Genomic DNA, 144179 nt, shown 5'->3' with positions numbered 1-144179 from the left:
GTTGCGTACAGTTCTGGTTACCACATACCTGGGTGTCCTTGTGTACCAGTCACTGAAAGCAAACATGCAGGTGCAGCAAGCAGTTAGGAAGGCAAATGGTATGTTGGCCTTCATTGCAAGAGGATTTGAGTACAGGAGCAACGATGTCTTACTGCAGTTATACAGGGCCGTGGTGAGACCACACCTGGAGTATTGTGAGCCGTTTTGGTCTCCTTACCTAAGAAAGGATATACTTGCCATAGAGGGAGTGCAGCGAAGGTTCACCAGACTGATTCCTGGGATGGCAGGACTGTCGTATGAGGAGAGATTGGGTCGACTCGAGTTTAGAAGAATGAGAGGGGATCTCATTGAAACATATAAAATTCTGACAGGGCTAGACAGACAGGATGCAGGGAGGATGTTTCCCCTGGCTGGGGGGGGGTCCAGAATGAGGGGTCACAGTCTCAGCATATGGGGTCGGACATTTACGACTGAGATGAGGAGAAATTTCTTCAGTCAGAGGGTGGTGAACCTGTGGAATTCTCTACCACAGAAGGCTGTGGAGGCCAAGTCACTGAATATATTAAAGAAGGAGCTAGATAGATTTCTAGACACAAAAGGCATCAAGGGGTATGGGGAGAGATTGGGAATATGGGAAAGAGATAGAGGATCAGCCATGATCATATTGAATGGCGGAGCAGGCTCGAAGGGCCGAATGGCCTACTCCTATTTTCTATGTTTCTATGTTTATTACAGGAATGATGTGATTACACTAGAGAGGGTACAGTGGAGATTTACGAGGATGTTGCCAGGGCTGGAGAATTTTAGCTATGAGGAAAGATTGGACTGGCTGGGGTTGTTTTCCTTGGAACAGAGGAGGCTGAGGGGTGATTTAATTGAGGTGTTCAAAATTATGAGGGGCCTAGATAGAGTGGATAGGTAGGATCTATTTCCCTTAGCAGAGAGGTCAATAACCAGGGGGCATAGATTTAAAGTAATTGGTAGGATTAGAGGGGAGCTGAGGAAAACTTTTTTCACCCAGAGGTTGGTGGGAGTTTGGAACTCACTGCCTGATAGGATGGTAGAGGCAGAAACCCTCAACTCATTTAAAAGATACCTGGATGTGCACCTGCAGTGCCGTAACCTACAGGGCTACGGACTAAGTGCTAGAAAGTGGGATTAGGCTGGGTGGCTCAATTTCGACTGGCGTGGGCACGATGGGCCGAATGGCCTCCTTCGTGCCGTAAATTTTCTATGATTCTATGATTCCCTGGATCAAGAACCTTGTCCGTGCCCATCTATCCCTTCCCCTCAATGTCACACCCTGTGTTACTTGCTTTCTACCTCCCATGCACCAGCTCAGATACTTTCACCCAGGGGAAGTTCTATAGTCTGTGAGGATATGGCATTGGGTGATTCACAGAACATTAGAGAGACACAGGAGTGTATGAGGATGTGCCCCTTTCCCATGGCTTCAGAGTCATGGTACCCAGACCACATGGGTGCTTGCCTGAAAAGAACGAAGTTCGAGAAACATCACATTCACAGGCAGGCTCTGAGGACAGACTCTGAGGATACGCAGCAATTGACGTGTGACTCTTGAGTCCACAGCCCTCCATGATCCGGTACATCATGGGAGTTTTTTTCCTTATTGCAGCCATCAATAGAGCATATAACAGCTTCATTGGCATTGGAATCTGCAACCTCAGAAGCAGATCTCTTTCTTTACAGAAGCACAGCCTGCAGCTTTGGCACCAGTAGGGAACAGATTAGACAGAACCCTGTGATCTGGCTTTCAGACAGTTAGGGAAGAGACGTATGCAGCTTTTTCTTAGAGCTTTGAGGATGATAGCTGCCAGCAGTCCAGCCATCATGCCGATCATTGGAGGCATAGATCCAGGGCCCTGTGGGATGGTGACAAACTGTAGTCGCCCTGCATGAGGCTGCAATTTCTCAGAACATGTCAGTCATCTGGCCTGTCCCCTCAGAGTACCACACAAGTGGCAGGTAGGAAGCAACGCCAGGTTGCCGAGGCACAAGCTCCAGAGATGCAGATAGAGGTGTTCCCTTCCAGCAGCAAGCTGCCAAGAGAGAAGGACCAAGAGAGAAAGATCAACCAGCTACCTCTCTGATACAGATCCTCAGGTTACACCATGGAGAAGCACTGGAATAGGAGAAATAAAGGCATGTTTAGACATGCAGAGGAAACAGGGTGTGAGGAAAGAGTAGAATGGACCATGGCCATTGCTTCTAATAAAAAAGGTGCCCTTATTTTGTGCTCTCGTATTCAGTGAGCTTACAAAAACCTGCAGGGTCAGGTAGGGGCAAAGAGGTCTAATGTGATGATTTAGGATGGGTACTGGATTGAAGGATTTGTCATTTATGTGAAGACAGAGATTAGGGAGTTATGGCAGTGGTGGCGAAGAGATTAAACACATGAGGACACTTTATTGATAAGTTGAGTTCTGATGCTCGTTGCCACTGTAACTGAGAAGTCCTTGACTGACAATCCTCCTGATGTTCGACTCCAATTACTTCAGTTACATGGAGAGACTAGGGAAAATGGGGCTGTTCTCCTGAGAACAGAGAAGGTTAAGGGGAGATTCAATACAGGCGTTCAAAATCATGGAGGATTTTGATAGAGTAAATAACGAGAAACTGTCAGTAACCGGAGGACACAGATTTAAGGTGATCGGCAAAAGAGCCAGAGGCAACATGAGGAAACATTTTTTTAAGCAGCAAGTTGTTATGATTTGGAATGCGCTGCCTGAAAGAGTGGGTGATAAGGGAACCAATATGTAATATTTCCAAGTTTGCCGACGACACAAAACTAGATGGGATTGTGAGTTGTGAGGAGGATGCAAAGCGGCAATTTAAACAAGTTGAGTGAGTGGGCAAATACATGGCAGATGCAGTATAACGTGGATAAATGTGAAGTTATCCACTTCAGAAGGAAAAACAGAAAGGCAGAGATTATTTAAATGGTAATAGATTGGGAAAGGTCGATGTACAAAGGGACCTGGGTGTCCTTGTACACCAGTCACTGAAAGCAAACATGCAGGTGCAGCAAGCAGTTAGGAAGGCAAACAGTATGTTGGCCTTCATTGCAAGAGGATTTGAGTACAGGAGCAACGATGTCTTACTGCAGTTATACAGGGCCTTGGTGAGGCCACACCTGGAGTATTGTGGCACCCTGGGTGATATAAAATAGATTCCCCGTGGTTGCGTGAAATCAACCTGTGGCATAAAAGCTGAGCTACAGACAGAGCAGTCTGGGCAGATGATCCTGGCTGCAGCTCTCCATGCAGTAACTGGCACAGCTCTTCCACAGCCTCTTTGGTGAAGCAAATTCTCTTTGTGCAGAGCTGCTCTTCATATGGTCTGCACAGCCTGTAAATTCTTTAGGGAAAGTAATATCACGTGGGGTGCGTCCTCTTAAAAAGTTGCCTCACTCCTTTCCTCGTCATGTACTGCTCCTCCTGCTCCATTAAAGTAGAGAACACGGGACTGCCCATTGGGAATCCCGTATCTGCCACTTTTATAGAACCATGGAACCATAGAAAAGATACAGCACAGAAGGGGCCCATTCGGCCCATCGTATCCACGCCGGCTCAAAGAACAACCAGGTGCCCATTCTAATCCCACCTCCCAGCACCCGGTCCGAAGCCCTGCAGCTTACAGCACTTTAGATGCAGGTCAAGGTACTTTTTAAAAGAGTTGAGGGTCCCTGCCTCTACCACCAATTCGGGCAGCGAATTCCATACACCCACCACCCTCTGGGTAAAAAAGTTTTTCCTCATGTCCCCTCTAATCCTTCCGCCAATCTGCTTAAATCTATGTCCTCTAGTTCTTGAATTCTCCGCTAGTGGAAACAGGTACTTCCTGTCTACTCTATCTGGGCCCCTCATAATTTTGTACACTTCAATCAAGTCACCCCTCAGCTTCCTCTGCTCCAAGGAAAACAACCCCAGTCTATCCAATCTCTCCTCGTAGCTGCAATTTTCAAGCCCTGGCAACATTCTTGTAAATCTTCTCTGCACCCTCTCCAGAGCAATTACGTCCTCCCTGTAATGTGGTGACCAGAACTGTGCACAATACTCCAGCTGTGGCCTTACCATTACAGTTCCATTATTATATCCCTGCTTTTGTATTCTATACCTCGGCTAATAACGGAGAGCATTCCGTATGCCTTCTTCACAACCATATCTACCTGTACTGCCACCTTCAGGGACCTGTGCACATGCACTCCAAGGTCTCTCACTTCCTCTACCCCTCTCAACATATTCCCGTTTACTGCGCATTCCCTTTAACTGTTTGCCCTCCCTAAGTGCATTACCTCACACTTCTCTGGGTTGAACTCCATTTGCCACTTTTCCGCCCACTGCACCAACCCATTGATATCTTCTTGGAGCCTACAGCTATCCTCTTCACTATCAACTACACGGCCAATTTTTGTGTCATCTGCAAATTTGCCAATCATGCCCCCTTCATTCAAGTCCAAATCATTCATATATACTACAAACAGCAAGGGACCCAACACTGAGCCCTGTGGCACACCACTGGAAACAGATTTCCATTCACAAAGACAGCCATCGACTTTTACCCTTTGTTTCCTGTTACTGAGCCAATTTTGGATCCAATTCACCACATTTCCCTGTATCCCATGGGCTTTTACCTCTCTGACCAGTCTGCCATGTGGGACCTTGTCAAATGCCTTACTAAAATCCATGTAGACAACATCCACTGCACTACCCTCATCAATCTTCCTTGTCACTTCCTCAAAGAATTCAATCGGATTTGTAAGGCGTGACCTTCCCTGAACAAATCCATGCTAACTATCCCTGATTAAACCATGCCTTTCCAAGTGACAGTTTATCCTATCTTTCAGTATTGATTCTAATAGTTTGCCCACCACCGAGGTAAGACTGACCGGCCTATAATTGTTCGGCCTTTCCCTCGTACCCTTTTTAAACAATGGTACTACGTTTGCAGTCTTCCAGTCCTCCGGTACCTCCCCTGTATCTAGTGAGGATTGGAAAATGATCCTCAGAGCATCCGCTATTTCCTCCTTGGCTTCCTTCAATAGGCTAGGAAACAATCCATCCGGTCCTGGTGACTTATCAACTTTCAAGGATTCCAGTCCCTCTAGTACTTCCTCTCTCATTATGTTTACCTTATCCAATATTTCACACCTCTCCTCTTTAACTACTATGTCCGGATCATCCCTTTCCTTTGTGAATATGGAGACAAAATGTTCATTTAAAATCCTACCCACATCCTCTGCTTCTACACACAAGTTATCCTTATCATCCCTGATAGGTCCCACCTTTTTCTTAGCTATCCTCTTGTTCTTAATGTACTGATAAAACATCTTTGGGTTTTCTTTAATCTTACGAGCTGATATTTTTTCATGCCCTCTCTTTGCTTTCCTTATTTCCTTTTTTACGTCATCCCTGTACTTTTTATACTCCTCTAGGCTTTCTGCAGTATGTAGTTTTCTGTGATAGTCATAAGCTTTCTTTTTCTGCTTTATCTTGCCCCGCATACTTCTAGACAACCAGGGGGCTGTAAATTTGGCAGTGCCACCCTTTTTCTTTGAGGAGGCGTGTCTGCATTGTACCTGTAGAATCTCACTTTTTAGTGCCTCCCACTGGCTTGCCACTGATTTCTCCTCAAGTAGTTGTGTCCAGTCCACTTCTGCCAAATCACCTCTTAGTTCCGTAAGATTTGCCTTCCCCCAGTTTAAAATGTTTACTCCTGATTTAACTCTGTCCTTTTCCATAATAATGCTAAAACTAACTGAATTGTGGTCACTATCCCCAATATGGTCACTTCACCCACTTGCCCATCTTCATTTCCCAGGATTAAATCTAGAATTGCACCCTCTCTTGTTGGGCTTGTCATGTACTGGCTAAAAAAGTTCTCCTGGACACCGATCAAGAATTTTGCGCCCTCTGTGCCCCTCACACTGTTTGAATCCCAGTTGATGTTAGGGTAGTTGAAGTCCCCTCCTATTATTGCCCTCTTATTTTTGCACTCAGAAATTTGCCTACATATTTGTTCTTCTATCTCCCTTTCGCTATTAGGGGGTCTATAGTACACTCCTAGTAGTGTGACTGCCCCTTTTTAATTTTTTTTTTATTTCTTAGCTCAACAAAAACATGGAATGTATTACTTGGTGGGTACCTTTACAGAGGTTATCATAAAAACCTATGTGATTCACTAACTTAACAGCTTCATGGTCATTTTTACTGAAGCTTTTCATTAATTCCCAGATTTTTTTAAACCTGAATTTAAATTCTCAAACTGTTATAGTAGGATTTGAACTCACACAGTCTGTATTACTAGTCTAGTAGCATAACCACGATGCTACTTTATCTCCTCACGCCCTTAGATAGCTCCCTCAGACAAACCAATTAACTCCTGCAATAACTTTATCAGATTAAGTTAGAGCATGATTTCCTGTGAATGAAATTGGTTTTTAACTCCTTATGTACCATGTCAGGATTAAAGAAGCCAAAACCATGCTAAGATTTAGACAGAAATACACCAATTTTGTCACGGTAAGTTTAATGTACAGTCCTAACTGCTTATAGCGGGTGTGTTCGTGTGAACACGATTTGCCCGCTGCACACAATGGCTGGTATAATGTGGTAGCGCTATTACAATACTCTGCTATATAACAAGAATGGTGTAGATCACTACTGAATAAACTAAACAAGATTTCATGCAATGCAACTAGCTTTACTGAAACCCCACACCACTTAGAGAGAATCAGAAGGGCTTAAGTACTGAAAAGGTCACAGCACATTAATGAGGGTATTTCACTGATTTCAATGGAATAAAAATCAGGCAGCTTCTATAATGGTTGGGTGATCTGTTCTGCCAGATTACCATCCAGGTAGTAAAGACAAAAATGTATCCTGAGAACAGAAAGAGCTTCTTTCTACTTACAGAGAATGGACATGCTGAATAGACACCCAGATAGAGTGGTAAGTGCAGTGTTATCAGGATAATCCTCATACAGAGATGTTTTAATGCTGTGTGGAACCTGATGATTCCAGAGCAGCTGGAGCCCTGAATACAGCATCTGTGGACGGAACAAGTTAAGAATGAACACTGAAGGACATGGGTTTGATGGATATTTTTACTTGATTTATTATTTGGAGGTAGATGTGAAAACCTTTGCACAGGAGATTGAATGGGGAGTACATTATACATGTTCTGTAGAAGGGGTGGGCTTGATGATGGGACTAATGGCTTTTCTCACTTTGTGCTTTCTTACGTCTGTGTGTCATTAACATATCTGCGTTTAAATCAATAGTAATACTCTTAAAACTGTTGCTCATAAATCCAAAAAAAGGCAGGAGCCATTTTATTTAATATTTCTGGGTAAAAATAATCTACTCAAGTATATTTTTACTGAAATTCAATCAGACAAAAAGTAACATGGTGTTTTATTTTTGCTAAAAACGGCTTCAATGCAAGAACTTAGTAACCTCTATCCTGTTTACTTCAAAGGTAGGGAAGGGCCCTTGATGTGACGCAGCTCTCAGACCTCTTAATTGCCTCCTCCATTGTACGTCCTGTTATGTCACAAATCATACAGCAGCATAGCAAGAGATTTCTATAAGAACTGGAACTCTCAGCAATAAATAACCAAATCCGCCTGGGCTGCAACAGAAACGTCCTGATGAACAAGGTCAGTATGAACTTTGTGTTTTTTATGCTGAGATTGAATGCAAGCACATGAAGTAAAGGCCAACTTATCTGCTCACACCCAGCTAGTGACATTTATGCTTATCTGATGATATATATGAATGTAATGTTGTCTGAATAAATGTATTATTTTGAAGCTCTAAGAAGCTCTTGCCAGTATATCCCAAAATAATACAAAGAAAGCATCTAACAAGCCCAGCAGAATCTGCTTGTCATCGTAGTGAAATACCATGGGAAGCACACCCAGCACCATTGAAATCAACATCTGATCACTAAATGTTTCTGGTTAATGAATAGAAAGTAAAGCTTCCACGTCATTTTCCATTTGTACCCAGTGCACTCTCTTAATTGAATCACTTAGTTTTTTAACCCTTACTCGCCTTTTCCCAAATGTCACTTTACAAACAATACAGCCTGGACAGCATTCACAGGGTATAGCCAGAGACAAGTGTTACAAGTACACGTCCCCAAAAATTGATTCTGGGGCCTATCATCCTGGGATCCAAAGAAAAAGCTGTAAGTGATTCTCAACTTTTCAGGAGACAAGATGCCACTCCAATATTTTGCCACTTTCATTGTGTGGGCACTCCTATAGCATTACTGCTATTGACGCAGGTGCCTACCCCAATATGGTAATGACCCTGGGATGTGGGACAAGGTTATGATGAAAGGTGCACCATTTCTGGCAGCGCAATGCACCGCTGCATCATGGGCTCATAATCTAACCCTCAGAGCACACGCAATCAATTTGAGAGTCTGGAAGACCACCCTTTCACATTTAAGTGAAGAAATAAAGAAAAAAGAATTGCAGATGCTGGAAATCTGACACAAAAACAGAAGATGCTGGAAACACGCAGATGGTCCATCAGCATCTGAAAAGAGAAAAGGCAGGTTTGTGTTTTAGGTGGGGACCCTATGCCAGAACTGACATATTAACCAGCCGTTTCTCTTCTGCGGATGGACCTACCCGTACTTCCAGCGTTTCTGGACTGCGTAGGAATTGAACCGTTTCACAAAGATATCAAAAATGCTGTCAGGAAGTTCTTCACACAGAGGATGACCAACAGTGGGAATAGACTTGCAGGCAGGATAGTGGAGAGAAACTCCTGGGACCAGTTAAGAAACAGCTGGATGTTGTGATGGTAGAACTGTAGGCTGTCAGGATGGATGAGCTCAGGTGATTTTGTGATCTTTTGAATGTTCACTTTGTTTTCAAAAATAAATCCTTTGCTCAGAGTGTCAGCAGTGATGCTTTCAAATCGGCCATTTTACAGGCTGCTGTCAGAGGGAGACTAACGTGGAAATGGGGCAGAATTGGAGCATTATGCCTTAAAAAGGTAGTAGATCAGTTTCCTCTCAGTTTGAAAAGGGGTTCTTTGCCTAATGCATTGAATTAAACCGGGTTAATAATTGGTTTAACCAGATTTTTACATAGAGCTGTAGAACATAGAGGAAAAAGAACACTGAAGTATGAGCAACGAAGCACACACATGCGAATCTAAGCAAAGTGATAGAAGGAGTCATCCTTAGTGTCATCATGTGACACCTACTCACCAACTCTCAGTTTAGGTTCCATCAGAAGCACTGGGCTCCAAATCTCATTATAGCTTTGATCCAGACATGCGCTAAAGAGCTAATGCCAGATGAAACTGATTGCTTTGACCTTACGGCAACATTCAACTAAGTATAGTACAAGGAGCCTTTACAAAATTGAAGTCAGCCGGGGTCAAGTTAGAACCCTCTGGTGGCTGGAATTATACCTGACACACAGGAAGATGGTTGTGATCGTTATTGGTCAGTTCATGACATCACTGTAGGAGTTCCTCAGAGAAATGTTTTGAGCCCAGCCATCTTCAGTGGATTTATCAATTACTTTAATTCTGTCATAAGATCGAGTGGGCCTGTTTGCTAATGATTTCACAGTTTCAGCTCCAATCAATATTCCTCCGATAATGAAGCAGCCCTTACCATCCTATAACATGACTTGGACAACATCCAGGCTTGGGCTGACAAGTGGTCGCTAACATTCACATCACTGAAAAGCCAGACAGTAACCATCTCCAACATGAAAAAGCCCAACCACTTCAACAGTGACGCCATCTCCAATGTTCCAACTGCAACATTTTGGGGGTTGTCATTGACCAGAAGCTTAACTGGACCAGCCATATCAACATCACGGCTACAAGAGCAGAGCAAAGTGACGAGTGGCTCAAACCCTCTCCATAACCTACAAGGCTCACGTTCGGAGTGTAATGGAATACTCACCACTCACCTGGATGGGTGCAGCCACAACAACACTCAAGGGCCGAGCAATTCGTTTTCACTGCGTCTGTTTTACAGGCATAAAACAGGCACCTAAACGTCCAATATGTGGGATTCAAGCGCAATCCAATTTCTAGGCCAAGAACTTTGAAATGGAGCAGTCTGCTTGATTGCCCCCTCCCCCCACCACTGGACTCAATATCCACCCCCTCCACCACTGGACTCAACATCCACCCCCTCCACCACTGGACTCAATATCCACCCCCTCCACCACTGGACTCAATATCCACCCCCTCCACCACTGGATTCAATATCCACCCCCTCCACCACTGGACTCAATATCCACCCCCTCCACCACTGGACTCAATATCCACCCCCTCCACCACTGGACTCAATATCCACCCCCTCCACCACTGGACTCAATATCCACCCCCTCCACCACTGGACTCAATATCCACCCCCTCCACCACTGGACTCAATATCCACCCCCTCCACCACTGGACTCAATATCCACCCCCTCCACCACTGGACTCAATATCTACCCCCACCACCACTGGACTCAATATCCACCCCCTCCACCACTGGACTCAATATCCACCCCCTCCACCACTGGACTCAATATCCACCCCCTCCACCACTGGACTCAATATCCACCCCCTCCACCACTGGACTCAATATCCACCCCCTCCACCACTGGACTCAATATCCACCCCCTCCACCACTGGACTCAATATCCACCCCCTCCACCATTGGTGCACTTACTACAGTCTGCAGCAACTCACCAAGTTTACTTCGACAGCACATCCCTACCCCATGACATCTACTACCGAGACGACAAGAACAGCAACACCATGGGAACGCCATTAGCTCCAAATTCACCTGCAGGCCACATGCTATCCTGACTTGGATGACTCGTGACATAAGGTCTGGTTTTCCTGACGCCCGTGGAAATGAGTGATGAGCATGTGCAACACTCTGGAATGGCACTGCACCTGACATTTACATGTTGTGGGCATTACATTGGTGGGCACCAAGGCCGTCTATCGGAAACAGTATGTAGGCTCAGAAAAATGAAGGCCTATGGTAGCTTAAAGGGGCCTAGGAGAGCCCGTGGAGGGAACAGGGAAGCCTGCACCTTGATAAGCAGTGTGGAAGCCGATAACTTGCAGACAAATAACCTGGAGTGCTTCTGTGAATTGATTGTTACCAGAAAATAATTGTTAAGGTCACAGTGCAAAGCAGTAAAATTTGGTGCTTGCATGAAAAAAAAATGCATTCCATCAGCATGCCAGTAAAGAGGATAGAGTGCACAAGGGCATCCTGTTTTGATGATGAGGCCATTGAACCGTTGTTGCAGGAAGCAGAGCAGAGGAAAGATTCTAGGAACACAGGACAATTGGAAGTAGGAGTACAAATAGGCCATTCAGCCCCTCGAGCCTGTTCTGCCAGTTAGTTAGATCATGGCTGATCTGAACCTCAACTCCATTTACCCACCTTAGCTCCATATTACTTGATACCCCTACCTAACAAAAATCTATCACTCCCAATCTTGAAAGCCCAGCATCTTGATTAACCCAGCATCTACAGCCTTTCGGGGGACAGAATTCCAGATTTCTACTACTCTTTGTGTGAAAAAATGATTCCTGATTTCGCTCCTGAATGAACTTTCTCTAATTTTAAGATTATCTCCTCTCGTTCTTGATTTCCCCATCAGAGGAAATAGTTTCTCTGTATCTACCCTATCAAATCCTTTTAACATTTTAAACACCTCAATTAGATCACCCTTTAATCTTCGACATTCAAGGGAATACAAGCCTAGTCTGTGCAACCTATCCCCATAATTTAACCCTCTAAGCCCCAGTATTATTTTGGTGAATCTGCATTGCACCCCCTCCAAGGCCAATATCCTTCCTGAGGTGCGGTGCCCAGAACTGCTCCAGATGGAGTCTGACCAAGACTGTACAACTGAAACATAACTTCCTCCCCTTTGTATTCCACCCCCCTTGAGATAAAGGCCAACATTTCATTAGTCTTTTAAATTGCTTTTTGTATCTGTCTGCTAGTTTTAAATTTGTGTACTTGGACTCTCAAATCTTTGCTCCTCCACAGTTCCTAGTGTCTCACCATTTAGAAGGTACTCCAATTTATCTTCCTTAGGTCCAAAGTGGATGGGTGCAGCCATCTCTACCATTGTAGAAAAGCCATGGCACACAGGACATGTCAAGACATGGCTGAGGCCATCACCAGCAGCAGCACAGTGCCAAGGACCTGGGGGCGCTGCCAAAAGAAGTTTAATGAGCTCACCAGAGGGGGAAAGTAAGTGTGAAATTTTATATGGTGTTAAAAATGTTGTGGCAATTATCTGGTGTTTCTCATCACTCAGTGTAATAAGCTAATTACAGTGCTACCATGTAATGATCGTTCAGACTCCTGCATAATAACCACTGACTCACTAATTACAAGTCACACTTACTCCACACAAACATCTGCAAAGAGCTAATGCATGAAAATAAAGCAGCACTACTTCCACATGTGACTGCAACTACTGCTGAATGCAAAGGCAAAACTTACTGCTAATGTTGAGGGAGGAAATGATGCTTCAGTAAGACAAGAGATTTAAGGTGGTCATGGAAAAGGACAGGGAGGGGCCGGAAATAAAGGTTCTAAATTGGGGGAAGGCCGATTTTAATAGGATAAGGCAGGATCTGGCCAAAATGGACTGGGATCAGCTGCTTGTAGGAAAATCCGCATCGGAGCAATGGGAGTCTTTCAGAAGGGAGATTGAGACCATACAATGGCAACATGTTCCCGTAAAGGTCAAGGGTGGTTCCAAGAACTCCAGGGAACCTTGGATGTCAGGGGATATACGAGAATGGATTAGGAAAAAAAGGAGGCCTTTTGGCAGATACAAAAGGCTAAAGACGGAGGAAGCTCCAGAGGAGTATAAAAAGTGCAGGGGGATACTTAAAAAGAAATTAGGAGATCAAGGAGGGGCCATGAAATAACACTGGCGAGCAAAATAAAGGAAAATCCTAAGATGTTTTATAAGTATATTAAGGGTAAGAGGATGACGAGGGAAAAAATAGGGCCCATTAGGGACAAAAATGGCAATCTGTGTGTGGAGCCGGCAGATGTAGGAGGGGTTCTAAATGAATTTTTTGCATCTGTTTTCACTATGGAGAAGGACGATGTAGACATAGAAATACGGCAGGGGGACTGTGATATACTCGAACATATTAACATCGAGCGGGAGGAGGTATTGGCGGTTTTAGCAGGCCTAAAAATGGATAAATCCCCAGGCCCAGACGAAATGTATCCCAGGCTACTGTGTGAGGCAAAGGAGGAGATTGCGGGGGCTCTGACACATATATTCAGAACCTCTCTGGCCACAGGGGATGTGCCAGAGGACTGGAGAACCGCTAATGTAGTACCATTATTCAAGAAGGGGAGTAGGGAAAAACCGGGGAACTACAGGCCAGTGAGCCTAACATCAGTGGTAGGAAAATTATTGGAAAAAATTCTGAAGGACAAAATTAGTCTCCACTTGGAGAAGCAAGGATTAATCAGGGATAGTCAACATGGCTTTGTCAAGGGAAGATCATGTCTGACTAATTTGATTGAATTTTTTGAGGGGGTGACTAGGCGTGTGGATGAGGGTAACGCAGTGGATGTGGTATACATGGATTTCAGTAAGGCCTTCGATAAAGTCCCGCACAGGAGACTGGTCAAGAAGGTACGAGCCCATGGAATCCAGGGTGCCTTGGCACTTTGGATACAAAACTGGCTTAGTGGCAGAAGGCAGAGGGTGATGGTCGAAGGTTGTTTTTGTGACTGGAAGCCTGTGGCCAGTGGGGTACCACAGGGATCAGTGCTGGGTCCCTTGCTGTTTGTGGTCTACATTAACGACTTGGATATGAATGTAAAAGGTATGATCAGTAAGTTCGCTGATGATACAAAAATTGGTAGGGTGGTAAATAGCAAGGAGGATAGCCTCAGTCTGCAGGACGATATAGATGGGTTGGTCAGATGGGCGGAACAGTGGCAAATGGAATTTAACCCGGAAAAGTGTGAGGTGATGCACTTTGGAGGGACTAACAAGGCAAGGGAATACACAATGAATGGGAGGACCCTAGGCAAGACAGAGGGTCAGAGGGATCTTGGTGTGCAAGTTCACAGATCCCTGAAGGCGGCGGAACAGGTAGATAAGGTGGTAAAGAAGGCATATGGGATACTTGCCTTTATTAGCCGAGGCATAGAATATAGGAGCAAGGAGGTTGTGATGGAGCTGTATAAAACACTGGTTAGGCCACAGCTGAAGTACTGTGTGCAGTTCTGGTCGCCACACTACAGGAAGGATGTGATCGCTTTGGAGAGGGAGCAGAGGAAATTCACCAGGATGTTACCAGGGCTGGAGCGCTTCAGCTATGAAGAGAGACTGGGAAGATTGGGTTTGTTTTCCTTGGAGCAGAGGAGGCTGAGGGGGGACATGATTGAGGTGTACAAAATTATGAGGGGCACAGATAGGATGGATACTAAGGAGCTTTTTCCCTTCGTTGAGGGTTCTATAACAAGGGGGCATAGATTCAAGGTAAAAGGCGGGAGGTTTAGAGGGGATTTGAGAAAGAACTTTTTCACCCAGAGGGTGGTTGGAGTCTGGAACTCACTGCCTGAAAGGGTTGTGGAGGCAGGAACCCTCAACATTCAAGAAGCATTTGGATGAGCACTTGAAATGCCATAGCATACAAGGCTACGGACCAAATGCTGGAATATGGGATTAGATTAGACAGGACTTGATGGCCAGCGCGGACACGATGGGCCGAAGGGCCTCTATCCGTGCTGTATAACTCTATGACTCTATGAGTCTAATGTGTCCCTGCAAGAGAAGGCGGCATTTAACAGAAGGTGCACCATAGTTACTAAAGGAGGATGTGCTACAGTTCAGGAAGCCACCCCATCTGAGGAAAGGGCCTTGGAGTTCCAGAGACACAACTTGAGAGAGGTGGCACGGAATGGTGAAGCAGGAGGGCACGTCCCCACTGAAGGTGTCAATGTGTCTGAAAATAGCAGCATTTAGGACCTTCCTGTGCAAATGATTGGATGATGAAGCCTATACACGTGCACCTAGCTACTAATTCACCTTTATGTCTCATTGCCCTCTTATGACTTTGCAAGAACAGCAGAACAGCCAGAGGCCAGACTAACTACAGAACCAACAAGAAAGATCTTATCAGGCACCCCATCACAATTCCAAGACTTGGCATGTAGAAACCCAACGACATCCACTCAGGGATCGAGATACAGAGTATGAGGGGATCACTGAGGTGGAATCACTGAGCACCATGATATGAATTGGACTTGCATATTGTGTAACTAAACATCAGAGAGACCCCCTGATGGGACAAAGCATACTGCAGCAATTACACTCCAGGGTCTCCTCGTGTTACCGAATGTTATATCTAGCGAAGAATGTTCCAGGGAGTCTGAAGTAAAGGCAGCCTTTGCATGACCACACCAACTTGAGTGGTTACTCAGACATAACACACTGGAGAGCAGGAACAGGAGGGGTTGAAGAGGTGGTCCCACATTGGAGGAGAAGATCCTCCTCCAGCAGCTGCACAGGCTGTCGAGCCAGATCTCTGTGGCCCTGCGTTGGAGTCCATGGAAATGAAAATCATACTGGGCAGTCAATCTGGTACCACCTGTCTTCTGTTTCCCCCCATCCCGAACTTTAAAGTTACTCCCCATAACCTGGGTGTGGAATTTGGGGCTGGGTGCCACCTCTTTTCTGCCCTTGAAACTTTTTCTGTATTTGGGGATGGTCGCATAATATGTGAGGACATGCAAATGAGATAAATACATTTGTCACAGCAAAGCTTGCTCTCTCTGTATCCCTGGCACCTTGCGTTGCTAAAGGTTTCAGAGGGGATTTAAATTTGAAAGACCAATTGCTCTACTGCAATCAGCTGTAGAGCATTCAAATGCATCATAGAAAACGCCAAATTCAAAATCAGGTCAATTTTTACAAATTAAAAAAAAATCTTTGACCATTTATAGTGTGGCAAGGCACCTCAATGGATTTCCTGCCCCACAACCCGGGCGTGCTTTCCAACTACACCATAAACAGTGCGGGCACTCATCCAAAATATTTAAATGTCCCTGACCTCAGGAAGAATGACGGGTTCAGGGCACGACTAGTGATCGGGTTAAAGTCCCGTCCCAACACGTTCCCTTTTTTGAACTGTCTGCACATTTAACAAGCTTACAGTTGGTTTCTGTATCCAGGCCTGTGGTCCTCCACTCAGCACTTGCCCCCCCAGCCTAACGTAGAAATAAGGGTCGGTGTTACCCTCCACAAGAGCCAATAGTCCCAATCACATTTACCCACCCTGTTCCCATATCCTGTGATCTTTTCCTTCATCCATCTATCCAATCTCATTTAGAATGTTGAAATAGGCCCTAAATTTCCTCAGACTTTCTGCCTCTGCGCTACCATGAATTCATTGGTGGTCCAGCGGATTCCCCATTTACACGTGGCAGAAGATCCGAGCAAATTCAGGGCCATCGTTTCTGCCTCAACCACTAATCCTGCAAATGAATTCCACAGCACCTGTTTCCTGTTTTTTTTTTTATCCAACACCTCGTCCAGCCCTACATTTGACCCTTTACCTGTGGATTTTAGTTTTATTAGGAATCTTTCCCATAGGTCCTTTCCCAAAGACTCTCTGAAAGTCCAAACAGATTGTCATTGGAAGCTCCACCATCTATTTGGAATTAGCTCCAAGACTAAAATAGTCTCCAGTTATGATCTTTCTGAATCAACAGGTTTGTGTGGTCGACTTCTGTCATTATAAGGTGACAGCACGAGTACAAAGAGGAGCAGACACCAGAAAAGCACACCCACCTTGAGCATGTTTTTGCAGAGATTATTCCAAAGCAATTTGCTGTCAATATCGCCCCCGTGTGACAAGGAACACTAACAGCAGGTACCAACTTTTTAAAGTTCCGAGAGCAGAATCTTCTTATTGGCTGTAGCGGCAGTTTGGTGGTAGCCCTGTGGTAAGCCCTCACATTTAATGTCAAACCAATGGAATGGCATTTATCTGATTTTACAACAAACAATTCACCGCCTATGGTAAGTTAAAGTTTCCCGTGGAACATAGAATGCAGTAATATCAGTGCAGCACTGAGGGGGTCTCGCAACTTGGCTCCTCGTACAGAGCTGCTGGTGCCAGCGTTTTTGAGGTGTTTCATGTGCCTTTGCACTCCAGTTTGAGTGTTACAGTCCAGATAAAACACTGGGCAGGATTTCTTCTTCTCACTACATGTATCAACAACAACTTACATTTAAATAGTGCCTTTGGGACAGAAGAAAGGTCCCTAGGTGTTCAGAAGCATGAGGAAAATGGACTCAGAGCCAATGAAAGAGGGATTAGGCATGACCAAATACTTCAGTAAAGAGTGAATTGTAAGCAGAAGCAGGGGGGGTTCAGACAGGGAGTTGCAGAGCTTGGAACCTAGGTGTTGGAAGGCAAGGCCCACCAATGGTGGGGCAAAGTGAGGAAGAGATGCATAACAGGCTGGAGTTAGAGGAATGAAGAGTTTGGGGGAAGGAGGTTACAGAGATAGGGAGGGGCAGGTCCATGGAGGGAATTAAATGTAAGGATGATTATTTTAAATTTGAGATGTTGGGGGAACCAAGAGCCAACGTAGGTCAGCGAGGGCAGGTGTGATGGGCGAATGGGGCATGGGGCACAGAGTTTTGGATGAGTTGGAGGATGGGAGGCTGGCAAGGACAGCAGTTGAGTTATCAAGTCTGGAGATGACTAAAGCATATATGTGGGCGCCAACGGAGGATGAGCTGAGGTAGGGATGGAGGCAGGCAATGTTATGGAGCTGGAAATAGGTGATCTTTATGGAGAGGATATGAGGTCAGAAGCTCAGCTCGGGGTCAAACAGAATGACAAGCTGGTCATTACCCGACACATGTGCAGCACGAATGGAACTGATTACTGGGGAATTGTTAGCAAACAGTACCACCCCTGACCTTAAGATGGAAGGAAGGTCATTGATGTAGCAGCTGAAGATGTTTGGGTTGAGTATGCCTCCCTGAGGAACTCTTGCAGTGATGTCCCATGATGACTGGCCTCTGACAACTACAACCATCTTCCTTTGTTCCAGCTTTGATTCCAGCCACTGGGGGCTTTCCCTTTGAATTCCATTGACCTTATTTTTGTCGTGGCTCCTTGGCGCCACTTGTGGTCGAATGTTGCCTTGATGTCAAGGGCAGTTACTCTCACCTCTCCTCTGACGTTCAGTTCTTGCGTCCATGTCTGGATTAAGGCTGTGATGAAGTCTAGAGCTGAGTGGTTCTGTCAGAACCCGAACTGAGCATCGGTGAGCTGGTTTTTGGTGAGTAGGTGTCACTTGATGGCACTATTAATGACTCCTTCCATCACTTTACTGATGACGGGGGGGAGGCTGAAAGGCCAGCTATTGGCAAGGTTAGATTTGTCCTTTTTTTTGGCTAAGATGTACCTGAGCATTCTTCCACATTGTCGGGTTAATGCCAGTTCAGGATGCGAATATTTATGGAGTGTCCTCATCTTATTAGTTGCCTGGTTGTCCCGCACCATTCTTGACTGGCTGTGGTAAGGCTACAGAGCTTTGCTCTGGCTCTTTGATGGTGGGATTGCTTAGTTCCGTCTATAGCCTGTTGCTTTTGGTTTTTAGCAAGCATGTAGCCTTGTGTAGTTACTTCAATCTGTTTTCCTTCCTATGTATAGCATTTTGCACTTGTCTGCAGTACATTTCATCTGCATTTGTTCTGCCTACTTACATATCTTGTCCAACTCATTCTGTAATTTCTGAGCTTCCTCTGTAAACTCCACTGCTCCTCCCAGTTAGGTATCATCTCCAAATTTGATCACTTTGCATTGATTTTCTGAAACCAAGTTATTAATGTAAATTAGAAATAGTGGTCTCAGCACCGAGCCTTGAGGTACCCTCACTCAACATTTTCCCCCACTCTGACACAAATTCTCCAAAGGGGACTTGTTTCCTACCCTACGGCCAGTTTCCTTTCCATTCCAAGAATTTACCCCCAATCCTCACAGCTCTGAGCTTAATTTTATCAAAAGGCTTTCAGAAGTCAACGTCATCCATGTCATAGGACAAACCACAGTCTGCTTGGGTCGTCACTTATTCCAAAGAGCCAAACAGGTTGGTCAGATAGGATCCTCCCCTTCTCAATCCACGCTGACTGCTGTTAACTAGGTTATTATTGTATAGATAATCTCCTGTACAGTTTAACCCTGATTATTTTACATGGAATTCAAGTAAGTCTATTGGGTCTGTAATTACCTGTGTCTGTTTTGTTACCCTACTTGAATATAGGCACCACAATTGCCTGTTTCCTATCAACTGGTATCTCCCTCATAATGACTGTCAGTGCCTCACAGATCTCCTCTCTAGTCTCTCTCAGCACTCTGGAATATATACCACTTATTCCTGGGATTTATTTGTTTTGAATCTATTTAGGTTTCTAGGACAACCATCTCCTTTATAACTAAGTCAATGGGCTGGAAATTGCTTTTAAAGTAACGGTGAGCCTGGCAGCACTCATTGTTATCAGTGATGAAATCGAGAGCAGGTTCCAGCGACCACACATGCGCAGTCAAACGCGGGAATCCGGAACTCGCTCTTCCTGGTTTGCCGGTGATCTGACAGCTTCACCTTAAAGGGACCTCGCCGACTGCAATCAATAAAATCAATAGACCAGTGCCAACTTGCTCTCCTGCCCAGCTGGAAACTAACTAATCTCGCCAGAAAACAGGTGCGCTCAGTTTTTTTAAGTCCAAACTAAATTTTAACAGCGTGGTAAGTTTTAATGGCTGCCAAAAAACCTCTGTGGCACTAAAAATTAACTTTTAAAAAATGTGGAGTCTCATTACTCCTGATTTTAATATTTTTTGGACATTTAAAAGTTCTAAAAATTTTAAAATTAAAATTTTTTGATCTGTTTTTAGTCTGCGCTGTTTGTGTCTGAACTGCATTTCCTGGTTCTCGTAGCATGGCTTGCTTCAAGTTGATTGGTTGAGGGGCCTGAGAGATCCTTTCCCCACTCGCACAGCCCGGGAAGGAACGCTGCTGTTTTTTGAACCCGTAGTTCAAGGAAGTTGCCGCCAAAAAGAACGCGGTAATTTAGTGAGTGAATTTAAATCTAATGAGGGGCGATCACCGCTGGTTCATCGCTCGGAGCAATTTCCAGGCCACGGATTTTATTTGGGATATCTTTGTTTGGGGGATCGCATGTCTACTGATGATGCAGCATGTAGATGAAGGAGAGGAGGAAGCCAAGGATGAATATTTGGGGCATTTCAAATATGACAGTGTTTGGGTAGGAAGACAAGCTATTGCTATGGTTCGATAGGTAAGAGTAGAACCAAGCAAAGGCTGTCCTGTGGATGAACAACGGAGGAGAAGCATTGGAGGAGGATGGTGTAGTAGACTGTGTCAAAGGCTGCAGTGAGGTCAAAGAGGGATAATGGACCAAAGTCACAAAGAATGCTATTTGTGACTTTGGTTAGGGTAAATTTGGTGCTGTGGAAGGGTCAGAAGCAAGATTGATAGGATTCAAACAGGGATTTGTGGGAAAGATGCGCGTGAAGCTGGGGTGCCACAACATGTGCAAGGATTTTGAAGAGGAAAGGGAGGTTAGAGATGGGTTGGTAGTTAGTGAGGATCGAGGGGTTGAGGGTGGGTTTTTAGAGGGGGGCGATGGAGACTTATATTGGGCGGGTTGTAAAATTGGCTTTTCCACCCGATCCCATGGGTTTCCCGCCCGGTGATTTAGGTTAAAATTACCCCCTATTGTCTCTATCTTGGTGATGAAGAAATCCATAAACTCCTTGCACTTGTTATAGGTGCAGGTGGAAGGGACAGACAAGGTGGTATATAGTAGAGAACAACAGCTGTATGATGATCCCAGCGTAGTGGATGGTATTGGCAAAGGAGAGTGAGGTCATGCAGAACTTGATGTAGTCTACCCAGGTCTGGTGATTGAAGGCTAAACTGGTTCAGCACTAGATGCACTCAAATTTGCATCCTTCAAACTTGAATGTGCAAAGATGGGGCCCATACTGGTGGAGCAACAGGGATAGGAAAGTTTTGTTGGGGATCAAGCCATGAAAAATAGAAACAGTTGAGCAAATCCACAGCTGCAGAGGTTCAGTAGTGAATGGAATGCAGTTGATATGACTTTTATACATATGTTTACAATTTCACTACACATAACACACAGAGGAAATCTTCCTCATTGTAACTTATGTTAATGTACTCTTGTGGAAAAAGTGTGGCCGAGAAATTCAATACAGTGAGTCGCACTGCATTTACAACAGTAGAAAATGAGTTGCACCCTCTGATGGTCTGGAGAGATATTTACACCAGAATTTCCTGAGTCCGCTCATTTTCCTATCCATTGCCGTAGTGATTGGTCCAAAACCTTTGTAAAATGGGAGTAATGTGCTGGAGTGCAGCATTTAAAAAGTTGGTTCTGACTGAAGACTGCAGCAGCAGGCTGGGGGAGCATCAGGTAAGAAAAGGACAGTACTTGGCTCTGTTGACTGGAGGTCACCGGTTACTGTTATTGGCTTGGTACAAAGAGGAGAAGAGTCAATTCTCTCTTAACTCTCAATTCGCTTTATTCATGTCGTTCGATCATATACATATAGCTTATACGTCTGGTTAGATATAGACATGCAGTTTGCACCAGGTTATACAATCTTATACCCAAACTAGGATCTAAGCACATACCCACTAGGTTTCTCTGACACTCCTGAGTGGTCACAGAATATAAAGGCTAATACCCGAAAAGGAGAGCTGACGCTGGCCAGGCGTTCCATTCTCTTTCTCTTTCGACGTCGTCTCTACGTCCCTGACGTAGGTTCTTCCACTTCTGCGATGGTTGGTCTCCGAAGTCTTCACTCTGGCTCCACGCCCCAGATTCTTCATTCTTATTCCGAATCTTATCTCTTCAAGCTGTGCTGTCTTTCTCTCCCGTTGGTTTAGGCTTGCTCGCCTAGTCTGTGTCTTCTCCTCATTGACTCTGTCCCAAGGACTTAGGCAGCATTACCTCATTACTCCTTTTCTAAATAAGGACTTGTGTCTTATCACATCTCCTTTGTCTTTCACAAAACTTAGCTAATTCAAACCGGTTCCAGCCAGCTCAGGCCAGTGACTGAACTTAGGTTACTTCAGTTCAAAAGTTGCTTTTGCCTGTATGTCAGCAGTTCGGAATAAACTCAGTAGTTTCTGCAGCCCCTGGCCAACAGCTCATTCACTTGACTTTCAGCCAGCTTGACTACTTGGTGGTGATGTTCCACATGGTACAGCATGGGGGTGAAATTGGTCTTCGACGGTAGAGTAAAACGGGTGGTAGAGAATCAGCCCATTTTACACCCCGCCCAATTTTCTTCCCCTTTGAAGGCGGGGTGTAAAATGGGCAGCCGATTCACTATCGTCCACCGAAGGCCAATTTCACCCCTATACTGTACCGTGTGCAATGGCGTCAACTTCCTGCCACGATTTAAAACCGTTGAGGTGAATCATAGAATCATAGAGATTTACGGCACAAAAGGACGCCATTCGGCCCATCATGTCTATACCGGCCCACAAAGAGCTATCCAGCCTAATCCCACTTTCCAGCCCTTGGTCCGTAGCCCTGTAGGTTTCGGCACTTCAATATCCAAGTACTTTTTAAATACGATGAGGGTTTCTGCCTCTACCACCCTTTCAGGCAGTGAGTTCCAGACCCCCCACCACCCTCTGGGTGAAAAAGTTTCTCCTCAGCTCCCCTCTAATCCTTCTACCAATCACTTTAAATCTATGCCCCCTGATCACTGACCCCTCTTCTAAGGGAAATAGGTCCTCCCTAGCCACACTATCTAGGCCCCTCATAATTTTATATACCTCAATTAAATTTCCCCTCAGCCTCCTCTGTTCCAAAGAAAACAACCCCAGCCTATCCAATCATTCCTCATACCTAAAATTCTCCAGTCCTGGCAACATCCTCGTAAATCTCCTCTGTACCCTATTTGGTGTAATCGTTTCTTTCCTGTAATGCGGTGACCAGAACTGTACGCAGTATTCAAGCTGTGGCCTAACCAGTGTTTTATACAGTTCTGACATAACCTCCCTGCTCTTATAATCTGTGCCTCGGCTAATAAAGGAAAGTATCCCGTATGCCTTCTTAACCACCTTATCTACCTGTCCTGCTACCTTCAGGGATCTGTGGACATGCGCTCCAAGGTCCCTCTCTTCCTCTGCACCTCTCAGTATCCTCCCATTTATTGTGTACTCCCTTGCCTTGTTTGCTCTCCCCAAATGCATTACCTCACACTTCTCCAGATTGAATTCCATTTGGCACTTTTCTGCCCACCTGACCAGCCCACTGATATCTTCCTGCAGTCTACAGCTTTCCTCCTCACTATCAACCACACGGCGGCCAATTTTTGTATCATCTGCAAATTTCTTAATTATGCCCCCTACATTTAAGTCTAAATCATTAATATATACCACAAAAAGCAAGGGACCGAGTACTGAGCCCTGCGGAACTCCACTGGAAACAGCCTTCCAGTCCCAAAAACACCTGTCGACCATTACCCTTTGCTTCCTGCCACTGAGCCAATTTTGAATCCAACTAGCCACTTTCTCTTGGATCCCATGGGCTTTAACTTTTCTGATCAGTCTGCCATGTGGGACCTTGTCAAAGGTCCTGCTAAAATCCATGTAGACTATATCAAACGGGTACCCTCATCGACCCTCCTTGTTACCTCCTCAAGGTTCAAATATGGCTCAAATAATTCAACAGTCTTCAATTGTGAGCTATAAATTGGCAACATATGAGGGCAATTTGTGTGTTACGCTTTAATTGGGTGGGTAGAGCGGAGGAGTCGGCGTGGGACCCAATCAGTTCTCATGGTGAGCCCTTCTCGTAATGGGGTTGGCAAGCTGCCGGAGGAAAACACGCACCCCAATAGGCAGCTCACCAACCTGAAGGTGGGAAATGGTATGGGGCAGCTGCTTGTAATGGCCTGCAGTGGCACTTTAAAGGGGAGATGTATTTAGTGTTGGGAAAACAAAGAATCAACACTGTGAAGCAGCAGGCCACATGTGCACATAATCTAAAGCAGCAACTACATAACATTTCAAATCCTTTAACGTGAAAAACCCACAAGTGACTGCCATAAAAACGACTCCAAAAATTCCCTGACAGCAGCTGAAAATCCCTTTAATAATCCCTGTAAATGACCGGCTCCCGATTTGATCGATGGGTGGGAGCAGAAACTGGCGGTAGTCAGGTAGGCCGAGGCAAGGATAACATCATTTAACGCTGACCTGCATATATTAATCAGGCTCCCGCCTTTTCCTGATGGGAGCTCTGGCTCCAGGATGCAGAAGTCAACGGAAAGTGAAATTGGATGAAAACAGACATCTGACCCGAACCTGCCCGTTTCCCACCCGGTGGGTTAGGTTAAAACTTCTCCCTTAGTCTTTGTCTGCCCGGCACCCTTGGACCCCTGGTACGCTTGTCTGGTGCTCCCCACGTCCTTGTCCCTACCTCATCCCTGGTACCCCATCTCCCACACCAGGAAGGTGCCTGATGCACAAAGGTTAGCCAGCAGACCTTCACTGCCTGCTAGTGCCTGACAATGCAGCTGTGGCGTTCCAGTGGTTATATTACTGGAGCAGTAACGTAGAGAGTGAGAGTTTCAGAATCCCCCCATGGCAGTTTTGTAAATTTAAATTCAGTTTAAAACAATCTGATAACAGTACTTTTACTGTGAAGCTGCCAAATTGTCATAAAAACCCAACTGGTTCACTGCTGTACTTTAGGGAAGGAAACCTGCTACCCAGTCTGCCCTGTATGTGACTCCAGTCCCACATCAATGTGGTTGACTTTTAACTGCCCTACAAAGTGGCCTAGCGAGTCACTCAGTTGTATCAAACCATGATTCAGGGCAATAAATGTTGGCCTTGCCAGCGATGCCCACATCTCGGGAATAAATAATAATCGCATCACAGAGATGTACTGGGAGTATATTATGCAGGAAGGCTGATTTTGCCTGCACACCACTTGTGCTGGTAGTCCAGTGCTTGGGTGCCATTATCGAGCTCACAATGTCACAGCATCTGACCCATCAATGCACAAGTAATTGATGTTACTTTTCTATACACTAAAGTTTGCCACTTTTATTCTGCTCTGTTACACATGCATGTTTGTACCTTTAAAAGTAAACTGAAGAGAATGGAAACATCAACAATCAGAAAGATTTAGGTAAAGACTTGTTTGATATGATGTAAGAGATCGTTGTGGACTGCATTTTAAATTGTGTGTTTTGGCATCAAATATCTCCAAAGAAAGTTGTAGGTTCGTACACAATGAAGACACAAATGTCACTTTTGATAATAAATTGAGGCACTGTTAGACTAAGTGGGAATTTGGCAACCTGTAATCTGTTTCACTCGTACAAAAACACTTAAAAATGTGACTGTATTCTTTCACCTATCATAATGAAAAATGTTAAATTTTTTACGCTCTTTAAAATTCCTTACTTATTTCGATCTATGCTTTGGTTAGCTTTTTAGTTCTATGTGGCATGTTGTACCCTGGTATGTCCTTTAAAGTATTCAATATTTGCATATTTTCCCCTTTTCTATTTCTAATATATCCTCCCCAGTTCAACCCTCAGAGCTTTAAAATAACATCTCCTGAAATCTTAAGGTTAATTCTGCAATCCTGCGCTCCCAACAAGGAAACACGCTTAATAAGAGCAGGAATTGAAAATAGGGCTACAACTGGGAACAACCCTGTGTTGTACTCATTTTATAATCTCTTCCTACTGTCTGCCCCGCAATATTGAACCTGGTTAGATGCCCACATTAAGGAATGATTTGGCCCAAATGAACAGAATTAATTAATTTTAACAGGCCACGATACTTGTCTTCAAGTCAAATTTCGAATTGGATGGAAACGCAATGATTTTTGGTTTGAGTGCGCATTGGTCAGACCTCGGGCAGATTGATCGCAGCACCTGTCCAATGGCACCAGCGAGGGGACCTAACCATTTTAATTCGATCGGCAAGCTGCCAGCACTCAATGAGTGTTGACAGGCTGCTCACAATGAGGAGGAGTGGAAAATCTGTCAGCTCCTCCGTAGGACTGAGTTGGAAGTAAGCCTTCAAAGAGGGAAGGCAATCCCGGGGGGAGGCCACTGAATGACTGGCAGTGGATGGGACTATTTTTGTGGGGCCAGGAGGAATATGAATTCCTCAGTGGCACAGCTTGTTTTTGGGCTTTTCGGAGTGGCCTGCAGTGGTTCAATTAAGGACCGTTTGTTTAGCCATTCAACACTACTGGGTGGAGCATGCAAACTGCCCAGCATTTTTAAAACATTTGCCTAGCTTACCGTCTCATTTTTCAGCATGAACAGAATGGTCGGCAGATGAAAATCAGCTCCCCACACCCCACCCTCCCTCCTCAGGTGTCTCGGTTGACATATGGACTGGCCAATCAGGTGAGGTACTGGACGCGTGGGACATTACCCCAGACTGAGTCACTGGGGGTAATTTTAACTTTTGGTGATAGTGTACAATGGGCAATATCGTTATACACTTCTCCCGATTTCCCTTTCCATTGAAGTCAATGTATAATGAGCGTCCGATCCGAAACCACCCATTTAACACTATTGCCAAAAGTTAAAATCAGAAGAGGTGAGTTAAGAGCAGAAAACTGAAAAAGCAAGCTTATTATGAAAAGTTCAGGTCAGAAATAGGTGTATCTGTTGACTTTCCTTCAACTGGCACTTTGCATTTCACAGGCTTCATCAGATACACATGAAACAGGATGTGCATGTGGATCCTGAAACGAATCTCACTACTTTTTCCAAAATTTTTATAACTTCATAAATCTCCTCAAATGGATTGTCAACTCTCGGCTGCTTAGATAGCGACCAAAACAAGTAGTAAATTTTCCTTAATCTTTTTACTTATTCTTCCAGAATTACACTGTTTTGATGGCTTGTTTGCATTTACGTTAACTTGTGACACACAACAAAAGGATTCAGGCAAGTTCAGATGAAGAAATTCATGATTTTTTTTTGCTACATACGCAGTGAGTATGCACAGTTATGTAAAACACTCAAAGGTCCTGGTCACATCTTGTACCGTAAAAGTGTATCTCCGGGGTTAATATAGGTTATCAGGGCCCCCTGAGGGTGGTACAGCATATGGCCCTGGTATTCCTCAAATTTCCCAATGTTTAACACCAGATTTTGGGAGCAGCTGAGAGCCATTTTGTCCTGGTTTTTGCGCTGCCTCAGAATTCCCTCTGGCCTCAAAGCTGAAATGACCCTGGACATGGCGTCTCCATGTGAATGCGACGAAAGTTACCTTTTAAATATGTCATCAGCACCTGTCCTTAGGGTTCCTCCATTTAGCCATGTTGCAGGTCGTGTGCGAGTCTCGTGCAGGTGGCTCCTATAAAAGCAGGAGCAAAGGAGTAAGAAGCACATACCCGATGAAGACAGCATGTGATACGTTCCAGTAAACTAGAATACAGTGGCAAGGGTTCTCTATTCAATCACTGGGTGTCACTACATTTACGTAGTGAATGGCGGATAAGGGCATACTTTGTTTCATGTGGGGCAGAAGGTCCATTTACAGGAGTAGTCATTGATGCTGAGCCCAAATTGTATATTTAACAAAGCCTAAAAATTGGAAAGGACGTGGAGAAGAGCAACAAGGTTGATCCCGAGTACTAAGGGATAAACGATGAGGAAAGTTACGAGGTGTTGCCAAACTACGGCCGAGCCAGAAGGTTGGGTTATCTAACCCCCCGGGTCCCCATTCCTCTATTCCTCCAATCAGAAAGTGATGATTTTCCTCGACATAAAAAGCTCTAGGATCTAGTGTCTGAAATGGGGTACCCACAAGAAACTTCATAACATACACAGATGACAGGAGTGAAAAAAAAAAGGGCATTGGTGATGCCAGTGAAAAGTGGCAGGCAGTGACAGCGGCACCAAAAACAACATCAAGCAGAGGTGAAAAGACACAAGAGTGATGGCCACATGGGATTTTACAGCAGAGGAGGCAGAATCCTTCTGCCCTGCTCTCCCCAGCACCATTTATCTTCCTCTGCTTCAAATGTTTTTCCCCATTCCCCTGGAAAGATACAATTGTCTTGTGGCGTTCCTAAAACCTGATGCAAAATATGTAATAACTGAATCGTAACTTCATCCTCTACAATTTCACCCCCCCTTTCCCGAATGGTCTTACTCTCCCTGTAACTATTCTTTTCCTTTTTATACGCCTTTTAAAAGCCTTTTTTTTATTATCTGTTAGCCTTTTTTCGCACAAAGGGTAATGGAAATCTGGAATTCACTCCTCCAAAAGGGCTGTGGATGCTGGGACAATTGAAGCTCTCAAGACTGAGGTGGACAGATTTTTTTTTAGGTAAGCGTATCAAGGGATATGGAGCAAAGATGGGTAAATGGAATTGAGGTACAGATCAGCCATGATCTAACTGAATGGCAGAACAGGCTTGAGGGGCTGAATGGCCTACCCTTGTTCCTATGTTCCGATCTGCTTTCAATCCTTCTAACTTCCCTTTTCACCTCCCTACTACACTTTCTACATTCCATGTCATTTTCTTTAGTATTGCTAGCGCTAGATTCAGTTTAGCTTTAATCTCTCTATTTAATTATGGTGAGAGGCAGCAAAGCAGAGTAGCAGCAGAGCAGGCCACAAGATGAGGAGGAGGCCCGGGTGAGGAACAGACCCAGCAGCAATAAAATAAGCATATTTTTAATCGCAGTCAATATATTTTTAATCAGGGTCAGTGTTATATGATTGAATTTTTACCCTGATATTTTTCTCGAAATGCCCCATCGGCGGGCCCTTTGTAAAGGGCACTGAAGATTCATGTGAAATTAGACACACACTAATGCAATCGCTGTCTGTCAATAACATGGACTGTGCGTTTCATTTCATCCCAGTTAATTTGCTTCTTTTAGCATTGCTGGATTGCTGAACACCTTACTGCATTCAGATTCAGGCCAGAGGAGAGCACACAAACAATACCGTGTCAGACTTAATTATTGGACACGTATAGATATAACCACCTGCATGTTAGTACCAGACGGATCCCTGGCGTCCTCAGATGTACGCATTTACTGGTTTATTAAATCAATCGACCAGGTTGTTCAATATACCCGCAGCTCTCTTACCATGCATAATTTCCAGCATCTGATTCCCATGCGATCGAGTAATATCGCTGGATTCTGCTTTTCCTTTGGGCAGCATGACCCTACTCCGGTACTGGCTCTGTCCAGTAGATGAGGACCTAAACAGAAGGCAGCAGGATAGAAGTGAGAGCTGTGTTTACTCGAATGGTAGAGCTGAATGTTTGATTACAAAATCAAGGTATACTGAAGGATCACCTATTTTAGAAAGAAAGGGCTTCGCTTCCTGACTCACAATCACTTCACTGTAAACCATTCAAAGAGTCGCTGCAATATAGCACGTCATTTAAATGCACTCAGAGAATACATTTATAATCAAGCCACTAATCAAGCCACTGCAAGATTACCAGCGCCATTATTTTTCAATAGCGAGTACACCGGCATTAATTAAGGGAATTTGCAATCGCCATTGATTTTAATGAGGGCGGAGCTATGATAATTAACTTCTCTCTGTTATAGCGAGAGTAATGGCAGAATGGTGTAAAAGTCCCAAGAAATTAAGGCATGGCGTTAGTAATGACGTACGTCACTTACACCATAATTTCCTCTTTTTGCAAAACGGGCACTGTGACATAACTCTCGAGGAAATTCTGAGCCAATATTCAAAACAAGATTAGGGATTTTGCTACATATGTATATTCAGCTCTGAGCTAACAGTTTTTAAAATAATTAAAGATCAGTGACAGCAGCAAAGCGAGTGGAGAGGCCAGGGCCAGCAGTGAGAGCAGAGGTGAGAAGAGGGGAGCATAGACGAGTGGTGAGAGGAGAAGAATACAGGACTACAGAGCAGTGAGAGAAGAGGACAGGATAAGGAGAGGGCCAGCAGCAATAGCGAGAGGAGAGACAGGACCAACAGCAAGAGGAGAAGAGAGGGCCAGCAGCAATAGTGAGAGGAGAGTCAGGACCAACAGCAAGAGAAGAAGAGAGGGCCAGCAGCAATAGTGAGAGGAGAGACAGGACCAACAGCAAGAGGAGAAGAGAGGGCCAGCAGCAATAGTGAGAGGAGAGACAGGACCAACAGCAAGAGGAGAAGAGAGGGCCAGCAGCAATAGTGAGAGGAGAGTCAGGACCAACAGCAAGAGAAGAAGAGAGGGCCAGCAGCAATAGTGAGAGGAGAGACAGGACCAACAGCAAGAGGAGAAGAGAGGGCCAGCAGCAATAGTGAGAGGAGAGACAGGACCAACAGCAAGAGAAGAAGAGAGGGCCAGCAGCAATAGTGAGAGGAGAGACAGGACCAACAGCAAGAGGAGAAGAGAGGGCCAGCAGCAATAGTGAGAGGAGAGACAGGACCAACAGCAAGAGGAGAAGAGAGGGCCAGCAGCAATAGTGAGAGGAGAGACAGGACCAACAGCAAGAGGAGAAGAGAGGGCCAGCAGCAATAGCGAGAGGAGAGTCAGGACCAACAGCAAGAGGAGAAGAGAGGGCGAGCAGCAATAGTGAGAGGAGAGACAGGACCAACAGCAAGAGGAGAAGAGAGGGCCAGCAGCAATAGTGAGAGGAGAGACAGGACCAACAGCAAGAGAAGAGAGGGCCAGCAGCAATAGTGAGAGGAGAGACAGGACCAACAGCAAGAGGAGAAGAGAGGGCCAGCAGCAATAGTGAGAGGAGAGACAGGACCAACAGCAAGAGAAGAGAGGGCCAGCAGCAATAGTGAGAGGAGAGACAGGACCAAAAGCAAGAGGAGAAGAGAGGGCCAGCAGCAATAGTGAGAGGAGAGACAGGACCAACAGCAAGAGGAGAAGAGAGGGCCAGCAGCAATAGTGAGAGGAGAGACAGGACCAACAGCAAGAGAAGAAGAGAGGGCCAGCAGCAATAGTGAGAGGAGAGACAGGACCAACAGCAAGAGGAGAAGAGAGGGCCAGCAGCAATAGTGAGAGGAGAGTCAGGACCAACAGCAAGAGGAGAAGAGAGGGCCAGCAGCAATAGTGAGAGGAGAGACAGGACCAACAGCAAGAGGAGAAGAGAGGGCCAGCAGCAATAGTGAGAGGAGAGTCAGGACCAACAGCAAGAGGAGAAGAGAGGGCCAGCAGCAATAGTGACAGGAGAGACAGGACCAACAGCAAGAGGAGAAGAGAGGGCCAGCAGCAATAGTGAGAGGAGAGACAGGACCAACAGCAAGAGGAGAAGAGAGGGCCAGCAGCAATAGTGAGAGGAGAGACAGGACCAACAGCAAGAGGAGAAGAGAGGGCCAGCAGCAATAGTGAGAGGAGAGTCAGGACCAACAGCGAGAGGAGAAGAGAGGGCCAGCAGCAATAGTGAGAGGAGAGACAGGACCAACAGCAAGAGGAGAAGAGAGGGCCAGCAGCAATAGTGAGAGGAGAGACAGGACCAACAGCAAAAGGAGAAGAGAGGGCCAGCAGCAATAGTGAGAGGAGAGACAGGACCAACAGCAAGAGAAGAGAGGGCCAGCAGCAATAGTGAGAGGAGAGATAGGACCAACAGCAAGAGAAGAAGAGAGGGCCAGCAGCAATAGTGAGAGGAGAGACAGGACCAACAGTAAGAGGAGAAGAGAGGGCCAGCAGCAATAGTGAGAGGAGAGACAGGACCAACAGCAAGAGGAGAAGAGAGGGCCAGCAGCAATAGTGAGAGGAGAGACAGCACCAACAGCAAGAGAAGAGAGGGCCAGGAGCAATAGTGAGAGGAGAGACAGGACCAACAGCAAGAGGAGAAGAGAGGGCCAGCAGCAATAGTGAGAGGAGAGACAGGACCAACAGCAAGAGAAGAAGAGAGGGCCAGCAGCAATAGTGAGAGGAGAGACAGGACCAACAGCAAGAGAAGAGAGGGCCAGCAGCAATAGTGAGAGGAGAGACAGGACCAACAGCAAGAGGAGAAGAGAGGGCCAGCAGCAATAGTGAGAGGAGAGACAGGACCAACAGCAAGAAAAGAGAGGGCCAGCAGCAATAGTGAGAGGAGAGACAGGACCAACAGCAAGAGGAAAGAGAGGGCCAGCAGCAATAGTGAGAGGAGAGACAGGACCAACAGCAAGAGGAGAAGAGAGGGACAGCAGCAATAGTGAGAGGAGAGATAGGACCAACAGCAAGAGGAGAAGAGAGGGCCAGCAGCAATAGTGAGAGGAGAGACAGGACCAACAGCAAGAGAAGAGAGGGCCAGGAGCAATAGTGAGAGGAGAGACAGGACCAACAGCAAGAGGAGAAGAAAGGGCCAGCAGCAATAGTGAGAGGAGAAACAGGACCAACAGCAAGAGAAGAGAGGGCCAGCAGCAATAGTGAGAGGAGAGACAGGACCAACAGCAAGAGGAGAAGAGAGGGCCAGCAGCAATAGTGAGAGGAGAGACAGGACCAACAGCAAGAGAAGAAGAGAGGGCCAGCAGCAATACTGAGAGGAGAGACAGGACCAACAGCAAGAGAAGAGAGGGCCAGCAGCAATAGCGAGAGGAGAGACAGGACCAACAGCAAGAGGAGAAGAGAGGGCCAGCAGCAATAGTGAGAGGAGAGTCAGGACCAACAGCAAGAGAAGAGAGGGCCAGCAGCAATAGTGAGCGGAGAGACAGGACCAACAGCAAGAGGAGAATAGAGGGCCAGCAGCAATAGTGAGAGGAGAGATAGGACCAACAGCAAGAGGAGAAGAGAGGGTCAGCAGCAATAGTGAGAGGAGAGACAGGACCAACAGCAAGAGGAGAAGAGAGGGCCAGCAGCAATAGTGAGAGGAGAGACAGGACCAACAGCAAGAGAAGAAGAGAGGGCCAGCAGCAATAGTGAGAGGAGAGACAGGACCAACAGCAAGAGGAGAAGAGAGGGCCAGCAGCAATAGTGAGAGGAGAGACAGGACCAACAGCAAGAGGAGAAGAGAGGGCCAGCAGCAATAGTGAGAGGAGAGACAGGACCAACAGCAAGAGGAGAAGAGAGGGCCAGCAGCAATAGTGAGAGGAGAGTCAGGACCAACAGCAAGAGGAGAAGAGAGGGCCAGCAGCAATAGTGAGAGGAGAGACAGGACCAACAGCAAGAGGAGAAGAGAGGGCCAGCAGCAATAGTGAGAGGAGAGATAGGACCAACAGCAAGAGGAGAAGAGAGGGCCAGCAGCAATAGTGAGAGGAGAGACAGGACCAACAGCAAGAGAAGAGAGGGCCAGCAGCAATAGTGAGAGGAGAGATAGGACCAACAGCAAGAGAAGAAGAGAGGGCCAGCAGCAATAGTGAGAGGAGAGACAGGACCAACAGCAAGAGGAGAAGAGAGGGCCAGCAGCAATAGTGAGAGGAGAGACAGGACCAACAGCAAGAGGAGAAGAGAGGGCCAGCAGCAATAGTGAGAGGAGAGACAGGACCAACAGCAAGAGAAGAGAGGGCCAGGAGCAATCGTGAGAGGAGAGACAGGACCAACAGCAAGAGGAGAAGAGAGGGCCAGCAGCAATAGTGAGAGGAGAGACAGGACCAACAGCAAGAGAAGAAGAGAGGGCCAGCAGCAATAGTGAGAGGAGAGACAGGACCAACAGCAAGAGAAGAGAGGGCCAGCAGCAATAGTGAGAGGAGAGACAGGACCAACAGCAAGAGGAGAAGAGAGGGCCAGCAGCAATAGTGAGAGGAGAGACAGGACCAACAGCAAGAGAAGAGAGGGCCAGCAGCAATAGTGAGAGGAGAGACAGGACCAACAGCAAGAGGAAAGAGAGGGCCAGCAGCAATAGTGAGAGGAGAGACAGGACCAACAGCAAGAGGAGAAGAGAGGGCCAGCAGCAATAGTGAGAGGAGAGATAGGACCAACAGCAAGAGGAGAAGAGAGGGCCAGCAGCAATAGTGAGAGGAGAGACAGGACCAACAGCAAGAGAAGAGAGGGCCAGGAGCAATAGTGAGAGGAGAGACAGGACCAACAGCAAGAGGAGAAGAGAGGGCCAGCAGCAATAGTGAGAGGAGAAACAGGACCAACAGCAAGAGAAGAGAGGGCCAGCAGCAATAGTGAGAGGAGAGACAGGACCAACAGCAAGAGGAGAAGAGAGGGCCAGCAGCAATAGTGAGAGGAGAGACAGGACCAACAGCAAGAGAAGAAGAGAGGGCCAGCAGCAATAGTGAGAGGAGAGACAGGACCAACAGCAAGAGGAGAAGAGAGGGCCAGCAGCAATAGTGAGAGGAGAGACAGGACCAACAGCAAGAGAAGAAGAGAGGGCCAGCAGCAATACTGAGAGGAGAGACAGGACCAACAGCAAGAGAAGAGAGGGCCAGCAGCAATAGCGAGAGGAGAGACAGGACCAACAGCAAGAGGAGAAGAGAGGGCCAGCAGCAATAGTGAGAGGAGAGTCAGGACCAACAGCAAGAGAAGAGAGGGCCAGCAGCAATAGTGAGAGGAGAGACAGGACCAACAGCAAGAGGAGAAGAGAGGGCCAGCAGCAATAGTGAGAGGAGAGATAGGACCAACAGCAAGAGGAGAAGAGAGGGCCAGCAGCAATAGTGAGAGGAGAGTCAGAACCAACAGCAAGAGAAGAAGAGAGGGCCAGCAGCAATAGTGAGAGGAGAGACAGGACCAACAGCAAGAGGAGGAGAGGGTCAGCAGCAATAGTGAGAGGAGAGACAGGACCAACAGCAAGAGGAGAAGAGAGGGCCAGCAGCAATAGTGAGAGGAGAGACAGGACCTACAGCAAGAGAAGAAGAGAGGGCCAGCAGCAATAGTGAGAGGAGAGACAGGACCAACAGCAAGAGGAGAAGAGAGGGCCAGCAGCAATAGTGAGAGGAGAGACAGGACCAACAGCAAGAGGAGAAGAGAGGGCCAGCAGCAATAGTGAGAGGAGAGACAGGACCAACAGCAAGAGGAGAAGAGAGGGCCATCAGCAATAGTGAGAGGAGAGTCAGGACCAACAGCAAGAGGAGAAGAGAGGGCCAGCAGCAATAGTGAGAGGAGAGACAGGACCAACAGCAAGAGGAGAAGAGAGGGCCAGCAGCAATAGTGAGAGGAGAGACAGGACCAACAGCAAGAGAAGAAGAGAGGGCCAGCAGCAATACTGAGAGGAGAGACAGGACCAACAGCAAGAGAAGAGAGGGCCAGCAGCAATAGCGAGAGGAGAGACAGGACCAACAGCAAGAGGAGAAGAGAGGGCCAGCAGCAATAGTGAGAGGAGAGTCAGGACCAACAGCAAGAGAAGAGAGGGCCAGCAGCAATAGTGAGAGGAGAGACAGGACCAACAGCAAGAGGAGAAGAGAGGGCCAGCAGCAATAGTGAGAGGAGAGATAGGACCAACAGCAAGAGGAGAAGAGAGGGCCAGCAGCAATAGTGAGAGGAGAGTCAGAACCAACAGCAAGAGAAGAAGAGAGGGCCAGCAGCAATAGTGAGAGGAGAGACAGGACCAACAGCAAGAGGAGGAGAGGGTCAGCAGCAATAGTGAGAGGAGAGACAGGACCAACAGCAAGAGGAGAAGAGAGGGCCAGCAGCAATAGTGAGAGGAGAGACAGGACCTACAGCAAGAGAAGAAGAGAGGGCCAGCAGCAATAGTGAGAGGAGAGACAGGACCAACAGCAAGAGGAGAAGAGAGGGCCAGCAGCAATAGTGAGAGGAGAGACAGGACCAACAGCAAGAGGAGAAGAGAGGGCCAGCAGCAATAGTGAGAGGAGAGACAGGACCAACAGCAAGAGGAGAAGAGAGGGCCATCAGCAATAGTGAGAGGAGAGTCAGGACCAACAGCAAGAGGAGAAGAGAGGGCCAGCAGCAATAGTGAGAGGAGAGACAGGACCAACAGCAAGAGGAGAAGAGAGGGCCAGCAGCAATAGTGAGAGGAGAGATAGGACCAACAGCAAGAGGAGAAGAGAGGGCCAGCAGCAATAGTGAGAGGAGAGACAGGACCAACAGCAAGAGGAGAAGAGAGGGCCAGCAGCAATAGTGAGAGGAGAGACAGGACCAACAGCAAGAGGAGAAGAGAGGGCCAGCAGCAATAGTGAGAGGAGAGACAGGACCAACAGCAAGAGGAAAAGAGAGGGCCAGCAGCAATAGTGAGAGGAGAGATAGGACCAACAGCAAGAGAAGAAGAGAGGGCCAGCAGCAATAGTGAGAGGAGAGACAGGACCAACAGCAAGAGAAGAGAGGGCCAGCAGCAATAGTGAGAGGAGAGATAGGACCAACAGCAAGAGAAGAAGAGAGGGCCAGCAGCAATAGTGAGAGGAGAGACAGGACCAACAGCAAGAGAAGAGAGGGCCAGCAGCAATAGTGAGAGGAGAGATAGGACCAACAGCAAGAGAAGAAGAGAGGGCCAGCAGCAATAGTGAGAGGAGAGACAGGACCAACAGCAAGAGGAGAAGAGAGGGCCAGCAGCAATAGTGAGAGGAGAGACAGGACCAACAGCAAGAGGAGAAGAGAGGGCCAGCAGCAATAGTGAGAGGAGAGACAGGACCAACAGCAAGAGAAGAGAGGGCCAGGAGCAATCGTGAGAGGAGAGACAGGACCAACAGCAAGAGGAGAAGAGAGGGCCAGCAGCAATAGTGAGAGGAGAGACAGGACCAACAGCAAGAGAAGAAGAGAGGGCCAGCAGCAATAGTGAGAGGAGAGACAGGACCAACAGCAAGAGAAGAGAGGGCCAGCAGCAATAGTGAGAGGAGAGACAGGACCAACAGCAAGAGGAGAAGAGAGGGCCAGCAGCAATAGTGAGAGGAGAGACAGGACCAACAGCAAGAGAAGAGAGGGCCAGCAGCAATAGTGAGAGGAGAGACAGGACCAACAGCAAGAGGAAAGAGAGGGCCAGCAGCAATAGTGAGAGGAGAGACAGGACCAACAGCAAGAGGAGAAGAGAGGGCCAGCAGCAATAGTGAGAGGAGAGATAGGACCAACAGCAAGAGGAGAAGAGAGGGCCAGCAGCAATAGTGAGAGGAGAGACAGGACCAACAGCAAGAGAAGAGAGGGCCAGGAGCAATAGTGAGAGGAGAGACAGGACCAACAGCAAGAGGAGAAGAGAGGGCCAGCAGCAATAGTGAGAGGAGAAACAGGACCAACAGCAAGAGAAGAGAGGGCCAGCAGCAATAGTGAGAGGAGAGACAGGACCAACAGCAAGAGGAGAAGAGAGGGCCAGCAGCAATAGTGAGAGGAGAGACAGGACCAACAGCAAGAGAAGAAGAGAGGGCCAGCAGCAATAGTGAGAGGAGAGACAGGACCAACAGCAAGAGGAGAAGAGAGGGCCAGCAGCAATAGTGAGAGGAGAGACAGGACCAACAGCAAGAGAAGAAGAGAGGGCCAGCAGCAATACTGAGAGGAGAGACAGGACCAACAGCAAGAGAAGAGAGGGCCAGCAGCAATAGCGAGAGGAGAGACAGGACCAACAGCAAGAGGAGAAGAGAGGGCCAGCAGCAATAGTGAGAGGAGAGTCAGGACCAACAGCAAGAGAAGAGAGGGCCAGCAGCAATAGTGAGAGGAGAGACAGGACCAACAGCAAGAGGAGAAGAGAGGGCCAGCAGCAATAGTGAGAGGAGAGATAGGACCAACAGCAAGAGGAGAAGAGAGGGCCAGCAGCAATAGTGAGAGGAGAGTCAGAACCAACAGCAAGAGAAGAAGAGAGGGCCAGCAGCAATAGTGAGAGGAGAGACAGGACCAACAGCAAGAGGAGGAGAGGGTCAGCAGCAATAGTGAGAGGAGAGACAGGACCAACAGCAAGAGGAGAAGAGAGGGCCAGCAGCAATAGTGAGAGGAGAGACAGGACCTACAGCAAGAGAAGAAGAGAGGGCCAGCAGCAATAGTGAGAGGAGAGACAGGACCAACAGCAAGAGGAGAAGAGAGGGCCAGCAGCAATAGTGAGAGGAGAGACAGGACCAACAGCAAGAGGAGAAGAGAGGGCCAGCAGCAATAGTGAGAGGAGAGACAGGACCAACAGCAAGAGGAGAAGAGAGGGCCATCAGCAATAGTGAGAGGAGAGTCAGGACCAACAGCAAGAGGAGAAGAGAGGGCCAGCAGCAATAGTGAGAGGAGAGACAGGACCAACAGCAAGAGGAGAAGAGAGGGCCAGCAGCAATAGTGAGAGGAGAGACAGGACCAACAGCAAGAGAAGAAGAGAGGGCCAGCAGCAATACTGAGAGGAGAGACAGGACCAACAGCAAGAGAAGAGAGGGCCAGCAGCAATAGCGAGAGGAGAGACAGGACCAACAGCAAGAGGAGAAGAGAGGGCCAGCAGCAATAGTGAGAGGAGAGTCAGGACCAACAGCAAGAGAAGAGAGGGCCAGCAGCAATAGTGAGAGGAGAGACAGGACCAACAGCAAGAGGAGAAGAGAGGGCCAGCAGCAATAGTGAGAGGAGAGATAGGACCAACAGCAAGAGGAGAAGAGAGGGCCAGCAGCAATAGTGAGAGGAGAGTCAGAACCAACAGCAAGAGAAGAAGAGAGGGCCAGCAGCAATAGTGAGAGGAGAGACAGGACCAACAGCAAGAGGAGGAGAGGGTCAGCAGCAATAGTGAGAGGAGAGACAGGACCAACAGCAAGAGGAGAAGAGAGGGCCAGCAGCAATAGTGAGAGGAGAGACAGGACCTACAGCAAGAGAAGAAGAGAGGGCCAGCAGCAATAGTGAGAGGAGAGACAGGACCAACAGCAAGAGGAGAAGAGAGGGCCAGCAGCAATAGTGAGAGGAGAGACAGGACCAACAGCAAGAGGAGAAGAGAGGGCCAGCAGCAATAGTGAGAGGAGAGACAGGACCAACAGCAAGAGGAGAAGAGAGGGCCATCAGCAATAGTGAGAGGAGAGTCAGGACCAACAGCAAGAGGAGAAGAGAGGGCCAGCAGCAATAGTGAGAGGAGAGACAGGACCAACAGCAAGAGGAGAAGAGAGGGCCAGCAGCAATAGTGAGAGGAGAGATAGGACCAACAGCAAGAGGAGAAGAGAGGGCCAGCAGCAATAGTGAGAGGAGAGACAGGACCAACAGCAAGAGGAGAAGAGAGGGCCAGCAGCAATAGTGAGAGGAGAGACAGGACCAACAGCAAGAGGAGAAGAGAGGGCCAGCAGCAATAGTGAGAGGAGAGACAGGACCAACAGCAAGAGGAAAAGAGAGGGCCAGCAGCAATAGTGAGAGGAGAGATAGGACCAACAGCAAGAGAAGAAGAGAGGGCCAGCAGCAATAGTGAGAGGAGAGACAGGACCAACAGCAAGAGGAGAAGAGAGGGCCAGGACCAAAAAGGTGAGTATTTTTTTTATTGGCCAGTGATGTGGTGATTAAAAATTGATTTTGCAATCATCACGATCTTTGATATCCTGAAGTGTAAAATGTTGTTCCTTTAAACGATCGGTGAGACCAATGCGAGTCGTATTGAAATGTAGAGGGTGAAATCCCACAGAGTGCCGCTGGCATCTCATGTTAATTCCATATAATCTCCAGGCACTTTCAGCCTCATAATATTTAAAACAAAGGAATAGGATTTTTGAATATAAGTTCAACTCTTTATTAATTACATTAAAAAATTTAAGTACCAATGACAAAATGATGACTAGGTTTTTTAATTGGTAATTGCAAAACACGTAATCAAAAAGACTCTGGGGAGCCAGGTGCAGGCGATTGTAAAATTTCTGCCCGCCCCGTGACCCTGACACAAACTGCACCAGAAATGGTGGGGTCAGGTCATTCTAATACTGCTGGCTGGGACAAAGATGTGAGTCCCTCCAGCGACTGGTGCACTGCATGTGGGTGGCCCAGAAAATTCTCTTTGGGGATGGGAGGCCCTGGAGGGGTTGTTCTGAGGGCCCGGCTATAGGATTTAAAGCAGGTCTGCTCTTAAAGCAGAACCAGTAAGCGGCAGAGTGAAGAAATGGCTCCAACAGGATGAACTAAAAGGAGAGCAGTACATTTTCCAGGGTGATATAAACATTCGCCTGACTGAAATAGGGGACAGGAGAGGATGCAATATTGGGAGTGGGTGGCAGGTGGCAGGAGTTAGCAGATCTAACACAGCAGGCTGGACCATGCGGAAGGAAGTGGCAGAGGTAGCAAGTGGCAACTTCCTAACCACCAGAGTCCCTCTTCACTGTAGGAAAAAGTTCATTAACATCACCAGGACAGCAAAGGTAAGTGTGATGGCAGCAAGCTGTCATTCATCCATATTATAAACATTACAGGCTGCAAACCAGTATTAATCCTAAAAGTGCAGAAACAAACTTAAAGGTATAACCCTGTGAGCGAAATGATCTGTACAGGCTCCTTCACATAGAACAATTATTGTATTGTCACTGGAGAATCCTGAAATGCATGCATGCCCTTTGAAGAATCATTTTCTGAACGGCAACTCCACAAGACAAGTAATATGAATTCTCCAATAGCTGTCACACAAACCATTCTGTGTCTTAATGTAGCAAGTGTTCTGTTCTCTTGCAGGAAAAAATCGCACGTAATTCACATATAACAATTTACAGGAGGAGGACTGGCAGCAGGAGGAGGCCGTGAAGGTACTGCGATCTTACTCAGCTGGGTTGAGAGGAGAAGGTAACATGGGCGAGCTGGCAACGAAAAATGATTTGTGCAGAACAAGTGCTAAAGTTCAAAGGTCAAGGAAAGCATTCAGTTTACTGAGACTCATACTCTGAGAAAATCCTTACGTGAGCAGAATAGTAAAGAAACAGAGACATTCAGGAAACTCGTTGCATTTCTCTGGGGTAGAGATTCGTTGCTGTCCACTATCGGGCCAGAAGGCAGTGATGCAGCCGCAATGCATGCCTGAACCAGGAGGCCCAAGACTGGCCCAAGGTTAATATTAACTGGGTAAGCTGCCACAGCATGGTGCCCCTCCACAGGCAGCTCACCCATTTGAACAAAATTAATATCAGGCCGACTGACTCGCCACAGTAGCTTGAAGGTAGGTCCCACGAGGGGAGGGGTTGCAGCAACGGGGGAGGGGATGATCGGGATACTGTGGAATCGGAGAGCACTGCTGCTCTTGAAATAAAACTTTCATAAAGGTATTGAAAAACACAATTCAGTGGGTCAATGTAACCATGTTATTGTGAAATAAGTAATTCTTTAATTTTTAATTTTAGGAACATAGAAACAGGAATAGGCCATTCAGCCCCTCAAGCCTGTTCTGCCATTCAATCAGATCATGGTTAATCTGTACCTCAACTCTATTTACCCGTCTTTGCTCCATATCCCCTGATACCCTTACCTAACAAAAACCTAGCGATCTCAGTCTTGAAAGTTTTAATTGACCTGGCATCCACAGCCTTTCGGGGGGAGAGAATTTCAGATTTCCCCTACCCTTTGTGTGAAGAAGTGCTTCCTGATTACACTCCTGAATGACCTCGTTCTCATTTTAAGATTAAGTCTGCTTGTTCTGGATTGCCCCACCAGAGGAAATAGTTTCTCTGTGTCTACCCTATTCAATTCACTTGTCATTTTAAACACCTCGATTAGATCACCCCTCAACCTTCTAAACTCAAGGGAATACAAGGCATGTTTATGCAACCCGCCTTCATAATTTAACACTTTTAGCCTTAGTATCATTCTGGTGAATCTGCATTGCACCCCTTCCAAGGCTAACATATCTTTCCTGAGATATCATGCTCAGAACTGAACGCAGTGCTCCAGATGGGGACTGACCAAGGCTCTGTACAGCAGAAGCACAACTTCCAGCCTTCGTATTCCAGCCCCCTCGAGATAAAGGCTAACATTCCATTAGCCTTTTTGATTCAGTTGTACCCGTCCACCAGCTTTTGGTGATTTATGTACATAGATACCTAAATATCTTTGCTCCTCCACAATTCCTAGTTTCTCACTATTTAGAAAATACTCTTATTTGTCTTTCTTGATGTGGATTCACATTTCCCCACATTTTACTTCATTAACCACAGTTTTGTCCACTCACTTATTCTATCTATATCCCTTTGTAACTTTCTGCGACCAGCTGCCCTACTTATTGTGACTGCCAACTTAGTGTCATCTGCAAACTTTAATGTACAACTCTCTATTCCTTCATCCAAATCATTGACAAATGGTGAAAAGCTGAGGCCCCAGAACAGATCTCTGGGGACTGCCATTTGCCAATCAGAGTTCGGACCCTTTATCCCACTCTCTGACTCTTACCTCCCAACCAATTTCCAACCCATGTTGCACAGTGGCTCCCAATTCCGTACACTTTCATTATTGCTAATAATCTCTTGTGTGCAGCCTTCTCAAATGCCTCTGGTAGCCCATATGGATAAAATCCATAGACATTCCTTTATCCATCGTGTTAGTAATCTCCTCAAACAATTGAACTGAATTAGTCAGACATGACCTGCCCTTCACAAATCCATGCTGACTCTCTCTGATCAGCTCAAGTTTGTCCAAGTGTCCAGTCACGCTGTCCCGAATGACAGATTCTAGTAATTTCCCCACAACTGACGTTAAACTTACAGGTCTCCAGTTATGTGGTTTCTCTCTCCCGCCCTTCATAAATAATGGAGTGACGTTTGCAATTTTCCAAACCAATGGCAAAATTCCTGAATCAAGAGAGCTGCAATAACAAACACATCTGTAATTTCCTCATCTACGTCTTATAATCCCCTGGGGTGAAAACCATCAGGTCCTCGAGTTTAGTCTAGCTTAAGTCTCATTATTTTCTACACTATTTTAGTTACATTAAATTCAGTAAGTTCCTCCCCTTGATTTATTTTAGATTCCCTTGTACCACTGGTATTTTGTTCTCTTCTGTGAAGACAGATACAAGTTATTCATTGAACAAGTCTGCCACTTCCTTATCGTTGATTACCGTATAACCTATGTCTGTCTTTAATTGGCTCACATTCCCCTCAGCCGCTCCCTTTCTCTTAATATATTTATAAATTTAATATATTTATATTTTGTTGCAAAACTTATTTTGGATATTAGGGGAGAAAAATTCAATAATGGCCATTTTCGGGTGCGGGTAGCGTGATGCGTTACTACACCACGCCCGATAGCATGAATTTTGAGCTGCCTGCTACTTACCATGATATCTCCGGGCAGCCAGTGCTACCCGCACTGCCGAGAGGCTGCACGGAGAATGAGGAAGTCAGAAATGGGGCGTGTTCAGCGCACGTTATCAGCAGCCTGCACCTCTTAAAGGTGCAGGTACACATTTTAAATGGGACATGCACAGTCCCCCGGGAGGAGGGAAAGATGGCCGGAGGATGGCGGGACCGGTATGAGAGAGGGCCCCACGCTTCTCCGATGAGGCATTGGAGGCCCTAATGAAAGGGGTGGACAAAAGGAGGGCCAACATGTACCCGCAGGGTGGCAGGAGACAGCCCAAGCTGCAGCTCCCGCAGGCACTGGGAGGCTGTGGCGCAGGAAGAGAATGCCAGGAGCATGGCACCATGCACGTGGGTGCAGTGCCGAAAGAAGTTCAATTATTTGTCACAAGTGGTCAAGGTGAGTGAGTGCAAGTGTCAAGTGGCACATGCATCACACTGCTCCACTGCTCCATGCATCAAACCCCCCACCCACCAACAAACACTGCCCATCCATTCGCAATGCTGCACTCAGCATGCTGCATCTCACTCGCACATAGTACCACACTTGCAGGCTACACAACCACCACTCAAAGGTCATACACATTGCCAGCTATTCGACCATGACAGGCACATCACCCACACTGTCCTCTGTCTTGCGGGAGAAGGTGGCGCAGCAGCAGACACCTGAGGGTGGACGGAGACGCTTACACGTCCTCACCCCCCTAGAGGAGACAGTGCTTCAGATCGTTGGGCGGGCTGTCGCTGCAGCCATGACAACATGTCGCGCTGGAGGTCCCGATGAAGGGGGTCCCTGCATATCTAACGCTCCTTCTCCTTTCCCCCATCTCCCTCCTCCCATAATCTTTTCTGATTCATGTGCTGCAGATGCTGTCAGCACACACGTCTTACTTGCTCCTCTCCCCACTCCACAACTCAACCTGTTTCCCTTTGTCTTTGCAGATACCCAAGAACACGTGGCAGCACCGTCCGAGGGGGAGGAGGAGGAGGAAAAGGAGGAGGGGGGGGGACACTGAAGCCACACCGTCACTCGATCTGACACTTGCTTCCACCAGCTCAGAGACTGACACTGCGCGTCCTTTAGAGGCTAGGTTAGAGGAGGGATCCGCATGTGGTGAGACACCGGGCTCAAGTGTGCAGGAGCCGGGGCGGGGGGAACGGATACCACAGGTCAGCTCGGCGGAGGGCGAGGTCGCTCACTAGTTCTGCTGCAGAGGAGTCAGATGAGGACTTTGATGGGCGAGGCTACAGAAGACGGCTGATGGGCGTACACCACCAAATGCTTGGGGCACTGGAAAGCCTGCCAGAAAGTCTGTGCACAATGAGAAGGGGCATGGAGGAGTCCAGCTCCAACTTGGCACAGGGCTTTGCGCAGAGCTTGGAGCCCATCCTTTCCAACATGGAATGGGTGGTCACCTCCATCAGCGCACCTGTGGAACCCACCATGATGCAGCGTCTGATGACTGATGTCACAGCTTCCATTGCAGCACAAACTGATGTCATCAAAGGTCTGCACACTACAGTTTCTGCCCAGACTGCTGCAATGGAAGCTCAGACAGCCACTATCGTGGCTCTGGGCACCACGTGGAATGGGGCTTCCAGGGCCTCACAGCACTCCAGCAGTCATTCTCCAGCTGATCACCAGGATTGCTGAGGTGCCGCCCTGGGAGAGTGGCAGAGGCGCCATGGCAATCGGACCTGCTGTCCTCTCTCAGGACGACAGCATTACTGCTCCTGCCCCTGCCACTCCGCCAGTGTCCCTGTTGTTGACTATCGGCCAGCCAGGCCAGACTGCTGCAGCCCATGCTGAGATGGTGCAGTCTGAAGCCGGGCTCTCCCGGCCCAGAGCCGCTCGAGATCATCCTCCAAGGCCATCTGCACGCTCCTCCATTGAAGGCCAGCAGCCTCCCACCACCCATGCTCCAACCACTGGGGAAGCACCTCATAGGAGCACTAGGATAGGTAAAGGCACACGAACAACAGGCACTAAGGGAATGCACAAGGGTGAATAGTTCTGTTCTGTTTCCATAATTTAGTTTATTCATTGATAAATGTGGCTTTGAATTTGCATTTGGTGGTGGTTTTTATTTGTGCGATGAGCTGAGAGGGAAACCAATGTGTAATCAGATGGGCGATTTGATTGTCTTGTGGGAGCGGAAAGGTGGGGAGTGTAGGTGAATTGGGGTTTAGTTCACATTATTGATAGCGGGCACGGATCAGGCAAGCACACAGAGCCCGTGCAGATGAGAATACCTACGAGGTGCCCCTCTAATGAAATGCATATGTAGTATGGCTCCCCGGCGGGGAATTGAACCTCGGTCTCCCGCGTGACAGGCGGGGATACTTACCACTATACTAATCCTTGATCATTCGTTTATGTTATTAATTTCCTGTATGAAAATGTATGCTTTATTATGAATCAAGCAAAGCGATATGATAAGCTGAATTCTGGGGTAAGCAGGTGTAGGGAGTGTTGTTTTGCAGCTACCTAATGAATGGATCCTTATTTCGGACAAGGTCGAAAAACATCCCAGGCCTGAGATAAGTGAGACTCCCTTTCCTGTGACCTACGTATGAACAGGTATCACCTGTGAGTGGTCGGTCATTATGTCAGTTAATATGGCTTGCCCAGACTCAGCCTATGATTGGTTTTAACCCCTTGCTACTCATGTCCCTCCCCACTCTGAAAATGTATAATTGTGTGAACTTTGACTGTGTAAATTGCCTGTTCTATGAGATTGACCAGACTCTGTCAAGAGTTGAAATCAATTCTATAGATAGGGCCAGCTGCAGCTAATAAATTGTGTTAAAACTTTCAAGTGTATTCGCTTTCAGTTTTTGCTGAACCAGACTAAGAGTAAAGAATCCGGTATCGTCACAGACAAGGCGCTGCACCCTTGCGTCTTCCTCCACTTCCTCTTCCGGCTCCACCCCCTCTTCTTCCTCCTCCTCCTCAGCCTCCTCCTCTTCCACCTCTGGCTCAGGGTCTTCTCTGATCATCGGTGACAAACTCTGATCCCTCATGATGGCGAGGTTGTGCAGCATACAGCAGACCACCACGAATCTGCCCACCCACTCAGGGGAGTATTGCAGGGCTCCTCCAGACTGGTCCAGGCAGCGGAAGCGTTGTTTGAGGAGGCCTATGGTGTGCTCCACGATGTTGTGTGTGGCAGCATGGCTCCCATTATAGGCCTGCTGTGCACGTGTGTGTGGATTCCTGACCGGTGTCATGAGCCATGGCGTGAGGGGATAGCCCTTGTCGCCCAGTAACCAGCCTTTGACTTGTCGAGTCGGGTGAAAGATAGCTGACACATTGGACTGCCGCATGACGAAGGCATCGTGACTGATCCATGATTCGTTGCGTGTGGTCTCACACCAGCTGCACATTGAGGGAGTGGAAGCCCTTTCGGTTGATGAAGACGGCCGAGTTGATATGCGGGGCACGCAGGGCAATGTGCATGCAGTCAATGGCACCCTGCACCATAGGGAAGCCAGCAATGTGGGCGAACCCCCATGCTTGTTCATTCTGCTTGTTTCTATCAAGAGGGAAGGTGATGAACCTGTTCCTCGTGTGGTACAGTGTGTCTGTGACCTCCCTTATGCAGCAGTGCACTGCATACTGCGAGATGTTACACATGTCACCAGCAGAGGCCTAAAATGATCCTGAGCCGTAGAAATTCAGCACCACGGTGACTTTCACAGCCACAGGCAATGCTGTCCTCGCCCTGCTCTGAGGCTGCAGTTGTGGCCGCACCAGTGGACAGATCTCAGTCACGACTTCCTTGGTGAACCTCAGGTGTCGGATGTCTCAGCCATGTCAAGAGAATGTTAAGAGAATTGGTCCAGGAAGGCCCTCATTGGATACGGCCTCCTGCTCAGTGCCCTGCGCCTCCTCGTCCTCCCTCTCCCCGCAGCTTGACCTGTTGGGCGTGGCCTCTCTGCATGCTCCCAGTCGTGCTGAATGCCCAGCAGGAGCCGTAGCAGACCACCCATGGTTGCCAGGAATGTTGTTCAACCACGGTTGTAAATTTCCGAACCGTGAGGCAGTATCTGTCAAACCACTCTCAAATGTATTCTTGGAACTCTCAGTAAGAATAGGGAGCTTCAAATAACACTTGCTATTCTACCAGCAGCCAGAAGCAATAATCCAGCAACTAACCTGCAACACCTGGATGGTCCCTTTAAATAGCACTGGTGGGGGGGGTCGTCCAGGCCATCTAAGACACGTTCAGGTGCTCGGGGTTAAGACTGTGCGTTGAGTTGAATGCCAAAATGGTGTCTATCACTTTAAATCAATGTTGCACACTGATTGCACGCATTTTCTCCCTACTTTACATGCTCCGGTGTTCGGTATTTGCGCATGCGCTAACTTCTATACCAAGATGGCATCCGTGGGTGTCACACTGGAAATGTGCATGCACAGCCAAGTCGCCATCTTGTATATTGGAGAGGCCGCGTAGCGCCGAAAGAACGGGTGCTATGCGGCCCAATTTAGCGCTCTAGAAGTTTTAGTTAGTTAGATAAAGTAGTGGATGGACATTTTTTGACAAAGAATTTTGAGTCAATTGATTGGTTTATTAACAAAGACTTGTGATAACTGTTTACATACAGAACATCAATTATAAATGTTTACATTGGTAATTTCAATGTTAAATGTGAACATAAAAGTGTGACAAAAATCTTTGTCAGTAAGTGAAATTTGTGAAGGTGAAATGTGCACACTGAGACTATTTTTAATAGATCGACAGGTTTTTGTGATTATCAAGGTGAGGGAACAGAGCTCTTTTCTACTTTTTTCACCCAGTGTCAGTATCAGCTTCTCCCAAGTCAACACAGCTTGTAAACTGAGTAAAGTTTTCTCCATACTGTTCCAACAATGTGCCTTAACTCTCCCCATCCCACATTCGACACCAGTGTGACATAATCCATGTCCTACATCAGCCATCCTGTAGCCTCTCTGAATGGGATTAGCAGTTTAAGTGTTAATTTGTGATGAATATTATTCCGTGTTGTGGGACTGGGTGAAAACAGCCCAGGATCAGTTCACTCAGAACCCTTACAGGGCAAGCATTCAACGGTCAGTCTGAGCTGGATTTGAATCCAGATCCCCTTGCATCTGCAGTTCTCCAAAAAAAGACGTTTTTGCTGTAGTCAATGTATTGATGTATATACAGAGAACAGACTGCGTATGTTTTTCAAAGACTGCTTTAGAAATAGCTTCAAATTAGGAAAAGTGATTGTCACTGTGTCCATCACATTCTGAATGTGGTGAACTTTATTTGGATGCCTCGTTAATTTTTCACCAGATGAACCATTTGTGTTAGTTTACATAGATAGTAATAATGCTTCTGTGCATCATAAAAGTACATGCATACTTTGTTCTGTATAGAATGGATTTTAGCAGCATGGGAATATTTACATTTTAAATAGTGATGCCATTCTGGTTCATTTTTCGATGTCACTGTGTAAGTAATGGTCAAACGCTAAATTGGGAGTTAAAATGGCCGTTACTCTGGGGGTTCTGCCCAATTTCCTCTCCTGAACCCTAAATGAAGGGAAATGTTGCAAAGCAATTTTGAGTTACTTTTTGTTGGATACAGATGTACTGCACGGTATGAGGGAATATAAATATGAAGAAAGACTTGAAAAGTTGGGTCTTTTATTGTTAGATCAATGCAGATTACGAGGTGATATAATAGAAGTTTTAAAATTATGAAAGGATGGGACAGGGTAGATAAAAGCAGAGTGTTTCCAGTAGTTGAGGGGTCTAGAACAAGAGGCCAAGATTAAATGGAAGAGATTTCGAACAGAGGACAAGAGAAACCTCTTCACACAGAGAGATGTGAGACTGTGGAATTCACTTCCAGGGTGAGTGGTTGAGGCAGAAACTATGTCAGTATTCAAGATGAGATTGGATAGGTGAATGAAGGATGGGGTTGGAGGGGTATGGGAGCAGGAACTATTTGCTCATGTGGAGGGTACACACCAACACGGACTGGTTGGGCCAAATGGCATGTTTCCGGGTTGTAACTTCTATGTATGTCCATATTTTACAAGCTCATTTTAAACTATCTGTGAGTTTGTGCCATTGGCATGTTACCTTTGAGGTGGTACAATTAGTGGCATCAGGCTGAGCTCCACACACCACTGACAAAAATTCTAACTTGACATTCATAAAATGTGCCTTGCAGATTTGGCTGTCTTTGTCCCCCTCCTCCACCCATATCAGTGTATTATTACATAGAATTACATAGAAAGTACAGCACAGAAACAGGCCATTTGGCCCAACTAGTCCATGCCAGTATTTATGCTCCACATGAGCCTCCTCCCTCCCTACCTTATCTAACCCTATAAGCATATTCTTCTATTCCTTTCTCCCTCATGTGTTTATCTAGCTTCCCCTTAAATACATCTGCGCTAGAGAGCTACTCCTTGTGGTAGCGAGTTCCACATCCTAACCACTCTCTGGGTAAAGGAGTGTCTCCTGAATTCCCTATTGGATTTATTAGTGGCTATCTATGGTCCCTAGTTCTGGGCTCCCCAACAAGTGCAAACATCTTCTCTACGTCTACCCTATCAAGCCCTTTCATAATCTTAAAGACCTATATCAGGTCATCCTCAGTCTTCTCTTTTCGAGAGAAAAGAGCCCCAGCCTGTTCAATCTTCCCTGATAGTTATAGCCTCTCAGTTCAGGTATCATCCTAGTGAACCTTTTTTGCACCTTCTCCAGTGCCTCTGTATCCTTTTTATAATATGGAGACCAGAACTGTCATGTAGAATCCAGGATTTCTTTTTGCTTTACTAGTATCATACAGTATACATAATATATTAATAGGCCTAATAATAATTTCATATTATAATTGCAGTTTCATGCAGGTTTGTTTCTCTGTAAATTGTCCATTTTTGTTGTGTTCGGACCACTAGGCACCGGACACGACAAAGGCAAACCAAGCCCAGTCGATCCTGCAAAGTCGTCCTCACTAACATCTGGGGACTTGTGCCAAAATTGGGAGGGCTGTCCCACAGACTAGTCAAGCAACAGCCTGACATAGCCATACTCACAGAATCATATCTTTCAGCCAACGTCCCAGACTCTTCCATCACCATCCCTGGGTATGTCCTGTCCCACCGGCAGGACAGACCCACCAGAGGTGGCGGTACAGTGATATACAGTCAGGAGGGAGTGGCTCTGGGAGTCCTCAACATTGACTATGGACCCCATAAAATCTCATGGCATCAGGTCAAACGTGGACAAGGAAACTTCCTGCTGATTACCATCTACCGCCCTCCCTCAGCTGATGAATCAGTCCTCCTCCATGTTGAACACCACTTGGAGGAAGCACTGAGGGTAGCAAGGGCACGGAATGTGCTCTGGGTGGGGGACTTCAATGTCCATCACCAAGAGTGGCTCGGTAGCACCACTACTGACCGAGCTGGCCGAGTCCTGAAGGACAGAGCTGTCAGACTGGGCCTGCGACAGGTGATGAGCGAACCAACAGGAGGGAAAATCTTACTTGACCTCGTCCTCACCAATCTACCTGTCGCAAATGCATCTGTCCATGACAGTATTGGTAGGAGTGATCACCGCACAGTCCTTGTGAAGACGAAGTCCTGTCTTCGCATTGAGAACACCATCCAACGTGTTGTGTGGCACTATCACCATACTAAATGGGATAGATTCAGAACAGATCTAGCAGTTCAAAACTGGGCATCCATGAGGTGCTGTGGGCCATCAGCAGCAGAAAAATTGTATTCCAGCACAATCTGTAACCTCATGGCCGAGCATATTCCTCACTCTACCTTTACCAACAAGCCAGGGGCAGCACCAGGTGTACCTAAAATGAGGTGCCAACCTGGTGAAGCTACAACTCTGGACTACATGCGTGCTAAACAGCGGAAGCAACATGCTAAAGACAGAGCTAAGCGATTCCACAACCAACGGATCAGATCAAAGCTCTGCAGTCTTGCCATATCCAGTCGTGAATGGTGGTGGACAATTAAACAACAGGAGGAGGATCTGTAAACATCCCTATCCTCAATGTTGGCGGAGTCCAGCATGTGAGTGCAAAAGACAAGGCTGAAGCGTTTGCAACCATCTTCAGCCAGAAGTGCCGAGTGGATGATCCATCTCAGCCTCCTCCCAATATCCCCACCATCACGGAAGCCAGTCTTCAGCCAATTCGATTCACTCCACGTGATATCAAGAAACGGCTGAGTGCACTGGATACAGCAAAGGCTATGGGCCCTGACAACATCCCAGCTGTAGTGCTGAAGACTTGTGCTCCAGAACTAGCTGCGCCTCTAGCCAAGCTGTTCCAGTACAGCTACAACACTGGCATCTACCCGACAATGTGGAAAATTGCCCAGGTATGTCCTGTCCACAAAAAGCAGGACAAATCCAATCCGGCCAATTACCGCCCCATCAGTCCACTCTCAATCATCAGCAAAGTGATGGAAGGTATCGTCGACAGTGCTATCAAGCGGCACTTACTCACCAATAACCTGCTCACCGATGCTCAGCTTGGGTTCCGCCAGGACCACTCGGCTCCAGACCTCATTACAGCCTTGGTCCAAACATGGACAAAAGAGCTGAATTCCAGAGGTGAGGTGAGAGTGACTGCCCTTGACATCAAGGCAGCATTTGACCGAGTGTGGCACCAAGGAGCCCTAATAAAATTGAAGTCAATGGGAATCAGGGGGAAAACTCTCCAGTGGCTGGAGTCATACCTAGCACAAAGGAAGATGGTAGTGGTTGTTGGAGGCCAATCATCTCAGCCCCAGGACATTGCTGCAGGAGTTCCTCAGGGCAGTGTCCGAGGCCCAACCATCTTCAGCTGCTTCATCAATGACCTTCCCTCCATCATAAGGTCAGAAATGGGGATGTTCGCTGATGATTGTTCAGTTCCATTCGCAATCCCTCAGATAATGTAGCAGTCCGTGCCCGCAAGCAGCAAGACCTGGACTCCATCCAGGCTTGGGCTGACAAGTGGCAGGTAACATTCGTGCCAGACAAGTGCCAGGCAATAACTATCTCCAACAAGAGAGAGTCTAACCACCTCCCCTTGACATTCAATGGCATTACCATTGCCGAATCCCCCACCATCAACATCCTGGGGGTCACCATTGACCAGAAACTTAACTGGACCAGCCATATAAATACTGTGATTACAAGAGCAGGTCAGAGGCTGGGTATTCTGCGGCGAGTGACTCACCTCCTGACTCCCCAAAGCCATTCAACCATCTACAAGGCACAAGTCAGGAGTGTGATGGAATACTCTCCACTTGCCTGGATGAGTGCAGCTCCAACAACACTCAAGAAGCTCGACATCATCCAGGACAAAGCAGCCCGCTTGATTGGCACCCCATCCACCACCCTAAACATTCACTCCCTTCACCACCGGCGCACTGTGGCTGCAGTGTGTACCATCCACAGGACGCACTGCAGCAACTCGCCAAGGCTTCTTCGACAGCACCTCCCAAACCCGCGACCTCTACCACCTAGAAGGACAAGAGCAGCAGGCACATGAGAACCGCACCACCTGTACGTTCCCCTCCAAGTCACACACCATCCCGACTTGGAAATATATTGCCGTTCCTTCATTGTCGCTGGGTCAAAATCCTGGAACTCCCTTCCTAACAGCACTGTGGGAGAACCTTCACCAGACGGACTGCAGCAGTTCAAGAAGGCGGCTCATCACTACCTTCTCAAGGGCAATTAGGGATGGGCAATAAATTCTGGCCTCGCCAGGGACGCCGACATCCCATGAACGAAAAAAAACCACAAAGATTTTACTCCCATTTAGCAAACAATCTCTGCTCCAAGTTCCAGAAATCAGATCTCAGCAGTGTTCTGCTGTTTCCACTTGGAGTAACACAAATTCTATCTTTTTTGAGCTCTGCCCAATAGACTTTTGTCATCTGGAGACTGTGCCAAATTTTCCTGTATAAAAGACTGAGCCACAGGTGACCGACACCTTACAGGGACCTCGGTAGCTCATACCGAGCTTTGACCAAGATGGGGAGAGATAGGGATGCATCAGTATGGATCCTTGTACTGATAGTCTCATACTCTTATGGCTCCGTCACCTTAGAACGTAAGAATGTTCTCTTTTCCATAAAAATATATTTTGATAATTTTAAGAATGTACTGGAAAATGAGTTCTGTGTCTTTACAAGTATTGAAAAATTCTTGAAAGGCTTCAATCTGCTGGTCTGAATTTGATGCTTTTGCTTTGTGGTTCTTGTTGCAAGGCTGTGTTAAATGCGAATGCCATTGTGGGAACGGAAAAGCATGCTGAATGTACATACCAATCCAACTCTGGAGGAGTATTTTCAATGAGCATCAAACCCATGTTCAGTTAAAAAATCGGTTTGCTGATTGTTGTGTAAAATAGTTAATTTGCATGTTCCTAATGAATTTCTACTGATTAGTCTGATTTCTAATTAAGCCTAAATTGCATTGATAATTGTTAATGAAAGCATGGACTTTTAAAAAAATGAACAAATGTATTTACAGAATATCTCAGAATTTTCAAGGTTTACATGTCTAATTAAAATAGCAGTGTTCTTTGCTACTTGGCATTTTTTCTAAATCTGTGGCAGGTTCAGGTGTGTTGATTTTTTTTTTGGTAAAAACACATTACTGTCATCCTGCTGTGATCTGATAGAGTTTTTGTTGAAGAAATGGTTGCACTACAGCAGCAGTGCTTTCAGACGAAAGCTATTTGGAACTTAAATCACCAGGCATTGATGTCATTCTTGTCCGTGTCTGGGAAGGCTGTGTTAATGCCCAGTGCCATGTTTATATTTTCCTTTGCAAACCAAAGCACCCACCCATTTCTGACACACTGCACTTGTAAAGGACAACGGGGTCGATTTTAACTCTTGGGCAGCGGATTGGAGGAGAGTGGCATTCTGGGGGCGAGGAAGCCGGAGCCATTTTGAGTCCCAGGCCTCATTTAAATGTGGGCGCTAAACAGGCATCGCAATGAAGCTCACCGGATTCAGGCTGGCCCAATATTGGGTGGCCTGGAGGCTGCAGGCTGGAAGCAACGCAAGTCCAGGGGGGGATGTCGCAATCGCAGGGGTGGGGGAGGGGGGAACCCGAGCGGCAGTGACCTAGATTATTTTTGTGGGGCCTACAGTAACAATCCTGTTCCTCCTGGCCCTAAAGAAATAATTTAAAATTTACCCTTTCAGTGCCTCTTCAGCTTTACTGCCAGTGAAATTGGTTGAAGCGAGCACGGCTCATGCTTCGACCAGTTCTATCCTAAAATGGCATTCAGGGTCCAATGTATGTCATAGGACCCCAACTTGCATATTAAAAGGGACCTACCACCTAAAACAGGCAGGCAGGCAGCACATCTGCTCAATGGAAAGCCCCTGTGAAAGTGGCAGCAGGCTGATCGCGGCATTAAGTCCACCAAACCCATTTTGAGCTGGATACCACCACGTTAATGCTAATTTTGGCCTTAAAATTGACCCCTATATAATCAGTTTAGACTCTTCCCAATGTATTCTGAATTGGTTACAATTCCCGGTGTGCATTACGGGCATCCAACAGTGGAGATGAGTTGAGAAGAGGAGATCGACAGACAGCTCAGAGAGATGTGGGTGATAGACTGGGAAAAAGGTTGAGGACTCTGTGGTCAAAGTGAGGAATGCTTTTTAGAATGCATCCAAAACTGTTTCCTAGATTAATGTGTTTCTAGTCCAACAAGGAAAGAAACATTGCTTGACTTGGTTCTTGGAAATAACTGAAGTGAGAGCAGGAGAACAATTAGGAATTAGCAAATCCAAAATTGTTAGGTTTGATGTGAAAATAGAAAACGACAATAGAGAATCAAAGTTAACGGCGCTGGACTGTGACATGAAGAGATCTGGTTCACATTAACTAGTCGGAGAGTTAGCAAGCAGGACACTGATTCAGCAGTGAGGAATTTTCAGATATAAGATGGAGCAAATGCATCTATCCCTACGAGGTGAAATGGGGCTATCAAAAGGAAGGTGTTTCATGGATAGATTTAGAAATTAAAATGAAACTGGAACTTAAACTTAATTGTGAGACATATGATAAAGCTAGGGATAACAATACTAAAGAAAATCTTGAGGAATATAGGAAGTGTCATGGGGAGATGAAGCGGGAGATTAGAAAGGCTAAAAGGGCATATCATAAATGGATTACATACATAAGAAATAGGAGCAGGAGTGGGCCATACGGTCCCTCGAGCCTGCTCCGCCATTCAATAAGATCACGCCTGATCTTCTACCTCAACTCTACTTTCCCACCCTGTCCCCTTGTCCCTTGATTCCCTTAGTGTCCTAAAATCTATCGATCTCAGTCTTGAATATACTCAACGACTGAGTATCCACAGCCCTCTGGGGTAGAGAATTCCAAAGAATCACAACCCTCTGAGTGAAGAAATTTTCCTCATCTCGGTCCTAAATGGTCAACCCTTTATCTTGAGGCTATGCCCCCTAATTCTAGACTCTCCAGCCAGGGGAAACAGCCTCTCAGCATCTACCCTGTCAAGGATTTGAGAATTTTATATATTTCAATGAGATCATCTTTCATTCTTCTAAACTCCAGAGAACATAGGCCCGTTCTACTCAATCTCTCCTCATAGGACAACCCTCTCATCCCAGGAATCAATTTAGTAAACCTTTGTTGCACCGCCTCTAAGGCAAGTATATTCTTCCATGGGTAAGGAGACCAAAACTGTACACGGTGCTCCAGGTGTGGTCTCACCAGAGCCCTATACAATTACAGTAAGACTTCCTTACTCTTATACTCCAACCCCTGTGCAATAAAGGCTAGCATATCATTTGCCTTCCTAATTGCTTGCTGTACCTGCATGTTAACTTTCTGTGATTCGTGTACAAGGACTCCCAAATCACTCTGATTACCCAGTTAATAAAGGCCTATGTAAGCATTTTAAAACTAAAAGAATAATTAAAATGAGGAGAGGACCCCACAGAGATGAAAGGGGAAATCTAGTTGTATATGCTAAAGGAATGGGGGAGATATCAAATGAATATTGTGCAGCAATTTTTACAAATGATGGTGGAAATGAGAATGTAAGGGTACTGGAGGAGAACATGGAACAATTGTTAGGAATAGCTGTAGAAAAGGGATTGGTTCCAAAAGAAAATCCCTCCCTCAGCCATTTCACCTTCCTTTCATCCTTTAAGACCATCCTTAAAACCCAACTCTTTGACCACCTACATTATCCCAGTCTATCTTGGGATAGTTAAAATCACTTAATATTATTGCCCTGCCCTTCTTCAATATTTCTCTGAACTCCTCCTCTATCTCATATCCCATAATGAACACCAAGAATTGTAATATTTCCCTTTCTATGGATTCTGTTTTAATGCAATATGCACAAACAAGGCAAAAAGTGCATGACATAATGGATATTGTATGAAGGATATCACTATCATCAGTGCACCATGGACATAACAAGGCAGAAAATACCATCATCAGTACACAATGGTTAAAGCAAGGCAGAAAGTACCATTGTCAGTGCGTAGCAATGTAAACAGTAACATTATCAGCATAAATGAGATGTAGGAAAGTAGGAATTACCAACAGTGCGTCACAACAGAAATATTATAGCCTATAAATTATGGTTATAGATAATTGGGTACAAATGCTTAATACATTATTGTGCTTTTGCTCTGTCCATTATTCTGATGGGGCATTGGCCAGTTTAAAACAAATGTGTTAAAATAATGGACAGAGGAAAGCCAAAGGAACTTGAGAAACATTTGCTTAATATCAAAGAACATTAATTTCTATGCTTGAAACTAAATTTTAATACTGTTCTGCGTTTTGTGTGAATTTATCACTGCATTGAATTCAAACACTTACAATATTGGTAAACAGGCAACAAATAGCATAATTTAAGAAGATAGTGATGTTTAGCCTTTGATTAATAGACCACTCTTCTTACTCAGTATAATGTATGTGTCTAGTTACTGCTTTATAACATTAGACAATTCACATTTTTATACTTTTTTATGTTTAGTTCTTCATTCAAATGTAATTTTTTGTTGTGTTTTTAGATGGGGCAACAGAATCTACTTTGTTTGACAAGACAGTGGTGCTACTTCCAAGAATACCATCAGCTCCATTTTTTTCAAGTAAATAAACTGTATTCCTTTTTCCAATTAAGAAACCTAGTTGATGGGCCAAGATCCATATTCAGGACACCTTCAAAAGTAAAGAATAGAAGATGGGATGAATCAAGTCGTAGTGGTTTGATTATGCCAAACTTTGGTAAAAGTCTTATAGATTTCAGGAGGAAGATAAGAAGTTGCACAGCTTTGAGGTCTTCGGAAAGAATGAGTTACGATAACAACCAGTACGATAAGCCTTAATTTCAACACAGTGAAGGTGCAGGTGGGAGAAAAAGTGTGTAGAACAGCACATGTGGTGATTAGAAGGAGCAAGAGAAGAAAGTTCACTGGATTGATGATCATAGTATCACAATAGAGAGAGAGAGAATAAATATTGCTTTGAGGAAAAAAACTGGAGGCTAGAAAAGAGAGGGATCACCAATCAGTTGATCTTGTATTCTGCCCCGGAGTGTGAGAGATGCTAACAGCACTTCTCCAGAAATCAACCTATGAATCATGTTCTTACAGACCAGCCTGTGCCAGCTTTACCTGATGAAGTGAGCAGCATTCTCTGTGTCTCACAAAACAATCTACAGGGTTAGTAAACAGAAGGATGATCAGGAAAATGTGATCAATAAGGCAATAACTTAATTTCTTTGCTGATCACATTTGATGGAAGTAATTTTTTAAATTTCTTAAAACAACGACGAATCAAATGAACAAATGCGTTACAAATGTTGGTACTTTGGCAGATATAAAACCTGTTGCAGTATGACCTCGTGGCAGCCAGTACTTTAACTGTGAAGATATGTATTTTAAAACCAACTGCTCTGCAGACTAAATCTTCCAAAAAACTCCCTATGTAACTCACCACCCCTCAAAATAATTGTACACTATTCTCAATTCATAGGTCACAATCCAGACCACAATTACCGTGTTTGCAGTACCTGGGGAAATTACCACTTTAAAACCTTTGATGGAGATGTTTATTATTTCCCCGGAACCTGCAATTATGTCTTCGCTTCCCAGTGTTTGAAGACTTATGAAGAATTCAACATCCAGATGAGGCGCACCATTGTTGATGGTCTTCCAAGGATCACTCAAATTGTCATTAAAATTGATGGATCAGTTGTTGAAGTACTTAATTCAACTATTTCAGTGGATGATAATGTGTAAGTGTTTTGCAATTTATTGCTTTCATTTTGCTGCTTTTCAATATGTAACAATGTAACAGAACATTGCACAATGCATCAGGGGAAGGGCTGAGTTGTAGAATCATAGAACGTTACAGCACAAAGACAGGGCATTTAGACCATTAAATCCGTACCGGTCTTTTTCTCCTATTCTGCTGCTCATTCCCCTTGGCCCTTAATATCCCTCTTTTACAAGCACCAACCTAATCCCCTTTTAAAAGAATTTCTGGTTTCTGCATTAACAACATTCTAACCACTCTTGTGTAACAATTTTTTTCTGTAACTTTCTCTTCATTTCCTTTTGTGATTACCTTAACTGTGTGCCCTCCGGTTACCATCTCGCTGATCAGTGGAAACAATCCAACATTAGTTACCCATTCGTAACCATTCATGATCTTGAAGACCTCTATCAGGTCATCCCTTAACCTTTTAGTTCCAGTGAAAAAAGCCCCAACTCCTCAAGTCTCTCTTTATAACTATGCCTCTTCATTGCTGGTGCCATCCTAGTGAACCCATGCTGCATATTTTCCATTGTTTTTATTTGTTTCCAATAATGGATGCCTAAACTTTGCCCAATACTTCAACTGTGGTTGAATGTTTTAATGTATGCATCTAGCCATAAAACAAAGGATTCCATTTGCCTTTTTCAGGCCTTTCTACTTGAGCTCATTCAAAACTCTGCTGCCCGTATCCTAACTCGCACCAAGTCCCGATCACCTATCACCCCTGTGCTCACTGACCGACATTCCTTCAATTAAACATATGGCAACGCCTCGAATTTAAAATTCTCATCCTTGTTTTCAAATCCCTTCATGGCCTCGCCCCTCCCTATCTCCGTAGCCTCTTCCAGATCTACAACCCTCCGAGATCTCTGCGCTCCTCCAATTCTGGGCTCTTGTGCATCCCCGATTTTCATCACTCCACCATTGGCGGCCGTGCCTTCAGCTGTCTGAGCCTTAAGCTCTGGAATTCCCTCCCCAAACTTCTCTGCCTCTCTACCTCTCTCTCCTCCTTTAAAAAGCTCCTTAATACCCACCTCTTTGACCTGTACTAATATGACCTTATGTAGCTCAGTGTAAAATGTTGTTTGATAATGCTCCTGTGAAGCACCTTGTGATGTTTTACTCTGTTAAACTATGTTTTCTATGCTATATAAATGCAAGTTGTTGTTGCTACCTTTGATGATCTATGTATCTGTGCACCAAGACCCTTTTAATCTTCTACTCCATTGAAATTCTTACCATCAAAGGTGTTCATGCTTTTCCTATTTTTTTTTCCAAAATGTATTACCTCACATTTTTTGATTGAACTGCAACTTCCACCTGTCTACCTGTCCAATTTGGTGTCATCAGCAAAATTTGATATTGTTCCCTCAGTTCTCTTCCCGCTCCCGCACCGTTACCTCTGGAGTCCTCCAAGGACCGATCCTCGGCCCCCTCCCATTTCTCACCTACATGCTTCCCCTCAGCGACATCATCCGAAAATACAACATTAGGTTCCACATGTACGCTGAAGGTACCCAGCTCTACCTCACCACCACCTCTCTCGAACCCTCCACTGTCTCTGATTTGTCAAGCTGCTTGTCTGACATCCAGTACCGGAAGAGCAGAAATTTCCTTCAATTAAACATCGGGCAAACCAAAGCTATTGCCTTGAGCTGTCTAGGCCCTGAGCTCTGGAATTCCCTCCCTAAACCTCTCTGCCTTTCCTCCTCTCTCTCCTCCTTTAAGATGCTCCTTAAAACCTACCTTTTTGATCAAGCATTTGGTCACCTGTCCAAATGTCACCTTCTTTGGCTTGGTGTCAATTTTTTTGTCTGATTCCGCTCCTGTGAAGTGCCTTGGGGCATTTTACAACGTTAAATGCAAGTTGTTGTTGTTCCTAAGTCCATCAGTTATGTATAAAGTGAGTAAGAGCAGCCCCAACATGGAATCCTGTGGAACACCACTCACCACAATCAGGAGCCAGTATAATGAAAATCATTTGTTTCCATTTTTTACCCTGTTGTGTATGACATTGGTAACAGGAACAAACAGAAAATCACATCAGAATGTGTACAGTGAGTATTGGTGCATTGTAACCTGCCAGTAGAGTATTTAGTTCTGAGTTATTCCCTAATCAGCTTCAGTTATAATCTGCTCCTGAGGAGAGTTCAAGAGATCATTCCCCTTCAAAGAGAGGCTGATTAAAAACTTAATGAAATGTAGAAATAAAGTCTTTGTTTGAGAGCAAAGTCTTTACAATGCAATAAAAGTGAATCTCAGACAAGCGCTGCATGAAATTTATCACACATTTTTAAGTTCATATCAATACAACAACTAGAACTGACACTTGTGAGCACCCACAACATTACAAGCCTTCCCAAAACAATTGCACACTGAGCAGGAGTTAGGAGTAGAGCTCAGGGAAGTCACCAAATGCGTGGTCAAAGAGATAAGTTTTAAGGAAGTTTTTGAGGTGGGGAGATATGTAACATGGACGAGGGGTTTTCTGAAGAGAATTTTAGAGTGCAGAATTAGTAAACAAGAAGAATAATTTTCAAGTCAATGTAAATAAAGAAAGAACTTCCATTTATATCATTCCGAAAGACAGGAAATCCAGTGGAGGTCAGTGAGGATAGGGTAATGGGTGAGGAGGATAGGATGTGAGTGGTGGAGTTTTGGACGAGTTAGAATCTGTGCTGGAGTAGGGTGGAGCTTAGGTGTGTTGGACAGAGTTGCAAATGGGAATAGGAAGCAAACAATCTTTTTTGTAAATACTCGCATCATTATGCAGTTAGTGAGACTATTAAATTACTAACCATCCTGAAAACTGGTATAACCCACTTGCTTTTCTTATCTTAGGGTGACACTACCTTACACCTATTCTGGGATCATGATCGAGAAAGTTAGCAGTTACACCCGTGTCACTGCAAAGATCGGCCTGACTCTCATGTGGAATGGAAATGATGCCCTCACGGTATGAGAGTCTCAACATTAGCAGTAATTTAAACAGATTGGGGTAGATTTCCAATTTGTTGCATGTGTGTCAAACTGCCATTGTGGATCGCTTACCCGTTACAGAAATCAGTGGAGTTTGAAATCAATGGAAATGAAAAGCAAGGGCTTCCTGTATAAGGCAGCCCATCTGTAACGTCAGTTTTACATCCAGGTGGCAAGTTGAAAATCTCCTGTTTACGGTATTACAATACTGAACATGTTTCATCATTATACCTCATTACAGTTATTGCTGTGTTTAAAATGCTTAGTTTTATGTATTAAAAATGCAAAGTGGACATAATATTCCAATGGTATGGCGCCTGCAGAGCACACTGTGAGGGTCACCTTATGTGACCGATTAAGTTCCATGGATCTCAACTAGAGTAATATAACAGCCTCACTGCATTGAGCCTGAATTCCCTCTGCCTGAAGCTAAGGCAAAATTATATTACATAGAATTACATAGAATTTGGCCCAATTGGTGTCTGCCCGTGTTTATGCTCCTCACAAGCCTCCTTCCTCCCTACTTCATCTAACCCTATCATCATAATCTTCTATTCCTTTCTGCCTCGTGTACATATCTAACTTGGGTGCCTAGCTCAGTTAATTTAAACCAAAATCTGATGTCCCCAAGTTTTCTGCTCCCTGAGCAGTTCAGTTTAAAACCAGATAGAGAGCCGATATTCCCAAACTCCCTGAAGAAGCTGAACTGTCAACCATGAGTTGCACAAAGTATTCTTGCTACATCCCCGAAGTAATAGTGAAAGGTAAGCTGCATGACCAAACCCAGTCTCCCCCGTGCCCCCACCCCCCCACCCCCAGAGCCAGTGAGCCTCTTCCTCCAATTGTTACACTCGTACCTCAGCATCATAGAATCTTACAGCACAGAAGTAGGCCATTTGGCCCATCGTGCCTGCGCCGGCCCTTTGAAACAGCTATTCAATTACTCCCACTTCCCTGCTTTTTCCCCATAGCCCTGCAATTTCTTTTCACTTCAAGTATTTATCCAGTTCCCTTTTGAAAGTTACTATTGAATCTGTTTCCACTACCATTTAAGAACTTAAGAATATAAGAATTAGGAGCAGGAGTAGGCCATACAGCCCCACGAGCCTGCTCCCTCATTCAATAAGATCATGGCTGATCTTCTACCTCAACTCCACTTTCCCACCCTTATTGCCCAAATATCGATTGATCTCAGTCTTGAATATACTCCACGACTAAGCATTCACAGCCCTCTGGAATAGAGAATTGCAAAGATTCACAACCCTCTGAGTGAAGAAATTTTTCCTCATCTCAGTCCTAAATGGCCGACCCCTTATCCTGAGACTTTGTCCCCTAATTCTAGACTCTCCAGCCATGGGAAGCAGCCTCTCAGCATCTACCCTGTCAAGGATTTGAGAATTTTATATGTTTCAATGAGATCACCTCTCATTCTTCTAAACTCCAGAGAGTATAGGCCCATTCTACTCAATCTCTCCTCATAGGACAACCCTCTCATCCCAGGAATCAATCTACTGAACCTTTGTTGTACCTCCTCTAAGGCAAGTATATCCTTCCGTAGGTAAGGAGATCAAAACTGTACACAGTACTCCAGGTGAGGTCTCACTAAAGCCCTGTACAATTACAGCAAGACCTCCTCACTCTTATACTCCAACCCCCGTGCAATAAAGGCTAGCATATCATTTGCCTTCCTAATTGCTTGCTGTACTGCATGTTAACTTTCTATGATTCGTGTACAAGGCCATCCAAATTCCTCTGACTACCAACGTTTCTTAGTCTTTCACCTTTTAAAAAATATTCTGCTTTTCTATTCTTACTACCAAAATGGATAATTTCACATTTCTCCACATTACACTCCATCTGCCAACTTCTCGCCCTCTCATTTAACCTGTCTGTATTCCTTTGCAGACTCTTTGCGTCCTCCTCATAGCTTACTTTCCCACCTAGCTTTGTATCATCAGAAAACTTGGATACATTACACTCAGTCCCTTCATCTAAGTCATTAATATAGATTGTAAATAGCTGAGGCCCAAGCACGGATCCTTGTGGTACCCCACTAGTTACAGCCTTTCAACCCGAAAATGACCCGTTTATTCCTACTCTCTGTTTTCTGTTAACCAATCCTCAATTCATGCTAATATATTACCCCCCATCCCATGAGCCCTTATCTTGTATAATAACCATAATAACTCGCAGCTTAAAAATAATGCTCCTCACCACACCTCTGGCTCTTTTGCTTATTGCCTTAAATCTATGTCTTCTGGTTACTGACCCTTCATCCTTACTCTATCAAAACCCTTCATGATTTTGAACACTTCCATCAAATCTCCCCTTAATCTCCTCTTCTCTAAGGAAAACAATTCCAGCTTCTCCAGCCTCTCCACATAACTGACGTCCTCCTCCCTGGGACCATTCAGGATACAGAGGAGATTTACCTGCATGCCTTGACATCCTTCCTAAAGTGTGGTGTCCAGAATTGGACACAAAACTCCAGCTGAGGCTTAACCAGTGATTTCTAAATGTATACCATAACTTCCTTGCTTTTGTACTTTATGCCTCTATTTATAAAGCCAAGGATCCCATATGCTTTTTTAACAGCCTTCTCAACTTGTCCTATCACCTTCAAATATTTGTGTACATACACCCCCAGGTCTCTCTGTTCCTGCACCCCCTTTAAAATTGTACCATTTAGTTTATATTGCCTCTCCTCATTCTTCCTTCCAGAATGCATCACTTCATACAGTACGGGAGCATGTGCTAACTCGTACACCAAGATGGCGTCTGGTGCACGTCACGCTGGAAACGTGCGTGCTCAGCCAAGGTGATATCTTGAATATTGGAGAGGCCGTGTAGCACCGAAAAAACGTGCGCTACATGGCCCAATTTAGCGCCCTTAATCTTTACTCATCCAGACAGCTCTAGCTTTGGATGCCCTTCCTTTCCCCATGAACCATCTCCTCCTTGAAGGCCTCCCATTGTTCAATTACTGTTTTGCCTACCAATTTTGGATTCCAATCCACCCGGGCAAGGTCCCTTTTTAACTCACTGAAATTTGTCCTCCTCCAGTTAAGCATTTTCACATTTGATTTTTCCTTGTCCTTTTCCATAACTATTCTAAACCTAATGATATTGTGATCACTGTTCCCCAAATGCTCCCCCACTGAAACATGCTCCACCTGCCCCACTTCATTCCCCAGAACAAGATCCAGCACAGTTTCCTTCCTGGTTGGGCTGGAAACTCACTGATCAAGAAAGTTCTCTTGAACATATTTCAGGAATTCCTCCCCCTCTTTGCCCTTTACACTGTTACTGTCCCTGTTTAGATTGGGATAATTGAAGTCCCACATTATCACTACTCTACAATTCTTGCATCTTTCTATAATTTGCCTGTAAATTTTCTCCTCTATCTCCTTCCCACTAATGGTGGCCTATAGTATACACCCAGTAGGGTAATAGCTGCTCTATTATTCCTTAATTCTACCCAAATAGATTCTGTCTTTGACCCCTCAACTACATCATCCCTTTCCAGTGCTATAATAGTTTCTTTGATCACCACTGCCATCACACCCCCCCACCCACTTTCTTTCCTTTTTTATCTTTTCTGAATACCTTGTAACAGGAATATTAAGTACCCAATCCGCCCTTCTTTGACCAGGTCTCTGTTATTGCCACTATATCATAGTCCCATTTGACGACTTGAGCCTGCAGCTCACCAACCGTATTCACCACGCTACGTGCATTTACACACATGCACTCCAATCTCATCTTAGACTGCCTCACATTTGCCCCCTGTCTGATCCCTCCTATTTCTGAACTCTTCTTTACTCTAGTGTTACTTGTTCCTCCCAGTCCTCTGTGCACCTTGTTTCTCCTCTTTAATGTTTCATCCTGGTACCCATCCTCCAGCCAAATTAATTTAAACCTCCCCCACAGTCCTTGTGAACCTCCCTGCGAGGACATTGGTCCCAGCTCTGTTGAGGTGCAACCCGTCCATCTTGAACAGGTCCCTCCTGCCTCAGAACCGGTCCCAATGCCCCAGGAATCTGAAGCCCTCCCTCCTGCACCATTGCTCCAGCCACGCATTTACCTGTCTTATCCCACTATTCCTATACTCACTATCATGTGACACTGGGAGTAATCCAGAGATTACTACCTTTCAGGCCCTGCTGTTTAACTTCCTCCCCTAGCTCCTGAAACTCTGACTGCAGGACCTCGACCCTTTTCCTTCCCATGCCATAGGGTTCCCATGGCTTTTGGCTGTTCCTCTTCTCCCCTCAAAATGTTCTGCACCCTCTCAGTGATGTTCTTTACCCTGGTACCAGGGAGGCAACACACCATGCGGGACTCACGTCTGCGATTGCAGAAATGCCTGTTTACCCCCTGACTATCGAATCCCCTAGAACAACTGAATTTCTTTTGCCCCCGTGTAGCCGAGTCTCCCATGGTGCCGTGGATTTGCTCCTGATGCACTCCCCCGAGGTGTCATCACCCTCATTGGTATCCAACACTGAATACCGGATTGTGAGTGTCACATTCCCAGGGGACTCCTGCACTGCCTGCCCGTTCCTCCTAGCCTGTCTGGTGGTCATCCACTCCCGCTCTGCCTGAACTCTCTGTAGCTGTGGGGTGACCACCTCCTGAAATGTGCTAGCCATGAAACTCTCAGCTTCCTTGCTGCACTATAGTGATGCCAGTCACCCCTCAAGCTCAGATACTCTGAGCTTGAGCTCGAGCAGTTGGCAGCACTTCCTGCACATGTGGTTTTCCAGGACACACAAAGTGTTCTGGAGTTCCCACATAGCACAGGATGTGCATGTGATGGGCCCCAGCTGTCCTGTCATGTTAGCTCAGTTACTTAAACTGTTTGTTTAGCTTTAAGTCATGGCTAAATACTTCTTCCCTTCCCCACTCACCCCCACAGCCATGTAATCTCCTGGGAGAGGCACAAAACCAGAGAAAAAACCCAGGGCCAGTAAGGTGAAAAAATACTCTGTAAAATTTCTGTCCGACCACCTCAGGTGATCAAAACCATTCCAGGAGATCACATGGACCAAGTGTTATCTGTAAAGACACTGACCTTCTATATGATGTGATCTCTGTCCCAGTCAGGGACCGGTCCAGCTCCCAATTGAAGGCAGAGAGTCAGCACCCACCACACCGGCCGGCAATGTATTCCAAAGGCTCACAATTCTCTGGGAAATGAAGAACTGCCCAATACCCAGTCTATTCCCACTCTTCCATAGTTTAAACTCATGTCCCCTGGCCCTCCCCAACCTGTTAAACTGGAATAATCGATCATTAGGGACACTATCCAGCCCTTTAATTATTATATCGACCTCTATCAGGTCACCTCTAAGTCTACACTGTTCTAAAGTAAATGGACCAAGGTTCTTGAGCCTATCTGAGTAGCTGAGATTCTTTGAGCTCGGAATCATTCTTGTAGCCCTCCTCTGGACCTTTTCCAAAGCTGCTATATCACCCACCATGTGGGGGGACCCAAAACTGGGCCCAGTGCTCTCGATGCGGCCTGACCAACGATCTGTATCGTGTCAAAATGGTGTCCTTTGATTTATACTGAATGGTTCTATTAATACAGCCCAATACCCTGTTAGCTTTCGTACAGTTTCTCTACATTGGTCATGAACCTTTAGTGATCTGTGCACAATAACACCCAGATCTTTCTCCCTCTCAACCTCTTTCAGTATTGTTCCCTGCAGATGATACGTGTATTCTGTGTTGGCCCCACCAACATGCATGACGCTACATTTATCTAAATTAATCGCCATTTGTCAATGTGTGGCCCACTCCCCCATCACATCTAAATCTTTTTGCATTTAATTGGACTCCTCTACCATCCTAACCCTTGCACAGATTTTGGTGTCACCTGAAAACTTATTTACCATGCTCCCAACACCACTGTCCGGGTCATTAATAAAGACCATGAAGATTAGTGGGCCTAGGACCGATTCCTGGGGGACACCACCAATAACATGTCTCCAAGCTGAACCACATCCGTTAACTACAACTTTTTGGCTGCGGGATTGGAGCCAATTCCTAATCCAGCATTTCAAATTTCCACTGATACCACAAGATTCTAACTTGTGAAGTTACCCAGTCAAAGGCTTTCAAAGGCTTTCTGAAAGTGCAGGTAAACAATGTCTACCATTTCCCTCATCCACTACCCTAGTGACTTCCTCAAAAAACTCTATCAAATTTGTCAGGCGTGACCTATTTTTCCAAAAGCCATGATGTGAATTTCTAATGGCCCTTTCCCTTGTCCGGTGATCATAAAGGGCCTCTCTTACAATCCCTTCCCAATAATTGGCAAGCCCTGTAGTTCCCTGGCTCTGATTTATCCCCTTTTTTGAAAATAGGAACTACATGAGCTAACTTCCAGTCTAAGGGAAGGCCTACCAGGAGGCTGTCTTGCGCTGCAGATGTGACTGGGCCATGCTAATGACTCGACATACAAGATTCAGTACTTCTGAGGCTTGGACAGGCAGAACACACTTTGGATGTGCTCCGCCTGTCCATCTCCTAGGAAAAGGGTGGAAAGCATATTAAGAAGGGAATCAAGGGTTATGGGGATAGGGCGGGAAAGTGGAGTTGAGGTAGAAGATTCAATCTGATCGTCACAGTTCTAGGACAGATCACTGTAATTAGCAATGATATTTTTTCTGTCTTTGAGGATGATTCATTCTATTGATGTAATTTCATGTTCACCAATTGTCACGTTTGATTTTTGTAAGCATCACAGCCTCCTTTCTACTGAAACAAATCATCTATCATTGACGATATTCTTGGCGATCATTGGTGAAATGATTAGATAAAGAAAATTACATCTTTGTGTTTTCAGAATAAACTAATTCGAATAACCCTTAATGAATATCCTTTGCATTACTGCGATATTGATGCTAGGTGACTGGTGTGGAGACACAAACTGGACGGTCTTTTCAAGTGCTGGACTATTTTATGAGTTTGTATTTCTCAGGGTAGATATACTGTGCACCTCCTGCTTGACAATCCCCATTGTGGTACTTGAGAAAAAATTGCTGAAAGACCCAAAATTCGGCTGGGGCCGCTTCACCATCAGAAGAGTAACGGAGCGTCTCGCCATTCGGAGAGTCTCAGATCCCGATCCAAATTACGGGAACATTAAGGGTCTATTTGAAAATACAGGATAGTCATTTCACACCAGTGAGGGCTCTCCAGCAGCACCCACCCCCGGATCTCCAGTCAGAGCAGAGCCATGCCACTCCGACAGACAAGTGGAGGCCCGGGAAGGGTCCAATAAGAAATCAAGTCAACTCCTCTTCACCTCTGATTGGAGCCAGAGGGGTAATTTTTGAGGTTAATCAACACTCTCTGAGCTCGATTATCTTCAGGCTTTTCCTGGAACCTCGATAGAATGCTTGGTAGTTCTCGGCTGGCAAGAATTCCATGGAGGCCGACTGAAGGTGAAATGGGTGAAATTCTCAACATGGGAAGGGTGATCCCATCCCACTGGAATTTCTGGTGAGTCTGTAAATAGGATGGAATCCTGGCGGAACTGTGTTCCAACCCATTTCCCGGTCGCCCGACGGTCACACTTGACGCTCAGACTACGATCGGAATTTCGAGACCTTGGTATCTGAGACCTGTGTGTGGTCGATGCTGGAGAAATGTTAGCAATACATTTTATCAATGGAAGCACTGAACCAGTGCCGTTGTTCGAGATGATGGGGCTTAAAATGGATAACCCCTGAAAATGGGCGTTGGCATCGTGATACGTGATTAGCCCACGCCCACTCATTGCAATGCAGGCAGCTAATGCTAAGTTGGTGCTGGCTACTGATTTTAATGATTGCCGCATGCGGCAGTTGCTGCCTGCGCTGTTGATTGGTTGCAAGCATCGGCAGGGGGCCGATATTGCGAGCGGCTAGCGCTACTTAAAGGCAGCCTACACCTCTTAAAGGGGAGGTGCACTGTGGCTGATGGAATTGGTGCCTGGATGTGGATTGCTTTGGAAGAAGTTTTGTGAACATCGCTCAACCTGCGAGAGAGCGTGCACCAAGGTTCCCTGATGATGCACTGGAGGGCTTGGTGAAAGAGGTGGAGAAAAGGAGGGACATCCTGTATATGCAGGGAGGCAGGAGGCCCTCGAAACACGTGCTTAGGAAGCAATGGGAGGAAGTAGTGGCAGAGGTCAATGCCAGGAGTATAGCTCCAAGAACATGGATGCAGTGCAGGAAAAAGTCCAATGATCTGATATGAGTGAGTTCAATCTTCAAGTGGCACATTCGACCAATTGCACCACTAGCCTCATCCGCTACTCAATTCACTGCACCCTCATCACCCATCCACCAACAATCTCCATCAATCAGTTCGCAACCCTTCAATTCATGTGCTTTATCTCACCCTCACACTTTGCACTTTTGCAAGCCTCACACCCACAACTCACAGCTCACACACACTGGCAGCTATTCAACCATGATAGCCACTCAACCTAAACATATTGCAGGACATCACTAACACACTTCCCACTTTCTTGCAGGAGAAGGTGGCGCATAACAGGAAGCAGCAACAAAGAGCTGGAGGAGGACAAACACAATCCTCCAATGCTGCTCCTGCAGCAAACAACCAAAAGTACAGAATGGAGCACACCAGGGGAAAGGCTGCTCCCAGATTTACCGATGCCTCACTCCAGGTCCTACTGGATCGGGTGAGAAGGAGGAGGGATATTTTCTACCCAGCGGACAGGAGGAAGTGGCCTGTCTCTGCCACCAAGAAGGCCTGGCTCGAGGTGGCAGAGGAGGTCACCAGCAGCAGCAACGTCTCCCGCACATGGATCCAGTGCAGGAAGCGTTTTAGTGACCTAACTAGGTCAGTCAAAGTGAGTACACTTACTGATTCTCCTGCACTCCATCTTCCACATCACCGCCCCCACCCCACAACTCATTCTGCACTGCCAACACTATTCTATCACATCACTCCTCACACCCACTCAAAGCTCATCCTCAACTTACCTGCACTTACTCACCTCCCCAGTACTCATCCCACCACTACCACTCAACCCAATCCTCATACAATGTCATGGCTCTGTCTCATACTCACCCTCTGATGCATCTCTTTCACGGTCAGCCTCACTCAAACCAATGCATTCAACGGTTGGCCACGTCACCATCCCCCACTCACGCCTCTCTACTTTCTCGCCTGATAGGAGAAGAGAGCCCAGAATGCACGGGAGAGGGCGAAGACCGGAGGGGGGGGCCGCAATATCAGGTCGTCCTCACGGACACGGAGCAGGAGGCTCTTGAACTAAGCCACACCCTCGAGTGCCTGTCCGTCAGGGACGTCGAGACTGCCACCTGACAAACGGCTGGTGACAGAACTTTAACATTCAGCACTCACAATAGCAAATGATGTCAACATGCCTTGCCATCTTCAGCACCTAAACATCTGTCATCATGCTTAATATTGCCTTCTGTTCTCTTACAGGGCCTTCAGCAACCGCCGTGATGGCGGAGGGCGATTCCTTAGAGGACATGCCGGCCTCTGAGGTGGCACCGTCACATCTGAGTGAGCCATCCACCAGCGCAGATACACAGAGCTGCCAGACTGGGCCTGCGGCAGGTGATGAGCGAACCAACACGTGGGAAAGACTTACTTTACCTCTTCCTCACCAATCTATCTGTCGCAAATGCATCTGTCCATGACAGTATTGGTAGGAGTGACCACTGCACAGGCCTCGTGGAGACGAAGTCCCATCTTCGCACTGAGGACACCATCCAACGTGTTGTGTGGCACTATCACCGTGCTAAATGGGATAGATTCAGAACAGATCTAGCAGCTCAAAACTGGGCATCCATGAGGCACTGTGGGCCATCAGCAGCAGCAGAATTGTATTCCAGCACAATCTGTAACCTCATAGCCCGGCATATTCCTCATTCTACCATTACCAACAAGCCAGGGGATCAACCCTGGTTCAATGAGGAGTGTAGAAGAGCATGCCAAGAGCAGCACCAGGCGTACCTAAAAATGAGGTGCCAACCTGGTGAAGCTACAACTCAGGACTACATGCATGCTAAACAGCGGAAGCAACATGCTATAGACAGAGCTAAGCGATTCCACAACCAACGGATCAGATCAAAGCTCTGCAGTCCTGCCACATCCAGTCATGAATGGTGGTGGACAATTAAACAACTAACGGGAGGAGGAGGCTTTGTAAACATCCAAATCCTCAATGATGGCGGAGTCCAGCACGTGAGTGCAAAAGACAAGGCTGAAGCGTTTGCAACCATCTTCAGCCAGAAGTGCCGAGTGGATGATCCATCTCGGCCTCCTCCCGATATCCCCACCATCACAGAAACCAGTCTTCAGCCAGTTTGATTCACTCCATGTGATATCAAGAAACAGCTGAGTGCACTGGATACAGCAAAGGCTATGGGCCCCGACAACATCCCGGCTGTAGTGCTGAAGACTTGTGCTCCAGAACTAGCTGTACCTCGAGCCAAGCTGTTCCAGTACAGCTACAACACTGGCATTTACTCGACAATGTGGAAAATGGACACGGTATGTCCTGTCCACAAAAAGCAGGACAAATCCAATCCGGCCAATTACCGCTCCATCAGTCTACTCTCAATCATCAACAAAGTGATGGAAGGTGTCGTCGACAGTGCTATCAAGTGGCACTTACTCACCAATAACCTGCTCACCGATGCTCAGTTTGGGTTCCGCCAGGACCACTCAGCTCCAGACCTCATTACAGCCTTGGTCCAAACATGGACAAAAGAGCTGAATTCCAGAGGTGAGGTGAGAGTGACTGCCCTTGACATCAAGGCAGCATTTGACCGAGTGTGGCACCATGGAGCCCTCGTAAAATTGAAGTTAATGGGAATCAGGGGGAAAACTCCAGTGGCTGGAGTCATACCTAGCACAAAGGAAGATGGTAGTGGTTGTTGGAGGCCAATCATCTCAGCCCCGGGACATTGCTGCAGGAGTTCCTCAGGGCAGTGTCCCAGGCCCAACCTTCTTCAGCTGCTTCATCAGTGATCTTCCCTCCATCATAAGGTCAGAAATGGGGATGTTCACTGATGATCGCACAGTGTTCAGTTCCATTTGCAACCCCTCAGATAATGAAACAGTCCGAGCCCGCATGCAGCAAGACCTGGACAACATCCAGGCTTGGGCTGATAAGTGGCAAGTGACATTCGTGCCAGACAAGTGCCAGGCAATGACTATCGCCAACAAGAGAGATTTTAACACCTCCCCTTGACATTCAACAGCATTACCATCGCCGAATCCCCCACCATCAACATCCTGGGGGTCACCATTGACCAGAAACTTAACTGGACCAGCCATATAAATACTGTGGCTACAAGAGCAGGTCAGAGGCTGGGTATTCTGCGGCGAGTGACTCACCTCCTGACTTCCCAAAGCCTTTCCACCATCTACAAGGCACAAGTCAGGAGTGTGATGGAATACTCTCCACTTGCCTGGATGAGTGCAGCTCCAACCACATTCAAGAAGCTTGACACCATCCAAGATAAAGCAGCCTGCTTGATTGGCACCCCATCCACCACCCTAAACATTCACTCCCTTCACCACCGGCGCACAGTGGCTGCAGTGTGTACCATCCACAGGATGCACTGCAGCAACTCGCCAAGGCTTCTTCGACAGCACCTCCCAAACCCGCGACCTCTACCACCTAGAAGGACAAGAGCAGCAGCACATGGGAACAACACCACCTGCACGTTCCCCTCCAAGTCACACACCATCCCGACTTGGAAATATATCGCCGTTCCTTCATCGTCGCTGGGTCAAAATCCTGGAACTCCCTTCCGAACTGCATTGTGGGAGAACCTTCACCACACGGACTGCAGCGGTTCAAGAAGGCGGCTCACCACCACCTTCTCAAGGGCAATTAGGGATGGGCAATAAATGCCGGCCTCGCCAGCGACACCCACATCCCATGAACGAATGAAAAAAAACCTCGGTGGGTCCCCGTCCTCAGTTAGTTGTAGTGGCACATGGTGAGTCACCGCACATGTGAGCACGAGCAGACACTGGTGGCACGGGCAGCTGTGGAGAGTCCGTGTCGGTGGGACCACTCCTCTCCAGGCTCTGCTCAGCTGGACACAGATGCTGAACCCTGGGGGCCATCCTTTAAAAGGAGAATGATCAAGGGACAGCAGCACATTTGCCAGGTGCTGGAACAGGTGCCACGCGCACTCTCCACAATCGCGCAGAGGATGGAGGAGTCCAACTCCTGCATGAGTGGAATGGTGACACTGGTACGGGAGGAAATCTCTGAGATACTGTCACAGGGACATGAGGGCATCTCTGAGATAGTGTCGTGGGTAAGTGTGGGAATGTCTGCGATGGAGGGAAGGCTACCCTCCCTCGAGCTTCAAGCACGGCTCACCAATGAGTCCATTGAGGTCCTGACAACGGCCGTTCGGACTCAGGGTGAGCAACTTTCTGCCGCCTTAAACAGGCAGGCAGATACTCTGGCACTGGCCTTACAAGGCTTCACACATGTGCTCCCAAACTGTCATCCAGCAGGGTGGTAGGAGTGATGTGGGCGTGGCCCAGGAGAGGGATGATGGTGAAAGGGGACATGGAAGTGGGGACACCACTCAAAGCGCTCCCATGTCTCACCCATTGCCCCCCTCTCAAACAGTACCCGCAATGCTGCCTCCTCTCCAGGTGGCTGAGTCTGCCCCTGCACAGGTGCAGGTGGAGCAGCCTCTGGAGGGGCCCTCATGGGCACCAAAACCCAGAGGTCATAGGCCGAAAGCATCGAATCTGTCAGGGCATGACCAAGAGCAACCTGCCACTACCTCTGCTGCAGCCACAGGGGAAGCACCACGTAGGAGTACTCGTAAGCATAAGACAAAGGTTTTGTAAGCACAAAGGGGATGCACAAGGGTGTTTGACGGTTTGTCATGTTTTTTATTTATATTTGATTTTTGTTTGTGCCACATTAAATATTATTATTGTCACCACTACTGCCGAGTCTTGGCCATTCTTGACTGGTTTGTGCAATAAGTCCCTTTCATGAAGTTTACCATGAACACCCACACTTGATGCCACCCATTGGGTCTCTCTACAGTGGGTGTATGTGTAGTTGCTCGACTATTTTGTGCAGGTGCCTGTTCCACAGCACTGTTTTGTGGAGCTCCACGTGGCGGAGGTGGACGGCATGCCTGGCGAGGCTGGTGATGTTGCTCGTCCTCGGATGAAGTGATGAATGCAGCTACGGCACCCCCCCATCCTGGTGTGAGTTTGAGGGGGGCCGCAAAGTAGGTAAATGCATTTGAACAGCAGAGTTTTGGGTATAAATTAAGAATTTTGAGTGGAAAGACAAAAGGTGTTGCAGCCAAAACTTTGTCTGAAGTAACACAGTGCCCTGCTGCAATAAATGAGGTATTCTCCTCACACTGTCAAATAATCCTTTGCATCTCCCGCTGGCTGCTGGCTGAAACACGTCTGCTGGAACAGGGAGTGTTTCCCACAGCACGGGAAACACGCTGAGGATCCTTCAAAATTGCACCCCTGCCAAAACCTCCAGTCAACAAGGTCTCTCAAGTACCTCAACTAGCTAAATAACAATGTAAATTATTATCCCACCTGCTTTAATTGCTGGTGGGGGTCCTGCATGTGGGAGCTGGGCGCGCACCCAAACGCCTCATTGGGGAACCCGGAGGTGAGCGGGTTGGAGCCGGGCTCCGAACCCACTCCGGGATTCCGCCATTTAAGGAGCCCCCTTGCCCCCAAAGCACCCGCTTGGCCATCCAAAAATTGGCCCCAATGTCTCCCCTCTCAATGTCTCCCTCGCGATGTCTCTCCCCCCACGATGTCTCTCCCTCGCAATGTCTCTCCCTCGCAATGTGTCTCTCCCCCCGCGATGTCTCTCTCTCCCTCTGCAATTTGTCTCTCCCCCCGCGATGTGTCTCCCCTCGTGATGTCTCTCCCCGGCGATGTCTGTCCCCCCGCGATGTCTCTCCCTGTGTTGCCTGTCTCCACAATGTCTCCCCTCCATGATGTCTCCCCCTACGATGTCTCCCGCTACGATGTCTCTCCCATGATATCTCCCCCCACGAAGTCTCCTCGCGATGTCTCCTCCCCGATGTCTCGCACTCTCCTCAATGCCGCAGTTTCAAGCCGGGGGTATTTTAATTCCTAGGCCTCAGTTAAATGCCACTGGTCATAATGTGGGGAAATGTGAGGTTATTCACTTTAGTAGGAAGAATAGAAAAACAGAATATTTTTTAAATGGTGAGAAACTATTAAATGTTGGTGTTCAGAGAGATTTGGGTGTCCTCGTACACAAAACAGGAAAAGTTAGTATGCAGGTACAGCAAGCAATTAGGAAAGCAAAAGATATGTTGGCCTTTATTGCAAGGGGGTTGGAGTATAAGAGTAAGGAAGTCTTATTACAGTTGTACAGGGCTTTAGTTAGACTTCACCTGGAGTACTGTGTACAGTTTTGGTCACCTTATCTAAGGAAGGATATACTTGCTTTAGAGGGGGTGCAACGAAGGTTCACTGGATTAATTCCTGGGATGAGAGGGTTGTCCTATGAGGAGAGATTGAGTAGAACGGGCCGACACTCTCTGGAGTTTAGAAGAATGAGAGGTGATCTCGTTGAAACATATAAGATTCTGAGGGGGCTTGACAGGGTCGATGCTGAGAGATTGTTTCCCCTGGCGGGAGAGTCTAGACCTAAGGGCATAGTCGGCCATTCAAGACTGAGATGAGGAGGAATTTCTTCACGCAGACAGTTGTGAATCTTTGGAATTCTCTACCCCAGAGGGCTGTGGATGCTGAGTCATTGAATATATTCAAGGCGGAGATGGATAGATTTTTGGACTCTAGGGGAATCAAGGGATATGGGGATTGGGTGGGAAAGTGGAGTTGAGGTTGAAGATCATCCATGATCTTATTGAATGGTGGAGCAGGCTCAAGGGGCCGAATGGCCTAGTCTTGCTCCTATTGTTCTTATTTATGGTCCATTTATTGCCCGTTCCAGGTGGGAAGAGAGCACGGGGCATCTATGATCAGGCAGCCCTTGGCCGCCTGCCAGCTTCCAGCTTTCCTTTTTGGGGCCAGGAGTACTCTTGCTCCCCCTGGCCGCAAAAAAGAAATCTTTTTCATTGACCTGGAGGGCCTCTTCATCCTCCCCACCAGCTGCCGACCTGCTTCAGCCTGACGGGAAAGCTGCAGTGTATTCCTCGCCTCGGCCCCCAAATAAAATGCCATTGGAGTCCTATAAACGCCATGGAGCCTCGATTAATATTTATTCATGAAGGTCTCCTTTGAGTCTGGTGGGTGCCTCATCCGCTGCCAAAATCAGTGGCATTAAAATTGAAGATCGGCGGGAACAGAGTGGGAAATGGAACTGCTCCATTTTCAGTGGTTTCCTGCTCTGATCCCAACTACTGAGGAGAGTTAAAATTCCCCCCAATATTAGTCATATTACAAAAAAAAAAGAGGTTAGAAACCTAAAATTGCATGCAGAGAAATTGGAGTTAATTTTAACCTTAGGCGCTAATGTAAAATGGGAAAAATCTAAATGGCTGCCCATTATATGGCCCCCCCACCCCCCCGGCCCCGATTCTCCCTTCCGTTGACTGCACGGGCGGCTAATTCGATATCACCCATTTTACATCATCACCCAGAGTTAAAGTTACCTTGATTGTCATTAAAGGTGACTCATTTTTGACTGGTGCCCCCAAACCCAGCAGCTCCATTCTTTCTATCTAGGTCAGCTGGAGCGACAGATTTAATAGCAATTGATGGAAATTGGGTCTGGATAGGATGGACCAGCTGCACTGTGAGAGATCAGCCCACAATAGAACAGTGGCTCTGACAGGGAAGCCACGGCATGACTCTGCTGGATATAAAGTTGTAGCAAAAGAAAATAATTCATTACTTACATGATTTTAGTTGACAAAATTTTATTGATTCTATCATTAATGACACTTAAAACATTTAGCTTCTTCAAAACTTTCTCAATGAAAGCAAAAAATGTATGTTTTTTATAATTTACTTGAAATATAGCTCAGAAAACATTTTCTAATGATTTTCTCTTTTTTTGCATTAGCTTGAACTGGACCAGCAGTTTATCAATACAACATGTGGCTTGTGCGGTGATTTCAATGGCATTCGTGATAACGAAATTTTTTCAAATGGTATGTGTAATGGGCACTTCCCATCACATTTGATGTGTTGTGTTTGATATTAGACGCAAATTGTTCATTTATTGCCCATCACTGATTACAGGCTACCATCTGACTCCTATCCAGTATGGAAACTTGAATAAACTGAATGGTCCCATGGAGCAATGCAAAGATGTACCCTCATCTGAAAGTGTCAAAAATTGTTCAGAATTTGTAAGTGAATGGTTCTCCTTAATTAACCTCCTTCTAGCTTGAATCTGTTTTAACTCCCATAAATCTTTCTTTAACATTAGTTTCTAATGTATCTGTTGATTTCCATGGATAATTAAGTGTTATTAAAGACTGTGAACTCGGGTGGCACAGTGATGAAGTAAACTGTTCTTTCACCACCAGGACCTTGGATTGAATCTAGCCCAGACTGTTGGGGGATTAAAGCCTCTTTTGTGCAGGGTTGTCTTAGTTCTAAGTAGGCACAGGTCCACAGCGCAAAACTGATATTAATTCACCACAAATTGGTATTAAATTGATATTCTCACTGAGAAAGGCCACAAGCCATATGATTGAGGATTCCTGGATATATTCCAGTTCAATAAAATGAGATAGGGAATAGGCAAGGCTCTGGCTTGTATTTTCAGACTTATTGATGAAATGTATTATTTTTGATATCCAAAAAAGGAGTGAAAGATGAACCAAGGAATTATAGGCTAGTTAACCTAACCTCAGTAATGGGGAAAATGCACAGGAACATTTTATGGGATTTTGTCAGTGTTAAGGGGCCCCGGAGGCTGTAAATCAAAATGGATTTCAAAGCAGGAAGTCGTGCCTCAACAATCTATTAGATGATCGTTAAGTTAATGAGTAATCCAGTGAATAAAATAATTTGGATTTTTAGAGGAGATTTGATAAAAAAGTAAACCTTTTAAAGGCTGATGTACAGATTATGTTTGTATATGTCCATCACTAAATAATTTCCTTTTCTGCTCAGGAATCCATGTGTGAAAGTGTACTCACAGAGCCAGGTTTTGCCAACTGCTATGGTATCTTAGATTTAGCACCTTTTATCAAGAGCTGCATGCTGGACTTGTGTCTGTGCAAGGATTTAAACAATTCATCATCCTGCCTCTGCAATACCATATCAGAATTTTCTAGACAGTGTGCCCATGTTGGAGGGAAACCCAGCAACTGGAGAAGAGAAGAAATGTGTGGCAAGTACCTTTAAAATCAATCACCCTCAAACCCTCTTAATCAAATCACAAGTGCAGTTATTTACTTATGGAAATGATGAAGACACTAAAAGTTGGCTGTTTTTCTCTATTCCAGAAAAAACATGCCAGTTGAATATGACCTATGAGGAGTGTGGAATTCCATGTGCAGACACATGCTCAAACCCTGATAGGAGCCAGATGTGTGAGGACCACTGCATTGATGGCTGCTTCTGCCCTTCTAGTAAGACACAGTACATCAGAAAATCTAATTCAATTAAATAATAATTGTACGTGATGGTGTTTACCTTTATTGATGAAGTTGAGGAGGATGTTTCATGTGACTATAAAAAGTGAAGTTAAAATTTGCCTTAGCACATCTGTCACACTCTGTAAAGAGAAAAGACAGGTTATGCATCAGAACCCAGAAAATTAACTTGTCTTTTGCCTTTACCTATGCTGACTGATCAGCTGTCTACTGCCAGCATTTTCTGCTTTTGTTTCAGATATTCAGCATTTGCAATTATTTTTCTTCATATTTTAAAATTTACCACTTTGTTACAATGCCCACTGATGTAGGATGTGTTGGCCGTTGAGGTTTCACCCCCTGACTTTAGCACTGAGACAGGAGCTAAACTAAAGTAACATTTCAATAAAGCAAACTGCTAACACTTCTGGAATCGGTACTTTCTGATTTACCTCACCTGAAATAAAGGCAGGGATAAGAGTGAGGGAACTATAATTTTTAATTACAGGGTGTGTTATATCAGAGGGATTGTAATACAGGGGATTCTGTATATGCTTTCTCTTTTGGAGAATGCTATAAACCATAGCTGTGATTTTAACTCGGGGCAGGAATCGGGCAGATTGGGGTTGGGACGAGTATCTTCCTGACCTCAGCTGCGTGACCAACACTCCTGCCCTTCCTGGCCCTACGAAGAAAGTAAAAGAAAAAGTTTAAAAATGTACCTCTTTCGAGCTCTTGTGGGCCCGGCTCCTCTTCCTGCAGTCTTCACCTGCTGGGAAAGACACAACAGCTTCCCCAGCTCAGGCCACCAGTCGTCGGGGCCTGATCGTGGCCTCAGAGCCCATTCTGCATATTTGGAGAAGGACCTTGCTGGTTTCCAGTGGATGTCCTTGCTGCCTGCTGGTTAAAATTAAAGACTGCAGGAAGGGAGCGGGTAAGTCTCCCGGCTAATGTTAACTGCCTCCCGGTTTCCACCAGCCCCTCGTGTGTTTATATCAGAGCGTATTATAGAAAGTAGTGAGTTGAACCAGAATATTATATAGGGCAGGGGGGGTTGTTCTATTAGTGTAATGGGTGATGTTCTATTAGTGTAATGGGTGATGTTCTATTAGTGTAATGGGTGATGTTCCATTAGTGTAATGGGTGATGTTCCATTAGTGTAATGGGTGATGTTCTATTAGTGTAATGGGTGATGTTCTATTAGTGTAATGGGTGATGTTCTATTAGTGCAATGGGTGATGTTCCATTAGTGTAATGGGTGATGTTCCATTAGTGTAATGGGGTGTGTTATATTAGTGTAATGGGTGTGCATTACATTAGTGTAATGGGTGATGTTATGTTAGTGTAATAGGGTGTTATATTAGTATAATAGAGAGAGAGGTTAAATTAGAGTAATGGAAAGAGGTTATATTAGTGTAATGGGGGGTGTTACATTAGTGTAATGGGGGGTGTTACATTAGTATAATGAGTCGTGTTATATTAGTGTAATGGGGGTGTTATATTAGTGTAATGGGGGGTGTTATATTCGTGTAATGGGGAGTGTTATATTAGTGTAATGGGGGAGTGTTATATTAGTATAATGGGTGTGCATTATATTAGTGTAATGGGTGGTGTTATGTTCGTGTAATAGGGTGTTATATTAGTATAATAGAGAGAGAGGTTAAATTAGAGTAATGGAAAGAGGTTATATTAGTGTAATGGGGGGTGTTACATTAGTGTAATGGGGGGTGTTACATTAGTATAATGAGTCGTGTTATATTAGTGTAATGGGGGTGTTATATTAGTGTAATGAATGTGCATTACATTCGTGTAATGAGTGGTGTTATGTTAGTGTAATAGGGTGTTATATTAGCATAATGGAGAGAGGTTAAATTAGAGTAATGGAAAGAGGTTACATTAGTGTAATGGGGGGTGTTACATTAGTGTAATGGGGGGTGTTACATTAGTGTAATGGGGTGTTACATTAGTGTAATGGGGGGTGTTATATTAGTGTAATGGGGGGTGTTACATTAGTGTAATGGGGGTGTTACATTAGTGTAATGGGGGTGTTATATTAGTGTAATGGGGGAGTGTTTTATTCGTATAATGGGTGGTGTTATATTAGTGTAATGGGGAGTGTTATATTGGTGTAATGGGGAGTGTTATATTGGTGTAATGGGGGTGTTATATTGGTGTAATGGGGGTGTTATATTGGTGTAATGGGGGTGTTATATTGGTGTAATGGGGGAGTGTTTTATTTGTATAATGAGTGATGTTATATTAGGGTAATGGGTGTGCATTACATTAGTGTAATGGGTGGTGTTATGTTTGTGTAATAGGGTGTTATATTAGTATAATGGAGAGAGGTTAAATTAGTGTAATGGGGGGTGTTATATTAGTGTAATAGGGGGTGTTATTCGTGTCATGGGGGTGTTATATTAGTGTCATGGGGGTGTTATATTAGGGTAATGGGGGGTGTTATATTCGTGTAATGGGGGTGTTATATTCGTGTAATGGGGGGTGTTATATTCGTGTAATGGGGGGTGTTACATAAGTGTAATGGGGGTGTTATATTAGTATAATGGGGGAGTGTTTTATTAGTATAATGGGTGGTGTTATATTAGTGTAATGGGTGTGCATTACACTAGTGTAATGGGTGGTGTTATATTCGTGTAATAGGGTGTTATATTAGTATAATGGAGAGGGGTTAAATTAGAGTAATGGAAAAAGGTTATTAGTGTAATAGGGGAGTGTTATATTAGTATAATGGGTGGTGTTATATTAGTGTAATGGGTGTGCATTCTATTTGTGTAATGGGTGATGTTATATTAGTGTAATGGGTGGGTGTTATATTAGTATAATAGGGTATTACATTACTATAATGGAGAGAGGCTAAATTAGTATAATGGGGGGTGTTATATTAGTGTAATGGAGAGAGGTGTTATATTAGTGTAACTGGTGATGCATTAGTGTACTGGGTGAGTGTTCTATTAGTGTAATGGAGAGAGGTGTTATATTAGTGTAATGGTGGTGTTATATTAGTGTAATGGAGAGAGGTGTTATATTAGTGTAATGGGGGGTGTTATATTAGTGTAATGGAGAGAGGTGTTATATTAGTGTAATGGGGGGTGTTATATTAGTGTAATGGAGAGAGGTGTTATATTAGTGTAATGGGGGGTGTTATATTAGTGTGAGGGAGAGAGGTGTTATATTAGTGTAATGGGGGGTGTTATATTAGTGTAATGGAGAGAGGTGTTATATTAGTGTAATGGGGGGTGTTATATTAGTGTAATGGAGAGAGGTGTTATATTAGTGTAATGGGGGGTGTTATATTAGTGTGAGGGAGAGAGGTGTTATATTAGTGTAATGGGGGGTGTTATATTAGTGTAATGGAGAGAGGTGTTATATGAGTGTAATGGGGGATGTTATATTAGTGTAATGGAGAGAGGTGTTATATTAGTGTAATGGGGGGTGTTATATTAGTGTGAGGGAGGGAGGTGTTATATTAGTGTAATGGGGGGTGTTATATTAGTGTAATGGAGAGAGGTGTTATATTAGTGTAATGGGGGATGTTATATTAGTGTAATGGAGAGAGGTGTTATATTAGTGTAATGGGGGATGTTATATTAGTGTAATGGAGAGAGGTGTTATATTAGTGTAATGGGGGGTGTTATATTTGTGTGAGGGAGAGAGGTGTTATATTAGTGTAATGGGGGGTGTTATATTAGTGTAATGGGGTTGTTATATTAGTGTGAGGGAGAGAGGTGTTATATTAGTGTAATGGGGGGTGTTATATTTGTGTGAGGAGAGAGGTGTTATATTAGTGTAATGGGGGGTGTTATATTAGTGTAATGGGGTTGTTATATTAGTGTGAGGGAGAGAGGTGTTATATTAGTGTAATGGGGGTGTTATATTAGTGTGATGGAGAGAGGTGTTATATTAGTGTAATGGGGGGTGTTATATTAGTGTAATGGGGTTGTTATATTAGTGTGAGGGAGAGAGGTGTTATATTAGTGTAATGGGGGGTGTTATATTAGTGTAATGGAGAGAGGTGTTATATTAGTGTAATGGGGGGTGTTATATTAGTGTAATGGGGGTGTTATATTAGTGTGAGGGAGAGAGGTGTTATATTAGTGTAATGGGGGGTGTTATATTAGTGTAATGGGGGTGTTATATTAGTGTGAGGGAGAGAGGTGTATATATTAGTGTAATGGGGGGTGTTATATTAGTGTAATGGAGAGAGGTGTTATATTAGTGTAATGGGGGGTGTTATATTAGTGTAATGGAGAGAGGTGTTATATTAGTGTAATGGGGGGTGTTATATTAGTGTGAGGGAGAGAGGTGTTATATTAGTGTAATGGGGGGTGTTATATTAGTGTAATGGAGAGAGGTGTTATATTAGTGTAATGGGGGTGTTATATTAGTGTGAGGGAGAGAGGTGTTATATTAGTGTAATGGGGGGTGTTATATTAGTGTAATGGGGGCTGTTATATTAGTGTGATGGAGAGAGGTGTTATATTAGTGTAATGGGGGGTGTTATATTAGTGTAATGGAGAGAGGTGTTATATTAGTGTAATGGGGGTGTTATATTAGTGTGAGGGAGAGAGGTATTATATTAGTGTAATGGGGGGTGTTATATTAGTGTAATGGGGGGTGTTATATTAGTGTGAGGGAGAGAGGTGTTATATTAGTGTAATGGGGGGTGTTATATTAGTGTAATGGAGAGAGGTGTTATATTAGTGTAATGGGGGGTGTTATATTAGTGTAATGGGGGTGTTATATTAGTGTGAGGGAGAGAGGTGTTATATTAGTGTAATGGGGGGTGTTATATTAGTGTAATGGGGGTGTTATATTAGTGTGAGGGAGAGAGGTGTTATATTAGTGTAATGGGGGGTGTTATATTAGTGTAATGGAGAGAGGTGTTATATTAGTGTAATGGGGGGTGTTATATTAGTGTAATGGAGAGAGGTGTTATATTAGTGTAATGGGGGGTGTTATATTAGTGTAATGGGGGTGTTATATTAGTGTGAGGGAGAGAGGTGTTATATTAGTGTAATGGGGGGTGTTATATTAGTGTAATGGAGAGAGGTGTTATATTAGTGTAATGGGGGGTGTTATATTAGTGTGAGGGAGAGAGGTGTTATATTAGTGTAATGGGGGCTGTTATATTAGTGTGATGGAGAGAGGTGTTATATTAGTGTAATGGGGGGTGTTATATTAGTGTAATGGGGGTGTTATATTAGTGTGAGGGAGAGAGGTGTTATATTAGTGTAATGGGGGGTGTTATATTAGTGTGATGGAGAGAGGTGTTATATTAGTGTAATGGGGGGTGTTATATTAGTGTAATGGGGGGTGTTATATTAGTGTAATGGGGGGTGTTATATTAGTGTGATGGAGAGAGGTGTTATATTAGTGTAATGGGGGGTGTTATATTAGTGTGAGGGAGAGAGGTGTTATATTAGTGTAATGGGGGGTGTTATATTAGTGTAATGGGGGGTGTTATATTAGTGTGATGGAGAGAGGTGTTATATTAGTGTAATGGGGGGTGTTATATTAGTGTAATGGGGGGTGTTATATTAGTGTAATGGAGAGAGGTGTTATATTAGTGTAATGGGGGGTGTTATATTAGTGTAATGGAGAGAGGTGTTATATTAGTGTATTGGGGGGTGTTATATTAGTGTAATGGGGGGTGTTATATTAGTGAAATGGGGGGTGTTATATTAGTGTGAGGGAGAGAGGTGTTATATTAGTGTAATGGGGGGTGTTATATTAGTGTGATGGAGAGAGGTGTTATATTAGTGTAATGGGGGGTGTTATATTAGTGTGATGGAGAGAGGTGTTATATTAGTGTAATGGGGGGTGTATTATTAGTGTAATGGAGAGAGGTGTTATATTAGTGTAATGGGGGGTGTTATATTAGTGTAATGGGGGGTGTTATATTAGTGTGATGGAGAGAGGTGTTATATTAGTGTAATGGGGGGTGTTATATTAGTGTAATGGAGAGAGGTGTTATATTAGTGTAATGGGGGGTGTATTATTAGTGTAATGGAGAGAGGTGTTATATTAGTGTAATGGGGTTGTTATATTAGTGTGAGGGAGAGAGGTGTTATATTAGTGTAATGGGGGGTGTTATATTAGTGTAATGGAGAGAGGTGTTATATTAGTGTAATGGGGGGTGTATTATTAGTGTAATGGAGAGAGGTGTTATATTAGTGTAATGGAGAGAGGTGTTATATTAGTGTAATCGAGAGCGGTGTTATATTAGTGTAATGGAGAGAGGTGTTATATTAGTGTAATGGGGGGTGTTATATTAGTGTAATGGGGGGTGTTATATTAGTGTAATGGGGGGTGTTATATTAGTGTAATGGGGGGTGTAATATTAGTGTAATGGAGAGCGGTGTTATATTAGTGTAATGGGGGGTGTTATATTAGTGTAATGGAGAGAGGTGTTATATTAGTGTAATGGGGGGTGTATTATTAGTGTAATGGAGAGCGGTGTTATATTAGTGTGATGGAGAAATTGGTATTGTGTATTTTCTGTGTCCAAAACAGTCGCCACAAAGTCTAATTCTGCAGCGTGACATTCTGCACCAGAATGACAGTGGAAGTTCACCCAATGCCATATTGGTTCGGGCACTTGATAGGCCCCCCTGGCGACCATCTGAAACAAATACAGGCAATATGTTAACATGGGTCCTGTGCCTGAATCAGGACCCGTTTTTGAAATTGGTGTCTGTGAGCACCTTAAACTTCACTTCCTAAATCCGTCCAAGCAATTCATGGGTGGGAACAGTTGGAAAGCAGTTTTCACAAGTGGTATTTAAGGAGATCCTTACCTTCATGAAAGAATGTCTCTGGTTCGTTGTTTTAGGCTTCTAGGATGCTTTTGGTCCAAGTTTTTGACTGCTTTGGCATGTGCTTGTCTGAGATATTTTTGCAGAGTGAGGTTGTGGAAGGTTAGAACTGTTTCAAAGGACTTGTCTGTTCTCCACTGCTGAATTTGGGAATGCTGCTGGACTTACCTTTGAGGCTCCCAAATCAGGAGGATGACCAGGAGCAAGGAAGGTGGTAAAGGACTGCATGGGCTGCAGGAAGAGCGCAAAGGCAACATTACAGCACGTGGGCATTCAGAGAACATGATTTCTCAAAGCAAGACTGGAGTCGAGTAAAATGTTTCGCTTTGGTATAGATGTAGGCCTTCATAATCTTCGTGATGTAAAGGGATACCACTTATTCCCCAGCAGCCACTCGATGGTCTGGGTGGGAAAACATACTTGAACCTCACAGAGCAGCAGTGTGTAAAGCGGCTGCTTTTGAACAGGGAGACAGTCACTTACCTACGTCACCTGCTGAAGCAAGAATTGGAAGCCAATACCAGGACATGTTTTGCACTGCCTGTGACAGGGAAGGTCACTGTAGCTGTAACCTTTTCTGCCTCTGGCTCCTTCCAATCTGCTTCTAGTGACATCAGCAACATCAGTCAGTTTGCTGTGCACATGACAATTCGGCAGGTCACTGGTGCACTGTTTGCGAGGCTACAACAGTTCATTAGCTTCACCATGGAGGCTGGCAAGCAGGAGGAAAGAGCACTGGGATTTGCCGTGCATTGCTGGATTCTTGCAGTGCAGGGCATCATAGAATGCATGCACGTAGCCCTGCATACGTCCCACCACAAACCAGCACTGCATCTCAACAAGAGGGGCTTCCGTTCACTCAACATTCAACTTTTCCTCATCTCGGTTCTAAATGGCCGAACACTTATCTTGAGACTACGATCTCTAGTTCTAGACTCTCCAGCCAGGGGAAACAACCTCTCAGCATCTACCCTGTCAAGCCCTCTAAGAATTTTGTACATTTCAATAAGATCACCTCTCATTCTTCTAAACTCCAGAGAGTACAGGCCCATTCTACTCAATTTCTCCTCATTGAACAATCCTCTCCTCCCAGGAATCAAACGAATGAACCTTCGTTGCATCACCTCCAAGACACAGTAATCCAGGTATGGTTTCACCAGAGCCCTATATAATTGCAGCAAGACCTCCTTTCTCTAATACTCCAACCACCTTGCAATAAAGGCTAACATATCATTTGCCTTCCTAATTGCTTGCTGTACCTGCATGTTAACTTTCTGTGATTCATGTACAAGGACACCCAAATCCCTCTGACTCCTAACATTTCTTAGTCTCTCACCTTTTAAAAAATATTCTGCTTTTCTACTCTCCATGCACTCCTACTCTCCGTTTCCTGTCCGTTAACCAATCCTCAATCCACACGAATATATCACCCCCAACCCCATGATCCCTTATCTTGTCTAACAACCTTTTGTGTGCTACCTTATCAAATGGTTTTTGAAAATCCAAATATTCTACATCCACTGGTTCCCCCTTATCTACCCTGCTAGTTTCACCCTCAAAATACTCGAATAGATTTGTCAAACATGATTTCCCTTTCATAAAACCGTGTTGACTCTGCCTAATCATATTATGATTTTCTAAGTGCCCTGTTACTACATCCTTAATAATAGATTTGAGCATTTTCCCTACTACTGATATCAGGCTAACTGGCCTATAGTTCCCTGTTTTCTCTCTCTCTCCTTTCTTGAATAGCGGGGTTGCATTTGTTACCTTCCAATCCATGGGGAACGTTCTAGAATTTGGGGATTTCTGGAAGATCAAAACCAATGTATTCACTATCTCTGCAACCACCTCTTATAAAACCCTAGGATGGAGGCCATCAGGTCACAATAAGAATAAAACCAGGTGGACCACCCGGCATCAGACCACTAGGCACTGGACACGACAAAGGCAAACCAAGCCCAATCGACCCTGCAATGTCCTCCTCACTAGCATCTGGGGACTTGTGCCAAAATTGGGAGAGCTGTCCCACAGATAGTCAAGCAACAGCCTGACATACTCACAGAATCATACCTTTCAGCCAACGTGCCAGACTCTTCCATCACCATCCCTGGGTATGTCCTGTCCCACCGGCAAGACAGACCCACCAGAGATGGTGGTACAGTAATATACAGTCAGGAGGGAGTGGCTCTGGGAGTCCTCAACATTGACTCCGGACCCCATGAAATCTCATGGCATCAGGTCAAACATGGGCAAGGAAACCTCCTGCTGATTACCACCTACCGTCCTCCCTCAGCTGATGAATCAGTCCTCCTCCATGTTGAGCACCACTTGGAGGAAGCACTGAGGGTAGCAAGGGCACGGAATGTGCTCTGGGTGGGGGACTTCAATGTCCATCACCAAGAGTGGCTTGGTAGCACCACTACTGACTGAGCTGGCCGAGTCCTGAAGGACATAGCTGTCAGACTGGGCCTGCGGCAGGTGGTGAGCGAACCAACACGAGGGAAAAACTTACTTGACCTTGTCCTCACCAATCTACCTGTCGCAAATGCATCTGTCCATGACAGTATTGGTAGGAGTGACCACTGCACAGTCCTTGTGGAGACGAAGTCCCGTCTTCACACTGAGGACACCATCCAACGTGTTGTGTGGCACTACCACCATGCTAAATGGGATAGATTCAGAACAGATCTAGCAGCTCAAAACTGGGCATCCATGAGGCGCTGTGGGCCATGAGCAGCAGCAGAATTGTATTCCAGCACAATCTGTAACCTCATAGCCCGGCATATTCCTCACTCTACCATTACCAACAAGCCAGGGGATCAACCCTGGTTCAATGAGGAGTGTAGAAGAGCATGCCAGGAGCAGCACCAGACGTACCTAAAAATGAGGTGCCAACCTGGTGAAGCTACAACTCAGGACGACATGCATGCTAAACAGCGGAAGCAACATGCTATAGACAGAGCTAAGCGATTCCACAACCAACGGATCAGATCAAAGCTCTGCAGTCTTGCCATATCCAGTCGTGAATGGTGGTGGACAATTAAACAACAGGAGGAGGCTCTGTAAACATCCCTATTCTCAATGATGGCGGAGTCCAGCACGTGAGTGCAAAAGACAAGGCTGAAGCGTTTGCAACCATCTTCAGCCAGAAGTGCCGAGTGGATGATCCATCTCAGCCTCCTCCCGATATTCCCACCATCACAGAAGCCAGTCTTCAGCCAATTCGATTCACTCCACATGATATCAAGAAACGGCTGAGTGCACTGGATAGAGCAAAGGCTATGGGCCCCGACAAAATCCCGGCTGTAGTGCTGAAGACTTGTGCTCCAGAACTAGCTGCACCTCTAGCCAAGCTGTTCCAGTACAGCTACAACACTGGCATCTACCCGACAATGTATGCCCAGGTATGTCCTGTCCACAAAAATTCCAATCCGGACAATTAGCGCCCCATCAGTCTACTCTCAATCATGAGCAAAGTGATGGAAGGTGTCGTCGACAGTGCTATCAAGCGGCACTTACTCACCAATAACCTGCTCACCGATGCTCAATTTGGGTTCTGCCAGGACCACTCGGCTCCAGACCTCATTACAGCCTTGGTCCAAACATGGACAAAAGAACTGAATTCCAGAGGTGAGGTGAGAGTGACTGCCCTTGACATCAAGGCAGCATTTGACCGAGTGTGGCACCAAGGAGCCCTAGTAAAATTGAAGTCAATGGGAATCAGGGGGAAAACTCTCCAGTGGCTGGAGTCATACCTAGCACAAAGGAAGATGGTAGTAGTTTTTGGAGGCCAATCATCTCAGCCCCAGGGCATTGCTGCAGGAGTTCCTCAGGGCAGTGTCCTGGACCCAACCCTCTTCAGCTGCTTCATCAATGACCTTCCCTCCATCATAAGGTCAGAAATGGGGATGTTCGCTGATGATTGCACAGTGTTCAGTTCCATTCGCAACCCCTCAAATAACGAAGCAGTCCGAGCCCGCATGCAACAAGACCTGGACAACATCCAGGCTTGGGCTCATAAGTGGCAAGTAACATTCATGTCAGACAAGTGCCAGGCAATGACCATCTCCAACAAGAGAGAGTCTTACCACCTCCCCTTGACATTCAACAGCATTACCATCGCCGAATCCCCCACCATCAACATCCTGGGGGTCACCATTGACCAGAAAATTAACTGGACCAGCCATATAAATACTGTGACTACAAGAGCAGGTCAGAGGCTGGGTATCCTGTGGCGAGTGACTCACCTCCTGACTCCCCGAAGCCTTTCCACCATTTACAAGGCACAAGTCAGGAGTGTGATGGAATACTCTCCACTTGCTTGGATGAGTGCAGCTCCAACAACACTCAAGAAGCTCAACACCATCTGAGACAATGCAGCCCACTTGATCAGCATTCCCTTCACCACCGGCGCACAGTGGCTGCAGTGTGTACCATCCACAGGATGCACTGCAGCAACTCGCCAAGGCTTCTTCGACAGCACCTCCCAAACCCGCGACCTCTACCACCTAGAAGGACAAGAGCAGCAGGTACATGGGAACAACACCACCAGCACGTTCCCCTCCAAGTCACACACCATCCCGACTTGGAAATATATCGCCGTTCCTTCATCGTCGCTGGGTCAAAATTCTGGAATTCCTTTCCTAACAGTACTGTGGGAGAACCTTCACCACATGGACTGCAGCGGTTCAAGAAGGCGGCTCACCACCACCTTCTCAAGGGCAATTAGGGATGGGCAATAAATGACGGCCTCGCCAGTGATGCCCACATCCCATGACCGAATTTAAAAAAAAGGTCCAGGAGATTTGTTGACTTTTAGTCTCATTAATTTCTCCAGTACTTTTTCTTTGCTAATCTTAATTGCTTTAAGTTCCTCACTCTCAATTGACCCTTGGTTCCCCAATATTTCCGGCATCTTTTTTGTGTCTTCTGCTGTGAAGACAGATTTAAAATATTTGTTTAATGTCTTTGCCATTTCCTTATTCCTTATTATAATTTCTCACGTCTCTGCCTCCAAGGGACCCACGTTTACTTTCTCTATTCTCTTCTTTTTTACATACTTGTAGAAGTTCTTACAATCTGTTTTTATATTTCTTGCTAGTTTACTCTCATATTCAATTTTCTCCGTTTTATCAATTTCTTGGTCATCCTTTGCTGGTTTCTAAAACTCTCCCAATCCTCACACTTGCTACTCTTTTTGGCAACATTGTAAGCCTCTTCTTTTAATCTAATACTATCCTTAACTTCTCAAGTTAGCCACAGTTGGATTATTTTTCCCGTGGAGTTTTTATTCCTCAAGGGAATGCATATTCGTTGAGAATTATGAAATATTCCTTTAAATGTTTGCCATTGGTTATCTACCGTCATATCTTTTAATCTAATTTCCCAATCTACCTTCGCCAACTTGCCCCTCATACCTACGTAATTGACTTCGTTTACATTTAAGACCCCAGTTTCAGACTTAACGACATCACCCTCAAACTCAATATGAAATTCTATCATATTATGATCACCCTACCCCAGAGGATCCTTAATTATAAGGTTATTAATTAACCCTTGCTCTAATTCCTTTAAATCCCTGGGTTGGAAACCATCTGGTCCTGGGGATTTGTCACTCTTTAGTGCTGTTATTTTCTTCATTACTGTTGCTTTACTTATGTTAATTTTATCGAGTTCCTGTCCCCGATTCAATATTAGTTTTCTTGGGATTTCCGGCATGCTATCCTCTTTTTCTACTGTAAATACTGACGCAAAGTAATTGTTCAACATGTCCACCATTTCCTCATTGTCAATGACAATATCCCCACTTTCAATTTTTAAGGGGCCAACATTGCTCCTGACCACCCTCTTTTTCCTAATATAACTATAAAAGTTCTTCGTATTGGCTTTGATATCCCTTGTGAGTTTCTTTTCATACTCTCTTTTTGTAGCTCTTACTATCTGTTTTGTGACCCTTTGTTGATCTTTGTATCTTTCCCATTCGCCAGGATCTGTGCCATTTTTTGCCTTTTTGAATGCCCTTTCCTTATGTCTTATACTGTCCCTTACCTCTTTAGTTGTCCATGGCTGTTTTTTTTGGCAAGTAGAGTTCTTGCCCCTCAGGGGTATAAACCGATTCTGTATCACGTTAAATGTTTCTTTAAACATTTCCCACTGATCATCAGTCGTTTTACCCATTAACAGATTTGCCCAGTTTATTGTGGACAGTCTCTGTCTCATCCCATTGAAGTCGGCCTTGCCCAAGTCTAGAATCTTAGCAGCTGACTCACTTTTTTCCCTTTCAAACACTACATTGAACTCGATCATGTTATGATCACTATTAGATAGATGTTCGCGTACAGTTAAGCCGTTCACTAAATCTGGTTCATTACTCATTACTAAATCTAGTATGGCTTGCCCCCTTGTTGCCTCTAGGACATACTGCTGTAGAAAACTATCCCGGACACACTCAAGAAATTCACTACCTTTCTGACAGTTGCTAGTCTGCTTTTCCCAATCTATGTGAAGGTTAAAGTCCCCCATTAAGACCACTATGCCTTTCTTACACACTTGTCTGATCTCTGCATTTATACAATCTAGCACTTCAGAGCTGCTGCCAGGGCTCCTATATACAACTCCCACTATAGTCTTAGATCCTTTCCTATTTCTCAATTCAACCCATAAGGTCTCTGTTGGCTGCTTACCTCTCGTTATATCCTCCTTTATCATTGAAGTGATTTCATCTCTAATCACTAAGGCTACTCCTCCCCCTCTTCCATTTTCCCTATCTCTCCTGTAGACCTTATAACCTGGTATATTTAGTTCCCAATCCTGACCATCCTGCAGCCGTGTCTCAGTCATAGCTTTCATGTCATACCCTCCAATTTGAATTTGAACCTGTAGTTCATTTAATTTATTCCTTATACTCCGTGCATTTGTATATAGAACTCTTAGTTGGGCCACACACCCTAGTCTGACCTTCAGCTTTGATGCTGGGTTAATCGCCTTATGCCTTCTAGTTTTCACTTTATCTGTAGTGTCTAAAGTACACTTTCTTTCTGCTGCTCTATGCTTTTCCCTTTCACTTGTTCTTGAACAACTGTTTGTACTATTTGTATTGTAGATTTCCCCTGGGTCTTCCCCTCTCATGCTGTTCTCAACTTTACTCCCTTCTGACTCCCCGCTCAGGTTCCCATCCCCCTGCCACTCTAGTTTAAACCTTCCCCAACAGCACTAGCAAACACCCCCACGAGGACATTGGTCCCGGTCCTGCTCGGGTGTAACCCGTCACGCTTGTACAGGTCCCACCTTCCCCAGAACCGGTCCCAATGTCCCAGGAATCTAAATCCCTCCTTCCTACACCATCCCTGCAGCCACGCATTCATCCTGTCTATTCTCCTGTTCCTATACTCACTAGCACGTGGCACCGGTAGTAATCCTGAGATCACTACCTTTGAAGTCCTGCTTTTTAATTTATCTCCTAACTCCTTAAATTCACCTTGCAGGACCTCATCCCTTTTTTTACCTTTGTCGTTGGTACCGATATGGACCACGACTACTGGCTGTTCACCCTCCCCCTCCAGAATGTCCTGCAGCCGCTCTGCGACATCCTTGACCCTTGCACCAGGGAGGCAACATACCATCCTGGAGTCACGTTTGCGGCCGCAGGAACGCCTATCTGTTCCCCTTACAATTGAATCCCCTATCACTATAGCCCTGCCACTCTTCTTCCTCCCCTCCTGTGCAGCAGAGCCACCCGTGGTGCCACAAACTTGGCTCTTGCTGCTCTCCCCTGATAAGCCATCTCCCCCAACAGTATCCAAAGCAGTATATCTGTTTGAGAGGGAGATGGCCCCAGCGGACTCCTGCTCTACCTGCCTAGTCCTTTTACTCTGTATAGCGGTCACCCATTTCCTTTCTGCCTGCGTAATCTTTACCTGCGGTGTGACCGCCTCACTGAACGTGCTATCCACGATAGTCTCAGCATCGCAGATGCTCCTCAGTGAATCCACCCGCAGCTCCAGCTCCGAAATGCGGTTAACCAGTAGCTGCAGCTGGACACATTTCCTGCACACATGGTCGCCAGGGACACTGGCAGTGTCCATGACTTCCCACATAGTGCAGGAGAAGCATATCATGGGTTCGAGCTCTGCTGCCATGACTTACCTTAGATTTGCACTGCGTTCACCTCTCAGACTCTCCTCCCGCTCTTGGTCTCTCCTTTTATACTGTGCTCACCTCTCGGACTCTCCTGCCTCACCTGTGAGGTCGCACAGTAGTTTTCTCTTGTTGCCGGTCTGCTGCTGCTTTTATTCCCCGCTCTCAGTCTTCTGCTGCTCAGGTCCGCAGCCGCTCTGTGGAAAAAGTTCGGAAAAGCAAGGCAAAGCAGCACCTCCTTCCCCCACTTCACCAAACTCCCACACTCACCAAACTCTCAGCTGTCTCACTCGGTGCTCTGTTGCACTCAGTTATATTACTTTTATAGAGAGAATGGCTGTTATATTAGTGTTAGAGAGCTGGGTGTGTTATATTAATGTTATAGTGGGTTATTACATTGAAATTATTTGGGTGTTTTATTGCTGTTTTCGATAGGAGGGGTGTTACAGTAGTGATATAGAAAGAAGGTGTTATGTTCGTGTTATATTACTGTTAGAGGGAGTTATATTAGTGATATAGAGAGAGGGTTGTTATATTAGTGATATAGAGAGAGGGTTGTTATATTAGTGATATAGAGAGAGGGTTGTTATATTAGTGATATAGAGAGAGGGTTGTTATGTTAGTGATATAGAGAGAGGGTTGTTATGTTAGTGATATAGAGAGAGGGTTGTTATATTAGTGATATAGAGAGAGGGTTGTGCTGGACTAAAGAATGTTATAAAAAGGGATTTGTTACAGAGGCAGTCATGCTACTTGAGAGTGTTATAAAGAGGGGTTTGCAACATCAAAGAATTATAATGAGACAGCCTGACTACAATACTTGCATTATGAATAACTGAACCATATCACAAAGTCAAATAGGTAATAATATATAGAATAAAACATTGTGGATAACTACATATACTGGGAAAAATCTGTACGTTAGGAATCTGTGCATATCTAATTTATATATTTCATATTTTAGATACTGTTTTTGATGACATTTCCAACACTGGATGCATCCCAAAAGTACAATGTCCCTGTACCTGCAATGGGTTATCTTATGCGCCTGGAGAGTCCTATTCCACCAAATGCAGTAAATGGTAATTAATGTATAGCATTGACTTTTGCTAAAAATCCTGATGAATTGTTATGTTTTTTTTGGGGGGAGGGGTATCTTTTGTCACTTATTGTTTCTCAGTCTTCATTTAATAAAATAACTGATTTCAAACACTCTCTTTTTAATCTGGTAGCATTTGTAATCGAGGGCAGTGGTCTTGTACTGATCTGTCCTGCCCTGGAATCTGTTCTATTGAGGGAGGAGCTCACATTAATACATTTGATGAAAACTATTACACATTCCACGGAAGGTGTCATTATGTTCTTGCTAAGGTAAGAATCAGTGGAGACTTAGTAAACTGGAAATGACCAGTACCAATAAGTTTATAGTCAATACTTACTACCAAGACTTTTGTGTTGCTGGCAGTACAGTGCATCAGTGAGAGAATTGTCTTCAATACAGTGTTGAAATTCTTGCAGGACATTTCAGTGCTTGAAACATTAAAAAGTAATTTTCACAAAGCACTGAAGGTAGGAATCCCATCTGTGCCAATTTTTTTTTATTCGTTCTTGGGTTGTTGGCATCGCTGGCGAGGCCGGCATTTATTGCCCATCCCTAATTGCCCTTGAGAAGGTGGTGGTGAGCCACCTTCTTGAACCGCTGCAGTCCGTGTGGTGAAGGTTCTCCCACAGTGCTGTTAGGAAAAAATTCCAGGATTTTGACCCGGCGACAATGAAGGAACGGCGATATATTTCCAAGTCGGGATGGTGTGTGACTTGGAGGGGAACGTGCAGGTGGTGTTGTTCCCATGTGCCTGCTGCCCTTGTCCTTCTAGGTGGTAGAGGTCGTGGGTTTAGGAGGTGCTGTCGAAGAAGCCTTGGCGAGTTGCTGCAGTGCATCCTGTGGATGGTACACACTGCAGCCACGGTGCGCCGGTGGTGAAGGTAGTGAATGTTTAGGGTGGTGGATGGGGTGCCAATCAAGATGGTGTTGAGCTTCTTGAGTGTTGTTGGAACTGCATTCATCCAGGCAAGTGGAGAATATTCCATCACACTCCTGACTTGTGCCTTGTAAATGGTGGAAAGGCTTTAGGGAGTCAGGAGGTGAGTCACTCGCCGCAGAATACCCAACCTCTGACCTGCTCGTGTGGCCACAGTATTTATGTGGCTGGTCCAGTTAAGTTTCTGGTCATTGGTGACCCCCAGGATGTTGATGGTGGGGAATTCGGTGATGGTAATGCCATTGAATGTCATGGGGAGGTGGTTAGACTCTCTCTTGTTGGAGATGTTCATTGCCTCGCAATTGTCTGGCGCGAATGTTACTTGCCACTTATCAGCCCAAGCCTGGATGTTATCCAGGTCTTGTTGCATGTGGGCACGGACTGCTTCATTATCTGAGGGGTTGCGAATGGAACTGAACACTGTGCAATCATCAGCGAACATCTCCGTTTCTGACCTTATGGTGGAGGGAAGGTCATTGATGAAGCAGCTAAAGATTGTTCGGCCTAGAACACTGCCCTGAGGAACTCGTGCAGCAATGTCCTGGGAGCTGAGATGATTGGCCTCCAACAACCACTACCATCTTCCTTTGTGCTAGGCATGACTCCAGCCACTGGAGAGTTTCCCCCTGATTCCCATTGACTTCAATTTTATTAGGGCTGCTGAGTGCCACACTCGGTCAAATGCTGCCTTGATATCAAGGGCAGTCACTCTCACCTCTAGAATTCAGCTCTTTTGTCCATGTTTGGACCAAGGCTGTAATGAGGTCTGACGCTGAGTGGTCCTGGCGGAACCCAAACTGAGCATCCATGAGCAGGTTATTGATAGCACTGTCGACGATACCTTCCATCACTTTGCTGATGATTGAGAGTAGACTGATGGGGTGATAATTGGCTGGATTGGATTTGTCCTGCTTTTTGTGGACAGGACATACCTGGGCAATTTTCCACATTGTCGGGTAGATGCCAGTGTTGTAGCTGTACTGGAACAGCTTGGCTCGAAGCGCGGCTCGTTCTGGAGCACAAGTCTTCAGCACTACAGCTGGGATGTTGTCGGGGCCCATCGCCTCTGCTGTATCCAGTGCACTCAGCCGTTTCTTGACATCACGTGGAGTGAATCGAATTGGCTGAAGACTGGCTTCTGTGATGGTGGGGATATTGGGAGGAGGCCGAGATGGATCATCCACTCGGCACTTCTGGCTGAAGATGGTTGCAAACACTTCAGCCTTGTCTTTTGCACTCATGTGCTGGACTCTGCCATCATTGAGGATGGGGATGTTTACAGAGCCTCCTCCTCCAATTAGTTGTTTAATTGTCCACCACCATTCACGACTGGATATGGCAGGACTGCAGAGCTTTGATCTGATCCGTTGGTTGTGGAATCGCTTAGCTCTGTCTACAGCATGTTGCTCCCGCTGTTTAGCATGCATGTGGTCCTGAGTTGTAGCTTCACCAGGTTGGCACCTCATTTTTAGGTACGCCTGGTGCTGCTCCTGGCATGCTCTTCTACACTCCTCATTGAACCAGGGTTGATCCTCTGGCTTGTTGGTAATATTAATTGTGTACATATATATAAATAAAATGAAAATATGGCGTGTTATAAGAATCCTGGAGAATGTGTTGGAGCACTAATTCACAGTGGCACAGAGTGAAAACTTGTAGGTTCGTTCGCTTGACTTAGTTCCTGATCTTGTCTGTTCTGTGGGTGTACATCTTACATAGAATTACATCGAATGTACAGCACAGAAACAGGCCATTCAGCCCAACTGGTCCATACCGGTGTTTATGCTCCATACGAGCCTCCTCGCACCCCTCTTCATCTCACCCTATCAGTATTTTCTTCTATTCCTTCCTCCCTCATGTGCTTATCTAGCTTTCCCTTAAATGCATCTATGCTATTCGCCACAACTATTCCTTATGGTAGCGAGTTCCACATACTCACCACTGTCTGGGTAAAGAAGTTTCTCCTGAATTCCCTATTGGATTGATTAGTGACAATCTTATATTCATGGCCCCTAGTTTTGGTCTCCCCCACAAGTGGAAACATCTTTTCTACATCTACCCTATCAAACCCTTTCATAATCTTAAGGACCTCTATCAGGTCACCCCTCAGTCTTCTCTTTTTTTAGAGAAAAGAACCCCAGCCTGTTCAATTTTTCCAGATAGGTATAACCCCTCAGTTCTGATATCATTCTTGTAAATCTTTTTTGCACCGTCTACAATGTCTCTATGTCCTTTTTATAATATGGAGACCAGAACTGTGCACAGTACTCCAAGTGTGGTCTAACCAAGGTTCTGTACAAATTTAACGTAACTTCCCTGCTTTTCAATTAAATCCCTCTACAAATGAACTCCAGTGTTTCATGGGGTGGGAGGGTGAGTGTCCACCAGGTGCATTTCCTAGTCACCAACTTATTAGTGGGAGCCTGTGAGCTGCTCTCTATCCCATCCTTCAAACTGCATGAGGTGTATAGCAACATTGGAAAATAGGAACAGGAGTAGACTATTTAGCCCCTCGAGCCTGTTGCACCATTCCATGTGATCATGGCTGATCTGTGACCTAACTCCATATACCCGCCTTAGCCCCATATCCCTTAATACCTTTGGTCAACCAAAATCTATCAATCTCAGATTTAAAATTAACGATTGAGCTAGCATCAACTGCCATTTGCGGAAGAGAGTTCCAAACTTCTACCACCTTTTGCGTGTTGAAGTGTTTCCTAACTTCACTCCTGAAAGTCCTGGCTCTAATTTTTAGGCTATGTCCCCTAGTCCTAGACTCCCCAAACAGTGGAAATAGTTTCTCTCTATCTACCCTATCAGTTCCCCTTAATATCTTGAAAACTTCAATCAAATCATCTTCTAAATTCCAGGGAATATAACCCTAGTTTGTGTAATCTCTCCACGTAATTTAACCCTTGGAGTCCAGGTATCATTCTAGTATGGCTCAGTTAGACCTATAATGGAGGGAAAACAGCAAGGTTTGTGCATTGCATAACGGCAAGCTAAAAAAATCTTTAAATTCCTAGGAGGAGAAGTTAAAGTTAGATAGTGCCATGCAAGTTAAGTTATTTGGTTTGTTTACCATTGGCAAGGTTGCTATTTGGCCTTATTCATCTAATCCTTTACTCTAGGACTGCAAAAATACTCTATTCACTGTCCTCGGAGAGCTGCAGCCACGTGGCATTACTGAGTCTGAGACAGCCTTAAAGTCAGTCGTACTGGCTATCCATGGAGCTCAAACTGTAAGTGATTCCTAATTAGCTTTCTGATGACTTAAATGATTTTGATACACATTTAGGGAAAAACAGTCGTCTACAAATGATTGTATTTAGTAAGCTTTGGTGTTTTTATCATAGATCATTTCCATTAACTCTGGTGGCACTGTCTCCGTCAATGGAATCTTGACCCAGCTGCCTGTAACTACCGGTAAGTTCATTTGCTGTTTCCACGGCCTAGAATCATTGGCCCAGAATTTGCTGTTAAAATAAGAGTGAGGCTAATAGCACTCACCGTTACTCATGCACAAATCGTGCAGGAACTTCAAGCGAGGGGCAGATGTGAGGTTAAATGCGGAAATTCAAAAGTTGCTGTCTGAGATGCGCCGTTAGCTTCGCGAAAACGGCATTTCGTTGTCTGCCTCACCACTGAAATGCATTGAACGGTGTGAAGTTGCTTTATTTGCGCATAGATACAAACTAAACTCACCACAGAAAGTTAACTCAAGTCATTTCAAGTCTAAGTACCCTTTTAACGACTTGATAAGTGTTAATTACTGCCAGTAAACCTCTCTGGCACTAAAAATTATCTATTACAAGCGTGGAGTCTCATTCCTTCAGCTTCTAATTGGTGGAGATTTTTTTTAAATTTAAAATTAACATTTTTTAAAAACTTTTCCTTCCTGTGTATTTTTTCTCTCTCCGTACCAGCACTGACAGGCAGCTCGCTGGTCAAAGAGGCATCTGTTCCTTGGAGCCGAGCCAGAAGCTGCATGTTAATGGCAGGCGGGGGGGGGGGTGGGGGGGTGGGGTGAAGAATCGTGGGGAGTGGGGGCCCACGGACGGGAGACTTTTGTGGAGCAAAAGGAGTGTTCAGGCTCCTGGTCCTCCAAAATCTTTATCAGAAAACTTGCCTTGGACTGTTATGTGAGCTGCAGTGGTCACTTTAAGGCCCTTTGGTAAGGCCAATCATTGCTTCGTACCAATGGGCGGAGTGTGTGTGGTGCGTTCTCCTCCCATTGGTACCTCAAAATTGCATAGGAACGTAGGAAGAAAGGAACAGGAGTAGGCCATTCAACCCCTCGAGTCTGTTCCATCATTCAATTAGATCATGGCTGATCTGTATCGAACTTCATTTACCCACCTCGGCTCCATATCCCTTGACTCGATCTCAGATTTAAAAGTTTTGTGGGAGAGGGTTCCACACTTCTATCACCCTTTGCTTGAAGAAGTGTTTCCTAACTTCTCTCTTGAATTGCCTTGCTCTGATTTTAAGGTTATGTCCCTTTGTCCTGGACTCCCCCATCAGCAGAAAATGTTGCCCTTCATCTACCCTATCAATTCCTTTCAAAATCCAAAAAATCTCAATCAAATCTTCCCTTAACTTTCTATATTCCAGGGAATACAAGCCTAGTTTATGTAATCTCTCATAATCTAACCTTTGGAGCCTTGGTAACATTCTGGTGAACCTGCACAGCACTCCTTCCAAGCCCAGTATATCCTTCCTAAGGTGCGGTGCCCAGAACTGTACACTGTACTCCAGATGTGGTCTAACCAGGACTTTGTACAGCTGTAGCAAAACCTCCTCCCCTTTATATTCTAGCTCTCTAATTAAGAAGGCTAACATTCCATTAACCTTTTTGATTATTTTTTGTACCTGTCTACTACATTTTAGTGATCTGAGTACATGGACCCCTAAATCTATTTGGATCTCCACAGTTCCTAACTTTTCACCATTTAAAAAATACTCGGATCGATCTTTTCGTGGTCCAAAACGGACGACCTCACACTTACCTGCGTTGAAATCCATCTGCCACAGTTTTGCCCACTGACTTAATCTATCAATTGTATCTACCATAATTTGTAATTTTATGCTCCCGTCTACGTTACTTACTATGCCACCAATCTTTGTATCATCGGCAAACTTGGATATGTTTGCATATTAAAAGTAGCCTCCCACCAGAACCACATGGGCACTCTGGCCGCCCATTCCCACCCCAGGTTGGAAATAGCGGGAGCAGGAACGGGGTGGTTAATGGCACAACTGGTTGTGACTTACCACACATCTGGCACTTTGAAGACAGGATCCAGAGTTATGTCGAGCTGGATGTGTGGTTAGTCCCAAAAGCCATCTTAACTGCCCACCCGCCCGGTTTCCATTGGGTTAAATCAGCCCTTTTATTTCAATAAAGCTCATTTTATTTTTTAATGAGCTGCTGAACAAAAACTGCTAGAACCTATAGAAACATTTTCCATCAGTACAGCTGACTGGTACTGATGCAGCCTGGGAAATTAGATGCCCTGCACAGGCTCAGACCGTTCAATCCAAATTCAGCTCGCAGCATCGAAGCTCTGGGAAAAGAGTACCAGCCAAAGCTCAGGTTTTTTGGAGAGCTGAGGCCTTCAAGTAAAAGCTTTAATGAATGCATTAAAAGACATAAAAGGCAATTCAATGGATAAAATTAATCATGTTATTGTGAAATTATGTGATTTTTTTTGAATTTATTCAAAATGAAAAATGAAAAATTCTCAGAAAACAGTTTGAGAGATTTGTGGGGAAAAGTTTCCTGGTAGCCGGATTGTGCAGTCACAGGGTGATGAATTCAAATTGGAAAACCCCATTATAAATGTACTCATAAATATTTAAAATAGTAAAAAGTTTGAATAAACATGTGGCAAAAACATGGCAACAGGAAATAAGGTTTTGTAGACAGTAAGTGCATGGATGTAAGATTTACAATAAGATAACATTTGAGAAAATTGTCAGATGAAAATTTTTTGTGAAAGACTTTTGATACGATTAGCTCATCAACCAAGATTTACGGCCAAATATTTACATTGGAAATTTCCATTATAAATGTTAGCATCGGAAGTTTCAGTGTTAAATGTTGATATAAAAATGTAACTAAATATCGTGACGAGAAGTAAGATTTGTGGACACAAAGTGTGTTGCTCGCACAAGAATTTTAATAGAAAAAGAACTTGCACTTAAATAGATCTTTTACACCTTCAGCATGTTCCAAAGCACTTTATAGCCAATGAATTACTTCTGAAATATGGTCACTGTTGTCTTGTGGATATATAGATCTATAGTCCAAAGAACAGAACAAGTCCGTAATGGTTAATGTGTTTTTAATGATTTAATATCAATGAGTAAATGAGCAAAAACAAAATCCAAGCTATTCATATAATGTTTGAAATATTTACTCCTGATAGCATCTTTTCATCATCGATAAAACTCTTTATATATGTTCTTAAATGTACAACTTTTCTCTCCTGTTTTCACAGCCAATGTCACTATATTCAAGCCCTCAACTTTCCATGTTATCTTCCACACTACTTTTGGGCTGCAGCTCCAGGTACAGTTAGTGCCTATAATGCAACTCTACATAACTCTGGATCCTGCTGTCAAGAGCCAGATGTGTGGTAAGTTACAACCTAGTTGTACCTTCACCATCAAGCCATGTCTAATAGCCATTGTAATAATTATAAATGCTTCATTGTTCTAAGTGATAATTAAATGCTGTACAATTTGTTTGTGTTTATTTAGGCCTTTGTGGAAACTTCAACGATGTACTTAATGATGAGTTTAAAACAGTCAGTGGTCTTGTGGAAGGAACACCTTCTGCATTTGCAAATACCTGGAAGACCAAAGCTAGCTGCCCAGACAGAAAAGATATTTATGAAAACCCTTGCTCCCTCAGTGTCGAAAATGGTAAGATTACAACTTATTGCTTTTCAGTGATGAGCCTAAAGGTTTGAAACATAGCATAATGGAGTTGCAAAAGAGTTACCAGGAAAAATAAATAGAATAATGTCAGATCCTGTAATGCAAAGTACGCTATATTCTATTAACAGCTCTCCCATAGCATTGTTCATTGTGAAGTCAGAGGTTTGAAGAGAACAGGGGTGTCGTGCCAAGCAGTTATATCAGGGTCATTGATTTATCAGCACCGGAGGCAGTTCAGCACCTGGCAGTAATGGATTTAGATGTCAGAGTCCAGGACTACTTTAAGCCCAGGGGAGGGAGGTGAGGGGGTTGGTGGGGATCATAGAGTCTGGAAGCACTGGGAGGGGTGGGGGGGTCCCATGCTTCTGGGAACACAATAGAGGGAAGTAATGGGAACACTGGGTCAGGTCCTGACCTGACCTGCAATCTGGGAGCATTGAGGAGGGAGGTCCTGTGGTCTGGGATGATTTGGAGCTGTGCTGGAATCAAGGAGCACTGAGAATATGTCCAAGGGTTTGTGAGCACTGGAAAGTGGTCTTCAGATTTAGAATTGTAGTTGGTGGAGTCTGAAGATATGGCTCCTAAGATCCAGCAGGACTGGGAAAGGTGTTTGGAATCACTGGGGGTAGAGTCTGGCAGAATGGGGATTGCTGGAATCTGGCTGTATTGGGTGGGGTGGGGGGAGGTCCAGGAGCCTTGTAGGGGAAGGAGGCCAATAAATGGCACCTGAGCTGCCTTTGGCCCCTTTCAGGCTATCAGGCCCCAACACCACCACAGCCCTGCCTGCCAGTCTCCTTCCCTGATCCATCTGTAAATCAGGGTTTTCAGAATATTTTGTTACTGGGACCTAACAGTTCAATGTGAGACTTCAGAGATCAGCTCATCAAGGAGCACTTCACCTAAATCAGCCCTACCATTCCCCATTCACTAACAACCTCACAATCCTCTCCTGACAATCACTGTGCGATTACCTCCCTTCAGTCCAGACTTATGGGTCTTGCCCTCGCCTCATTACACTACAAAAATAAACACCAATAGCAAATCCAGATCAAAAAACAAATTTATCAAACAAATCATGTCAGCATTGACAGAATAAAATGACTAATCACCCTTCTGCAATCCCTTAGCGCCTGTCTTGTGTTTTCATTTACCTATCCTGGTGCTCCTACACGATGCTTCCCCAATGGCTACAGCTTGGGAGGTGGAAGATTGCTGAGCTTTCAGGACAATTGGGAAATTGCTCCTTGAGGACACTTCAGATGGCCTTGGAGGACAACCTCAAGCAGCTCTGGGCTAGAGGGCCCTGCTGCAGGCTGCAGCATCTCGGCCAGGGCCGCAGTAGACTGGGCCGGCTGGTTGAGTCACACCAGCTAGGACAATGGTGGAGGAGCAGGCATGCTGTCATCCTGAGAGAGGACAGCAGCTGTCTCTCCCATGAAGCCAAGTCCACTCTCCTGGGGTGGCGCCTCAGCACTCCTAAGGCTCTGCTGGAGAACAGCGGTGATATGATGCCCAGGAAGCCTTTTTCAACAGTGGCCCCCAAAGCCCCCCCAGCAGTGAGGACTGCCATAGTATCCCTATGAGCTTCCAAGGCAGCAGTTTGAAGGTGTCAGAGATGTCATGAGACGCTCCATCATGGTGGGTTCCACTGTGGTGCTGATCGAGCTGACCACTCGTTCCACATTGGACAGAATGGTCTCCATATTCTGCGCAAAACCTTGAGACAGGTTGGAGGTGGACTCCTCCATACTCTGCGACATTGTGCACAAGCTCTCCGCCAAGCTGCCCAGTGCACCAAGCATTTCCTGGTGTCTGTCCATTACCCTTCTTCGGCAGCCTGGCCCCTCAGAGTCAGTATCTGAATCCTCTTCAGTGGGACTGGAATGTGAGCTCGTCCTCTGATGAGCTGGTATATATGATGTCCTATCCCCATGCCCTAGCTCCTGCACACATGCCCGGTGAGTCACCACGTGCAGATCCCTCCCCTAACCTATCCTCTGAGGTCCACGTGGTGTCAGTATCTGAGCTGGTGCCTGTGAGAGTGAGATCAAGTGACGGTGCATCTTCATGATCATTTTATTCATCTTCCTCAACTGGCTGTGGAGCCTCGACATTCTGAGGAGCTGAGATGAAAGGGCCAGGTTTGGCTTGTGGTCTGAGAGAGAGCGGAGAGAAAGAAGTGGGTGTTGAAAGCACCTGCAGCTTGTCGGACAGAGTGTGTGGGGTGAGGGAGAAATCAGAAGTGACAGAGGATGAGGTGTAAAGAAACCCGGCTCAGCGTCTCCTCCAACATCTCTAGTGGCCACAACCTTCACTCTGGCCCTTCACGTTATAGCTAGGGCGCTCTCTTGAAGGAGGGAAAGGGTACGCAGAAGGGTTCTTCCTTCTCCGATAGCAGCCTGTTGCCTGCTGTTGTGCGCAATCTTCCCCTGCAAGAAAGAATGAAGTGTGTTAGTGAGAGTCATGTGAGGTGTTTGGAGGAGGTGGCTGTCATGATGGGATAGCTGACAGTGTATGTGTGAGATGTGAGCTGCAGCTGAGTGAGGGTTGTAATGATGGTGAATGTGTGAGTATGGGGAGAAGGATTTTTAGTGAAGTGTGGTGCAGTGATTGTGGGACAGTGCAGGGTGATGGGGAGGGCAGTGTTGTGAGTATTGTAATTAATGAGACTGTGAGTGGTGCAGCTATGTTAAGAATGTATTTTAGCAGTCTTCTTACCTTAACAACTCTAGTTAAGTCATTGATTTTTTTCCTGCACTGTTTGGGCCGTGCTCCCGGCATTGACGTCCTCAGCGATCTCCTCCCATTGCCCCCTGAGCAGATTCCTTCAGGGCCTCCTGCCCCCTGGGAGAAAAAGGATGTCCCTCCTCTTCTCCACTTCCTGCACCAAGGCCTCCAGTGCAGCATCAGAGAACCTTGGTGACCGCTTGCTCCTTCCTTCAGCCATTTCTTTCAGAACTTGTTGTACAGTTTTTTGCAGCCAGAAAGCAGCTTCCGTTTAAGAAGTGCTGGCTCCCTTTAGGCAGAGTCCTGGCCTCCTGATATTGGCTGCAGGCACGAATCATTCCAATCAACATGGATATTGAATGGGTACTAGCTCGTACAGGTAGTCTGCACCCTGTCCCCCCACGCACCTGTTTTTGCGTGAGATCCGATTTTTAGGCCATTGAATATAAAAGCCAAGTGGTGATGACAAGCCGACATAAATCCTTAGTAAGAGCTCAGTTAGAGTACTGTGTGCGGTATTGGGCCCCACACAATAGAAAGGATGTGGGGGCTTTAGAGAAGGGACAACCCAGATTCACGAGGATGCTGCCCGGTATGAGGAGATACAAATACAAAGAAAGACTTGAAAATTGTTGTTCTAATGAGAAAAGACCCAATTTTCAACGCAGACTATGTTAGAATTGTTCAAAATTATGAAAGGTCGATTGAAGCAGACTGTTTCCAAGGGCATGATTTTAATCTCGAAGAACGGGTGGATTGGGGGCAGGGGGGCGGTAAAAATGTTAAAAGTTGGGAGAGGGCACGAATCCCAGCTCCAACCCGCCGAAAAATGAGTTTGACCCAGACGCATCTGGGTGTGGGCACTTAGTAAACCCAGAAATCCCGCCGGCAATTAAAACTGGCGGGATGACATTTAAAGGGGCAATTAAGATCGTTGAAGCACTTAAATCAATTAAATTTGTGGGGATTGAGGCAGGTAAATGATTTTAACTCTGCCTGAACGTGTCTCCCGTGGCCTCTGAAACACCCCATGGAAACGGAGACAAGTTGCAGCCGGCAGCAGTTTGGACATTTAAAGCAGTGTTTAAATGGTTGCAGCAGGACAAGCATTTCTCTCAGACAAACCTTTGGCTGAGAGTTCTTAATATTTAGACTCAGATTTCTTTATTCACACTCACAATCTCACCTGGCTGCTCGTGATACCAGGGAGTCGCTCATGCTTGATAGATTCTCATAGGGAGATCGGTGAAATGACTGCAGTCAAGTACTCAGACCACCTGTAATGACCACCACAACCACAACCACAACTCCCACCCACCCCCCCCCCTCCCCCGGCAGGTTGCACAAAACAAATCATACAGTGCCATATACACCCATTGTAAACACACCCAATGGGTGGCACCAAGTCTCGCCTTTCATGAGCAGCCACGTGTAAGGGCACGTTCACAAAAGGGTCTCAAGAATGGGCAAGAGGTGGCAGCAGTGGTGAGAATCATAACAATTAATGTGATGTTAACATAAACCAAGTATACATGAAGAATGTGACAGTCTGTTAGACATCCTTTTACATCCCCTTTGTGATTACAAAACCTTAGACTTCCACCTCCTACAGCTTCGACGTGGTGCATTCCCTGTGGCTGCAGCAGAGGTAGTGGCAGGTTGCTTGGATTCATGCCCGGGCTGTTTGGATGCTTTCAGCCAATGCCCTCTGGGTTTCGGTGCCCGTGAGGGCCCCGCCAAAGACTGCTCCACCTGCACCTGTGCAGGGGCAGACTCGGCCACCTGGAGAGGAGGCAGCATCGTGGGTACTGGTTGAGGGGGGTGTAACGGATGAGACTTGGGAGCGCTCTGAGTAGAGTCCCCATTTCCATGTCCCCTTTCGCCATCATCTCTCTCCTGGGCCAGGCCCACATCACTCCTACCACTCTGCTGGAGAACAGTTTGGTGGACAGGTGTGATGCCTTGTAAGGTCAGCGTTAATGTATCTGTCTGTCTGTCTAAGGCAGCAGAATGTAGTTCGCCTGAGTCCGCACAACCGTTGCCAGGGCCTGAATGGTCTTATTTGTGAGCCGTGCACGAGTCTCAATGGAGGCTGCCATTCTCTCCATTAAAGACATTCCTGCACTTACCTGCACCGCCAATCCACTAGCGCTGGAATTGGACTCCTCCATCCTCTCCACTATTGTGGTGAGTGTGCATGGCATGTTTTCCACTCCCTCACAAAGTTGCTCCTGTACCTTTCTCATTCTCCTTCTCAAGGATGGCCCTTGGGGTTCAGCATCTGTGCCCAGCTGAGCAGAGCCTGGAGAGGAGTACGCCCACCGACGCGGACTCTCCACCACTGCCCCTGCCACCAGTGTCTGCTCACGCTTACTTGTGTGTGGTGACTCACCAGGTGACAACCGAATGATCTCTCTAATAGGACCCACCGAGGGTGTGAGTATCTGCGCTGGTGCATAGCTCACTAAGATATGTGTGCCCCCAGAGGCCTGGAGCTCCTCTGAGGAATTGTCCTCGGCCACGTCTTCGGTCCGTGACGCCCCTGGAGGAGAACATACAGCAATATTAAGAATCATCACAGAAGTAATGTTGTGATGAGCATCCTGAGGTGTGCGACGGGTCAATCATTGATAACATCAATCCATGTTGTGTGTGAGGGATGTTAAAGTTCTGTCACCAGTCTCGGTATCCCTGGCGGCCAGGCACTCCACCGTCTGGCTTATCTCCAACGCCTCCTCCTCCGCCTCTGTGAGGGCCACGATTTGTGGAGGCCCCCCTTCTGTCCTCACCCTCTCCCTCGCACTTTGCGCTCTCTTCTACAAGGGGATAAAGTACAGATGAGTGAGTGAGTGAGAGTGTCATGGTCGCCCGATGGATGCATTGCTCTGGGTCAGGATGATAATGAAGCAGATGCAACAGAGGGTGAGTATCAGACAGATTGATCACATTGGATCAGGAATGGGGTGAGTGGGAGAGGTGGGTGCACAAATGGGGGTGGAAAATGCTGCTGTTTCTGCAACAAGTTAATCAGTTGGAAATAGCTTTTTCTAAATCCTCGAATTTCTCCTTTCTTGTCTTGTTTTTATAGAAAAGTATGCCAAGCATTGGTGCTCCCTGCTAGTAGCTGAGAACTCTGCATTTGCTCTGTGTCATTCACAGATCAACCCCAATCTCTACTATGAGGTACACAAAGTTACTGTGTCATTGTGTCTGATATTTATTGCTATGAAAACTGCAGTATTGGTTGCAACGATGTAAAAGTCACAGCTCTGATTTGTTTTGTGAAAATTTCAAGATTGTATTGGTGCATAAGGCCTTGCAGATGATTAGAAACTGCAGCAATGTGGACCTATACTCAATGTTTTGGGTTGCAAATTCTGTTCTGTATTGAGTGTTTCCGTTAGAAGGATTATTTTTTAGTTCAATCTTTGTTTAAAACTTTTCACCTTAAGTGTGAGATAACACAAAGCTTTTATCTTTCAGCAATGTAAATATGACAGCTGTAACTGTGAAAAGAGTGAGGACTGCATGTGTGCTGCCCTCTCCTCATATGTTCAGGCCTGTGCAGCCAAAGGCATCACCATTTCTAACTGGAGAACTGATGTGTGCTGTAAGTACAACTATATTAATCACCTCCACACCCTGTACACCTGTCAGATTTGTAGCAGTAACTGTGAAACATTTGCCCTTTCCCATCTACTGCAGCCTCATATTCTTATATACCTAGAAAAATCCACCATAGGGCAACAAAAGGTACATATTAATGCTTTGCATGGACTGACATAATGTAATGGGCATTCCATTGCCACTCAATCCACCCCCTCCCTTACTGCTGTCTCAGGCTCATCCAGACTGTCTTCAACCTTGGCATCCTGTCAACCCTGACCGTAACTTTAAATCTCTACATCCTTTCCATCACCAAATCACATTCTTGCAGCGCCACAACATTGCTCACCTCCACCCTACCTCAGCCCCTGATACCTTCAGATGACTCCAATGCTCTTCTAGCTGGCCTACCATCCTCCACTTTTCATGAACTCAAACTTGACCAAAACTGCTGCATTTATCCAGTCCCATTTGCTCATCAGCCCCATCTTCACTGACCTACATTGGCACCCTATCCCCAAAAGTATTACACTTAAAATACTAAACCTCATTTTTACATCCCTCCATGGCCTTGCCTCACCCTACCTGTGCAATCATCTCCAGCCCTATGTTCCCTCTCAACAGTCCATTCCTCTGACTCCGGCCTTCTGTGCATCCCTTCCTCCCCCTCCTCCCTTTGCTCCACATTGGTAGCACAGCCTTCAGCTGCATTTGTAAACAATTTTACAACACCAAGTTATAGTCCAGCAATTTTATTTTAAATTCACAAGCTTTCGGAGGCTTCCTCCTTCCTCAGGTGAACGATGTGGAAAATTCAGCTGCATTGGTCTTCATCTCTGGAGCTTTCTTCCTAAACCTGTCTCCACCTTCAAAATCCTTCTCAAAACTCATTTCTTTGAACAAGCTTTCTACCACCCATAATCTATCCCTTCCTGGCTCAATGTCCATTTCTATCACCTATTTGTGAAGTGGCTTTGGACCTTTTTTTCATCAAAGGAGCTATGTTAATGCAAGCTGTTGTTCTTGTGAATGGCAGCGCAACATGTTAATGAACTGTGCCTAAAGGCACAGTATGTTAGTGACTGACACATAGCACATTGTGTTAGTAACAGCCACTCTGAAAGAATATATTTATTTTAGACTAGTTTTAAACTGAAATCTGGAAATTCCTCAAGTTGTCTGTGTTTTTTAATTGCAGCTAAATATATCAACTGTCCCAAGACTCTCATCTACAGCTCCAATATGACAAACTGCAATCGTACTTGCCAGTCCTTAGGAGCACCAGATAAAACATGTGAGGTTGACTTTGTGCCAGTGGATGGATGTGGTTGTGCTAATGGAACCTATATGGATGGCACTGGTAAATGTGTACCACCCTCTAGTTGCTCGTGTTACTATAAAGGGTCGGCAGTGGCAGCAGGAGCAGTCATTCATGAGGAAGATGCCATGTGGTGAGCTGATGAAGCTAATTCATTATTTCACTGAGCAATAGGAGTATCTGAATGGCGTTGGGCTTCAGTGATTGAAGATATTTTGTTATTTTCTTGCAGTGCCTGCAATCAAGGGAAGCTAGAGTGTATTGGAAAAGATTTAAAACTTCAAGGTAACATCTTGAGAAAAAATAAATTATTCAGAGAATAAAATGTCTCTTGTGTGTATCTAAATCCATTTTTGGTTTTGCTTTCCAGCCTGTGTTGCTCCCATGGTTTATTTTGACTGTAATAACGCTTCAGTTGGCAGCGCTGGTACAGAATGTCAGAAGAGCTGCCAGACCCTTGATATGGACTGTGTAAGTGGCAATATAGTGACTGTGGTATTATCTGTGCTAATATTTCAGGGGCCACAAGCACTTGTGTGATTCTTAGATATTATTCTTCTTTCTTGGCTTAGAACTATTGTGCTTTGTGTGCTCAGAGATTCTTTTCTTTTTGTCCCTTCAGTTTCCGTATAAAAAGTAGCACATGAAGCAAAGGCTGTGTGGTAGCTCATAGATTTTAGGAACATAGAAACAGGAGTCGGCCATTTAACCTCTCGAGCCTGTTCCGCCATTCAATCAGATCATGGCTGATCTGCATCTCAACTCCACCTATGTGCCTTTGCTCCTTAATACCCTTACCTCAGCAGTTATTTGGGGGAGTGAGTTCCAGATTTCCACTACCCTTTGTTTGGAGGAGTGCTTCCTGACATCACCCCTGAATGTGGCCTGGCTCTAATTATAAAGTCATGCCCACTTGTTATGGACTATCCCACCAGAGGAAATAGTGTCTCTCCATATACCCTATCATATCCTTCAATCATCTTAAACGTCTCAATTAGATCACCCCTTAATCTTCTATTCTTAATGGAATAGAAGCCTAGTCTGTGTAACTTGTCCTCATAATTTAACCCTCTGAGCCCTTGTATCATTCTGGTGAATCTGCGCTACATCCCCTCGAAGGCCAATATAGCCTCTTGAGGTGTGATGCCCAGAACTGAATGGGGCACTCCAGATGTGGCCTAATCAGAGCTTTAAACAATGCGATCATAACTTCCAGCCCTTTGTATTCCAACCCCATTAGCCATTTGTTATTTATATTTTGTACCTGTCCAGTAGTTTTTCGTAATTTCTGTATTTGGACCCCTAAATCTCTGAGCTCCAATAAAAGTTTTATTTTTTCTCCACAGTATGCCACAGATTGTGTCTCTGGATGTGTGTGTCCTGAAGGTTTAGTCTCTGATGAAAGCGGTGGCTGTATTCCCATAAATCAGTGCCCATGTGCACACAATGGCGTCCATTACCAATCTGGGGACATTGTCCAAGTGGACTGCAACACATGGTACGTAGCAAGCATTCACTCTTGATTTTCTGTTAATGTCAACTGCAAGATGCAACTGTGGAACCTCAGTGCTAATCTATCCTGGTTAATGTCCATCTTATTTCATTTTCTCAGTGAATGTAACAACAGATTGTGGACCTGCACAAAACAACAATGTCATGGGACATGTATGATCTACGGAGATGGGCATTACATCACTTTTGATGGGAAACGCTACAATTTTAATGGGGACTGTGAATATATTGTTGCACAGGTATTGTTGGACAAATATGCATTTCCGTTCATGTTTATTTGTAATTATTATCTTATTTTAATTAAAACAAAAAGAATGACATTATACAATAAAATTTGAAGCCTAAATCAGTAACAACAATAATGAACTGATTCATTCAACAGTGCAATGATGCTAAATCGATCAGTTTATGATTAGTTTTATGCTTCAAATTTAAAATGTTTAGGGCTGAGTAAGTTTCTTTTGTGACACATCTATAGCCTTAAAATCATGTATTGTGTGAAGCTGTTAGTCTTTAATTCTGTTTTTATTCATGATTGTTTCAGGATTATTGTGGAAATAACCCTTCCATTGGCACCTTCAGAGTAATCACTGAAAACATCCCTTGTGGAACCACTGGAACAACATGTTCCAAATCAATCAAAATCTTCTTGGGGGTAAGTGAACAGAGGATAAGATGCAATCAGGGTCACCGTCGCCTTGTTCCATGCAAGTGAAAGGACCCAGTGATTTACATTTTACAATCAGTGAAATTCTTCTACTGGGCATTAATATTTTTGTTAGACACATGCTCATTTTTAAATAATTGTTTCTTTTTATTTTTCTATGTAACGTGATATCAGAATGGTAACAATGGCCAAATTCCGGCAAAGAGCATATTCAATAGATACAGGACAGTTCCTGGTGCAATTTATATGTGACTATTTTATATGGTATTTGACTAATATGATTATTTAAAACCCCCCAGAACTCTGAAATAAAACTCTCAGATGGAAAGTATGAAGTGGTGAAGTTTGGTAGCAGTATATACATACCTTATGAAGTGCGTCATCTTGGCATTTACCTTGTGATTGAAGCTAAAAATGGACTGGTATTGATGTGGGACAAGAAAACAAGCTTGACTATCAAACTCAGTCACTCCTTTAAGGTAAGTGCTTATTCCTGAACCTTGTTGTTATTACCAAGGATGTTCTGTACATTGACAGAAATTTAAAATCTATTGAACAAGAAAGTCTTGCATTTACAATGGCCCTTATCAAGCCTCACAGAAACATCTCAAACCCCTTAACGTACATTGAATTACTTTGAGGTGCAGTGACAGTTGTTGTGTTGGCAGAATGCAGGGGCAATCTAACGCACTCCGCCTCTGTGTGTTAGAATGTGGCTTCCAGTTACAATTTTCAGTGCCTGAGCTTGCAATCACAGACTACCATCCAGGGAGTGGTTTTGGAACTTTCTCGAAGTAATGTAAAAAACTCAGCAAGTCACTCTACACGAATGCACCATTCCTGGAAAAAATCTTAACCCTGGTTGGAATGCGCCAATAGCAAAAATTGTAGGAGCAAGCATCCTGCCTGACAATTGGACAGAGAATGATATGCACTGGGGAATAAATAAACCAATGAAAAATTAAATTCAGATCTTTGGAGGATTTAAGTTTGATATAATCACCACTATAGATCAATATTAATAATCTTAGGTTCACATTTGTGTTACTACTCCTTTGAGAAGTTCTCGGTCAGTACTCAGTATGGAAATAATTAATGTTTTGCCATCTTGTTCAAGAGAATAAAAATGGTGAATAAGATAACATTTATTATAAATGAGTGACCATTGCTGAGTCTCCATTCATTACAGCATCATTTCAACAGCTTACTTGAACAGTAAAGATATTTGTTGCTCATCTTTAACACACTGAAGGTCCAACACAAATAAATACTGATGGGTATAGCCAATCCTCTTGATCATCGACTGCTTTGGGTTGATCAGTGGCAGGTAACATTGGTGCAACACAACTGCCAAGCAATGACCATCTCCAACAAGAGAGAGAGCCTAATCATCTCCCCTTGACATTCAATACCATAACCGTGTCCCCCACCATCAACATTCATGGGGTTATCATTGACCAGACACTCAACTCGACCAGCTATATAAATGCTGTGGCCACTAGAGTAGGTCAGAGGCAGGGTATTCTGTGGTGGGTGGCTCACCTCCTGATTCCCCAAAGCCTCTCCACCATCCAGAAGGCACAAGTCAGGAGTGTGATGGAATACTCTCCACTTGCCTGGATGGGTTACAACAACACTCAAGAAGCTAAACACCATCCAGGACAAAGCAGCCCGCTTGGTTGGCACCTTATCCACTCGTCTAAACAGCCAGCCCCTCCATCACAAGCGTACTGTGGCTGCATTGTGTTCTATCTAAAGGATACTCTGCAGCAAGTGGCCAAGGCTTCTTCAGCAGCACCTCCCAAACTCATGACTCCACCATCTAGAAGGATAAGGGCAACAGGTGCATGGGAACACCATCACTTCCATGTTTCCCTCCAAGTCACACACCATCCTGACTTGGAAATATCGCGCATTTCCTGCGAAGGTCGCTAAGCCAAAATCCTGTAACTCCCGACCTAACAGCATTGTGGGAGCGCCTTCCCCACATGGACTGCAGCGGCTCAAGAAGAAGGCCAACCATCACCTTCTCAGGGCAACTCGGGATGGGCTATAAATGCCAGCCTTGCCTGCGAATCCCATATCCTGAACGTGAAGAAAATACTACAAGCCGAAAAGAGAATATGGAGCTCAAAACACTAATCACTTCTATTCAAACAAGTTTTTATCACAGAAAAATCACAAGCAGTTCCAAAGTGTAACCATTTTCACGGATCTGCGAAAGGGACATTGCTTTTCTAAAAAAGGGATAAGCAAACTTCTTCTGATTTGCTTGTAAATGGATGATGCACTGACATAAATCACTGCATCACTTGTGCGTGACGTCTTTGGAATGATATGGCACACAGTTCTATTCTCCCCCATCGCTACCAAGTTATTTCTTCTGAAAACGCCTTTAAATTAAACATTTAGAAAGAGAGAAAGAAAGCAAGTCTAATAACTTTCCATATTTTCAGTCTAATAATTGGCACCTTTATTGGTTATTACAGGGTACCATCTGTGGATTGTGTGGCAATTATGATGGCAATGTACACAATGATTTTACCACAAAAAGCCAGTTGGTGGTTGTAAACATGGAGGAGTTTGGAAACAGCTGGAAGATGTCTCCTACCTGTCCAAATGTAAAGAAAGGCAAAGACCCTTGCTCAATTAACGTTCATCGAGATGCGTGGGCTCAGAAACAGTGTAGCATCATCAAGAGTGAGCCATTCCAAGCTTGTAATTCTCAGGTACAGCATTGTGCACCCAAGTGTTTCATGTGTCTTTTCACCACAGTATACAAATAATCTTCAAACAATTGTGTACATGAGCAACAATGGTTTCCATCTTCCTGTGTGCAGAAGCAAAAGCACCACCAGAAAACTTCCAACAACTGCCAAGAGCAAAATGTTTTTCAATGCAGAGGGACAAAATCTCCTTAACTTTCCAGTGACAACTAAGAAGTAAAAATGAGAATGTTTCTTTTGGAAATCCCAGAATCCTTTTACTATTTATAAAAACATAGAAACATAGAAAATAGGAGCAGGAGTAGGCCATTCGGCCCTTCGAGCCTGCTCTGCCATTCAATACGATCATGGCTGATCCTCTATCTCAATACCATATTCCCGCTCTCTCCCCATACCCCTTGATGCCTAGTATATCCAGAAATCTATCTGTCTCCTTCTTAAATATATTCAGTGACTTGGCCTCCACAGCCTTCTGTGGTAGAGAATTCCACAGGTTCACCACCCTCTGAATGAAAAAATTTCTTCTCATCTCAGTCCTAAATGTCCTACCCGTATCCTGAGACTGTGACCCCTCGTTCTGGACCCCCCCAGCCAGGGGAAACATCCTCCCTGCATCCAGTCTGTCTAGCCCTGTCAGAATTTTATACGTTTCAATGAGATCACCTCTCATTCTTCTAAACTCGAGTGAATACAGGCCGAGTCGACCCAATCTCTCCTCATACGACAATCCTGCCATCCCAGGAATCAGTCTGGTGAACCTTCGCTGCACTCCCTCTATGGCAAGTATATCCTTACTTCGGTAAAGAGACCAAAACTACACACAATACTCCAGGTGTGGTCTCACCAAGGCCCTGTATAACTGCAGTTAGACATTGTTGCTCCTGGACTCAAATCCACTTGCAATGAAGGCCAACATACCATTTGACTTCCTAATTGCTTGCTGCACCTGCATGTTTGCTTTCAGTGACTGGTGTACAAGGACACCCAGGTCCCTTTGCACATCAACATTTCCCAATCTATCACCATTTAAATAATCTCTGCCTTTCTGTTTATCCTTCTGAAGTGGATAACTTCACATTTATCCACGTTATACTTCATCTGCCATGTATTTCCCCACTCACTCAACTTGTCTAAATCACCTTGAAGCCCCTTTGCATCCTCCTCACAACTCACAATCCCACCTAGTTTTGTGTCATCAGCAAACTTGGAAATATTACATTTGGTTTCCTCATCCAAATAATTGATATGTATTGTGAATAGCTGGGGCCCAAGCACTGATCCCTGCGGTACCCCACTAGTCACTGCCTGCCACCCTGAAAAAGACCCATTTATTCCCACTCTCTGTATCCTGTCTGTTAACCAATTTTCAATCCATGCCAGTATATTACCCCCAATCCCATGTGCTTTAATTTTGCACACTAACCTCTTATGTGGGACTTTCTCAAAGACCTTCTGAAAATCCAAATAAACCACATCCACTGGTTATCTATTCTACCAGTTACATCCTCAAAAAACTCCAGTAGGTTTGTCAAACATGATTTCCCTTTCATAAATCCATGTTGACTTTGTCTAATCCCGTTGATATTGTCCAAGTGTCCTGTTATCACATCCTTTATAATAGACTCTCGCATTTTCCCGACTACTGATGTTAGGCTAACCGGTCTGTAGTTTCCTGTTTTCTCTCTCCCCCCTTTTTTAAATAGTGATGATGTGGAGATGCCGGTGATGGAATGGGGTTGACAAATGTAAGCAATCTTACAACACCAGGTTATAGTCCAACTGTTTTATTTGAAAATCACAAGCTTTCAGAGGCTTTCTCCTTCATCAGGTGAGTGTGGGATTCCATGGAAGGTTACCGCATTTATAGTCAGAGAACAATACCTGGTGATTACAGATAATCTTTCCAACTGCCCGTTGTCAAGGCAATCAAAGTGTTCAGACAGAGTGGTGTTACCTACAGGACCACCGCATACACTAACGGCCAGAACACAAAACAGACAGAGAGAGAGAAACATCCGAAAGAAAGAGAAAGACAGAGAATGACCCGTTGTGTTAAAAACAGATAGCTTTTTTCTGCTGGTGGGGTTACGTGTAGCGTGACATGAACCCAAGATCCCAGTTGAGGCCGTCCTTATGGGTGCGGAACTTGGCTATCAATTTCTGTTCGACGATTTTGCGTTGTCGTGTGTCTCGAAGGCCGCCTTGGAGAACGCTTACCCGAAGATCGGTGGCTGAATGTCTTTGACTGCTGAAGTGTTCCCTGACTGGGAGGGAACCCTCCTGTCTGGCGATTGTTGCGCGGTGTCCGTTCATCCGTTGTCGCAGTGTCTGCATTGTCTCGCCAATGTACCATGCTCCGGGGCATCCTTTCCTGCAACGTATGAGGTAGACAATGTTGGCCGAGTCACAGGAGTATGAACCATGTACCTGGCGGGTGGTGTCCTCTCGTGTGATGGTGGTATCTGTGTCGATGATCTGGCATGTCTTGCAGAGGTTACCGTGGCAGAGTTGTGTGGTGTCGTGGACGCTGTTCTCCTGAAAGCTGGGTAATTTGCTGCGAACGATGGTCTGTTTTAAATAGTGGGGTTATATTTGCCACCCTCCAATCTGCAGGAACTGTTCCATAATCTATAGAATTTTGGAAGATGACAACCAATGCATCCACTATTTCCATGGTTACCTCTTTTAGTACTCTGGGATGCAGATTATCAGGCCCTGGAGATTTATCGGCTTTCAGTCCCATTAATTTCTCCAGCACTATTTTTTTATGAATACTAATTTCCTTTAATTCCTCCTTCTCACAAGTCCCTTGGTTCCCTAGCATTTCTGGGAAGTTTTTTGTGTCCTCTTCCATGAAGACAGAACCAAAGTATTTGTTTAATTGCTCTGCTATTTCCTTGTTCCCCATTAATTCATTAAATTCTCCTGTTTCTGACTGTAAGGGACCTACATTTGTCTTCACTAATCTTTTTCTTTTCACATACTTGTAGAAGCTTTTACAGTCCACTTTTATGTTCCTTGCTAGTTTACTTGCTGATTTCCCCTTTTAATCAATCTCTTGGTCCTTTTCTTGCTGAATTCCAAACTGCTCCCAATCCTCAGGCTTGCTATTTTTTCTGGCAACTTTATATGATTCCTTTTTGGATCTAATACTATCCTTAATTTCTTTTGTTAGCCATGGTTGGGCCACTTTTCCTTTTGTGTTTTTGCGCCAGAAAGGAATGTATAACTTTGTAATTCATGCATTCGTTCCTTAAATGTTAGCCATTGCCTAACCACCGTCATGCCTTTTAATGAAGCTTCCCAATCTATGATACCCAACTCACTCCTCATACCTTCGTAGTTTTGTTTGTTTAGATTTAGGACCCTAGTTTCGGATTGAACGACTTCACTTTCTATCTTAATGAAGAATTCTATCATGTTATGGTCACTCTTCCCTAAAGGACCCCGCACAACAAGATTATTAATTAACCCCTTCTCATTGCACAATACCCAATCTAGGATAGCCTGTTCCTTAGTTGTTTATTTGACAACAGTGCAGCAGTTTCTCCTTGATAACACTTGTGGCTTGAAGGAATTTGATTTATCCTTATTTAGAATTCAGGAGATTTTCTTCAGCCCCCTTCCCATTGGAGTTTGCTGAAATGAAAGTTGAGGATGCTCTTGGTTTTGTGAAGTTGTATTTTCAGTCTTCCCAGGAGTCTGGGAGATTTTAAGTAATTGTGAGCATCGTGGAAAGGTCATACTTTCATAAATATCAGAATATGGGGTGTACACAGAACATAATAGTCTTCACATGAAGGAAAATCTGGGAGACTCCTTTTTTGTTCAAAGTACTCTCCCATCCCAGGGTCAGGCGATTCCAGAGAGGCCCTCAGGTTAGTTTGAAGTTACTTGTCCTTCCCACTCTTATTAATGAAGCCACTGCAGGCACCTGGGTGCATTCCGTGTAATTGAAAGCACTGGAGTTGCTCGGCAGGGAGGGACATAGGGGGAAAAAAAATTGGATAAGGGCCGTTTTTGGGTGCGGGTAGCGTGATGCGCTATTACCCCGTGCCCAATGACCCCTGCGCAGGCAGGACACGAGTTTCATCCGGCCTGAGTACTAACCTGCAATCAGGGTTCCCTTCTGGGCCTTGCATGTGGAATGAATGCAATTCTCACTTTCCACCAGCAGGGGGAGCCCAATCTCTTAAAGGGAGGATGTTTCTTAGAAATCTCTTAAAGGTAGATGGTACCTGTTTTTTTGCTGAAAATAACAGTCTACTGTCTGCACGGTGTCTGAACAGAGATCAGTCACCGCACATGTAAAACACAGGTCCCATCCCTATGTTTACACACTTATGAGTTATGTTAAAACATTGAATAAAGGTTGTGCACTACTAAATCCCACATCCTCCAATCTGCACACCAGACCTCACCAATCTGCCGATCTGAGTTGGTACCAGGCCTGTGAGAGTGCGTGCACCAAGGTTCTCTGATGATGCACTAGAGGCCTTGGTGCAAGAGGTGGACAGAAGGAGGGACATCCAATGTCCACAGAGGTGTCGGGTTGTGGGGGGTGGGGGCAAGAGACCCTCCAGACATATACCCAAAAGGCAGTGGAAGGCAGCGGGGACAAAGTTAATGCCAGGCGCACAGCATCGTGAACATGGATGCAGGGCAGGAAGAAGTTCAATACTTTGACATGAGTGGTCAAGGTGAGTGAGGTCAACTGTCAAGTGGCGTCTCCTACCAACTGGTCCACACACGACACCCCCATCACCCACATACCAACAAACTCTTTCTATCAGTACTCAACTCTTCCAACCAGATGCTTCCTCTCACCCTTACACATTACCAATGTTGCAAGCCGCCGAACCACAACTCACAGGCCACACACACCGGCCGGCACATCATCCAGACACACGTCCCACTTTCTTGCAGGAGAAGGTGGCGCATATCAGGAGGTAGCAAGTGGCAGTGGCATTTAGCCACTCGAGCCTGTTCCGCCATTCAGTGAGATCATGCTGTACCTGTGACCTCACTCCATATACCCGCCTTAGCCCCATATCCCTTAATACTCCTGGTTCACAGAAATCTATCAATCTCAGATTTAACATTCACAATTGAGCTAACATTAACTGCCATCTGCAGAAGAGTGTTCCAAACTTCTCCCACCCTTTGCGTGTAGAAGCATTTCCAAACTTCACTCCTCCACGTCCTGGCTCTAAATGTTAGGCTATGCCCCCGAGTCCTAGTATTCAAGTCTAGGAGACCTCCAGAAACAGTTACAAATGTCTCGGCAACCAGAAGCAATAATCCAGCCACTAGCCTGTAAATCCTGAATGGTGCCTTTAAATAGCACCAGTGGGGGGCCTTCCTGGCACTTTAAGACCTGTTCAGATGGTCGGGGTTAAGACCGTGCGTTGAGTTGAGCTGTTAAGTCCCATAATGGTGTCTATCACTTTAAATCAGCGTAGCACACTGATTGAAACCATTTTCTCCCAACTTTACATGATTCCAGTGTTCATTATCTGCGCCTGCGCTTACTCCTATACCAAGATGGCGTCCGGCGCACGTCACGCTGGAAACGTGTGCGCAGAGCCAAGATGCCATCTTGGATGTCGGAGAGGCCGTGTAGTGCCGAAACAACGGGCGCTATACCGCTCATTTTCATGCCCATAGTACTTTAGGGACTCTATGGTGATAAGAAAATTAACAATTTCAAAAAACTAAATTAAATTAAGGTGAAAACAAAAGCAAAACCCAGCAGATGCTGGAAATCTGAAATAAAAACAGAAAATGATGGAAATACTGAGCATCTGTGGAGAGAGGAAGGCAGAGTTAATGTTTCAAGTCTCAGGACCCTTCATCAGAATCCGGTCCATGTCGCCTTGCTTCCTCTGCCGGGCGGGAAATAAAATTGCCGGAACGCTTTCCTGCCAGAATCCTGCTCCGAATTAAAATCCACTCCAATGATTCAGATCTGTTGAGGCCAATACACTTTCTACCTGTGAGATGCAACCAATTTGGATTGAATAATAGAGTTACATATAGTCTACAGCACAGAAACAGGCCATTCGGCCCAACTGGTCTACGCCAGCATTTATGCTCCACATGAGCCTCCTCCCTCCCTAATTCATCTCCCCTATCAACATATCCTTCTATTCCTTTCTCCCTCATGTGTTTATCCAGCTTCCCCTTAAATGCATCTCTGCTATTCACCTCAACTACTCCATGTGGTAGTGAGTTCCACATTCTTACCACTCTCTGGGTAAAGAAATTTCTCCTGAATTCCCTTTTGGATTTATTAGTGACTATTTTATATTTATGGCCCCGAGTTTCGACAGCTCCGGAATTGGAAACATTTTCTCTACATCTACCCTATCAAACCCTTTCATTATCTAAAGACCTCTATCAGGTCACCCCTCAGCCTTCTCTTTTTCTAGAGAAAAGTTCCCCAGCCTGATCAGCCTTTCCTGATACATGTATCCTCTCAGTTCTGGTATCATCCTTGTGAATCTTTTTTGCATCTTCTCCAATGCCTCTATGTCCTTTTTATAATATGGAGACCAGAACTGTGCACAATACTCCAAATGTGGTCTAACCAAAGTTCTATACAAGTATAATATAATTTCTCTGCTTTTCAATTCTATCCCTCTAGAAATGAACCCCAGTGCTTTGTTTGCTTTTTTTTATGGCCTTATTAACCTGTGTTACTACTTTTAGTGATTTTTGTAGCTGTATCCCTAGATCCCTTTACTCCTGTACCCCATTTAAACTCTTATTATCCCTAGGGAATGGCCTCCCTATTTTAATGCACCACCTCACACTTATCTATATTGAAATGTATTTGCCAATTACACGCCCTTTCTGTAAGTTGATTAATGTCCTCTTGTAATTTGTCACATTCTTCCTCAGTATTAACTACACCCCCCAATCTGGTGTCGTCTGCAAATTTTAAAATTGTGCTTCCAATTCCTGAGTCCAAATCATTTATGTAAATGGTGAACAACAGTGGTCCCAGTACCGATCCTTGTAGAACACCACTTCCCACCTTTGTCCAGTCTGAGTAACTACTCTTAACTCCTACTCTCTGTTTTCTGTTTTGTAGTCAGCTTGCTATCCATTCTGCTATTTGTTCCCAGACTTCCATGCTCTGACCTTAGTCATAGTCTATTATACCTTATCGAAGGCATTTTGAAAATCCAAACATCTACTGCATTGCCCTTTTCTACTCTTTCTGTTACTTCTTCAAAGAATTCAATAAGGTTGATCAAGCATAAGCCACAGACAATGCACACATAACAGATAGACAACACATAAACACACACACAATACAGACACACAACACATAAACATACACACAATACAGACACACAACACATAAACACACACAACACACACACACAAAATATACACAACACATAAACACATACAATACTTAATCACACACACACAATAGACACATACACTGCATAAACACACACAATACACACAACACAGACACAACATATAAACAAGTGCACACACAACACATACAGCACATATAGAACACACACACATGACACATACACAACAAATAAACACACACACAGACACCACACACTACACAACACAATGCACACAACACAAACACACAAACAATACACACACAACACAGACATACACAACACAATACACACACAACACATAAACACAAACACAATATACACAATATGCAAACAACACATATAGAACACAAACACACGCACACAATACACATACAACATATACATAATAAATGAAAAGACACAACACAAACACACACAGATAATACATACAACATATTCACAACACAAACACACAGACAATGCACACACACAACACACAGTACACACACACAACACATACACAATACTCACACAATACATGCACACAACACATACACAATATAAAAACAGGCACACAACACACACAAAACAAAAACACACAAAACATGTAAACGCATACACACAACACATGCACAACACTTAATCACACACTCTCAATGAACACACACAAAAAACACACACAATACACACATTGCATATACACAACACACACAGTAGACGCATACACAACAGATACATAACACAAACACACACATAGTACACACACATTACACACAATACATAAACACACACACAACACATACACAGTACATAAACACACACATACAATACACACGCAACACATACACAACACACACACAGTACTCACACATCACATACACAATGCATAAAAACATATCGAACAAAATACACAAAACAAATACACAAACATGCGCACCACACATACACAACACTAAAACATGCACACAAACATATACAACACATTCACGACACACTCACAACACATACACAGCACATAAACACATACAGACAATATACACACACAACTCACACACATCACATATACAGACACAAAATACACACAACACATGAACACTATACACAATATACAAACACACACACATCACATCAACACACATAGGCAATACACACACAACAAATACACATCACATCAACAGACACAAACACACACACACAATACATACACAACAGATAAACACACAATACAAACACACACACAATACATACACAACACACAAACACACACAATACATACTCAATACATGAATAGACACACACAGACAATACATATATACATAACACAGACACAACACATAAACACATACACATTACACAACCACAGCACACAAACCAAAGACCCACACAACACATATACAACACATTAACACACAACACACACACACAATGCACACACAACACATACAGAACGCACACACAACACATACAGAACGCACACACAACACATACAGAACGCACACACAATACACACACAACACTCACAACACAAACACTCCGACTATACACACAACACATACACAACACACACAATACACACAACACATGCACAACACAGAAACACACAAAGACAATACATACATAAGAACATAAGAAATAGGAGCAGGAGTAGGCCAATAGGCCTCTCGAGCCTGCTCCGCCATTCAATAAGATCATGGCTGATCTGATCCTAACCTCAAATTTAAATTCATGTCCAATTTCCTGCCCGCTCCCCGTAACCCCTAATTCCCTTTACTTCTAGGAAACTGTCTATTTCTGTTTTAAATTTATTTAATACACAACACATTCACATCATATAAACATACACAAAAAATGCACACAACCCATACGCAACACATAAACACACACAAAGAATGCACACGCATACACAACACACAAACACACAATGCATACTCAATACATGAACAAACACACACAGACAATACATATATACATAACACAGACACAACACACAAACCAAAGACCCACACAACACATATACAACACATAAACACACAACACACACACACACAATATGCACACACAACACATACAGTACGCACACACAATACACACACAACACTCACAACACAAACACTCCGACAATACACATAACACATACACAACACACACAATACACACAACACAGAAACACACATGAACACACAAAGACAATACATACACAACACATTCACAACATATAAACATATACAAAAAATGCACACAACCCATATGCAACACATAAACACACACAAAGAATGCACACACATACACAACACAAACACACACAGACAACACACACATACAACAAATACACAACACATAAACAAACACACAATATAACCACGCACACAATACACAATACATAAACACACACAACACATACATAAACACACATAACACATACACAACACAAACACACACAACACATATACTATGTGAACAGACTCACAACACATAACAACACAAACACACACAGACAATATATGAACACACAACACATACACAACACAAGCACACACAATGCACACACATAGAACACACAGTACATATTCATACAACACATACACATCACAAACACGCATATAACACTCACACAATAAATGTACATAAACACACATACACAATACACACACAACACATAATACACACAATACACAACACAAACACCCACAATACATAAACACATAAGCACAAACACACCATGAACACACACAACACAACACATTATCACACACACAATACACACCCACAACATACGCACAATACACACAACACAAATACACACAATACATATACACAATACACACACAACACATACCACGTACACATGAATACACACACAATAAACACACAACATATACACAACATGCACAAAACAATACAACACAAACATGTTCACAATATGCACACAACATAATAACACCACATCACAAACATATCAGCACGCAAGGACAATACACACACATAATACACACACACAGACAAAACACACATGTGGCACATAAACACACATGTGGCACATAAACACACATGTGGCACATAAACACACACACGTGGCACATAAACACACACACGTGGCACATAAACACACACACGTGGCACATAAACACACACAATACAAATACAATACACACAACACATAATCACACATACACAACACCTAATCACACACAATATACACACAACACGTGGTCATACACAGATAATAGAGAACAACACACACAATACATACACAACACATACACAACACAAACACACACAATACACACACAACATATACCACACACAGATGTACACACACACACACCATACACAATACATATACACACATAGAACAAACAGAACACATACACAACACATAAACACACATGCAATACACACAACACATACACAACACACAAACAATACACACAGTACACACTCATACAACACATACACACTGTATACACATGCAAACACATATACAATACAAACACACACACAACACATACACAACACGTACACATACTACCTGCACAACAATTACACACAACAAACAGAACACATAAACAACACATAAACACAACACACACACATGCACACAACACAGCATATACACAACACATACACACAATACCCACCATATACACACAGAACACACACTACGTACAACACATACACACAACATACACAATACATAAACACATAGCAAACATAATTCACACACAACACACACAACTCACAAACACAACACATACACAGCACATAAACACACACAACACAAACCATAAACACACACTACACACACCACATACACAAACAACATATACATATCACATACACGCACAAAACATAGACAACACATAAACACACACTCACTCACAAACGCAACCTACATCTCACACATTCACAAACTCATTGGCCCCGATATTAGAATGGAGTTGGGATTGCAGTGGGGGGGTGATTGGGTGCGTGGGTAACCCGCCCAATAAAAAATGTCCATTTCGCACGCAATTGCGAATCAGTTGGTGCCACTTAACGTGGCTACCGGGTTTGCCATCTGAAAGCTGTGCAGCGGACAGACTGCGGGCAGACTGCGAACCCACATCACAGGTTGTCAGCTGGAGGAGCTCTATTTAAAGGGGTAGTCCTCCAATGGCTTCTCCCGGAGCAAACACCGACACACCACAATGGAGCAGCACGGGGGCAAGGCTGCTCCAAGATTCAACGATGACTCACTCCAGGTGCTACTGGATGGGGTGAGGTGGAGGAGGGATCTGTTCTACCTGGCGGATGGGAGGAAGTGGCCTCGAGGTGGCAGAGGAGGTCACCAGCAGCAGCAACATCTCCCATACCTGGATCCAGTGCAGGAAGCGTTTCAATGACCTAACTAGGTCAGTCAAAGTGAGTACACTTACTCATTCTCCTGCACTCCGTCTTCCACATCACCGCCCCCACCCCCCAACTCATTCTGCACTGCTGACACTACTCTATCACATCACTCCTCACACCCACTCAAAGCTCATCCTCAACTTACCTGCTCTTCCTCAGCACTTCCTCACCTCCCCCGTACTCATCCCACCTCTACAACTCAACCCAATCCTCATACAATGTCATGGCTCTGTCTCATACTCACCCTCTGATGCATCTCATACTGCACCCAAACCAATGCATTCATCGGTTGGCCACGTCACCATCACTCACTCACGCGTCTCTACTTTCTCCCCTTATGCACAGGAGAGGGAGAGGACCAGAGGGGGGCCACAACAAATCGTCGTCCTCACAGACGCAGAGCAGGAGGAGCTGGAGCTCATCCGAACCCTCGAGTGCCTGTCCATCGAGGACGCCAAGACTGGCACCCGACAAACATCTGGTGACAGAACTTTAACATTCAGCACACACAATATGATTTGATGTCGCAACATGACACATCTGTGATGATGCTTGATATTGCCTTCTGTTCTCTTACAGGCCCTTCAGCGACCGCAGTGACGGCAGAGGGCGATTCCTCAGAGGAGCTCTCGGCCTCTGAGGGTCCATCATAGTGAGCCATCCACCAGTGCAGGTACTCACAACTCGGTGGGTCCTACTCCTCAGTTGGCACCTGGTGAGTTACCACACACGTGAGCACGAGCAGACCCTGGTGGCAGGGGCAGCTGCGGAGAGTCCGCATCGGTGGGAGCACTCTTCTCCAGGTTCTGCTCAGCTGGACGCAGATGCTGAACCCTGGGAGTCATCCTTTAAAAGGAGAACGATCGAGGGACAGCAGCACATTTGCGAGGTGCTGGAACAGGTGCCACGCACACTCTCCACAATAGTGCAGAGGATGGAGGAGTCCAACTCCTGCACGAGTGGAATGGTGGCACAGATAAGAGAGGGCATCTCTGAGATACTGTCACGGGTAAGTGCGGGAATGTCTGCGATGGAGGGAAGGTTAGCCTCCATCAAGCTTCAAACACAACTCACAAATGAGTCCATTCAGGCCCTGTCAACGGCCGTTCGGACTCAGGGTGAACAACATTCTGCTGCCTTAAACAGGCAGATACACTAGCACTGGCCTTACAAGGCATCATACATGTCTTCCAAACTGTTGTTCAGCAGAGTGGTAGGAGCGATGTGGGCCCAGGGGAGGGATGATGGCGAAAGGGGACATGGAAGTGGGGACACCACTCAAAGCGCTCCCACATTTCACCCCCCTCTCAACCAGTACCCGTAATGCTGCCTCCTCTCCTGGTGGCCGAGTCTACCCCTGCACAGGTGCAGGTGGAGCAGCCTTTGGAGGGGCCCTCGCGGGCTCCAAAACCCAGATGGCGTAGGCCCAAAGCATCTAATCAGTCAGGGCATGAACACGAGCAACCTGCCACTACCTCTGCTGCAGCCACAGGGGATGCACCATGTAGAAGTCGTCGGAAGCAAAAGGCGAAGGTTTTGTAAGCACAAAGGGGATACACAAGGGTGGTTGACAGTTGGTCATATTTTTTATTTATATTTGCTTTTTGTTAAACTCACATTAAATATTATGATTGTCACCACTACTGCCACGTCTTGGCCATTCTCGACTGGCTTTTCTAATAGGGCCATTTCATGAGGTTCACCATGAATGGCCAACACTTGATGCCACCCATTGGGTCACACTACAGTGGGTGTATGTGTAGTTGCAGGACTGTTTTGTGCAGGGGGGGTTGGGGGGTGCTGTTGTGGGTGCTGCTCTATCCAGGTGGTTTGAGGACTGGACTCTTCACATTTTTTGATGTTAGGAGAACCGTTCACATATCAGTGCGTCCCTGGCCTCTACTCTGCCCATAGGTTGCTCCTGCTCCTCGTGCTCCTCCTGCTCCTGCTTCTCCTCCTCCTCCTCCTCCTCCGCCTCCTCCTCCTGCTCCTCCTCCTCCTCCTGCTTCTCCTCCACCTCCTCCTCCTCCTCCTCCTCCTCCTCCTCCTCCTGCTCCTCCTCCTCCTCCTGCTTCTCCTCCACCTCCTCCTCCTCCTGCTCCTGCTTCTCCTCCTCCTCCTCCTCCTGCTCCTCCTCCTCCTGCTCCTCCTCCTCCTCCTGCTTCTCCTCCACCTCCTCCTCCTCCTCCTCCACCTCCTCCTCCTCCTCCTCCTCCTCCTGCTCCTCCTCCTCCTCCTCCTCCTCCTGCTCCTCCTTCTCCTCCACCTCCTCCTCCTCCTCCTGCTCCTCCTCCTCCTCCTCCTCCTGCTCCTCCTCCTCCTCCCCCTCCCCCTCCTCAATGTGGGTGGCAGATGTGGATGGGGCCTCCTCAGGCGGCACCCCTCTCTGTTGTGCCATTTTATGCAGGGCACACACACGACTATAATGCGTCCCACTCTGTCTGGTGTGTATTGAAGCACTCCCCCAGAACGATCAAGGCACCTTGCATCTTGAGCAGCAGAAGGGAAAAAAAATCTCCCTTGTGCCTAAAATTGCAATTGAGCATGCTCAATTGTAGACCTGGTGGTGATGCGGCTGTCATTATATCGACGCTGTTGCTCGGTGATGGGGTTCCTCACCGTGTGTGCAGGGGTATCCGTTGTTCCCGAGAAGCCAGCCCTTAAGGGTGTTCGATGCATGAAAGAGGGTCGGGATGTTGGATTCCCGGAGAATGAAGGAGTCGTGGCAGCTGCCAGGGAATCTGGCGCACACGTGAAGGAATCTTTTGTGGTGGTCGCAAATGAGCTGAGTGTTGATGGAGTGATAGCCCTTCCAGTTGATGAACAGTCCTGGCTCGTGTGGAGGTGCTCGTATTACAATATGGGTGCAATCGATTACACCCTGCACCCGTGGGAAGCCAGCCACAGAGTGGAATCTCTGCCCTCTCCATCTGGCTGAGGTCATCCATGGGGAAGTTGATGTACTGCAAAACCCTGCGAAACAAGCCGTCGGTGACCTGCCTTATGTGTGCAGACGACTGAGAGATCCCGGCGATGTCACCAGTGACATCCTGGAACGATCCAGAGGCGAAGAAGTTGAGGGCAGTGGTGACTTTGACAGCGACAGGTAAGGAGATGCTGCTCGGCCCAGCCGGCAGCAGCTCAGCATGAAGGAGGCTGCAGATGTCTGTGATTACCTGACGACTCACTCTGAGCCTCCGTATGCACTGCTCCTCAGAGAGGTCCAGGAAGCTGATCCTCGGTCTGTAGACCCTGTGGCGAGGGTAGTGCCTCCTGCGACGTTGCTCTCTCTGTTGTTGCCCTCCGTGCTCTTGTGCAGGTGTTTGTGGTGCAGCACCGTGTCGTGGAGCTCCACGTAGCGGAGGTGGACGCCGTGCCTGGCGATGATGGTGATGTTGCTCGTCCTCGGTTGTCGTGCTGAATGCAGCCATGACGCCCCCCATCCTAACGGTGTGAGTTTGAGTTTGTCTGCAAAGTAGTTAAATATGTTTGAACAGCAGAATTTTGAGTAGAAAGTAAGAATTTTCAGTGAAAACACAAAGATCTCGCAGCCAAAACTTTGTCTGAAAGAACAGAGTGCCCTGCTGCAATAAATGACCTTTTCTCCCCATCTGTCAAATAAGCATTTGAATGTCTCACTGGCTGCCGGCTGAAACACGTCTGTTGCAACACGGAGTGTTTCCCACAGCACGGGAAACACGCTGAGGATCCTTCAAAATGGCACCCCTGCCAAAATGTGGAGAAAATTAAGTAGTTCAACTATTTAAACTATCTCGACAACAGTGTAAAGTGTTATCCTGCCGGCTTTAATTGCCGGTGGGACTTCCTCATTCAGGAGATGCACACACCCAGACGGGTCACTGGGCGACCCGGAAGTCTGCGGGTTGGAGCCGGACACTGAACCCGAACGGGATTTCCCTGATTTTCGGAGCCCCCCATGCCCCCAACGCACCCGCAATGTCCCGAGAAAATCGAGCCCATTCTATTTAATCAACTGCACCTTTAGGCACAAGGGAGATTTTTTTTCTCTTCCAGAAGGATACCTGTGGTTTTCTAATCTGCGAGAATCCATTGCAAATCCCACATGACTTTTAGAAGGAATTGGCCGAGTGCCAGCAATGGCCTTTTCTCAGTGTATATTTTCTTAAATTCTAAGCACAGCCCAAGAGTAGCTGAGGAAAGAGCTGCAGCATTTTCATTCCTTCTCTTCAAAGACATACAATGTTAGCTATGTAGGTGTGTCCATACGAATATGTATAATGTTAAAGAAAATTGCAGGACTGCTTCATATCTATCAAGATATCCATCTAAGTATTTTTTCATATGAGGTCCCAAACTTTTTCATGTTTATTTTTCAGGTCAACCCAGCCCCATATTATGAGGCTTGTGTACGTGATGCATGTGCCTGTGACACTGGTGGGGATTGTGAATGTTTCTGCACAGCTGTAGCTGCCTACTCTTTGGCCTGCAGTATGGTCGGGGTGTGCATTTCCTGGAGGAACCCTGAAGTTTGTCGTGAGTAATATTCTGCTTTCATTCAATTTTAGGTTTGGGAGGGTATCTAATGCCAGTATTTTCCACCCAGACCCTCACCTCAGGGTTATTCACCATCCACAGCTGAGAGGTCAGGCCCCTAAGTTACACCTGGATTAACCTTGAAATTTACACCAATCTTCTCGTCGGTGAGTTACGCTGAAATTTCCTGAGAATCTCATTCGCATCATCAAAACCACCTTAAAACAAGTGTGAATCAGTGCAAACAGGCAAAGAAAGCACCAAACCGACACCATATTCCTTCTTAAAGACCCCCTTTATGCAAGAAAATTACAATTTGAAGCCATCAAATTATCATTTATACACATTAGGTACAGCATGTTTAAAAAAATGCAGTTTCTAAAGCCTTCAATTTTGAATGTAACTCACTCTGATGCTGTAAAAGTGCATTCAAAGATACAATAACACAGTGCAGGTCTCAGTGAGAAATAGTAAAAAGTCACTTTAAAAATGGCCATAAAACAACTGATATGTGACTGTGGGTCGTGCTGTGCCTCCAGTTTGCAGCATAAATTTACAGCCCCTTCACAACTGGCATGAACGGAGGAAACTCACATTCTCTGGTGTTTTGCATTGGCTGGAGCTGTGATAATGTGCGGCGGACGATTTCAGCCGATGGTTTCGCTGAATCGGCAGAAAAGATCAATGAAACTCGGGTATTCCATAAAAATGGGCCGAAGTAACTTGCACCCAAATTTCCTCGGCATTATACCATTCTCATGCCGTTGATTCGCTGCAAGTTCTCACGGAATTTCAGGCCAGTGGTAGAATTTCATTTTCACCGCCTGGGTGGTAAACTGGTGGAGTGCATCGCCTGCCCGATATAGAAGCCGAGGCAGTGAAGATGAGAATTTACCCCATGGTGCTTGAATAACAAGAAGAAAAACTCAGCAGATTAATTCTCTCTTTTCAGCTCTGTTTTGTGATTATTATAATCCTAATGATGAGTGCGAATGGCACTATGCACCTTGTGGGATTCCATGTATGAAAACGTGCCAAAATCCTGGTGGAGCATGCTCCAAAATTATCCCCAAGCTTGAAGGTAATATTTCTACTCATTCATTAATATGATAATTTAATTTATTATTTTATTAGATGTTTATTTACAAGCTAAAATTACATAATTTCAGAAATATTTTGTTTGTTCCAGTCAAGTGAACAAAATCCATTACAGACTTTAATTGTGAAGGAAAATCATCCAAAAGATCAACTGTTTCACACTGCCCTGAACAATTTATTGAAATAACAAGTAGTCCGCTTGATCAGTACTTCATCCACTAGCCTAAACATCCACCCACCTCTATCACTGGCTTACCGTGGCCGCAGCGTGTACTATTTACAGGATGCACTGCAGCAACTCACCAAGGCTTGTTCTGCAGCATTTCCCAAACCCACAACCCACTTCGCCTAGAAGGACAAAGGCAACAGATGCACAGGAACATCATCATCTCCAAGTTTGTTTTAAAGTCACATGCCATCCTGACTTGGATGTGTATTGCTGTTCCTTCGTGGTTGTTGGGTCAAAATCCTAGAACTCCCTAACTAACAGCATTGTGAGAGTACCTTCACATCATTGACTGCAGCGATTCAAGAAGAAAGTACAGCACCTTCTCAAGGGTAACTAGGGATGGGCAATAAATGGCAGCATTTCCGGCGATGCCCACTTCCTGAGAATTAATTTGAAGAAAAAGAAACTACACAGCAGATTACATCAACAGTTAACAGGGTTAGATGTAGGGCGACCACTGAACAGCTACAGCTAAATTACTCTGTGATTAGGAGTGAATAAATCCGGTGGAGAGAAAACATGAGCCATTCATTTATCAGGAGCTCACTGATGTGGAGCTGACTACTGTTAGAGAGTGAGCAGTAATCTAACACCATTGTCACATCCCATAGGCTGCTACCCAGACTGTCCTGATGATAAGCCGTTTTTGGATGAGGAAAGTATGCAATGTGTTGCACTGGATCACTGTTCCTGTCATATTAATGGGAAACACTATGAGCCAGGCCAGACTGTGCCAAGCACTCAGAACTGTGAATCATGGTAAGTTTTACCATAAACATTCCGACATTTTCTTATTAATGGAACAATTATTGCATTAATAAAGATTCTTTTCTTTTTGTGGGGGAGGAGGGAAGAGTTTATTTTGTTTTGGGTGCGGGACACTGATGTTGGACAATGGGGAACTTTCTACTTTCGGAACTCAGTATTAACAGGAAATGTTCCTAACTCAATATAGCATGGGTTAGAGACAGAGCAAACTTTCTTCTACTTCAACCGTGTGTCTTTTCCTGCCACTACTTGGTGAATGTTTTCTCCTTTGTGAAGCACCCTCTGATATTCATTACGTGACAGGTGTTATTTAATTCCAAGTTCTTATTGACTGTCTTATAGGATTGCCAACTCTGGTAGGAGGCATTCCTGGAAGTTTGATCGCGTGACATTCTGACCACAAGACGTGTGTGATCATATGACGTCTGTAACTTTAATTGGGCCGGAATTTACTGTAACCGTTTGTTAGACTTGCCCTTTCCATGAGCTTTTGTACTGAAAGTTGCTTTTAGGGATCCAAACGGGCATTTGGGACCGATGTGAACAGGGCAAGCAACTATGTATCTCCTTAGCCAATCAGATTGAAGAATTGTTAATGAACAGCGCAGAGTCTGAACCAGGAAGCGTAAGTTCGAATAGTGAATTCAATGTCAAGTCAGGGACAGAAAGCAAAATAAAGAGATGGAAATAAAGATTGGTTTAAGAGAGACAGAAAAAGAGACAGAAAAAGGAAAAGTAAAAAGAATGTATTTACATTTTAAAAAAAATCTCCAACAGCAATTAAAAGCTGAAGGAATGAGAATCCACACTTGTAAAAGTTAATTTTCAGTGCCAGAGAGGTTGTTTGGCAGTAATTAAGACTTATCACGCCGTTAAAAAGGATACTTAGACTGAAAAGGACAAGCCCTAACTTTCTGTGGTGATTGTAAACAATTTTACAACACCATGTTATAGTCCAACAATTTTATTTTTAATTCCACAAGCTTTCGGAGGCTTCCTCCTTCCTCAGGTGGTGAAGGAAGGAGCAAGCCTCCGAAAGCTTGTGGAATTAAAAATAAAATTGTTGGACTATAACGTGGTGTTGTAAAATTGTTTACAATTGTCAACCCCAGTCCATCAAGGGGTACGGTAGCATAGTGGTTATGTTACTGAGCTAGTAATCCAGAGGCCTGGACTAAAATCCAGAGTCTTGAGTTCAAATCCCGCCACGGCAGCTGGCGAATTTAAATTCAATTAATTAAAAAATAAAATCTGGAATTAAAATACTAGTATCAGTGATGATGGCCATGAAACTACCGGATTGTCGTAAAAACCCATCTGGTTCACTAATGTCCTTTAGGGAAGGAAACCTGCCGCCCTTACCCGGTCTGGCCTATATGTGACTCCAGACCCACAGCAATGTGGTTGATTCTTAATTGCCCTCTGAAATGGCCTAGCAAGCCACTCAGTTGTAAAATCTCGCTACGAAAAGTCATAATAAGAATAAAACCGGACGGACCACCCGGCATCGGACCACTAGGCACCGGACACGACAACGGCAAAACACCAAGCCCAGTCGACCCTGCAAATCCTCCTCATGACCTTCTGGGGACTTGTGCCAAAATTTGGAGAGCTGTCCCACAGACTAGTCAAGCAACAGCCTGACAGAGCCAGACTCACAGAATCATACCTTTCAGCCAACGTCCCAGACTCTTCCATCACCATCCCTGGGTATGTCCTGACCCACCGGCAGGACAGACCCACCAGAGGTGGCGGTGCAGTGATATACAGTCAGGAGGGAGTGGCCCTGGGAGTCCTCAACATTGACTCTGGACCCCATGAAATCTCATGGCATCAGGTCAAACATGGGCAAGGAAACCTCCTGCTGATTACCACCTACCGCCCTCCCTCAGCTGATGAATCAGTCCTCCTCCATGTTGAGCACCACTTGGAGGAAGCACTGAGGGGAGCAAGGGCACAAAATGTACTCTGGGTGGGGGACTTCAATGTCCATCACCAAGAGTGGCTCGGGAGCACCACCACTGACCGAGCTGGCCGAGTCCTGAAGGACACAGCTGCTAGACTGGGCCTGCGGCAGGTGGTGAGCGAACCAACACGAGGGAAAAACTTACTTGACCTCGTCCTCACCAATCTACCTGTCGCAAATGCATCTGTCCATGACAGTATTGGTAGGAGTGACCACCGCACAGTCCTTGTGGAGATGAAATCCCGTCTTCGCACTGAGGACACCATCCAACGTGTTGTGTGGCACTACCACCGTGCTAAATGGGATAGATTCAGAACAGATCTAGCAGCTCAAAACTGGGCATCCATGAGGCGCTGTGGGCCATCAGCACAATCTGTAACCTCATGGCCCGGCATATTCCTCACTCTACCATTACCAACAAGCCAGGGGATCAACCCTGGTTCAATGAGGAGTGTAGAAGAGCATGCCAGGAGCAGCACCAGGCGTACCGAAAAATGAGGTGCCAACCTGGTGAAGCTACAACTCAGGACTACATGCATGCTAAACAGCGGAAGCAACATGCTAAGACAGAGCTAAGCGATTCCACAACCAACGGATCAGATCAAAGCTCTGCAGTCCTGCCACATCCAGTCGTGAATGGTGGTGGACAATTAAACAACTAACGGGAGGAGGAGGCTCTGCAAACATCCCCATTCTCAATGATGGCGGAGTCCAGCACGTGAGTGCAAAAGACAAGGCTGAAGCGTTTGCAACCATCTTCAGCCAGAAGTGCCGAGTGGATAATCCATCTCAGCCTCCTCCCGATATCCCCACCATCATGGAAGCCAGTCTTCAGCCAATTCGATTCACTCCACGTGATATCAAGAAACGGCTGAGTGCACTGGATAGAGCAAAGGCCATGGGCCCCGACAACATCCCAGCTGTAGTGCTGAAGACTTGTGCTCCAGAACTAGCTGCGCCTCTAGCCAAGCTGTTCCAGTACAGCTACAACACTGGCATCCACCCGACAATGTGGAAAATTGCCCAGGTATGTCCTGTCCACAAAAAGCAGGACAAATCCAATCTGGCCAATTACCGCCCCATCAGTCTACTCTCAATCATCAGCAAAGTGATGGAAGGTGTCGTCGACAGTGCTATCAAGCGGCACTTACTCACCAATAACCTGCTCACCGATGCTCAGTTTGGGTTCCGCCAGGACCACTCGGCTCCAGACCTCATTACAGCCTTGGTCCAAACATGGACAAAAGAGCTGAATTCCAGAGGTGAGGTGAGAGTGACTGCCCTTGACATCAAGGCAGCATTTGACCGAGTGTGGCACCAAGGAGCCCTAGTAAAATTGAAGTCAATGGGAATCAGGGGGAAAACTCTCCAGTGGCTGGAGTCATACCTAGCACAAAGGAAGATGGTAGTGGTTGTTGGAGGCCAATCATCTCAGCCCCAGGGCATTGCTGCAGGAGTTCCTCAGGGCAGTGTCCTCGGCCCAACCATCTTCAGCTGCTTCATCAATGACCTTCCCTCCATCATAAGGTCAGAAATGGGGATGTTCGCTGATGACTGCACAGTGTTCAGTTCCATTCGCAACCCCTCAGATAATGAAGCAGTCCGAGCCTGCATGCAGCAAGACCTGGACAACATCCAGGCTTGGGCTCATAAGTGGCAAGTAACATTCGCGCCAGATAAGTGCCAGGCAATGACCATCTCCAACAAGAGAGAGTCTAACCACCTCCCCTTGATATTCAACGGCATTACCATCGCCGAATCCCCCACCATCAACATCCTGGGGGTCACCATTGACCAGAAACTTAACTGGACCAGCCATATAAATACTGTGGCTACGAGAGCAGGTCAGAGGCTGGGTATTCTGCGGCGAGTGACTCACCTCCTGACTCCCCAAAGCCTTTCCACCATCTACAAGGCACAAGTCAGGAGTGTGATGGAATACTCTCCACTTGCCTGGATGAGTGCAGCTCCAACAACACTCAAGAAGCTCGACACCATCCAAGATAAAGCAGCCCGCTTGATTGGCACCCCATCCACCACCCTAAACATTCACTCCCTTCACCGCCGGCGCACTGTGGCTGCAGTGTGCACCATCCACAGGATGCACTGCAGCAACTCGCCAAGGCTTCTTCGACAGCACCTCCCAAACCCGCGACCTCTACCACCTAGAAGGACAAGGGCAGCAGGTGCATGGGAACAACACCACCTGCACGTTCCCCTCCAAGTCACACACCATCCCGACTTGGAAATATATCGCCGTTCCTTCATTGTCGCTGGGTCAAAATCCTGGAACTCCCTACCTAACAGCACTGTGGGAGAACCTTCAGCACACGGACTGCAGCGGTTCAAGAAGGCGGCTCACCACCACCTTCTCGAGGGCAATTAGGGATGGGCAATAAATGCCGGCCTTGCCAGCGACGCCCACATCCCGTGAACGAATAAAAAAAAATTTTAAAAAATCACCGGCATCTCCACATCATTTCTGTGGTGAGTTTAGTTCATTTCTACCATGCAAATACAGGAACTTCACGCTGTCCAATATATTTGAATGGTGAGTCAGACAGCGAGATGCCGTTTTCGCGAAAGCGAGGGTGGAACAGCGCATCTTGGACAGCAAGTTCTGGATTTTTGCGTTTAACTGCGCATCTGCCCTCGCCTGAAGTTGCTGTGCAATTTGCACATGAATAATGGTGAGCACTGTTAGCCTCACTGTTATTTTGACAGTAAATTCTGGCCCATTGTATTCACCTTATAAAGGTTGGGTCCCCTTTAGTTGAGTATCTTTGTTCGTGGGTTTGTGCCAGCATCTGTTGTGTGAGAAGTTCTGAGAATCAGGAGGCCGCCCCTGAGCAGGCAAAGAAGGAAAACCAAGGGTGGGGAAGAGGGGAAACCAAAGGTGGTGGGAACTTTGACTGGGTGGGAGTAACTCACTGCAATTGCTCCGATAAATAATAGTAATACCGGTAACACTCAGAATCCCTTCCGAGCCAACAGTAATACAATAACTTACTGATAGTCTATATGTACCTAGTTGTATGATATTCATCTGATTTCCACTGCAGCCCAATTTCCACTGCACTGCACAAGATGTGGTCAAACTCCCCAGTTGAAGCTACTTTTAATAGGTCCGATCTCTCTCCCTATCATCTTGGCCTCTGGTTTGGACTCAGGTTCACCACATTGCTACTGCAGTTCCCTGCTCAGCAGAAAATGCTGGTCTCCAAGCCCACTACATTCCCCAGTCTCCCTCTCTTCCCCCCCACAACATGAGCCCTAATTCCTCCTGAACCCCAATCCCCAGTATCCCTGTCTCCACGACCCTCCCATCTCCTGACCCCCATTCTCCAGTCTCCCTTCCACCTCCGATCCCCATTCGCCAGGCTCCCTCTCTCCCTGACCACCCATCCCCAACTGACATTCCCCAGTCTCCCTCTATTCCCCAAAGCTACCATCCCCGATTCCCCCTTCAATCACCCTCTCTCCCCGCGACTATTGATTGTTCCCAGCACACCATCTGGTCCTGGTTCTCTGTGGGGGTGGAACGTGATGTCATCGAGTAGCAGGTTTCTCTGTGGTGGTGGAACATGATGTCATCGAGTAGCAGGTTTCTCTGTGACGGTGGGACGTGATGTCACCGAGCAGGTGGTTTCTCTGTGGTGATGGGATGTGATGTCACCAAGCAGGTGGTTTCTCTGTGGTGATGGGATGTGATGTCATCGAGTAGCAGGTTTCTCTGTGACGGTGGGACGTGATGTCACCGAGCAGGTGGTTTCTCTGTGACGGTGGGATGTGATGTCACCGAGCAGGTGGTTTATTCTATGACGGTGGGACGTGATGTCACCGAGCAGGTGGTTTCTCTGTGATGGTGGGACGTGATGTCACCGAGCAGGTGGTTTCTCTGTGAAGGTGGGATGTGATGTCACCGAGCAGGTGGTTTATTCTGTGACGGTGGGATGTGATGTCACCGAGCAGGTGGTTTCTCTGTGACGGTGGGACGTGATGTCACCGAGCAGGTGGTTTATTCTGTGACGGTGGGACGTGATGTCACCGAGCAGGTGGTTTCTCTGTGACGGTGGGATGTGATGTCACCGAGCAGGTGGTTTATTCTGTGACGGTGGGATGTGATGTCACCGAGCAGGTGGTTTCTCTGTGACGGTGGGATGTGATGTCACCGAGCAGGTGGTTTCTCTGTGACGGTGGGATGTGATGTCACCGAGCAGGTGGTTTATTCTGTGACGGTGGGATGTGATGTCACCGAGCAGGTGGTTTCTCTGTGGCGGTGGGATGTGATGTCACCGAGCAGGTGGTTTATTCTATGACGGTGGGATGTGATGTCACCGAGCAGGTGGTTTCTCTGTGATGGTGGGATGTGATGTCACCGAGCAGGTGGTTTATTCTGTGACGGTGGGACGTGATGTCACCGAGCAGGTGGTTTCTCTGTGATGGTGGGACGTGATGTCACCGAGCAGGTGGTTTCTCTGTGACGGTGGGATGTGATGTCACCGAGCAGGTGGTTTATTCTATGACGGTGGGACGTGATGTCACCGAGCAGGTGGTTTCTCTGTGATGGTGGGACGTGATGTCACCGAGCAGGTGGTTTCTCTGTGACGGTGGGATGTGATGTCACCGAGCAGGTGGTTTATTCTGTGACGGTGGGATGTGATGTCACCGAGCAGGTGGTTTCTCTGTGACGGTGGGACGTGATGTCACCGAGCAGGTGGTTTATTCTGTGACGGTGGGATGTGATGTCACCGAGCAGGTGGTTTCTCTGTGGCGGTGGGACGTGATGTCACCGAGCAGGTGGTTTATTCTGTGACGGTGGGATGTGATGTCACCGAGCAGGTGGTTTCTCTGTGGCGGTGGGACGTGATGTCACCGAGCAGGTGGTTTATTCTGTGACGGTGGGATGTGATGTCACCGAGCAGGTGGTTTATTCTGTGACGGTGGGATGTGATGTCACCGAGCAGGTGGTTTATTCTGTGGCGGTGGGATGTGATGTCACCGAGCAGGTGGTTTATTCTGTGGCGGTGGGACGTGATGTCACCGAGCAGGTGGTTTCTCTGTGACGGTGGGATGTGATGTCACCGAGCAGGTGGTTTCTCTGTGACGGTGGGATGTGATGTCACCGAGCAGGTGGTTTCTCTATGACGGTGGGATGTGATGTCACCGAGCAGGTGGTTTCTCTGTGACGGTGGGATGTGATGTCACCGAGCAGGTGGTTTCTCTATGACGGTGGGATGTGATGTCACCGAGCAGGTGGTTTCTCTGTGACGGTGGGATGTGATGTCACCGAGCAGGTGGTTTCTCTGTGACGGTGGGATGTGATGTCACCGAGCAGGTGGTTTATTCTGTGGCGGTGGGACGTGATGTCACCGAGCAGGTGGTTTCTCTGTGGTGATGGGACGTGATGTCACCGAGCAGGTGGTTTCTCTGTGACGGTGGGACGTGATGTCACCGAGCAGGTTGTTTCTCTGTGATGGTGGGATGTGATGTCATCGAGCAGGTGGTTTCTCTATGGCGGTGGGACGTGATGTCACCGAGCAGGTTGTTTCTCTGTGACGGTGGGACGTGATGTCACCGAGCAGGTGGTTTCTCTGTGACGGTGGGATGTGATGTCACCGAGCAGGTGGTTTCTCTGTGACGGTGGGATGTGATGTCACCGAGCAGGTGGTTTCTCTGTGACGGTGGGATGTGATGTCACCGAGCAGGTGGTTTCTCTGTGACGGTGGGATGTGATGTCACCGAGCAGGTGGTTTCTTTGTGACGGTGGGATGTGATGTCACCGAGCAGGTGGTTTCTCTGTGACGGTGGGATGTGATGTCACCGAGCAGGTGGTTTCTCTGTGACGGTGGGATGTGATGTCACCGAGCAGGTGGTTTATTCTGTGACGGTGGGATGTGATGTCACCGAGCAGGTGGTTTATTCTGTGACGGTGGGACGTGATGTCACCGAGCAGGTGGTTTCTCTGTGACGGTGGGATGTGATGTCACCGAGCAGGTGGTTTCTCTGTGACGGTGGGATGTGATGTCACCGAGCAGGTGGTTTCTCTGTGACGGTGGGATGTGATGTCACCGAGCAGGTGGTTTCTCTGTGGCGGTGGGATGTGATGTCACCGAGCAGGTGGTTTATTCTGTGGCGGTGGGACGTGATGTCACCGAGCAGGTGGTTTATTCTGTGACGGTGGGACGTGATGTCACCGAGCAGGTGGTTTCTCTGTGACGGTGGGACGTGATGTCACCGAGCAGGTGGTTTCTCTGTGACGGTGGGATGTGATGTCACCGAGCAGGTGGTTTCTCTGTGACGGTGGGATGTGATGTCACCGAGCAGGTGGTTTCTCTGTGACGGTGGGATGTGATGTCACCGAGCAGGTGGTTTATTCTGTGACGGTGGGATGTGATGTCACCGAGCAGGTGGTTTCTCTGTGATGGTGGGACGTGATGTCACCGAGCAGGTGGTTTATTCTGTGACGGTGGGATGTGATGTCACCGAGCAGCTGGTTTATTCTGTGACGGTGGGATGTGATGTCACCGAGCAGGTGGTTTATTCTGAGGCGGTGGGACGTGATGTCACCGAGCAGGTGGTTTATTCTGTGACGGTGGGACGTGATGTCACCGAGCAGGTGGTTTCTCTGTGATGGTGGGACGTGATGTCATCGAGCAGGTGGTTTCTCTGTGACGGTGGGACGTGATGTCACCGAGCAGGTGGTTTCTCTGTGACGGTGGGATGTGATGTCACCGAGCAGGTGGTTTCTCTGTGATGGTGGGACGTGATGTCATCGAGCAGGTGGTTTCTCTGTGACGGTGGGACGTGATGTCACCGAGCAGGTGGTTTCTCTGTGACGGTGGGATGTGATGTCACCGAGCAGGTGGTTTCTCTGTGACGGTGGGATGTGATGTCACCGAGCAGGTGGTTTCTCTGTGACGGTGGGATGTGATGTCACCGAGCAGGTGGTTTATTCTGTGACGGTGGGATGTGATGTCACCGAGCAGGTGGTTTCTCTGTGACGGTGGGATGTGATGTCACCGAGCAGGTGGTTTCTCTGTGACGGTGGGACGTGATGTCACCGAGCAGGTGGTTTATTCTGTGACGGTGGGATGTGATGTCACCGAGCAGGTGGTTTATTCTGTGACGGTGGGATGTGATGTCACCGAGCAGGTGGTTTCTCTGTAACGGTGGGATGTGATGTCACCGAGCAGGTGGTTTCTCTGTGGTGGTGGGATGTGATGTCACCGAGCAGGTGGTTTCTCTGTGACGGTGGGACGTGATGTCACCGAGCAGGTGGTTTCTCTGTGACGGTGGGATGTGATGTCACCGAGCAGGTGGTTTATTCTGTGATGGTGGGATGTGATGTCACCGAGCAGGTGGTTTCTCTGTGACGGTGGGATGTGATGTCACCGAGCAGGTGGTATCTCTGTGACGGTGGGACGTGATGTCACCGAGCAGGTGGTTTCTCTATGACGGTGAGATGTGATGTCACCGAGCAGGTGGTTTCTCTGTGACGGTGGGATGTGATGTCACCGAGCAGGTGGTTTATTCTGTGGCGGTGGGACGTGATGTCACCGAGCAGGTGGTTTCTCTGTGGTGATGAGATGTGATGTCACCGAGCAGGTGGTTTCTCTGTGACGGTGGGATGTGATGTCACCGAGCAGGTGGTTTCTCTGTGACGGTGGGATGTGATGTCACCGAGCAGGTGGTTTCTCTGTGACGGTGGGATGTGATGTCACCGAGCAGGTGGTTTATTCTGTGACGGTGGGATGTGATGTCACCGAGCAGGTGGTTTATTCTGTGACGGTGGGACGTGATGTCACCGAGCAGGTGGTTTCTCTGTGACGGTGGGACGTGATGTCACCGAGCAGGTAGTTTCTCTGTGACGGTGGGATGTGATGTCACCGAGCAGGTGGTTTATTCTGTGGCGGTGGGACGTGATGTCACCGAGCCGGTGGTTTCTCTGTGGTGATGGGATGTGATGTCACCGAGCAGGTGGTTTCTCTGTGACGGTGGGATGTGATGTCACCGAGCAGGTGGTTTCTCTGTGGTGGTGGGATGTGATGTCACCGAGCAGGTGGTTTCTCTGTGACGGTGGGATGTGATGTCACCGAGCAGGTGGTTTCTCTGTGACGGTGGGACGTGATGTCACCGAGCAGGTGGTTTCTCTGTGACGGTGGGATGTGATGTCACCGAGCAGGTGGTTTATTCTGTGACGGTGGGATGTGATGTCACCGAGCAGGTGGTTTCTCTGTGACGGTGGGACGTGATGTCACCGAGCAGGTGGTTTATTCTGTGGCGGTGGGATGTGATGTCACCGA

At 45.7% G+C, this 144179-nt stretch overlaps 1 protein-coding gene across 1 annotated transcript; it reads left to right on the top strand.

The window, feature by feature from the left end:
• Positions 1-43386: 43386 nt before the first annotated feature.
• Positions 43387-134304, top strand: LOC137307993 (mucin-2-like). Its single transcript, XM_067976962.1, has 27 exons — positions 43387-43537; positions 58169-58430; positions 61295-61409; positions 77517-77604; positions 77696-77805; positions 78578-78797; positions 78913-79038; positions 94978-95095; positions 95246-95384; positions 99184-99294; positions 99409-99478; positions 102556-102693; positions 102818-102982; positions 108813-108907; positions 109208-109334; positions 110529-110781; positions 110881-110933; positions 111019-111119; positions 111995-112146; positions 112261-112399; positions 112705-112815; positions 113127-113306; positions 115317-115556; positions 131656-131812; positions 132765-132893; positions 133751-133898; positions 134250-134304. Exons 1-27 carry the CDS (start codon positions 43387-43389, stop codon positions 134302-134304), a joined length of 3753 nt encoding a protein of 1250 aa, XP_067833063.1.
• Positions 134305-144179: the final 9875 nt, after the last annotated feature.

Source organism: Heptranchias perlo, unplaced genomic scaffold, assembly GCF_035084215.1.
Source record: "Heptranchias perlo isolate sHepPer1 unplaced genomic scaffold, sHepPer1.hap1 HAP1_SCAFFOLD_117, whole genome shotgun sequence".
Classification (NCBI taxonomy): Eukaryota; Metazoa; Chordata; class Chondrichthyes; order Hexanchiformes; family Hexanchidae; genus Heptranchias; species Heptranchias perlo.
This window is presented reverse-complemented; position numbering and strand designations above follow the sequence as displayed.

Bases quoted from the DNA above. Each gene is read 5' to 3' on its own strand.
- LOC137307993 (XM_067976962.1), top strand. From the start codon at position 43,387: ATGTACCCGCAGGGTGGCAGGAGACAGCCCAAGCTGCAGCTCCCGCAG. The intron at 43,538-58,168 runs GTGAGTGAGTGC...CTCAATTCATAG, and splicing joins ATTTGTCACAAGTGGTCAAG to GTCACAATCCAGACCACAAT. The intron at 108,908-109,207 runs GTACACAAAGTT...TTTATCTTTCAG, and splicing joins ACCCCAATCTCTACTATGAG to CAATGTAAATATGACAGCTG.